Below are 144,179 nucleotides of genomic sequence, written 5' to 3' on the forward strand. Positions count from 1 at the left end.
TACCCCTAGACTGGGGCGTAACACATCTGAAATGAAAAGCCTGTAAACGTGTGTTCCAGCCTCCTGACTTTGCTGGCACTCGGTCTTCATACTCGACTCCAGATCTGGACTTGTGTTGAACTCGACTGAGGTGGTCTGATCAGACACAGCGCTGCTGTTTGCTGCAGCTGTCCAAAAATCACAGACAAAGTCAGGAATGTTTTTACCTCGTCTAGCTGCCTCTGTGTGTGTGTGTCTCTTTAATTCATTTTTCTTTGTAAGCTACAGAGACCTTCACAGGACAATAATTGATCCTCGTCTTCGCATGAAATCACTAAATACATGCAGCAAAGCCCAGAGGACACAGGTAACCGATACAGGAGACTTTTCCTGCCCTTCCAGGGAGAAAGTCGATTTCTTCAGTTATACTTCCTGTTGGTTTTTTGGTTTTTACGTTGAAGATTTTAGATGTTTGGCTTTTAATTCTGGTACTCCTGTTTTAATTTCAAGGACTGAGGTTGTTCTTCTTGCACCCGTGGACAGAATCGTCTGTTTTTATAGTTTTATAGTTGTTTTGGAGTCAATTTTGCTTCAGTTAGTTCATTTAAAATATTTTAAATAGTTTTTTTTATATTTTCAGTGGTAGTTTGCTGTGTATTGTGTTGTGTGAACTTGGCAAACTAACTAAAGGAAACATGTCCCAGGTCTGGTTTGTGGGTGGTTGTCTGCTTAGTAATGAACTCTGCAGACCACATCAAGCTTTCTGCTTCCCACAGGTGTAGCATATGGACTGAAAGCAAACAGAGGTGTTAGTGTGTTGTTGTGTAGTTTCTATTCAAGCTGACATCATTTAATGCTGTTTCTGCATGCTGGTCAGTGCCATCCAGACAGCAGGTATGACTGAGCTTTTGAACCAGGAGAAGGTGTTTACCTTCTTCGCTCCCAACGACGATGCCTTCAATGCACTGCCGCAGGATGAACTCAGCAGGCTGATGTGTGAGTTTTATTCAACTACACAGCTTCTCTTCATTCACTTTCTTAATTTATCCACATGGACACTTTCCACACACGTGTGTAAAGCGTCTCTCTTCTTTACAGCAGCTTATGCTGAGAGGTGCCTTGTAGAGATTTCTCAGTGGGGCTATTTTCCTGCTTTTTGATTGGACTGAACATGCTGAATGTTCACAAACTGTTTGTTTAGTCTGCTGCAAAAATATCAGTAGCAGCTTCCACCCTAATAAAGACATGCAGAGACTCTGCTCTGATTCCAGTCATCTACAAACACGCGGCAAAGCAAGTTGTGGCTTATAGCAGAGCTTAGCATGAAGAAGGAAATGAGATCAGACCTGTTTGTGTTTCTGTGTCCATGTGACCCTCAGCAGCTGTCAGGTATGCTCAAGTATCACCTGGGTGAGAGCATGCTGGTGTTTTTTAAATTGCTCCTTTTTTTTGTTTGTTTAATCAAACCTTTGTGTGTGTGTGTGTGTGTGTGTGTGTGTGTGTGTGTGTGTGTGTGTGTGTGTGTGTGTGTGTGTGTGTGTGTGTGTGTGTGAGAGAGAGAAAGAGAGAGAGAGAGAGAGAGACAGAGACAGAGACAGAGAGAACAGGTCACATGGCAGCACAGCATTTTCTACCCACAGTTTGAACTGAGTAAGAAATAACAAATTATTAAAAGTTATGAGGGTCATTTATGGGTGTTTTTGTGTTGTCTTTTCTATTGGACGTGATGGTTATCAAAACCAAACACGGTGAATTTGGCAAGTGCAGGAGACGCGACACGGAGGAGATTTGTCGATCAGGCTGCAGAATGCAATGCGCATTGTTGAAAGCTGTACTGTGTAATAAACAAATCTGCGAAAAAGCGAGGCAACATGAACAGCGGGACCACTGTGTGCTGTTTATTAATAAACAATAACATATATTCCTATATGACAACATGCATAAAAGCAGAAAGGTATTTGTACATCAGTGGGAAAATAGCGAGACAGTAGGCCGGTGTTGTGCCAATGTAACCGGTGTGATTCTGCGTTGTGTCTGATAAAAAAAAGGTAAAAGAAAGAAAGACCTCCAAGTAAATAATTTGCCCACTCCAGCTCCTCTCCCACAGGGGAATTGTAGGAAAAGGGGAGAGGCAAAAGGGGTACACTGTATTTATAGTATTGCACCAAAGAAGAAGAAGAAAAGAATGAGGAGGGGCTCTAACTGATAATGAACACAACTACAGGCTTGGAGGTCCTAAAAGTCAGGTATAAAAGGAGCAGTTTGGGGGTTTAGAACACATTTTGTGTAATTATAACAATGTGATTTATGACTCTGTTACACCAAAAAGTGATTTCCAATGTTTCTGTGTATTTTTTTATGTGTAATAGCTTTACGTTTGTTGGTAAATAGACTTTGGTGAACAGGGGTTACAAAGGGGTATATAGAATTCAAAAATTATGTGTTTTTCAAGTATCTTCATAACTCTATTATTCCTTCCTATTAGTACTATTGTACTAATAGTTTTTGCGCGGCTTCGGCTCAGTCAAAAATTTCAAAAGAGAAATGAATGAACTTACCAGGTTGCCCGATCTTTTCACATATCTTCCTCCAAGCTCGGTCCTTTTTATTCCTGTCTCGGTACAGAAAGGAACTGGTGTCGTACAGCTGCGGGTTTGCTACGGCGTTGATTAGCCTTTCCTCCATAGCATATGCGACTTCTGGTGGGGAAACTCCTGTAAGGCGCTTCGTTTTCGGTGTGATATTCGCACCTTGTTTATGGTCATTATTAAAAAAAAAAAAAGTCAACCAAATGGATGACTCAAGCGGCGATTTACATTTCTCAAGATGTCTTGAGCATTTACCGAATAGGGCCTACATCTGTAGATGGCGTTCATCGACTTGTCGATACTTTTCCCCCTGGCCTCAGAGCAAAATAGAGAAAGGATTCAAATTCTATATTTCTCAGTATTTGTATATAGTGTTCTCTCCTTTATCGCGGGTGTTATGTTCTAAAAAATAAGCAGCAATGGGTGAAATCCGCAAAGTAGCCTACTTTATTTTTATTTTTATACAATTATTTTAGATGTTTTAAGGCTGTAAAACCCCTCACTGTCATGATCCTGGGTCCTTTTGACCCAGCGTTTTGTGTTTTCTCTTCGTGATTGTGGTTCTGTTAATTCTCTGGTTAGTGTTTACTCTGTTCTGCCCGTGTGTTCCTGTATCTAGTCCGCGTTTCTTAGTTTGTGTCTTTTCTTGTGTAAGTTCCTGTTTTATTGTGAAGGTCTGTGTCTTATGTGAGTGTTTTCAGTTTGCCTCCCTAGTCTCGTCATGTTAATCACTCCCAGCTGTGTTCCCACCTGTATGTAATCTCCCTGTGTTCTCTGATTGTATTTAAGTTGTGTCTTCTGTCATAGTAATTGCTGGTTCGTCTGTGTTATTTCCCTTCCACCCTTCTGTGTTGTTTCTCTGGTCATTCTCCCTGCAAATCACGTTCGTATTCCGGTTAGTGTTTTATTTAGTTTTCCCAGTTTAGAGTTTTCACCGTTCTGTTCTTCGCCACCCTGTCTGTTGTACCTTTTGGTTGCAAATAAACTCACCCTCCACTTCAGCAGCCTGCAGTTTGGATCCATTATTATTCACACGGCTTGCCCCGGCAAACCGTGACACTCACTTTATACACTTTTCTCAGACAGGCATCGACATTGTCCCACTTTTCTCTCTCGTTTAAACACTCTCAAAGTTCAAGAAAAAAAAAGTCCAGTATTATAGAATGAAACCGAAGATCAAAACCAGTTTTCAGTCCCAAATATTTATTTGAAAAATAAACATACAGTATATTTGTTTTTTTTCTATAAATAATAATGACGGATTTTAGAACGAATCAATTTACCTTTAAGCTTAAGTGCTTAATTTCAGCTTAAATGCACTTTATAATCCGGTGCGCCGTATGGTCCCAGAAGTCCAACGTCTTTTGTCCGATGCTTATCGCCCAGGAGGCATCCTTGTCAGATGCCCGAACCACCTCAGCTGGCTCCTTTTGATGTGGAGCAGCAGCGGCTCTACTCTGAGCCCCTCCCGGATGGCCGAACTTCTCACCCTATCTCTAAGGGAGAGGCCAGCCACCCTTCGGAGGAAGCTCATTTCTGCCGCTTGTATCCGCGATCTCGTTCTTTCGGTCACTACCCACAGCTCGTGGCCATAGGTGAGGGTAGGGACGTAGATCGACCGGTAAATTGAGAGCTTCGCTTTTACACTCAGCTCCCTCTTCACCACGACGGACCGGTGCAGCGTCCACATCACTGGGGCCACAGCACCAATCTGTCTGTCGATCTCCGGCTCCCTTCTCCCATTACTCGCGAACAAGACCCCAAGATACTTGAACTCCTCCACTTGGGGCAGGAACTCATCCCCGACCCGGAGTAGGCACTCCACCCTTTTCCGGCTGAGAACCATGGCCTCAGATTTGGAGGTGCTGATCCTCATTCCCGCTGCTTCACACTCGGCTGCGAACCGTTCCAGTGCGAGCTGGAGGGCCTCACCCGATGAAGCCAACGGAACCACATCATCCGCAAAAATCAGAGATGAGATTCTGAGGCCACCAAAGTGAAAGCCCTCCGCCACTTGGCTGCGCCTAGAAATCCTGTCCATAAAAATTATGAACAGAACCGGAGACAAAGGGCAGCCCTGGCGGAGCCCATCACCCACCGGGAACGAGTCCGACTTATTGCCGGCAATGCAAACCAAGCTCTTGCAACGGTTGTATAGGGATCGAATGGCCCGTAGCAATGGGCCAGACACCCCATACTCCCGCAACACCTCCCACAGGACACCCCGAGGGACACGGTCGAATGCCTTCTCCAAGTCCACAAAACACATGTAGACTGGTTGGGCAAACTCCCATGCACCCTCAAGTATCCTTGAGAGGATAAAGAGCTGGTCCAGTGTTCCGCGACCAGGACGAAAACCGCATTGTTCCTCCTGTATCCGAGGTTCGACTAGCGGATGAACTCTCCTTTCCAGCACCCTGGCATAGACTTTCCCAGGGAGGCTGAGGAGTGTGATCCCCCTGTAGTTGGAACACACCCTCCGGTCTCCCTACTTAAAGATGGGGACCACCACCAGTCCAGGTGTACTGCCCCTGATCTCCACGCAACATTGCATGTCTCTTGTGTTCTGGGGGCCTCTGGATGTCTGGAGTTTTGATCTCCTCCATACCTGCTTCATGCCCTGGAGGACGGGGCTGTGGCCCCACCACACCCTCTAGCAGATCGTTACATGAAGGAACCTTTTAAAAAAAAACAAAAACAAGCGCGTCCATGCTCACAGGTGTACACACGGGTGATCACACCCACAAACTACACCCTTTTTGGCTCCTACCTCAAAGCACACTGTGTTCTGTTGATCTTATGTGCTACACAATAATGTTTAATATTTAGTATTTACTGTCATATTCCCATATATCATTGTGATGTTGTTTATTCTCTTCTGCTTGTTTTCTTTTTTCTTTCTCAACAGGTGATCCAGGTGATCGATAGATGCATTTTTTTTCTGCCCATTCTCTTGTTTTTTTTTTTTTGACCTTCTCCCCCGTCCCTCTTCTCAGCTGTTTCTCTTTCCCTCTTTCTTTCTCCCCTTCTTTCCTCCAGTCCAGTCTGTCCCGTATTCAGCAAGTGAAAATAAAATAAACAATAAAAGGTGAATCAAATGGACCATTACGGCAAGGCTGGGATGGTCAATTTGGTAAAGTAAATCCGTTGGGCATCTTTCTTTGCCTTTAGACAACAATTCTGATGGCAAAAGAGCCAAACGGGACAGGCAAAAAAAAAAAAAAAAAAAAAAAAAAAAAAGAGAAGCTGATCAGGGACTTCGTTTGCTCCGCACTACCCGACTCACTGGACCCTCTGCAATTTGCATACCGCCACAACAGGTCCACTGATGATGCCATAGCCCTGACACTCCATGCTGCCCTGTCACACCTGGAGAAGAGAGACACGTATGTGAGAATGCTGTTTGTAGATTACAGCTCAGCATTCAATACCATCGTTCCCTCGAAGCTGGACAGGAAACTGCAGGATCTAGGACTGAGCAGCTCCCTCTGCAGCTGGATCCTTAACTTCCTGTCTGACAGACGCCAAGTGGTCAGACTGGGCAGCATCACCTCATCCTCCATCACACTGAACACTGGTACTCCACAGGGGTGTGTACTGAGCCCTCTCCTGTACTCACTCTACACCTACGACTGCACGGCCACTAACAGCTCCAACATCATTGTGAAGTTTGCGGACGACACTACAGTGGTGGGTCTTATCACCAAAGGTGATGAGACGGCCTACAGGGAGGAGGTCAGCGCCCTGACCCACTGGTGTCAAGACAACCATCTCACCCTCAACATCGCAAAGACAAAGGAGTTGATAGTGGACTTCCGGAGGTGCAGAGAAGTACACACCCCCATCACCATCAGCGGCGCTGCTGTGGAGAGAGTGAGCAGCTTCCGCTTCCTGGGTGTACATCTGGCTGAGGATCTTACGTGGTCAGTACACACAAACAAAAACAGTGAAGAAGGCGCAGCAGCGCCTCTTCTTTCTCAGGAGACTGAGAAGATTTGGCATGAGCCCCCGCATCCTCAGGACCTTCTATCACTGTGCCATTGAGAGCATCCTCACTGGATGCATCACCACCTGGTATGGCAACAGCACCGCCTACAACTGCAAAGCTCTCCAGCGAGTAGTGCGGTGCTCTGAACGGATAATTGGAGGTGAGCTTCCCTCCCTCCAAGACATCTACAGGAAGCGCTGCCTGAGGAAAGCATAAACTGTTCAGACTACTTCCATCGGGAAGGAGGTTCTGCAGCATCCGGTCCCGTACCAGCAGACTGAGAGACAGCTTTTTCCACCAGGCCATCAGACTGCTGAACACTTCATAGACACCTCACCTTCACTACTGGAACTTCAGCATTATGCACTCCATACTGTATATAAATGCCACTTGTTTTGCACAATATCCAACTACCAACCTCTGTATATTTTATATACTTTTATTTTATTGTTTACTCTATTTATTTGTAAAATATGTACACACACACACACATATATATACACACACGTAGATATACATATTTAGTATACACATTCAGTAATATGCATACACCCTTATATTGTACATATATTTATTCATATAATTCTCAGATTTAGCCATTCTTATATGTTGCTTGTCTTATGTTATTGTATTTTTGCACACCTCTGTTGCTTGTGAAGCTTGCACACAAGAATTTCACTCACATGTACTGTACCAGTGTACCTGCACATGTGATGTGACAATAAAAGTGATTTGATTTGATTTGTTTCTGTATGTATCAGCATCTATGATTAAACAAAGTTTTTCCTCCACGTGGTTAAGAAGAGTATTCTAGGATTCTCAAAATGCCTCCATAACACCAGTAGGTGTTTTTAAAAGGACAAATTATTTTATGGGAAGTTGAACTTCCTTTTACTGTTAATATATCAACAAATAACTAACAAAGAAAACTTGAAAAAGGGTCTATTGTAAATATTCACATTACACCCTCTGCTACGCTGGAAATTACTTTCTTTGTTGGGGTTTATGAAAGAAGTCTGTCCATGTTTGAGTGTATTCTTTTTGGCAAAAGAACAAGAATAAAAGAATCATCTATATTTAGCATTTCAATCTCCTTCATGCTTTCTGGTAGAGAGCCAGAGCCATCAATTATGGCCAGGGGTCCAGGTCCTGACCTTAGCCATCTAAGGTGGTACGCTTAGACGACAGCTCAGTGGCAAAAACAGCAATGAGGCTTGAGCCCGGTGGCCAGTAACCGCGTTGCTGACATGAAGATCGTCAATGTCGCCCCAGAAGACGCCTTCGATCGTGCCAAATGGAGACGGATTTTTCGCAAAGCTGACCCTGTCACATGGGACAAACGCCAGGAAGAAGAAGGTCCAGGTCCTGAAGCAACAAGCAGCCCTGTTTGAAAAAGCAATCCCATTTACATTTACCAATAAAACAAAGGTGTATGTGTGTCTGTGTTGAAGATGTTAAGATGCTAACTTTTTCATTGAAAGTAACCAGGATGGACACACAACATGTCACACAAAATGGAGAAGGATGCTTGGGATAGACTGAGATAAAGGCAGAAGACGCACTGTGGCGACCCCTAAAGGGAGCAGCAGAAAGATAGCGACTCTCCTCAATGGTTAGTACATTTCCATCTTGATCCTTAATCACTCTACTCTCTTGCAAGTCCAGGCTCTGCTTGTCTTTCTGTAAAAGTCACCTCTCTTTTTTTTGTTGTAATCCTAGCCTCTCAGGACCCCTGTCCACTTTCTTCATCTCTCTGACTATCCTACTTCAGCCGTACATCTGCAGTCGTCTAGTAATTCTATCTCACCTCCTTTCTGAACTCTCTGCAACATCCTTCTTTCTTCAATGTTCACCATTTAATCTTTGACTGCCTTAACTTGTTTTCTCTTCTTAATGACTAAATTCATCCTACATACTACCACCTGATGCTGCCTTGTCACATTCTCCCCAGAGGAAAAATGTGACTTCGATTTTTGCCTAGCTTTCTTCTCAGGAGAGAAGGAAGCCAGGCAGCACATTCTCAGCTCACCTGTGTGCACAGAATAGTTCACCTGTGTGCACCTTCCTCCACTCTTATATGTATTTTTGTCCTTCTACACTTTACCTACGCAACACCTTCTCATCACCTCTGTTCCCTTCAGGTACATGTCCTCTGAAGTCTTCTCCAACCACCAGTCTCTCACCCCCGAGAACACACCATCTAATTCCAAATGTAGGATATATAAATGGTCAGTTATGATTATAATTACTGCTAATATAATTGCAATATACGGTATTTCCTATTTTTAACGGAACGTGTTTCAAAGAAGGGGTCGCTCAGGTGCTGCAGATTTTGAGAGCCATATTATCTGAGCTAAAGGAGTCCATCTCCAGGTTGTATATTACTCACATTTTAGGCTTTTGCTTCAGGGATCAAGTGTGAGTCACTGAGCTTAGGTTTCCAGATACTTTTCCAATTCTTTTGTACATCTGGACACACAGTAGGTGCTTACCAGTTGTGAAAGCCCCTGTTCCCATGTTTTACACATACTGTTTTTATGGTGTCCCAACTGAGATGTTTATTCCCCATGAGGAAGAAGAAGCTGATGTTTTCTTATTTATGCTATTTTTCTGTGTGCCAATCTCAATTGGCTAATTAGTTACTTAGTTAGTTTTTTTTTTTGGTCACTCACTTCTTCTGCATTTGCAAATGCAAGAGTGACTCTTATGTAGAGCTGCACCACAGCAGTTTTACAGAGCTTTTTTGAATGGTTCTACCAGAAAAACTTAATGATCAGGGCCCAATTATTTTGATCAAATTTGAGATCACAGTCATTTATCACGATTATGCATTGAGTTAAATGCTCCCCGAGTTTGTCCTCGAATTCTAGAATACCCTGGTTTTTCAAAGCATTTTAACAATGCATCAGGATCTGCTTCCATCGACAAGGTCTTCACCTTCTGCTCTGCCAGACATTTAAACTGTGTTTTGAAGGTCTGTTTTTGAAGAGTATTTGAGAAACTTCATTCTGCTTGGTGCAGGGAACAGCTGTGATGGGAGGCAGATCGTCAGGCGATGAATTAGAAATTCCCTGATCTGGTTTTGCTTTGTGATCTACTGGTGGAGCATGCATTTTGATATTGTTCAACACCTCCAGGGATAAGCAGACTAACCAGGCAGCCCCCCACAGCACTTGAAATCTCACACAAGGTAGCCTCAAGTAGACATAAGAGGAAATGCAGTTTGTGGCACTTCATTGTTGAATAACATATTAGCCAGCAGAGATAATTTCTGTATAAATGTTTTTTAACAATTAATTTCATAAATTAAATGTATTTAAAAACTGACAATACACCCTAGTTAACATGAGCATTTGGGTCTATTGTATTTATCATGAACAAAATATTGATCTCATTCAAGTTAAAATACTTGTTTGCATTGGAGTAACAAAAGAACTCAATGGACGTCGGGGACTCCGTACAACTAGGATTACGTGGTTAGGGTTTTTTTTTTTTTTTTTTTTACGTGAACAACAGAATCTGGCAACTCGGTGGGAGGCGACGTCGGCAAGAGCTCTATCGGTTTCTTCTCTGACAGCCAGCGTGGAAAGATGGTGCTCGACTTGGACCTGTTTCGAACCGACAAAGGCGGCGACCCCGAAGTCGTCCGTGAGACTCAAAGAAAGAGGTTTAAAGATGTTACCCTGGTTGACAAGCTGGTGGCCGCAGACACAGAGTGGAGAAAATGTAAGTCACTCTGCAGCTAACGTCAACGCGGTGGCTAACGATGCTAATGTTAGCGTAGCCGTCAATGAATCTTATAATGGAGAAGAGTTCACGCCAGACTCCATTTAACAAAATGTCTTTTTTAAACTGTTACAGTTTAATTGTGGTTAACTGTTTGATCCGAAATGGGACCGAACAAGGTTTTTGACTTATTCAGGGTCCACCTGTTTATTCGGCTCATTGTAATACTAAATATAAAATCTTCAGAATAAATTTAGGGAATACTTTTGGTTGTTAGCTTCACTGTGTTGCTGCGCAAGCTAAAAGCTCACTGCACTGCAGTGGTCTGATCTCACTTATGAAAGTCAGTAATTTAAATGGTAAACGTGCTGGTTGGTGTGTTATATTTGCGCCGTATTGATTAGTGGATAGATGTTGTACACTGTTTCTTAAGCAATTCATTGAAGTTTGTCTGTCATTTTATTTAGTATAACCAGATGTGAATAGCACGCTAATCTTAGCGCAGCTAGCATAATTCAGCAAATCTAGAAAAGCCATTGTGGTTGTTATTTAATAAGTACCTAGTTATTTAAGACCAAATTTTCACAAGACGAGTCACTAGTTAACCTCCTGTTCCCATTATTCCGTTGACTTAGCTTAATGGGAAACGCTGGCTAACGCCGGGTTAGCTAAACGATGCCGGGTAGTCAATCTGATGCAATCCCAGCCAGCAACATGTCAAGTCAACGTCGCCCTGTAGTGTGACTACTGAGATAGTCAACATGATCCAGTTTTAATAATTTCTTCTGTACATTATTACAGGTATGAAAGTTGCCAAGATAGTGTTATGTTTATATTATTATTTTGGGCTGTTTAATACTTAGTTACTGTAAATCATGTCACCAGGTTATTAGACCAGCTGCTGTGGCACACACACAATCTCATAATGCACTGAGTCACTGATTTTACCCCCTGACAGGCCGCTTCACTGCAGACAACCTGAACAAAGCAAAGAACCTTTGCAGCAAAAGCATCGGGGAAAAAATGAAGGTATTTCAACATAACACTAAATGGGGACTGTTGAGCATTGTATTTGTTTTCCAGTCCCTTCAGAAATAAACAAGGTTTAGCATTGTCTGTCTTTAACCCTCTGCTTTGTTGCTCATGCAGAAGAAGGAACCAGTTGGAGAGGATGAGGCTGTTCCTGAAGAAGCGCAGAACCTGGAGTCTCTTACGGCTGAAGTTCTGTCGGTATGACTGACTGCACTCTTTTCTGTCTACACAGCATAACTGTTTGTAAGATGGCAAACAGATCTAACAAGCTTGTTTGCATTTTTTTTGTCCTGTGCCAGGCCCTGACAGTAACCCAGATTAAAAAGGTGCGTTTGTTGGTGGATGAAGCGATAGAGAAGATGGACAGTGAGAGAGTAAAGCTGGAGGCGGAACGTTTCGAGTACCTGAGAGAGATCGGCAACCTTTTGCACCCCTCTGTACCCATCAGCAATGATGAGGTGTGTGGTTTGGTTTGAGGGGGGGTTAATACTAGAGCCCAACATTGATCTTGAATGTCTGAAAAGAAGACCGCTAGACTTTTTTTTTTTTTGGTTTGGGCATCAATCGTACTACATGGTCTTTTACATGGTCAGTGCTAGAAGCAGCTTTTTCTTTGTAAATAACATCCACATGTCTGTAATGAATGTGGTTATTGATTTATCATCCATTAAATGGACACAGCCCACGCACAGATCAAAACACCATCATATCATGATGATTTTTCTGTCCTAATTTTCTGCCTTGTTCATTTACCACATCCATAGCAAGGGAAATAGAGCCACCATGAGGGGTCCTGTAAGCCAGCAGTGAGCTGGTGTTGTACACTGAAAAGTTGCAGGCAGGGGAAGAAAAGTATAATCATTTATTTAGCTAACCCTTCCTGTTATCAGCTGCACCTTCTAATGCTGATCACCCATAAAGTGAAAAGTAAAACTCGATGACACAAGACTGGATCACCAGCAAATAGCAGGGTGTCTCGCTGTCAAGTCCTGATAATCGATTTAATGTATTGTGCTGTGGGGAGTATTTGCTGGCTTAATCTGGGTCCACATCACCCAAAAGTGAAAGGTCACTCACCATTCGTGTGAAAGTTATTCATATGCTATAGTCTTCCCAGATAAACAGTGCTCTCCTCACAAACAACATAAAAACACTGATATAATTCCAATAGTTTTTCAGAGTTCCAGAGGTTTGGAGAGTGTGGCTTTCAGGCAATTCTGGCAGCATAATACAGCTTTAACACCTCATTAAAACCTTCAAATAAACTTTGAGCTTTTTGTGAATCTGAAAATAAAAACACATGTTTTCCTTATTAGTAATTCACAGAATCTGGTAGTATGATAAATGTCTTGTCAGTTCAAGATTTTCTGATCATACAATCAAATTGTTTATTGTTTGCTGTCAGGATGCAGACAATAAGGTGGAGCGTACCTGGGGTGACTGCACTGCCCAGAAGAAGTACTCCCATGTTGACCTGGTGGTCATGATCGATGGTTTTGATGGCGAGAGGGGAGCAGTTGTAGCTGGCAGCAGAGGTTATTTTCTCAAGGTATGTTTTCATATGAAGAAAAGTAAGTAGAGAAACAAAGTAACACATAGTAGCATGACCAGGTTTCCCTTTCCTCTTCCTTTCCTTTACTGACCAGCTGTTTATCTCCTCTCTGCTGTGTTCAGGGTCCCCTGGTGTTCCTGGAGCAGGCTCTGATCAATTTTGCCTTAAGGATCCTCTACAGCAAGAACTACACCATGCTGTACACACCTTTCTTCATGAGGAAGGAGGTCATGCAGGAAGTCGCCCAGCTCAGCCAGTTTGATGAAGAGCTTTACAAGGTATGGAGACTGTCTCTGAATTGGAGCATGCAGTATACTTGTTCCAAAGTGGTAAAAATATAAAACCTGTGCATTAGAGATGCAGCAGTTGCATTTTTGTAGATATTGTGTGAATAGTTCTCGTTATTAGATTTACAGTCCCAACCGTGTCAAACTGGTATCCTGATGATGATGACAGTGAGTTGAGTGGACTTGGGCAGCCTGCCTGCTCTGAATCCAGTAGAAGATAATTGGAGTGTGGCAGAAAAGAAGATTGGCAACCAACAAATATGTCTATACATGGATTTAGGTTCCCTCTTCAACCTCTCTACGTGTTTCTGTCAGGTCATCGGAAAGGGAAGTGAGAAATCAGATGACAGTTCCATAGATGAGAAATACCTCATCGCCACCTCAGAGCAGCCCATCGCTGCCTTCCTGAGGGAAGAATGGCTCAAACCAGAGGACCTGCCCATCCGCTACGCTGGCTTCTCCACCTGCTTCAGACAGGAAGTGGGTTCCCATGGCCGAGACACCCGTGGGATCTTCAGAGTGCACCAGTTTGAGAAGGTCAGTTTTGTTGAAATTGTGATATTTTTTTGTATAATTACATTTTTTAATTTATTTTTATTCAAAAACAATATGTCAGATTAACACTAATATAGTTTCAAAAACATTAATAACAAAAGTACTTTTTGCTTTTAATTTTAAACATTGTTTCTTCTACGTCTGCTTGTAGATTGAGCAGTTTGTCTATGCCTCACCGCATGACGGCAAATCATGGGAGATGTTCGATGAGATGATAGGAACAGCAGAAGAGTTCTACCAGTCACTAGGAATTCCTTATCGTATCGTCAACATTGTCTCTGGTAGGTCAAATACATGCACTCTCACTCCTCATACCACACTGAGCATTTTTAGTTGCTGGACACACACACACAGACAACACAATACAAGGAATAAATATTTAATTCAGGTCTTTTTATTTTTTAGGGATATTTTTTCTTCTCCATCATTTACTCAGATCTTATATTTTGTAGATGGTCTCACATTGTGAATATCTCAGAATCACTGTATTGCAATACAGTAATATTATACCATGAGACTACAGCTAACCATACCACAATTGAAAGTGACAACTTTAAATATATTATAAATATTACATATCCAAGTGTTTTGGTAGGAAGGAAGAAACACAACTGTTGGGCCATCCTGTGTACTACATATTACCGATTTCTTATATCCACACACATTCAGTCTCACCCTAAAGTGAGACGGAATAAATATCAGACGTGAATGTGGCCCATTCTTGAAGGTACAGCATCAAGTCTGTTTGTGTTGGAAACTAAAAGAAATCCAATACAAACAGACAGTTTGTTTTGTTTTTTTTAAATTGTGCATGAAGAAGAAAAGAAAGACACATGGACTGACCTTCACCAAACCAATCATCATGCATGTTTGTACATAAATACCATCCCTCAGTTGGACAGTCATTCATGACTTGAACTATCCACTTCAGTAATTACTTTCAGCACAGTGGACAGACATTGAAAAATGAATGATTGTTTTGCACATGTAGGCCTACAAAATCTAGAACGCATTACAAACAGGATAAATGTGTTCTTCATTTAGTCAATAATTAGATTTTTACACTATCTGAACTATCAGTCCAGTATAACTCTGTATAACATCCACTAGGGGTGAATTGTTTGAAGCAGCATGAACAGAGTTGAGTTAAACATGCACAGCAGACAGTTGAAGATGACACAACCAGGCTGCGTCTGGGTCACCTGCATTTGTATGTGGAAAAATGAAGACAGTATGAAAATGCTTCATGAATTTCTTTGTGGTTTATCTGATGGAACTGAAACATTACAAACTGAATTCCTTCTGTAGATAAATTAGATAAACGTAATATCCAGCACTACCTGCTAGGCATTCACCTAACTGTGCTTCAAACAAGCAGAAAGAGTTTTAGATGATTTCTTTATAACTCAACCATGACATAAACCAGGGCTGCCCAATCCCAGTCCTCGAGAGCTACTATCCTGCAGCTTTTAGATGCATCCCTACTCCAACACAGCTGAATCAAATGGTTTGATTACCTCTTCAGCATGCCATCGTGTTTGGCAAAGGCCTGATAACAAGCCATTCATTTGATTCGGGTGTGTGGGAACAAGGATGCATCTAAAAGCTGCAGGACGGTAGCTCTCGAGGACCGGGATTGGGCACCCCTGACATAAACTAACTGCTTTCTCCTTCATGTGTACTGTAGGTGCCCTGAACCATGCAGCCAGTAAGAAGCTGGATCTGGAGGCCTGGTTCCCCGGCTCAGGGGCCTTCAGAGAGCTGGTCTCCTGCTCAAACTGCACAGACTACCAGGCCAGGCGGCTGCGCATCCGCTACGGACAGACCAAAAAAATGATGGACAAGGTGAGTGCTCAGTTCCAACACAGCGTACAAGAACTAATGCAGTTTGTGTGTCTTGTCTGCTATTTCGTAAGGGATCAAAGATAAAGCGAATTACTGGGAAGCAGAAAAATCTTAACTTGCTTCCCCCTGCACATGCGTTTCACTTTTCTGTAGCCACACTCTAAATTCATATCTCTCGTTGTCTGTGTGTTTTGTAGGCGGAGTTTGTGCACATGTTGAATGCAACCATGTGCGCCACCACACGTGTAATGTGTGCCATCCTAGAGAACTACCAAACTGAAGAAGGAATCATTGTTCCAGAGAAGCTCAGGGAGTTCATGCCTCCTGGTAAGCTGTGCTGGCTTTCTTACCTGTTTACTGCACCTAGAGACTTTTGATGTTAATGTACACTATCATCTCAACTGCGTTTGTCTCCATATAATACTTAGCATTTGGAACAAATTTCAAATGCTTTGCAGCTTTCTTAGAGGAAAAAAAATTGACATTTTTGGAAGTGCTGTCCAGCTGAGAGGTACATGTTAACATCCATATCCGTCAATCGTATGTGTATCCAACACTTGAAGCTGATCACAGGGACTGACTGCTACCCTGCCTCTGTCCCAAGTTAAACTAAGATGACTCCTAACATCTCTACATATCATATTTGACACAGTGTCATGACAGTGATTGTTTATATTAGAGATGGTTAGTTTAAAGGCTCAAGGCTTCCCCCTGCTGGCCATTTAAAAAAAAAATTAAAGTTTAAGAAACGTGACCACAGACTTCACTTCTCATACCCAGAAGCTGCATCCATGCTTTATATATTTATTATTTATTATTATTATTTATATTATTTACTTTATATGTAGTCTGTGCGCCATTAACATTCTTGTTCAGTGACTGTCAGCAAACAGCTTGCAGGAGTGTAGCTGTCACCCTCTGGTGCATTCTACCAGATGGTTGGAAAAACAAGGGAAAATATGTTTTTAAGACAAGAAATGTAAAATATTGGATATATTAAATGTTTGTTTTTGTTGTTTTTCCCATCTTCAGGTTTGACAGAGATCATCAAGTTTGTCAAGCCAGCTCCCATTGATCAGGAAATGTCCAAGAAATCAAAGAAACAGCAGGAAGGAGGGAACAAGAAGAAGCAGGGAGGAGGCAGCGGAGACCAGAACCTGCCCGATGCCATAGAGAACATGTCCGTGAACGATTCGTAGACCCCGGCACACAGCAGCAGTGTCGCCTCACCAGCCTCACAGATGCACACTAATAGAACAGACTGTTGCTTGAATTGTAATGATCAGGGATTAGTTTGTCACGTCTCACAAACTAAACCTGAAATTGGCACTTAACGGTAATGTGAACGCTCGGCTCTGTTCCATCTGTGTCCGTCTGAGTGGGTGGTGTTATGTCATCTCATCATTCACATAAAGCTTGCCACAAAAAGGGATCCTTTAGTCAGCCATCCCCAGGTCACTTCACCCCTCTATCACTGTATGACATCACGAACACGAAGCCTAAAGCACAGCTGCCGACACCTCATGGAGCGTGTCGGCAGCTGTGCTGAGAGTCAGGCTTCTTTTCTGTCTATTTCTGTCATTGATTTGATACAAGCAGTCTTTTGGGAATATGTTATAAAAAGTATGTTTGCAGGATGTTGGGCATTGTTGATAATGTGTTCAAAAACTGTCTGAACTCACCGTTTGTTGACTGTGAGAAGTGAATGGTTGGGTATTTTAACTGTCTGGTTTAGGCTTCTCTTTGCGTTGTCTGACCACAATCATCATTTTCATCCACTGTTTAACACGATGCTCTTCTCCACCTCGAGACGTTGATGTTTCCTGTATGTACTTGCTAAGACAAATATATATATAATTGCGCATTGATGAAGTGGCACGCACTGTAAACAATAAATACAGTTGAACTGGAAGTTCTTGTGTTTGTTTGTTTGTTTGTTTGTTTTTAAGTATATGCACAAAGCAGACTAGATCAGTGGTGATGGTAATGTGACTAACCACACAGCAAGCCAGGCTGTTTATTAACCAATTACATTCAAAATGCTTTAATAGGCACCCAGTTCACAAAGTGGAGAGATCTGGTTTAGGAAGGCAAATTAGATGGTAGCAGTTGTTTGCCTGTATATATGTGTGTCCAAGCAGCCGTGCCCCTAATGACTTCAAGCCTGACTGCATTAAAGTTATCAAAGCATCTGAATGTGGTGTAATGAGCTGTGACCGCAGTAAAGAAGGCTAAATCAAATCTCTAGTTAAGGTGTCAATATGAGATCACCAGTAACCATATGAAAACAAATTCTGAGCTTTTTCTAACACAAACTTCAGTATTCTATAATATTATGGCTGTAAATAGATATGTTAAAGATGCTCTCAGTGTCAAAAGGTTCAGGGTTTTCCTTTGACTTGTCACCGGTCTGGATTTTCTAATACTGCAGAGGTGTTAGGGTGTGTACTACCACATGCCACATCCCCAGTTTCACTCTCAACCAGCGGCACCTTTGTTACCTGTGTTTACTCGTTTACTGTCTGTTTCTACAGCAACTATTCAATTACATCCCAAAAATAAAATATCTTAAAGAAAAAGCTTAGCTAAGCAAAGAGAAGAGTTAGTCTACCTCTACTTTAGAACAGTCCACACATATGTATGTATTTATATTTATATTTAATTATTTTTGTCCTGATCTTCGTGTCACGAAAGAGCTTTTAAACACAATAAAACATCTTGCTTAGATGTCTGGCTGGCTGGTTATCAGATAGATGTGCAATAAGCAATAAGGAAGACAAATCAGTTATTCATTAACTCTGACAGACTTTACACTCCCTGCAGTTGGAAGCCAATTCACTCCGTTTGCGGTATATTTACAAAAGGTAAGAAGAAATCTCCAGCACTTCTTTTCTTTATATAGTTGATTAGATCATTTGTATAATATATATTTATTTAAACCTAATTTATGTCTGTCTTTGACAGATCCAGGCTTTAGTTTGGTACGAGTGTTGAGATGAATGACGTGGAAGACGACGTTGAGATCTCCTTTCCAGTAAAGGTAAATGCTGATCTTTAACAGCCACAGTTTTGTTGCAGAGTGTTGAAAAATATTCTCAGCTCTGAGATTACTTATTTTTTATTCAACTTTATTTGTATACTTGATAGGTAGCAACCAAATATATATATAAAAAAACATACTGTGTAAAGTAAAATGCTAAGTAAAGTTCTTATTATTACTATTATTAAAAACAAAAACAACACTTGTTTCTGTAAACTGTAGTTTCTCGGTCGAGTAGAGGTGGTCCGCCCCGATGGAATACAGATCCTGGAAGAAGCCGCTCAGAACCTCAAGGTGAGCCACCGACATATTTAATACATTTACAATGTTATTTTTAGTCGTGCTGGTGTCATAGATCATGCATTCATGTAGTCAGCGACCATCGGCTCCACACTGACAACATGAAGTGTTGAAAAGAGCGCCCAACACCTCTGCCACGCCACATATGAGAAACTGTTATTGAAATCATTTACACTGCTCTGTGGATGTTTTACACAACTTTGAGATCATTTTTCACAACTTTGTAGTTGTTTTGTGTCTTTGTGGCTATTGTTGTCGCTTTTAAGTTGTTTAGTGCTTTGTTGTACGTTTTCATTGTTTGTAGTTGTTTTTCAGCACTTTGTATTTGTTTTGTGGCACTCTGTAGTCATTTTGCATCTCTTTGTGGTTATTCTTCCGTGTGTGGTTGGTTTGTACCCCTTTGATGTCCCATTTTAGCCTTTTTATGGTTGCTGTGTATTTATTTGTAGTGCCCCGTGCCTCTTTGTTGCTTTGCGTCTCTGTGATTATTTTGTGTGAGTGGTTGTCTTGTTCCTCTTTGTACTTGTTTTGCTCACTTTTATGATTTGTTCTCTGTGTTTGTGGTTGTTTTGTATCCCTATTTTGTTATGTCCTGTCTCTTTATACTCATATCAAGTCTCATAAACCCTTTTACTGCTCATAATAATAGAGCAGCGTCAATGTATCCAGTGCATTGACTCATGACCAAATATGTAAATACCACCCACCTCTGCTCCACCTAATTGGGCAGCTGGTAAGTGCTAGCTTGCAGACATGCATATATTGGTTTAATTATGCTTGAGCTATTAGAGCCACCGCTTCAGCTCCTACAGGGCTGCTAACATGGCTGCAGACTCTCATTATTGTCTATAATGTACCCCTTTAAAATAGTCTTGTATTCTAGTAGGGAAAGGCCAACTTTGTGTGCATCTGCAGGATTATTTATACTGTTTAAATGAAACAATTTTGTGTGTTTTTGTCATTCCTAGACTTCAGATGAATTCTCCTCTGAGAAAGCTGCAAAGAAGAGCAAAGTCCATCTGTTCCTGTCTCTGAGTGGGATAGACATTTTGGAAAACAAAACCAAGGTGTGTGACAAAAGTGTCCTAATTACAAAACTGCTCATTCTCATGATGTATTCAGCTTTCATGATGTTTTAAAATGTTAATTCTCATCATCTTCCCTTCCCTCAGTTCCTATTGTACTCGTGCAACCTCTCTACTATTTCCTTCTGTGCTGTCCATCCTTCTTCACCCAAAGTTTTTGGGTTTGTGGCCAAGCACCCTGCAGCGGACACGTACCACTGTTATCTGTTTCAGAGCGCAAAGTTTGTGAGTATTCCCAAGGCTGAAACTAAAGACCAACTTTGAAGTTTGATGTTGGTAGAGCAGAAGACTACAAATCCACAGCTGAATGACATATTCTGGCTTCTAGTGTCCCAGATGTGATTTTTTCTGAATTACTTTTTAGTCTCACGTGCTGGTCTCAGTTATTGGGGACGCCTTTCGGGTTTCAAATAAGGAGGAGACACACAGAGTAGGACGAGACATAAAAGTGGAGGCGCTCCAACATAAGGTCAGTCCTGAGTTGTAATGGCTGTTTTTTTTTCTATTTCTGTTAAAGAACTTACAGAGCTTATGAAATTAAATATTTCCAATATTCACGAAAGCTTTAAATGAGTCTCTCAGTCTTTTTAATACTTCTTTTTCAGAATAAAATGCTGCAAAGAGAGAATGATAAGCTGAAGAGGAGGCTTGCAGGAGAAACTGATGACTGATGATTGCATACAATGTTGCTGTTGTGGGTACATATAAGTACACAACGAGCGTGAGAGACTGCTTCCTATTAAATTTTACATGATGCTGAAATAAATATGTCTGTAATTTTCTTTTCTTTTTTTTTCTTATTCAGCGTAGAATCCATTTTAGCTGCTTTACCCAAATCCTTTCTACTAGATGGCAGCAGCGAGTTGTCATTCTCACTATGTTGGCAAGTCTCTGGATGCGTTCAAGTGTTTTAAAAACATAATAAATATTGCACTTAATTGTTTCACTTACAGTTAAAAATAAAAAACAAACAAACAAATGCTTTAACATCACTCAGAACACTGAGATGTTTGATGAAGTCTGTAATTTTAAAGAGCTGTCTTGTAAGAAATAAAAATGTGTTTCATTTAAACGGCCATTTGTAGTGTAGATGTTTCAAACTGTGCTGTGTGTCAATAATAGATTAAGTTCAATTTTCCAAAAATAATTTATGGCTAAATGTCATAATGCTTGACTTGTAAAACACGACATAACTGAATTGAAAATTCGTTTCGTTACCATTGGTAGCAGTAGCATTTGTTATGCATTTGCTGTGTATTGGATCGGACACTTAGGTTACGTGAAGGCAACAATATGTAAACTTTATTGAGAAAGTAACAGGGAGCGGCGGGAGTCCGAGGCTGTTTTGTTGGAAGATGTGACTTTATGCTAACGACAGCTAGTTTTGTCTAAAGGGTATTTAAAGTTTACTCAGTCATGCTTACGGACGTCTCCCATAACTCACCACAGGTGCTAACCGAGAAATTGTGCGTTAGCAGATTAGCTAGCCGAGAGACGTCACTCTGAGGCACGGCGTAAACTTTGCGCGTTCAGCGACATTTGGTGTGTTTTCGTTTACCGAACACAATTATCTGTAAATCACCGAGTCTTCACTTTTCTGGGGGGGCTCCTTATTATCCACCTCCGAACGGGAGACTCTGGCTCTGCTGTCTTTACCACCCACAAACACCCGCCATGGGGACGCGGTGGTCTCGTAGCAGCAGCAGCCAGTCTCTCCTCCCGGAGGAGCAGAGGGTAACGCGGTACACTGAACGCAGAGACTCCGATAACGACTCTTTGGATGGACTAGTCCGGCGGGAGGACATAGCCCAGTTCCCGTACGTGGAGTTCACCGGCAGAGACAGCGTAACTTGTCCGACCTGCCAAGGCACTGGACGCATACCTTCAGGTGAGTAGAAAGAGTTGATAAATCAGTAAGCGTTAGTGTCGGACAGTCAGTCTGTGTTGATATGAGGACAGTTTCTGCTCATTTAACGCCAGAGATGAGGCGCAGAATTCCTAAAAGGTGTTTTCAAGTGTTTGGCACGGAAAAAAACACTGTCAACATTTTAAGTGTCGTAAAAGGCTTGTTGGTCTCTAATCTGTGACGTTTAAATGTCCTAAAGTTTGACCAAGAAGGACTGGATTGTGTATAATGTAGGTACAGTAAAGCAGAGCCATATAGAGAAAACAACTAATTTCTTTATTTTACTTTTAACCCCTTCATAAATCCTGTTGACTACAGTCTAGTTACTAATATAAGAAAATATATTAGACATAAAAGATGCAGATATCAGCCAGCATGGTCAGTGTTGGCTCATACTGACATTTAGCTAAAGTTGTGCTGGTAATTCTGAACGAGACACATTGAGTTTGTTTTGCAAGGTTTTGAAGCTCTGTGAACAAATGGAAAAATCAAGAAATTACTAGATTGTCCAGAAAACTGGTCTGCACTTATCCACTAAGAAGACACTTAAAGTAATGTTTTTAATGGAGTTTATGACCCACCGTGCATAACGCAGAACTTTGACCTCACATGAGGCCATGTGACACCAGCAATAAGAAACGTGGGCGCAAACACTAGTTTAGAAGATGCTGAAAATGTACATTCGTACAGATATGAAGGGGCACAGCTGTACAATTATGAGCCTGTCAGACATCAGAGAGGCCAGGGGGTGATGTCGGCATTTAAGTGCCATTTATTGAGTTTTTGTTTTCTCTCACCATCCCTGATCCTCCCGTATGGAAAAACTGCTCTAGAAGGTGAAAGTGAAAGAGCTGCATGTACAGAAACAACCGCATGAGTTGTTGTAATCACACATTCCTGACTTCTAAATTCCAAATCTGGAATATCTTCAGAAGCATAATCACCTTGTCCATCACAGAGGCAGGAGTCCCATTGTTTGCTTGGCTAATGTCTGAGGATGATGGTCTATGAGATGTACCTCATACATCTGGTACTTTTTTGTCCATAGTACTCCCAGAGCAGATTAATGTAAGTAATGACATATAGCTATGCATGGTTCCCTGTGCTCAACATAAAATAACTTGGTACTATGCTGTATGTTTTATACAATTTTGTGTCTCACCTAAGAAAATGTGTTAGAGTAATGATTAGATTCATGAAGAGCTGCACCAGTGAATCTGTTAAACAGAAGCTATTATTTTAAGTTGGGGGTTCGTTTGCTTAGCTGTAAAAGGCTGACGGGGTATTGTCATCACCCTGCCAAGTGGGCGGGCAGGCAGGATGTATGGACAAGTTTGTGAATGCAATAACGCACAAATGAGCTTCAAATACCATTTGTGTTTCTACTAAGATGTCAGATGAGTTTGAATCTCAGTGACCTCAACATTAGGGTCAGAGTAAGTTTTCTGTATGTAAACAAGGTGACACAGGATCTTGAACTTGATACCACAGGTGTGTTACCTGGGAGGCGGAGGGGTAGCACTTTTAGCTGATGTCCTGTGTTTAATTTCTCCGTCTTTGTCGTGTTTCCAAAAAAACAGTTTTAATGGGAAATGCTAAACATCATTTTTCTTCTTGCTCTGCAGAACAAGTGAATGAACTGGTTGCACTGATCCCGTACAATGACCAAAGACTGCAACCCCAAAGAACGTGAGTAACTGCAGCACACTGATGTGTTCCTGTGTCTGTTCCCTCTGGACGTGTGGGTCTCTCACTCTGTCTGAGGTGATGTAGGAGGTGAGTGCATTGTCTGGAGAGAACCTTCCCTCTCTGTGTCGTAGGAAGCTCTACGTGGTCCTGTCAGTTGTGCTCTGCCTGCTGGCCTCTTCGCTTGTTGCCTTCTTCCTTTTCCCACGTCCAGTGGTTGTGGTGGACGGAGGGATCCGCTCGGTGACGGTGACGTTCGACCGCAACAACACAAAGGTCCTGATGAACATGACGGTAGGTTTCATATCACAGCTTCTAATAATCTACACAAACAGCATGACAAAGCATAACTCTCAGCCTCTGCAGGCTCAGGTCTCACTTCACTAAGAACTCCTCTGTGGGATCAGCACCAATGTGTTTCCATACAAATGTGTCTGAAGTGACTAATGAGTGGAAGGACGGGTTTGCAAGCTAGCAACAATCTTCAGCTTCTGTAACGCTCTTCTTTATCACATGTGGTCAGTGGGTAAATACTTAGACAGTTTCATTATTTCAGTTCAACTTTGGGAAAGTACAGCCAGTTAAGCAACACAACGACCACAGTGAATTTGAAATGCTAATAGCGTGATTCAAGTGTTGAGTCTTGGCTTGAATTCAGCTGCTACAACTAAAACATCACATTAACACCTTAGGAGTCATTTTTTGTCTGTTTTCACTTGCTCAGCATTAACCAGACAAATGAGTCTGGCAGTTTCATGGCTAGAAGAGCCCTGCTTTCTTATTATTCCACAACAAGTTAATGTAAACAGTGGTCAGGAGATGAATCCGAGTGTTGAATTAGCATTTGTTTGCTGTTCAGAGCCTGATATCTCGCAGTCTGAAGTCCAAGGAGGTGTGGCAGGAAATGATGATGCTGATAGAAAACAGACTGTATCAGGAAGATGACAGATGTTCTTTTAAAAAGCAAACAAAACACAATGAAGTGGTGAAATGTATTATGTTACCCTGCCTGGTTGCTTTAGAGTCTGTGGAAATAGAGGAATTGTCTAACAAGCACTTGGTACTTTGATTGCATGTTGATCGGAGCCTTTCAGATTCACTGTGGTGCTGTACAGAGGCAAAGCTTGAATAAGTGTCCAAAAACATCTGGACATTTATCTTTTGTAAATATAGACACACAAACAAGATTAAAAAAAAAAAACCTCCCCAAAAAACCCAAAACTGTAACAAAAAACATCAAACGTCACAGATGACAGCTAAACACATTTTAGTGCTTTCTCGTGTTGTTTTGTAAAGAAGGGAAAAGATTCCATTCTTTTTTTGACCTGGAGGAGCTCCACTTTATAAAACCAAATAAATATTTAGTGTGCAAAAATGACTTTGACAAGAAGGGTTTGATTTCATCTACTAAATGTGTATGCTCCCTTGTGCTGCCAAAACAGCCCTGAGCACTTGAGCCATGAACTCCATTTGACCCCTGAAGGTGTGCTGTGGTATCTGACACCAAGATGTTAGCATCAGACCCTCTAAGTCCTGTAAGCTGTAAGGTGGGGCCTCCTTGTTTATCCAGCACATCCCACAGGTGCTCTATTGGAATGAGATCTGGGGAATTTGGAGGCCCAGTCAACACCCCAGGTTCATCGCTGTGCTCCTGGAATGAGTCTTGTGGTGCATTATCCTGCTGAAAGAGGCCAAAGCCATCAGGGAACATGGTTTCCATGAGAGGAAGCACATGATGTGCAACAATGATTAGGTAGTTGGTATGTGTCAAAGTAACATCCACATGGATTCAGGACCAAAGGATTCCCAGCAGAACATGGCCCATGGCTGCCTCTCCTGGCTTGTCTTCTTCCCATAATGCATCCTTGTAGCAGGTGTTACCGAGTTTAAGCGATAGAAACGCAGTACCAACCGTTAGTGTGATTCATCAGACCAGCCTCCTTCTTCCATTGCTCCATGGTCCAGTTCTTATATTTGCATATGCATTGTTGTGCTTTTGCTGGTGGTTATGGGCAACCTGACTGCTCTGCAGCTGTTCAGCCTCATTCACAACAAACTGTGATGAACCTTATATTTTCACAACTTTTCTTTCAGAACAACCAGTAACTTATGTTTTTTTTTGTTTTTTTGGGGAAATTTAAGCTACAGTAGCTCATCTGTTGGGTCAGACCACAAAGACCAGCCATGGATCTGTGCCCATGATTCCTGGTTCTCTATTGTTTCCTCCCTTGAACCACTTTTGATAGATACTGACCGCTGCAGACTCAGAACAGCTCACAAGAGCTGCTTTTGTTTTGGGGATGCTCTGACCGGGTCATCTAGCGATCACAGCTTGATCCCTGTTAAACTCGCTCAAATCCTTACACTTGTCATTTTTCCTGCTTCTAACTCATCAACTTTGAGGACAAAATGTTCACTTGCTCCCTAATATATCACACCCACTAACAGGTGCCACGATGAAGAGATAATCAGTGCTATTCACTCCACCTGAGAGTGGTCATAATATTATACCTGATCAGTATACACATTTGCTTTCCTTGTTTTTGACAGAAGAGCAAATCCTGCGCTCTTGAATACATACGAGATCTTAGAATGAATGGTTGAGGTTAATTCAGAGTCGTACTTTGCTATGTGACTATCTTCATGTAAAAGTTGAGCGTGTGAATGACAAAATGTTGTCTCCCTCATCACGATAGTGGTTCTAAACCATCTGAGGATGTGAAACAATCGTCAGGTTTCATTTAAGCTGTGCACTGTGTAAGAGCTGCTTCACTAGTCTAGTTCAGATCTGCACTTTAGTGCACTGAAGCACTCTGCAGGCCACGCTTCCTTTATGAAACCTCAAAACGTGGCAACAGCGTTGACATTTTTTAGGATTTAGTTTAGAAAACATGTTGATGTTGCTGCTTTTGCCACTTTCTGCTTGTGTAGTAAATGGATGTTGATAATAATAATAGCTTCTGCCATCTGAGTGTCTTTTGATGAAACTTAACTAGAAGTGTCAAAAACAGGCTGTGTTGTAGGTGCTGTCTTTTTATTCCTCTGTGTGTCTTTTGTTCTTTATTTTACTCAGAGCACGCTCAACTTCAGCAACCCCAACTTCTTCTCGGTGCATGTGCAGAGCATCAGCTCCCAGGTCCTCTACATGAAGTCGGTGATCGGGACTGAGCTGCTCCACAACGTCACCACAGTGCTGCCACTCAGCGCGTGTCAGGTACAGGATTTCAGCCACTCAAAGTACAATCAATCAAGATGCTTGTCTCCTTTGCTGTTTTACACAATTTTAATGTTTCCGCTCCATCGATGCCGATACATTATCACTACTGCTGTCAGTGTTCCTTTCCATATAAGCCATATCACTCTTATGGCTATTTTTAAGCAATTTGCAAGCTCCCCTATTAGTGTTGTTGGTTTTTTGTGTGGGTGTGTGGCAGCTGGTGCCAACAGCTGTGCTAATCTCCCCACAGCTGAAAATAGTAACCATAAACATGACAGAACTAATAATCAGTGGTTGTCAGGACCGCTCACTCTAACTTCATAGCAGGTAAGGTGAAGTTAACTAAGTTAGAGGGGGATACATACAAACGCCCCTGCACGCTTGTGTCAGGCTTACAAACAAGTGGCACACTGAATATCGACAGCAGATCAGAGCACAGCAGCCGCAGCATGATTCATTCATCACACTTCTGTGGTTGTGTACAGCTACAACAGGATGCTGGATGGCAGCTTATTTAAGCATTCAATCACACAAGCAGTTTGATAATTAGGACTGTTTTTTGGCCTTTGATTTACAGTGAGATCAATAAGAACATTTCTAACTCCACCCTTGGCTGTCTTCATGGCATCGTGGCCTGGGCCTGTTCACTGTATGTTGTTGTGTGTCAGCTCGAGTGGAGCGGCCGCAGCTGCACATATCCACCTCACGCTGAAGTGCTTCTCACAGTACACTTGTTAGTAGCCCAGAATTTTTCTTGTATCATTTCCCCACATGTGATCGAGAACAGGTCTGCCTCAGTAAACCAGGCGCTGTACCAAAGCAGTCAAACTCCTTGTGCTAAAGAACTGAATGATTAAAATCTGAAGAGACGACTGATACTATTCCTCTAACACACAGCCTGAGGATGGCTTCAACCAGCATTTGTCACACTGGATGTGCTGGTCACTGAATAAGCCATTTGGCACTGGCAGAGAAGATTTGGCCAGTTTTTCACACAGCCCACATACTCAGCTCTGCTGCTTCAGTACAGCGCTGTGGCTCAATGAAGCAGCAGATCTTTAGCTAAAAGTAAACGCCAGATAAAATCACCATTTCCTCTTTTTTTTTGAGTAATGTTTGTTGTTATCTACCCAGCATTTACAGGAAATCAGTGTTTTTGTTTTGTTTTCCCCTCTTGTTTTAACAACCTTCTGTCTGCAGATCACCTCAGCTGAAGCAGTAAACAAAGCTCAAAGAGTTGCTGTGGTTGCTTCATTCTGTAGTTTCACTGCTGATAATGGCCTGAATTGTCTTCCTGTGCTGCTCTTGAAATACTTCTGTTGTTGGTGTGACGTATTGTGTCAATCTTCTGCAGGTGAACTACACTGTCAGCGTGGAGATCGGCAGTAACGCTCCGTACGTCTAGTAAGTGTCTGCGCCTGAGCTTGTAGAGGAAATTAAGCTTCTTTGCAAACCTACACATGAATTCCAGTTCAGTAATCTGAGCCTTTGTGTTTTGTTTTTTCAGTACGTTATGCACCATGTCCAGCATCAAGGTTCACAACATTCTCGTACTCATGCAGTAAGTGTCCTTACCCCGACAGATATCTTTATCTTCATTTTACTTTGTTACTTCTGTCTTTTATCTTAACACTTGCAGCAGAAAAATCACTGTGATGTCTAATAGACTATGTGCACGTTAGCATATGCTACTTCCGGTGCGGAAACTCCTGTGGGGAGCTTTGTTTCCGGTGTCCTATTCGCGCCTTGTTTACAGTCCAAAACAAGTTAAGCAAATGAATGAATCAAGCGGCGATTTACATTTCTATAGATGTCTTTGGCATTTACCCAATATATCTGTAAATGATGTTCATCGACTTGTCTATATTTTTTCCCCGCGCCTCAGGGCAAAAGAGAAAAGGGATTCAACTGTTATATTTCTCAGCTGTCCCTTGTTTATCGCGGGTGTTATGTTCTAAAAATAACCAGCGATAGGTGAAATCAAGTAGCCAATTTTATTTTTTGACGGTGCAAAATGTTTCGTCGACATACAGCACTGCACTTCAGAGTCACACTGCTAGCGATCGATGCAGCGATTCTGTACTGTACAGGAGAGACGTCACGGAGGAGATCGACTGCAGCGATCAGGACGCAGGACACAATGTGACGTAAAAAAAAAATAAGAAAAAAAAATAAGCATGCAAACTTGCACTAAAAAAATCTGCGAAACAGCGAGGTGAAAGGTGAACCGCGTTATAGCGAGGGACCACTGTAATTTTGAAGGTAAGTCACAACATACCCTTCGTAAATACTAATGTATAGAAACCGTTACCAGCAATCATTCATTTTTTGTGTGCCTTTTTTTCACGGTTTGTTAACATGCTGTGTAGGTGTGTACTTGAATAGCTGATATTGACATAACGGGGGAAACATCTGGTTTGACTATTCTTCACCTGTAGTTTGAATGCTGAACATTTTGCCTGTTTAAATCATAATAACTATACAGAGATGTGCTTCTGAATGTGGACGATGTGTCTTCTGCTGCAGTAATGCAGTTCTGCTTGTGTTGAGTGATGTAAACAACTGATCGATCTAAACTCTTTAAACGTCAAAATCGATCATTAGATTTTTTTATGACACAACAGTGGTGAGTGTTCCCACCTTCTCCTCTTTGTAACTTAACATGATCTTTCCGTTTTTGAGTTTTGGACATGATTTTGGAGTATATCCTCGCAGTAGCGATTGATTGCAAAGTGAAGCTACCGGAAATGTACACCCCTACATCTGGTCTCAAACCAGGAAGTTAGCATTTTCTCGTGCACAGGGTCTATATGGTCATATGAAGCAGCATGCGGGGGCAGCCAATCAGAATAAGTTGGTCTAAAAGGGGGAGGAGCTAAAATGGCTTGTTTCAGAGAGTGGATGATCTGATGAGCTGTGCCAAAGGCCCACATAAATAAGGACGTTTTAATGAATCAAGAGTGAAGGAGAAAGAGTGCATCATGGGAAGCCCCCAGCAGCCTAGGGAGGGTTCAGGGTCACCTGATCCATCAGGAACTATATATTTAGAGGATTCAGGATTTATACATCGGGGAAACCAAACAACCTCTGGCGAAGCAGATGGCACAACACAGAAGAGCTACCTCGTCAGGCCAGGACTCTGCAGTCTATTTACACCTACAGGGCAGTGGACACTCTTTCAATGATGAGGATGTGCACATCCTGGACAGGGAGGAACGCTGGTTTGAGTGCGGAGTCAAGGAGGCCATTTACGTGAAAAGGGAAAGACCATCTCTAAATTGAGGAGGGGGCCTAAGGGTACATCTTTCACCATCTTACAATGCTGTGATTGCAGCCATTCCCCAACTCTCTGTGAATGGTACTCATGGCCACTGATCAGTGGTTATTGATCAATGGTCATGAGAATTTGCATAATTAAGATTAAGGAACTGACCTCCCAGCCCATTGTTCCTTCAGTGGGCTGGTTTCAGTCATTATGCAAATGTGCTGTTTATAAGAGTGGGGAAACCTGCAGTCAGCTGAGACTGAAGAAGTCACTTGGATGAGTGATCAAACGTTTCTCCCACTGAAAGTGCGACGTCCAGATGAATCAACTTTTGGAGATTTACTTACCTGGATGATTGAGCATGCATCAAGACGTTTTAAGCCTAGTCTTACAAGTACAGAGGGCGTCTGCCTCGTGAATCAAAAATGGGAGTTGGTTTCATAGAAGAGGGGCTTGAAAGAAATCACTGAGCTGAACCAGATTTACAGGATTTAAAATCAGGGACAGCACCTATTGCTGTCTGCATGCGCTAGCACATGTGATCAAACTTTTGTCGTGCCGTGCAGTTTGTCAGGGCGAGAACGGCGAGCATAATGGCCCCATAACAGTTATTAAGGGTCAGTTTGAAGCTTCCTGTCTTCAGCTCTCACTGGTTCTGTCTTGTAGCCAGTGGCTTCTGCACGAGTAGTGTAAACACAGCCTTAGATAAGAGATGCTGTTAACATATAAACCACATTGTCAGGGTGAGGTACTTTGGGGAAACTGGGTAACCCACTGCTTTTTCTTTCTTTTCCCAAACCCTTTAATTCTTGTTTTGCAGTCTAGAGAGAAGTCATTTGTGCAGGTGCAGTTTCGTGCCCTGTGGTTCTCGATATCACACTTACAGAGCTGTGAGAAATCATTACTGTGGCAACGTGCTTTTCTTCTGTGAGCAATTAATTGGTTGAGATGTGACAGCAACATGGTAAACAGCCTGATTCTTACATCTCTGTCCTCTCCTGTTTTCAGAACCTCAGTGAAAACCTCGTACATGGTGCGAACGTCCCAGAACAGCCTGGAGGCCTATCGCTACATCGACTGCGGCTCCAACACCACGTACCAGCAGCCGGAGAATTACAAGATCCACTCCTCTGGTGACACAACGGCCCTATCCCTCCGTCACTCACTTCCGTGAGGGGCGCAGATCTGGGACTACAAGGACTGTGTTAGTGTACACTGCAGGATGGACTAACAGCTCGGCAGCAGGGAAATGCTTAATATCGTCTCATTTTCTACACTTGCTAAAAAGAGCCGACATTGACCCGCTGTTATCTCGTGCTCATCCAGGATTTGGCTGTATCTCGGAAAACAAGGGCTCTGACAAGGGAATGTTGTTCTAGCCATCAACAGATAAAGGGTCTTTGATGGACTTGTGAAATGTGGAATTATGGCCTGTAATGTCAAGCTCAGCACTGTGTTTGTGAAATGTTCTTGCCTGACTTCCTGTCCAAGTCCAGAGAGCAGTTTTGCTGTTTCAGAGCAACACGAGTCTGAGTGGAGAACTGAATGAGTCACTAGCAGCGAGCACTCCTTGTGTTGTAAGCAGGACAAAGGTCACAGAAAGCTCTTTCTTTAAGGGAACATTCTCAGCCAGGATGCTATTCGTGTTAATTATGGCTGCAGAGCTCCCTCTCTGTGCTGCTGCTGCAATGTCATTAGAATTCAATCAAAATTCCTTAGTGTGGCTTGAATGACTGTTACACTGTGATCACTACTGACTGTTGTTGGTTTTTTTTGTTTATTTGTTTTTGGCAGCTTGAAACTGGTGTGGATTGTAGATATTTTTTAATGGTTCGATAAGTTATTGCTTGCCAAGTCTCATTTGAGCACATCTATAAGGAGAGAGGGATAACATCACATGTTTTCTTCCATTTAACTGCTTTTACTATTCACTTAGTAGAAATCTACTCACAGAATCCTTAATACAGATCCAGTTAAGCTACAAAAAGAAGTCCCACCACCATACCACATGAGTGCAATTTAAAAATGAAAAACAATGCCTTTAGATAGTGAGAGAGCTGATTATTTGCAGTGAGACATTATTTCTAGCTGAACCCACCAAGCTTTACACATGCAGATAAATCTCAGGCAGGCTCAGAGAAGACTGTTATAGAGGATTTAGAAAGTGGCCGTACCAATGCTAATAATTATAAAGGTAGTATATCCTGCTGTATACGGTTCCCTGTGATTCCCACCTCTTTGTGCAGAATAATATGCAGCGTCCCAACCAGAAGACGGCACGTCCTCTACAATCACAGCCAGGGTTGTGCAGGGAGTGACCGTCTGTGAGACCTGCAGTAATGTTCTGAGACGTCTGAGGGGCGTTTCATTCAAACATCTTCAACTGTAGTGCACACAGTAGATTTAAAAAGGCTGCAGGTATTTGGGCATCAACAAAATCTTCAGCCGCCTTAATATAAAACTGATGTTAGGATTCGAGTTACAGGTGTTCTTTAATGGGTTAATTGGTCAAACTTTGCAATAGAATCTTGCTGTGTGAAATTAGTGTTTTGTTGAAAATTGGTCTTAACAATTAGGATTTGCAGCTGCACTCAGCGTTTACCCTGCTTCTGCCAGACTGACTGTAATAGCGTCACATGCATTTCCTTCTGGTTCGCAGCTTTTCTAACTCCTTGTGTGATGGATTTCAGCACATTCTCACGCTGCCTGGAGGCTGACTGTAACTTTGCCTTTAGACCAGCTTCAGTGTGGAAGCAGTTTGATAGATTGATTTTTACTTTAAAGGGACAAATGCTGTAAATTTCTGAAACATTTTTACCTATTTTGTTTGTGGGTTTTTTTTTTTTTTTTTTATTGCACCAATTAACCTTTTGGTTTAAGTTATCAAAAAAAAAGAAAAGACATTAAAGGGATTTGTGAATTAATAAAATGAATAATGAATACCAATAATTGTTTTGTTCTTGCCCACCACTTACAGTGGACAGAGTACACCACGTATGAGCTACATTGCCCAACGTATTCACTCAACCATCCAAATCATTGAATTCAGGTGTTCCGGTCACTTTCTTGGGCAAAGGTATATAAAATCAAGCAGCAAGCATGCAGACTGCTTCTGCAAACACTTGTGCAGGAATGGGTCTCTCTCAGGAGCTCAGTGAATTCCAGCGTGGTACCGTGATGGGATGCCACCTGTGCAACAAGTCCAATTATGAAATTTACTCACTACTAAATATTCTACAGTCAGCTGTTAGTGGTATTATAATAAAGTGGAGGCAACTGGGAACAACAGCACCTCAGGCACAAAGTGGTAGGCCACGTAAAATGACAGCAGGGTCAGCTGATGCTGAGGCACATACTGGGCAGGGGCCACCTGCTTTCTGCAGACTCAATCACTACAGACCTCCAAATTTCATGTGGCCTTCAGAATAGCTCAGGAATAGTGTACAGATAGCTTCATGGAGTGGGTTTCCATGGCCAAGCAGCAAGGCAAAGCGTCGGATGCAGTGATGTAAAGCACTCCGCCACTGGACTCCAGAACAGTGGAATTGTTTTCTCTGAAGAGATGACTCACACTTCTCCGTCTGGCAATCTGATGGACTGGTCTGGGTTTGGTTGCCAGGGGAACAGTACTGGTCTGACTGCACCGTGCCGGGTGTAAAGTCTGGTGTTGTGGGGTTGTATTTTAGGAGCTGCGCTTGAGCCCCTTATTCCAGTGAAAGGAACTCTTATTGGTCAGCATACCAAGACATTTTGGACAATGCCACATGGGAACAGTTTGGGGAGTCCCCTGCCTGTTCCAACATGACTGCACACCAGTGCAGTGCAGTAAGCACAAAACACCCCCAAAAAAACCCACAGATGAGTGAGTTGGTGTGGAGGAACGTGACTGGCCTGCACAGAGTCCTGACCTCAACCTGAGTGAATCCCTTTGGGATGAATTAGAGTGGAAACTGCAAACCACATCAACAGTGTCTGACTCACAAATGGACTTCTGGAAGAATGGTCAGAAATTCCTAAATGTTGTGGAAAGCCTTCCCAGAAGTGTTGAAGCCCAGATCTAAGCGCTGCCTGTTGGTCCCACAGATCAACACTGGGTGTCCAACGTGATTGGGCCCCTGAAATCCTGGAAATGTTGGGCCAATATCATATTACATCTGCTCATGGGAATAATCTTGAGTACAGCAGTCATGACTGAAATAACGAGTGACACAAGGAGAGTTCGGGTACCACATCACTTCAGTTTAATTCTATTCTTCATCTTCTTCCATATAAAAAGAGCGTAATAACCTTTCCAGACAAACATGTTTCTGTTTTATATCTTATACACTGTCCTATAGCTGCATGTGAAAATATATTACTACATAATAGATCAACAGACCACAATATATTATCGCTGTAATACAAGTAGTGTTTTTTTTCCTCTACCAAACAAGGCAACACACTAAATAAATGCATAGTAAAAATAAAAGAAGCAATAAGTACAAAAATATAACTGATAAAAAGCTTATTAATACAGGAGTGCTTCATCTTTGGTTAAGTACATCTTTCTTTAGGTCACTGTCTTATGTGTGTGTGTCTTCTCTTTGTTACATATTTGTGTGAATAACTTTTATACTGCCTTTGGTCATGACATGAAGCAGTTGGAGGGGTGGGGGACAACCCCCCCCCCCAAAAAAAACCCCTAAAAGTAAAAAACCCAGCAAGCATTTCACGGCAATGGTGTGCTTATATCCTATACGTCCTCCCACAACTAGCTTTTTCCCCTTTTCACATACAAGTCTTTAACAGTGGACGTAACAATACCTGCCCGCATATTTACCTGAACACTCTCAACGCACACACACACGCCTCTCCCTAACACATACACTTGTTAAAAGGTAAAAAACCTCACATTCCTTTTTCCTTTCATTAGTTATTCCTCTGTCTGCTTTACTAGAAGTGTATGAGTGGAAAACAAAACGAAAAACAAAAACCCACGATTGTCAATTTCTGATTACACTGATAAACGAGCTACTGAAGGCAGGCGTGACTGTAAATGTGCTGTACATACATGTGAACACCTGAACATCTCAAAGATACAGAGAGTAAATTACATCATCAGGGCTTTGGTCATGGTTTAACAAAGAAAAAAATACATGCTTTTGTATCAGTACAAAATATGAACACCAGTCATTTTTAAAGGAAATCATTATATTTGAATGGTGACCTTCCTTAAGCTTTTACAGCCTATACTGGTGCAAGCACGCATCGTCTTTGTAACTGCTACCACAAAGCCGTTTGCAGCACTTCAGCGCTGTCACTGGTTTACTGGAAACTGGCAGGACTGAGGTCATAAAAGCTCTGCTTAACCATTAAAACGGGCCTGGACCAACAAAGACATTCTGACAGGGTTCAGTGAGCCTGGATACCCACAGTCATGAAGCTCATTATCAGCCAGCTCAGCTAAATCTGGTTTCCCGTCTATTCATCATAGAGCAGGAAAGGAGAGGCCAATTACAAGCCAGTTATAAAATGGTTTGTATCCATGTGTATTTCTGCAATTATCAAGGCTAAATGGCAAAAAAAAGTCTTTAGATGGTATTCAACCATGGAGGACTTCATGGCAACATAAAGGAAACAGTGAGACCTCCCCTAACATAAAACAAATAATTTGATTAGTACAATGGAATAAGATGCTCTTATGAAAGCCTTGAGAACCTATTAATGCTCCTTAATGAAACCGAGGTACCATAGATTGTATTAAAAAAAAGAGGACTTGGACAATCCAGATGGACTTTAAACTTGTATTCTCTCTCATGGCCAGTAGGGGGCGAACATCAGATTCAAATATACAACTCTTAGAGAAACCGACCCTTCCTCTGCCTTGATTCAAGAGCTCAATGAACGTTCAACAGAGTTTCTTTTGTCCTATCACCCCCAACTGGTCGCAGCAGACGGCTGCCCCTCTCTGAACCTGGCTCTGCCGGAGGTTTCTTCCTGTTAAAAGTGAATTTTTCCTTCCCACTGTTGCCAAGTTGCTGCCTCACAGGGTTGGTTTGATTGTTGGGTTTCCTCTGAATTATTGTAGGCTCTTTACCATATAACGCGCCTTGAGGTGACTGCTGTTGTGATTTGGTACAGAATTGAAATTCCCTTACAGGTTTGTGATATCAGTTGGAAATTTTAGCTCTCCTGCAATAATTTTCATTTTGTAAATTACGGTACTATTTAGAGTGAAACAGGTGATAAAGCAGGGCATACTTTTCTGGGCTCAGTCTTATGACTGAGAAGTAATAAGCCTATGGACGTGGAGTATCCTCTGTCCTCTTATCCAAGTATTGTCTAAATGAGGCTTCACAACACTAGTCCTCTCACCTCAAGGTCCATATATGGGATACAAAAGACAAATGTGACCCAGGGCCTCTGGAGCCCTGTTTCGGCTGCTTCTGTGTAGGTCAAATAGGCCACTTGTAGCTACAAAAAACCTAAGACAGGTAAAAGTGAGCCGACTTTGTGATAGTGCAAACCTAAAGGTAGCTTGCTTCGTGATAGCAGCCCTTGGTAGATGCTTGTTTGCTTTGTTGGAAAGCCATTTCCTCTGAAGCCTCCTCAAACTTGGAGTTGTGACACTGTACATCATGGCTTGTAAAAGAAACAAATAAACAACCAGAAGGGATCCCACACTGATTTTAAGTTGGCTTTAAACACTCAACAACATTCCTCATCACAAAGGCACAGAGTCATAAATAGGGATGGGTATCGTAACCCGGTTCTTGTTGAGAACCGGTTCCCACTGTTTCAATTCCTTGGAATTGTTTGCCATTTTTGCAAACGATTCCTTTATCGATTCCAGTCGTCCCGAAGGACGTCACCACGTTGCGGAGCGTCATTTAGCTGGCAGGAAACACGGAGCCTAAGCGGCTCAAACGCTCAAAAGTTTGATTATACTTTACGAGAACGGATGACAACAGGGCAACTTGCAATACTTGCAAAGTAGATATTTCATTTAAGGGAGGAAACACTATGAATATACAAAAGCATTTGCTCACAAAACACGTGATAACCTTAAATGAATGTCGTGTTTTTAATTCCACTCCGGACTCGTGAATCTCAACCCAGCAGCAGCGGTAACGTTTGCACGTCCTCTCCCGTTAATGCGGCAGGTAAATAATCAACTAACAGTGCATATTATGTTAGCGCGATCTGCCTTATTACAAAACCTGCCATTACTGTGCGTTTAGTGACCATGATGAGACAGACAGACAGAGTCTGGCTCAGATGCTGGCAGTTCTCGCTGCAGTCTACCGGTAGCGTCTCCTTTCAGGCCAGGATTCTTGTGTAATTGCTACAGAATAATTTATGTTACACTTTGTTATTGCTACAGAAGAATATTTATTTTATTATTTTACATTTACATTTTTTTTCCTGGGGACCCTGTGACACCCCATTGAAGAGCTGTAGGCTGTGGATCTCTTAAGATCTCACTGTTGGGTTTGTAAGGCCACGCTACTCCTAAATTTCTACCTTGTTCAAAGAGAAGATATAAAACAAAGTTCTAAGCTAATCGACCTTAGTGTTCTCCTTTTTTAAAAAGAATCAATAAGAGAATTGATAAAGAATCGAATCGTTAAACAGAATCGAAAATGGAATCGGAGTCGTGAAAATCTTATCAATACCCATCCCTAGTCATAAATGAACAGTAACGGCCTTGGCAGGGTGACTGTATATGTTGCCCATGCCTCTTTCTCAGAGTGTTTTCCTCTCTTTGTCTCCCTCTATCGGCGCTGAGACAGCATGACCTTGTTGATGAAGTTGACGATGGCAGAAGCAGGTTGGTCGGGGTCCAACTCAGCAAATAAGTGGCAGACGTTCTCTGCCGTGCTGCCGGGCTTCTTAGCGACAAAACCAAACACCCTGAGATGGGAAGGGTGGAGAAAAAAAGAGAGGATGTGAAAAAAGGAAGAGACAACAAAAAGAGAAGCAAAGGCAATCACACAAAGACTCTTGAGTTTGTCCAGTCTGTGACAGCCTACTGCGTAAAACTACCATGAAACAATTAGTGTAACGTATGGCGTGATCATGTAGGACTTATAATTTACTAATTAAATCATCAAAAGTTTGCAGGATAAATTTTGCCAAGATGCACACACAGTTTGATGCCATGCAGCGGCATACACACGTCTATACTTCCTGTCAGCCTTTAAAACACAAACAGAGCACTTACTTAACAGTTGTGTTGTCTGAGTTAGTCCACCTAAATCCAAGAGACAGACAAAGAGAGAGAGACAGAAGACTCAGGCGTGCACATTCACACAGGCAGAGCTGCCAAACAAGCTGATGCATCCGCAGCCTCGGCCGCAGTCCGCATGCTCGCGTCTCTCGTGGACGCTCACGCACATTCATTAGCCCCACACGGGTACAGACTCACGCGAGGACTCAAGGCAACGAATGCAATGAATGATCATGATGCAGTGATCTGTTCATTAGCGACAGTACTAACTAAGGCTACAAGACACAAAGATGTCTTTTTCTTCTGAGTTTCCCACCTCCTGTCCTTTGGATCGATGCTGCTGAAGGTCACACTGTTCACTGCGTAATGTCTCCTGAAGAAAACTCTGGAAGAAGACAGACGTGTAAAGAAGTGCCAAAATTAATGTAAATAGTTTTCTAAAAATAAGAATCCAGGGGGGAATCTCTTACCTGCGCTGGTTGTCGGTCAGCGTGATACCCTGTGATGTCACTTTGAACTGGACGACTGTGGCAGCAGGACGCGGGCTACGACCCAATGTGGCATCTGTTGCCTTGGCAATGGCCTGGGGGCCCGTCAGGGACTCTGTTTCCACAGAGTTCAGATAGAGGACGTTACAGGCTGAGGGAAGAAGGACAGAGAGGTCAGCGTGTTGACCACAGACTGTATACGAACAATGGACGTATAGAAGACATCGTGACATCACTGGTTTATGGAAATGCATTTTGAAACCTGTCCCTTAGCTTCACAGCCATCACCGCCTGCTCGTTTCTGGAGTAAAGTCGGGCATTTTAACATGGCAGACTTTTGGAAGCACACTCAAGTGTCCATTCAAGGAACAGCAATTTTAAAAAGAAGAAGAAAAGAATTAAATCCAGGAATAATATGATTGTAAAACATACATGATTATAGCCAATATGCTAATGAGAAAACGAAGGTTTTGTTGTGAATCAGTTCCAAAGATGAGGCGCAGCACAGTTAAAGGCTCTGACACCCGTGGTCTTAAATCTGAAGCGAGGAGCAGTGAGAAGAGCAGCTGAAGCTGAGCAGAAGGAGTGTAAGGATGAAGGAGGTCTGAAAGGTATGGCAGTGCCAAGTCACTGAGACATTTGAAAACGAGAAGCAAAATCTTCTTTTGGATCCATTGAGGAATGGGGACCCAACGCTGGATGAAAATGGGTGGTAATGTCACTTTTATTGCCACTGAATTTGAACCATCATCCTAGTGGTGATGCCCTGTAGGCAGGAGGTGAGGATAGTAAGGGGAAAACAAGTTCTGGGTTTTATAGAACAATACAGTTGTGTGTCATCTGCATAAAAATGAAACTGTAAACCAAAGTGATGTAAGATATTTCTGAGAGGATGAGTTATAAATAGCAGGGGTCCCAGCACTGATCCCTGTGTGACTCAGGCTGATGGAGAGTGAACAGTCTAGCCTTGAACAAACTGTAAACCACTGAAGGGCTGCGTCACTAAATCCAGTGTTAGCCAGTCGTTCTAACAGAAGACGACACGATGTGGTGTCAAAAGCATCTCTGAGGTAAAGGAGGATGCTGAGAAGGCCAGCATCAGATATGAGGAGGTCGTTTAAGAGCTGTTTCAGTACTCAGCTCAGAGGCTGTTATTAACTAAGCAGGGCTGGAGTTGAGATGTTACAGTGGGTTCGAGAAGAATTCAGCTGAAAATGGATGTTGGAAATATTACTGGAGAATAAATTCTGGAATACTGCACACTGTGTCATGGAGGCGAGATGAGAAGTAGTTTCTGTGGGCTTGAATAGCTTGTGTACAGTTTGAGTAATATGATGATTCGGCAGCATGCAGAGCATTCTTATTGAGGAACAATGATCAAGGCGAATTTTCTTCGACAGCCGTTAGTTACTGGTCGACTGTTTGGCACTTCCTCTTTGGCTTCCTCTTTTTTTAAACCGGACAGAAGTGCTTGCATTTTCTCTGGTGCATCTATTCCTTGCATGTTACATCATTTCTCAGCCAGGCTTTATGTCCAGTATTGCATCAGTTTCCTATTATTTGACCTGTGCAAAGGTTTTAGAAACTGAAAACTAAAAAATGTGACGTTATAGGAAAGAAAAAAAGTACCAATTTGGTACTTATTTTGTAATCTAAAAAATAAGATTTAAACTTTAAGAGTCTTCCTTTGCACTTAACTGTTCATACATGAATACATAACACAGTGTGTTTCAGGAATAGAGAAAGAGAGAACTTACCGGCTCCCTGCTTCAGCAGGTCAGCAGCTGTGCTGATGTTACTGACTGGTTGAACCTCCTGCACCTCTCCTATGAGATCTGACAACAGACAGATAAACCATGAATTATATCTGATAGATTACAAAATACCTTGAAACACATGATTTATTTATTTGAAGGCCTGTGTGGCCTTCAAATATTCCATTACCCTTCTCAAGGATTTTAAGAGCACAGGGCAAAGAGATGGGTGTGATGGAGTGCTGGTAAACGAGTGCAGACAGACTCCCTGTGAAAAAACAGAGGAAATCATTAATAGATCTGAGACAGCAAGGTGCACAGGAATGCCCATTTCTAACTGGAAATAGATGGAATGAAACGTACCAAAGTAGGGCTCGTTCTGACAGCCTTTAATCTTCACTCCTCGAGGACTAGTTTCAATCAGAAAATGTCTCACCAGCTGCTCCAGAGGGTCGCTCACTGTAAAACCAGATTCATAAAAAGTTATAAAGGAACAAAAACAGAGCAGAGGGACACATCTGTCAAAATGAGACATCTATGTGATGGAGGCAATCATTTTTCACCTTTGTTGCTGTGGTTGCTGACATTGGGAGGAGGTGTAACCACCTTCAGAGCCAGCCCATAGGCTCCCTGGAACGAGTTACTATCCCTGATTAGGAAAGTGCCAGGCTCCCTCTCCTTCAGTGCTGCGATTGCTGTGTCCAAGCACAGTGATAATTTAGGAAATTTACTTATGTAGGCTTTTGAAGAAAAAGAAACAAGTATGAACTAAAGAGCTTACCTTGCTCTCTAGAGATGCTGGGCTTATACCAAAACTTGGAACTATCCTGGACAAACTTCACACTGACCCTGTTTGCAGTTTCTGCCTCTACTTGGTCATTTTGGTCAGCAGGGGGTGCAATTTCCCCCACCGTGGGAGAAAACGTGACGTGGTGCTGATGCTGAGGAGCAGTGGAGGCAGGCACGTGACCCACAGCTGGCTTTACCCCATTGCTAGGTGAACCCGAATGTCCGGGCAAATGCCGCTTCTCTGGCAAGGGGGGTTGAGGGTGAGGAAGAGGGATGGAGATTGTGGTGTAGCTCGAATAGGATTGTGGGGTGTGAGGAGAGTAGCAGGGCCTCTTGTTGGTGTCCACAGCTGCACTGTGCTCCGTGCTGGCTTGGTAGTTGTGATGTGGGGGCCCGTGCGTGTGGTTTAGGTGGTTGTGGGGGTCGGACCCACTCAGCATCAACCTTCTACCCAAGGTGGCGAATCCGGGAACTGGTGCATCAGACACAGGGGAGCCGTCCATGCTGCTGGGCCCAGGCTGTGGGGATGATGGTGCAGGAGAAGATGTTGGGTTGGTGGTGCTGGTGTGTTTAGGAACCTCTGCGTGAGACTCCCTGGTCGGAGAGGATCCATTAACCAGTGCTACAGATGGTCCCACAGAGCTGGTAGCTTGGGTGTGGCTCTGAGGCTGTGACATTTCAGATGGTGGACCACCAGCTCCTGCAGGAGAAAAGGTCTGCAGTGGGCCAGTGGGATGAGGGTGTGCATCTGATATAGGCGAGGTATGGACAGGGGAAGAAGGTGTCTGGCAGTGTGCTTGGTTTGTGGTGGTTGGTGTCACAGAATCACGAGCTGAGGACATATCTGAGCTACAGTGCTGCTGTTGAGGAGCAGCTGGCGACAGGTTTGTTGGTGCAGGGCACTGATTGGTGGATTCTGTTTGTTTCGGTGAGGCTGTGTGTGACTGTGCTTCTTTGGTGTGTGGCTCCAGGCGCTCTGTGCTGCTTCTTTGCCTGTCTGGTGATTCCTGGATGACGTTAGTGTGACAGTGGGCCTCGTGAGTCTGGGGAGCCTCGTAGTCACTGATGATGTCTGTGGTTCGAATATCATACTCTCTCCTTCCTGGACTGGGGCTAAAATGGACACATGTGAGTATTATTATTATTAAAGACTAGCAATATCTTCACTGTAATATCAGAGTGAACTCTCATATATTAAAAACACCTGAGCGATATACTGTATATGTAAATTAATCAAGAACAAATACAAACCCAAAGCCCCCAACATGGGCACCCTGCGTGAAATGCTTGAACAGAAGAAAATCCCCTTTTCTTTCAACAACAGTCTGTAAATTAGAGTTGGGCAGATCGATACACTGGTATTGGTAATAAATTGATACTAGGGCGTCAGGGTGATTACTTTGTTTCCATCCAGTTCAGTATGTAGGACACTGAAATGTGTTTTTTCTTTTTGGAGCATGACAAAGTAAACCTCAAACATCCACTATGAGAACTATCTGAACCTTTGTGTGTTGACTGTCACGTTTACTGTTATTTTTACCCCACATTTAACCTCCTAGGACCTGGTGTCCCCATATGTGAACATCACATCACCAGGATATTAGCGAGTGATCCCAAAAACAAGCTGCATGTTAGCTGGCACCCCCGCTCCTTCATGGCGTCTGACCGCTCTGTTCTGTGCTGTGTCTTCATCATACTTTCCCCATGAGCCATGCCACCAAATATAAATTCCAATAGAAAGAAATAAGCTTTTGACTATGGTGTTCTAATTAGACTAACATTATTTATGATTCACTGTCATAGCTACATATTTATTTCCACTACGGTTGTGAGAAACAGCTCATCCGACACTACCAAGGTTGGGTAGCAGTGGAATACCTTTCCTGTGTGCGTAGAGGACTGCTGGTGTGAACGGGAGTGGGCGATCCAGACATGTCGGATGGTGTGGAACACGCGGCATGGCCGTTTCTGTGCACCCTCTTAAAAGAACCATGGGTAATGTGATCCCTCCAGCCCACGCTTTCACCAGAACTACGGAGGCCATCTGACAGAGGATGGAAACAATGAAGCATTTTTACTAAAAATGACCTCAGTAAACAGCATCAGCTGTTACTTAGTTAATATGTTCCCAGCTGATTCTTATGCAAGTTCCCTGTAAAAACCCAGTCTGTGCTTAAGGCATGTATCAAGTTAAAACCAAATTTTCAGTGCATGCTGTTCCTCATTATTCCTACATTACTGAGTGTTTTTTTTTTAATGTGACTCACCAGTGTGTGAGTCAGAGCTGTATGACTGCTGTGAGTCTGGATGGTGATGATGGTGGTTGTGGTTATGCTCTGCTGGTCCGCTGCTATGGCCGCAGTGGCCCATCACAGCGGAAGCAGGAGGCAGCGGGGATGTGGACTCGGACTGGTAGCCTGAAGCGTAGCCCCTGCTCTCAGATGGCGAGGGTTGGTAAGGTGAGCAGGGGCACACCTGACGTGGTGTCTGGTAACCGCTGCTGCTGCTGCTGTACTTCATGTCCAGGTGGGAATGAGCGTGGGACCTCGATGCCTCTGGATAAGCTGGGTGACCTGATGGCAAGGGGTCAAAGGTAAAGGCTAGAAGATCTTGGCCCTGTGGGCCATAGGAGGCTACGGTGGCTCTCCTGTGCCAATATTCAGCCTGTCTGTCCCTCTCCCACTGCAGCTCCGCCTCCCTGTCTCGCTCCCAGTGAAGGGACAGTTCTCTGCCTCGTCTCAGCCCTGGGTCCCTCTCCCAGTGGAGCTCTGACCCCCTGGGTAACTCCTCCCTCGTTCTCCTAAGCCCCACCTCCCTCTGATGAAGCTCCGCCTCTCTGTCCCAATGGAAGTTGTCGCCACGCTCCATCCTGAGGGTGTGATAGGCCACCGAGTCCTCTCTCCTCATGCTGCAGTCTCTGCAGGGACAGCCAGAGGGCGGCAGACCATCCATTAGCATGATGTCATGGTAAGTAGGGCTGGTGGCTGGTTTCTGGTGCTGGTGGGGATGGTGGTGGCTGTGAGGTGGAGGAGGGTGGTGATAGGGTGTGTACTCATCTTCCCGATAGCAAAGGCGACCTGGGGCAGACATAGGGTGGTGATGGGGGTGGTTGTGAGCATGAGGGGTAAGGTCTGCTGATGGGTAAGGACAGGTATGACGCGATGACGGAGCCTCTGAGCAGGAGCGGTGCAGGTAGTGTGGCGAGCCACTCTGACGGTCCCACACCAGATCTGGAGGTGGGAGGGACTGGTGGGAGTGGGGGCTATAGTGTTGGCACAGATCCATGTGTGATGGTGGAGCAGCGGGGTTGGGGCTAGCTGAAGGAGGAGCCCCGTGATGGCCGTTGGTCCCTGGAGCCCGATCGAGGCAGTAGCCATTAGGCATGAGAAGGGTGCGGTCGCATCCTGGCTCTGCACAGCGCTGCGACCGGTAACCATCCCGGCAGGAACAAGACCGACTGAGCCTCAGCGTGCCCGTTCTCTCAGACTGAATAGAATCTCCATCATCCAAAATGGCGGTCTCTCGCTCTCCATCTCGGCTTCCCTCGATGCCGCCGAGAAGACGTTCGAGCTCCTCCCTTTCCTGTCTGGTGGGCGGCGGCGGACGATTGGACTCCTCCTGATGGTCTGGATGGATAGAAGACTGGTTCAAATGGAGGGAATGTGCTGAAAGGCCGGAGTCAGAGCCTTGGGTGATGCGGTGATCGGGCCTGTCTTCTGCAGCTACTCCCCCTGCGATGCTGCCGTTGGCTGAGGTGAGAGAACCAGAGCCTGGACCTCGCCGCTTCTTTATCTGAGCGTAGAGGCTACCATCCAGAGGACCTCTGGTGTGGGCAATATCTACGACGCAATGATAGATAAACTTAGTTTTTAATCTCACAATAAACATCAGCTACTGTTGGAGCTTTAGTAGACTTAAGTATACTTGAACTCTGTCTTAATAATGGCTAGCACCATGAGTGCTGCTGTTAAAGGCTTCTACCGCTCCACCATGACGACTATGAAGACATCGGTTACCTTCCAGGCTATCCTGGTATCGCTGGTTAAAATTTTCATAGGAATCCCAGCGAACCACGGGGTCAGCGGTGTTGTAGTCCACTGTGACAGCCGGATCATTCTTGTGGTATTCACGGCCTGAGAAGACATATATTACCGTGTAGTTCTGTTCCTCAAAATATAATCAAAACATTTTTTTCCTTTTTGTAGGAGCCTATCCCAGCACAGGGCTAACAAACAAACAACCATTCATACTCACAGTCACACCTACGGGCAATTTAGAATCACCAGTTAACTTAACCCCACCAACTGTATGTCTTTGGACTGTGGGTGGCTTGATTATTTATTATTATCCCTCCCAGAAGAAACTGTGAACTAACCTTTGATCCGCTCTGGTCCGGAGGAGAAGACAAACTCCACTGTGGCATCAGATGGGAAACGCTCATCTGGGGAGAAGGAAAAAGGATATTCCCCGCGATCAGGATAAATATTTTTGTTCCTAGCTTAAGAAATATACCCACAGTCTACAAATATACATGATGCATTGAGTTTTTCCTTTCCAGTCACCTTTCTCACTCACTATGTATTAACAGACCTCTCTGCATTGAATCATATCTGTTATTAACCTCTGTCTCTCCTCCACAGCATGTCTTTTATCCTGTCTTCCTTCTCTCACCCCAACCGGTCGCAGCAGATGGCCCCGCCCCTCCCTGAGCCTGGTTCTGCTGGAGGTTTCTTCCTGTTAAAAGGGAGTTTTTCCTTCCCACTGTCGCCAAAGTGCTTGCTCATAGGGGGTCACATGATTGTTGGGTTTTTCTCTGTCTCTATGAAGCGCCTTGAGGTGACTTTTGTTGTGATTTGGCGCTATATAAATAAAGTTGAATTGAATTGAAATATCGGCGTAATCTCCACATGAGAGCCAGATTCATGAAAGCATACTGGTGCTTTTGAGACATGTAGAGTATATCTGAAGGAAACAAACTGCTGCTTCAGGATATCAAACACACTAATGCGTTTCACAGATGTGTTTGGAGTTGTATTTACCCACAGTCATGTGTTCATGTGTAACGGATCGACTGCCACAGAGCTTTAAGAACATGCTTCCACACATATTCTGTCATTTCAGGAAAAAAAAACGATGCGGAAATGAAGTAATGAGCATATTCATTATGGGCTTAGGCAGCAGATAAGCACTTATTAGATATGATTCAATCTCTCTGTGGGATATTTGGCGATGTACGGTATTAGCACAGCTCACGCTCACTACCCTCTCCTCCAGCGAGCTGCTATTATATCCTCAATGTGGATTAAGCTACTACTATTGTGGGATTTATTTAACCATGACATTAAGAAGCCAAACCGCTGTGAATATATTCCCACAATGCCAATTCAAAGAGCTGCTATTATGTCAGTTAGTTGTAAGTGGTGATTATCCAACCACCACTAACAAGTCGTGCCAGAGTGACAATTTCAAAGTATCCACAGAAGCAAAATCGGGCATGTAGGGAGCTTTATCATTTGTTTCTGAATGTTTAAAGTGAGATTATTTTTATACTAAGCTAATTCCAAAAAGCTGGGATGCTGAAATCTCATAAACTCATAAAACATAGCATAAAACACACCTGGAGGAACTCTTAGCAACTAATTAGTTTAACTGGCAACATGACAGTAACATGAATGGGTATAACAAGAGCTTCTTAGAGAGGCAGTTTCTCAAAAGTAAAGCTCGAAGTGGTTCAACAATCTGAAAAGCACAAACTATGGGACTTTTTTAGAATAACGTTTCTCAACATAAAACTGAAATCCGTGTAAATGTCATCATCTACAGTACATAACATCATCAAAATGCACAGAAATGTCTGTGTGCAAGCGAAAAGGCTGGATGTACATATTGGATAACAGTGATTTTTGGGCTCTCAGCTGACACTGCATATTACTGGCTCTTTTGCTATTATCAATATAATATAATACCTGCAAATTTTCTACTTATCACTTCAGTTTCTCAAACTTTGACCCATCAGGCGGTGCTCTACACAGTGTGCACAGGCACCTGCAAGCTTAGAAGCTACCAAACACAAAACGCCAAAGAAATGTGTTCCTGATCAAATTCAGTCAAGTGAAGCCAAGCAGAACTGACTGTACAGAAATCTGTGGATCCATTTGTCACGATTTCTATTTAACATCTTCATTCTTGAATCAATAATTTTAAAATATGCCACCTAAATTTTAATAATGTGGACTGTAAAGTCGCTGAACTGAAAAACAGGCATGCAGCTACAGCAAAATGTCTTTCTTTGAGCACAAAGCAAAGAAAAGTAAGCTTCATTTTCATGTGCAGCTAGTTTTGTGGCAGAATAGGCTGCATAGTCCAGATAAACAACATCTTTTATTTTCTTTTTTCTAAAATGAAAATTCCTGAATTGTCATTTTGCTTTAATTAGCTTAAATTTTAGAGTGCATGCACTTTTACTGAACTGCACATACTACACGTAGCTGTCTTAATCAAGGTTTTGAAACAGGTTCCTCTGAGTTGTTATGGTAACCTTCTTAGAACTATAATCAGAGTGCTGTATTTAAATGCTAATCATTAATAATCATTAAATTAACACCGCCAACGAATTTCCCAGAGTGGTCCAGAGTGACGCACCAGTACACGCTTCGTCCAGCTCCCCTTTGCCAAACCACAGCTGGGATCCGTGGATGGTGCAGGTGTGGAACTGCAGCCTGAACACGGTGTCTCTGTCAGCACTTTGAGCTCGCCTGTGGTAGCACTTGACCTGCAGAGGGTAGCAGAGAGTGAGGAAAAAGAGCTGCAGAATAAAGTGCATGTGGGATAATGATAGCTTGGTGCAGTAAATAAAGGGATTTGTGTTCCACATGAGTGACACCTACAACTTTGGAAATGGCGGAGCACACAAAACAAATTATGACTCCGTGTTAACAAAGGGAAAAGAAACTTTTCCAGACCAAAATGTATATTTTAGAGATTTTACCACAGTTGTTTCATGTTTGTTGAACATAAATTAAGTCATTTAGTCATAATCCCACCCCCACCCATAACTGGGGGCTTCTGGTTGTCATTTCCTTCCCATATGACTCACCATGATGTCACCCTTTAGCAGCAGTGCTGGTTCAATGGTCACACACAGTCTTCTGCCTCCAGTGCCTTGAAGATCACTGTGGACAATAAAGGGTACACAAACGAGCCTGTTACGTATCCACGGAAAGCAGGGGGGTGTACATGGGGGTGTAAGGAGTGTGAAAGATCGATTGTTTACACTTGTTTTATACTACCACAATCTGTGACCATGTTCTCTCAACACTTTTAAACCTGGAAAAAGCCTTGAGGTAAAAATGAAAACATGATAGGAGGCGGAGTAAAGGAGAAGAAACGCATCCCTTTACTCCCGTCTCTTTAATTACGCTGTGATGATGCTGAAACTTCAGCGCATGAAAGAAAACATCCCAGAGCAAACAAATACATTCAGCTTATCCGGGCTATCAGTTGGCCTCACGACAGAAAGATAGACTCACTATATGCCTGAAGTGTAGACCAACTGCATGGACTGGTAGATTTTCAAGAAAGGGTAGTAACCTGGAAAGAGGAGAGAGAGATTTTAGACATGGCAGGCACTATCAGCACGAAGACAGGAATGCGCTGACTCCTTGTGGACTCGATCATCAGATTAACGTGTGTGGGTAGAGGCTGTATGTGACCGTGCATGTCATCTGCATTCAATAACACTGTCCCAGCACCTAGCCAAGAAAAACATGGCGCCGCATGTGCATTTTATCTGCGTAAGGAAGCAGAGTGAGGACGGACTGGAGATAATCAGACAGGAGATTAGATACCTCAAGTCTGTTTACACTTTTCTCACTTGTATTTTAGCAAGTGAGAAAAGCGCAGCTGAGGCGGGGTAAACCCTGAGGGGTGAACTGCAGTTCCTCCAATGGCCACTTGAGGCCATCCCCAATGCCTGACTTCGACCATAAAATGAACACAACTACAGCAATGATTCGGATCTCTTCAGCTAAACAAATATACTTTTAGTACTTTATAATAATCCAGTTGGATTTTGTTTTGGCTTTGATGTTAGGCTTTGCTGAACTGGACCTCTCGACTACGTTTGCTCAGTTGACACCTTTTCAAGCGCATGCCTTTTTTTATCTAAATAGACAGTAATGCTCAAACTGTTAAAACTGAAGCTTCAAAATGCAGAATCAAAATTCCACACTGAGTATGAGAGAGAGATTTGGGGTTAAGAACAGGCAGAAATAAAATTTTTATTCAGTGATTTGGCCAAAAGGTCAGGAAACACACCTCCTTCCCCCTGGAAGTTGGGGAGCGACGGGATGAGTACTTGATGAAGGAAGAGAGGGCTGCTGTTCATCTTGATCGCCCCAGACAGAAGGCCTCCAAAATAATATATATACCTGGAATATAAAGAGGGATTATGAGAAGTTCTTATCATGGAAAATTACATTTACCACCTCTGAGGACAAATGATAAATGTAAAACAGCCGCTGAGCCATGCTGCTGTCAGACAGCCCCCAACAGCGGAGAGCCAGGTACGAAAGCAGCAAGGAATATCTAACGCCGGCTGTGTGGACTCCACGTTTCCATTTCCCATCTGTCTTCTTGTCTCCAACACAGCTGGAAGTGATTCGATATTCCTGAATCAGTTGTCATTTCCTTGAGCTCTGTGTTGGCCTTTAATTGTTGTAAGACGCAAGTTTCTTTTAAAAGTATCTATGTGTGAAGCTGCACACTCAGCAGGCAAAGAGCTCAACTCAGCAGTTCTCCAAAAGAAGCGGGCAACCAGGTGACAAATATGAAAGGAAACTAATTCAATAAGAATTTTGCAGACAAAATAAAATTATTATGGTACTGTGCTGACCTCAAATTGAATCTGTTTATATAATTGAAGGTAAAAATGACTGGGAGTGATACATTTTTCATTTTCTGAAGTAAGACAGCACAACATCAGAAAACCACCTTAAATCCAGTTACAGCATGTACATGGACAGTTTGTTGATTAGAAGTATGAAATGTTCCCTCTGTTTAAAGTGGATTGCACCCTACACAACTTCTGGCTCTAGTTTCTTTTTGTAAGCATACAGAAATACATGTTATATACACATAAAGATAAGTCAGAAAATGCTAAACTCTTTCCTGAAGTATTAACATTTTATTAAAGGGGACATATATGTAGAGTTTTGGTAGAGTAGCTCTAAATGATTCACACTTCTATATCTTATGCTGGTTGGACCTTCCTGAAACCCATGGATTCTCCCTCTCAGTGAAATATCCCCTTTTAGCTCCTGTATTTTTAAAAAACACCCGCCTTCAAATTCCACTTTCTTCTAAACGTAAGCTTCCTGAAGAGCTGCACCTGGTGCTTGGTAGTCGGGTGCTCTGTGCATGCTGCAGATAACCGTGTAAAAGTGTCAGCTCATCGCATCAGTAGAAGCCAGTATTCAGGGCAATCTGAACCCTGAGATCTTTGCTCATAGGGATTCATTTTATACAGGATTATTTGAGTATTTGGGGATGGAATTATTATTAATATCCAATACTGTAAAATTAGATATTTGGCAGAAAATAAGGAAAAACAAATGAGGTCCCCTTTAAAGTGTCTGGGGTAAGCGTACTTACTATTCCATGTCAAAGGGAAAGGATTATATTCCATCTAAGGAGCCAAATTCACTTTTTTATTCAATTTACAAGCTCCATCTTTCTTTCATTTCACCTTTTAAAATCATTTTCATACTAGGAAAAGCATGATTATTACTAACAAGATTGACAATAGCTGTGTTGTTCTATTTAAATGCCCAAAACTCTGACAGGGAGCCAGAAGCTGAGGCAGCTAAATGATATGGAGCTCTGATTCATTATATTATTTGTTGAGCTATAAATCCAATCCAGAATCCTAAAATACATTTCTTTCCCCTAGAGGATGGAAGGATGATGCATTTAATAACTTTAGTATGACGTGGGAAACCCACACTCACCACTTCTCCCCACCCCCACACCCAATCATTTTCCACTCAGATCATCCCGTGGCCTCTACCTGTTTTGGGACGGCTGGAGAGACGAGGACACCTTATCTTCACAGAACTTCCTCATGGCAAGAGTACTGAGAGCCTGGTCCGCCCTGTAGATGAATGCACAAATACAAACACACACACACACACACACACACACACACACACACACACACACACACACACACACACACACACACACACACACACACACACACACACACTTACTTTTAGCCAACAATTTCCATCATGGGACTTGCACCAGACTCTCTAGATGCCAGAAAGTACATGGAGAGGATACAGCTGGCATTGGCCACAGGATAAACCAGTTTCCACTGTTCCTGTGCAAAATCCGGAGGGCTTCATTTATCAAATGACTTATCATCCAAGTCTGAATGGAAATCTTTGTCCTGCACGTACATAAACCTGCACACATCAGCCTCACTGCTGGAATATGTTTAAAAGCATTTTAGGTTATGCATGTTTGAGTAGCTGAATTTAAGCCGAACATGTTTTTGCTAGTTGCTTCAAACTTCAAGTGCTGACGCATCGATGCTCCGATAATATTGCTTGTTGGGTACAAGCCTCCACTGCATGTGCTGCAGTCTATTATACCTGAGCCCAAACAAAGAACGATACGGCAAAGTATTGCGATATTTTATGTTGCGATTTTATATCGATAGAGATACCAAATATTGACATTTAATTGAATACATTAAAATATTCTTAGTATAATATGAATCAGAGGGCACCAAAACCCTCAGATAATGTTAGTCGAGCAAACGTGGACTGACTGCAGTTGCTCAGAGACATTACGAGCACAACTCGAGGGGACTCGACTTTAACCGGCTGTCGGCTGGTTGTATTCTGTTATATTCTTAGAAAACGTGAAGGATGAAGAGCACAAATGTGATAATTACATGTGGCTTTCTGTCCATGTAAACAACATGATATATGTGATTTTTAACCATTTATCACAGTTAATTGCTGTATCATCACAAACAGACTGCATGTAATAGCCAGCTTGTTCCCATTCAATTGCAGACTGATAACAGACCAGTAGCAGACAGACTCCGACTTATGGCAAGATTTATGGCATGTTTTAGGTCTTATAATTTACAGTTGAATAAAGGTTATAAATAGCAATACTGCAAAACTTGCAATAATGTTAAACATTGCAATAATATCAAATCATGAGGGACGTGTGGTGGTAATCTGTCACAATCACAATACTGGATCACCCCAGTCTGGGCCACAACATCCTAAAGGTAAAACTAAACAACCAAAACAAAGCAAGTGTTTCATGCAGCGGAGCATATCAGTCATTGCAGCCCCTGCACATGATCTCTTTCCCCCCAAATGGAAGCCAGGACAGCACTCTTGATTGGAACATCTGGGAGCACAACAACACTGACCACTTTTAGACTGTTTTAACTGTGTTTGTTTGCTTTTGGGAACTGAACGTAAACAGGTTATTGCCCCAGACAGTCTTTAACACATTAAATGTGCAGATACTCTGATTGATTGCTCTGATTGTCTCTGACATTAACAAACACATACTCACCCTGCAGAGATCTTGCTGTAGTGCATGTAGGCTGCGATAATGACGCCAGTTTTACCTTTGTTACCCTGTAAGAGGGAGAGGACAAAGAAATGATGACGATGTGCTGATCTCACCCTCAGGTGTTATGGACAGCTCATTTTCACGCTTTATAAGACCAGATGGTTTTAACAGATTTTTCATAGAAAAAAAAAAAGGAGCAAAGCAGAAGAGCAGGACACATGGGAGTGTCACGGCGAGATGTGAAAAAGGCTGCTTGACTTCAAATTAAAAAGCTCCCTGTGGTGTTTTTTTCACACTGGTTGCTCTTTACTTCCTGACACATTCCAAAGACATTCCAGCTCCGAATTCCTGAAGTGACCCTTCCAGATCCCAGTAGGGAGGCTGCACCTCCACACGCTGAGCACAAATTAAAGCTTGTTTTGCACAGCAGATCTCTCAGCGGAGGACGTTTCATTGACAACAACTTGTTTATTCACGTCCCTGGCGTGATCTGCAGCTGGCAAAGGATTGCTTGTAGCTGGAATGTTCTGGAAAGTTGGCAGACCACAGAAGTAGTCTGGTTTTAGGATTTCAATTCTCCTGACCAAAACCAATAAATAAAACATCTAGACGAGGTCTGGGAGCTCAGACACCACCAGCATTAGCTGGTGACTGTTCAGTAATGGTCCAAGCGTTCAAATCACCACCTCTCTTCTGATTGGACGATGGAAAAGAGTCTCTAAACGATGTGCAAAGGCGTGGAAGTTAAATGTCAGGATGACAGAGTTTGATCTTAATTGCATGGTTAATTTTTTTTACCATGGGTGGAAGGAGCTTATTGAATTATATGGTGCACTCTGCAATTTTGGTTCTAGTCAAGTTGTGTGAACAGCAGTATCTAATAAAGTGTTCTTTACGGAGCAATTATGTCTGATTAAACATGCACAAGCAAGCAAGAGAAATACTAGACTGTAACGTCACATGCCCAAAGGTCAGCTAGCCATTTGTTTCTATAATATTGCTGCTCACAGTTTCACAGGCTTGTTTCAGGCATCTGGTAGTGTTGGGATCCGATACTGATAAGTATAATTTGGATATGCTTCACTTCACTATTTCATCTTTATACTACTTCACACTTCTAGAATGGTACGCTACAGTAGAAAACGTTTTCCTTTTATTCATTAAATTAATTTGCTGAATCCTAATACTAGCTGCTGGTTGAGATTTTAGAATTCACAAATGCTGCTGATTTATAAATGTGGTGCACATGGATGGTAAGACCCAAGGTTTCTCCTGGAACATAACCCAAAGCATCACACTGCCTCCACCAGCTTGCTTTCTTCCCATAATGCATCCTGGTGCCTTGTGATCACCAGGTAAGTGACACACCTGAGCATCCACGCTGATGTCAAAGAAATGTGATTCATCAGACCAGCCCACCTTCTTCCATTGGAGCAATGGAAGTAGGTGGGCTGGTCTGATGAATGGGCTGGACTTCTACTCCACATGCTGTAATGATACATAAGTTCTGATGGCCAAGTGGCGGAGGGCTTTCGCTTTGGTGGCCTCAGAATCTCATCTCTGATTTTTGCAGATGATGTGGTTCTGTTGGCTTCATCGGGTGAGGGCCTCCAGCTCGCACTGGAACGGTTCGCAGCCGAGTGTGAAGCAGCGGGAATGAGGATCAGCACCTCCAAATCTGAGGCCATGGTTCTCAGCCGGAAAAGGGTGGAGTGCCCACTCCGGGTCGGGGATGAGTTCCTGCCCCAAGTGGAGGAGTTCAAGTATCTCGGGGTCTTGTTCGCGAGTGATGGGAGAAGGGAGCCGGGGATCGACAGACGGATTGGGGCTGCAGCTGCAGTAATGCGGACGCTGCACCGGTCCGTCGTGGTGAAGAGGGAGCTGAGTGTAAAAGCGAAGCTCTCAATTTACCGGTCGATCTACGTCCCTACCCTCACCTATGGCCACGAGCTGTGGGTAGTGACCGAAAGAATGAGATCGCGGATACAAGCGGCAGAAATGAGCTTCCTCCGAAGGGTGGCTGGCCTCTCCCTTAGAGATAGGGTGAGAAGTTCGGCCATCCGGGAGGGGCTCAGAGTAGAGCAGCTGCTGCTCCACATCGAACATTGCATGTGCCTGTTTTAAAGCCTGGGAAATGGTGTGATGTCCGTCTGAGAAACCTCAGAGGGCCCCTAAAGTCTGACCTTGCAGTGTAAGACCACCACGTGCTGGGGGTCAGAGTTCAACCAGTTCTCCATGGCCTTGCATATGGCACAGATCTTATCCAGCGGTGGGGCGTGGAGGTCGGGCCAGCCAAAGTCGTGGACCTGATGGTGGGTGGAGACGGGAGAAGCAGATTAAATGAACGTTTCTGAAGTGAATTCTTAACATGAAGAATTACAGGAAGTCCTACCTTTGGGTTCAGTCGGGTGATATCGTGGCGCCTTTCAGAAAGATTCAGGAGCTGAAAACAGAAAGGTTTGTTTTTTTTATATCATCACTACACTGCATCACAGTAACAAGCTGTCATCACTATTATTTTATTATGGGCGTGACAGAAAAAAAACAAACAGACTGCTTATTTGTGGGTTTCTATTTTGTCGCTTCCTGTGGCTATATGCCAAAGTGTATTGTGCAACAATGCTTCAAATGCTTCAAATGTATTTAGCTGAATGCTCCCAGGAGTAAACAATGTCTTGCAAAGGCTTCTGTACTTACGGTATAACTCAGCTGATGAGTGTATTGCATTTCTCTTCACTCACCAGAAACTTTTCCTGGTGTTTGGACTTGAGCATGGCAGCCACCTCCTTCAGGTTCAGCCGGTATCTCTGCTCTTCCAGCTTCGGAGGGAAGAAGACGGAGATGATCCTCTCGGTGATGTAGGTGAGGTCAAAGTCGTAGTTTCGTTCCATCACTCGCTCCATCACACGGTCCACGCTGAAACTCCTGGAGGAACCGAAAAGAGACAGCAGGGGTCAGTGGGTTGTTTGTGGTAGCTTAGCACAGACCCTGAGACGCACTCTGAAGAAGCTCCTAACTGGATGAATGGAGAGAAACCATCACGTAAGAGAGAAACTGGGTAGTGCTTCACAAGCAGGTCACGCAATAAAAACATTTGTCTAAGGAACAGGTATAAGATGGTGCAAGTTTCAGAGCAAGCAGAGCGTTGTGCCAGTGTAGAGACATTATTTACATTTGTATTTAATGATTTCTGTAGAAACTTCCCCAACGTGGAAAATGAATGAAATGGTGTTACCTTGGCAGGGTGTTTCTCTGTTTGGTGTAGGTTAAAGATTTGGTGGATCCCTGTAGAAAAAACAAATATGCAATAAGACACAGTCAAAGCTCATCTATACCTCATTACCACTTTAACAATGATGTACTTTGGGCCCTTTTTGATAATGATAACAAATGAGCAAGTTACTTATCTGTCCACATTGGATATGGACTACCCTCAAGTCCCTGAAGTTTGCCTTTCAGGCCTCCTTTGAAAGCTTGTTCATCTCTTCTCTCACAGTAAACTGGACACTCTCTAGTCAATCTTGTACACAGTAAGTTAAGTAAATTATAATAAATTAAGATGTCAAATCATGTCATCGCATTGACCTGTGCATTGTTTTAATGTTCCACTGGAGATATAATTTACACTGAGATAAAACGGCAGAGAGCAAAGGTATGGCATTAAAGTTGTGGAACCACGATCCTCCTTCAAGATTTCAGCCTAAAGGCAGGGCGATCGTGGCTCAAGAGTTGGGAGTTCGCCTTGTAATCTGAAGGTTGCCGGTTCGAGCCCCGGCTTGGACAGTCTCGGTCGTTGTGTCCTTGGGCAAGACACTTCACCCGTTGCCTACTGGTGGTGGTCAGAGGGCCCGGTGGCGCCAGTGTCTGGCAGCCTCACCTCTGTCAGTGCGCCCCAGGGTGGCTGTGGCTACAATGTAGCTGCCATCACCAGTGTGTGAATGTGTGTGTGAATGGGTGGATGACTGGATATGTAAAGTGCTTTGGGGTCCTTAGGGACTAGTAAAGCGCTATATAAATACAGGCCATTTAAAGCGAACAGCTCCAGAACATAGACTGTACATGAAAGACGGTCACAACCACAGTGATTTCAGCCATTGGTTAGTGAGAGGTTTTGTTGCTGTGAACCTTTTGTTCTATTGTTGACCAATAATGTTACAAAATAAACATAACATAATAAACATAATGTTTTATACATTACATATAATATGTTGCCACGGGTTTCTCTAGAACCAGACTTCTTCTTGAGACCAAAGCCCCTTGATCGCTCTTTAGGTTTAAGGCACTTACCATGTTTTATTTACAGTCTATGGGATGAATTTAAAAAAATCTAATCTGCAGATTATTATTAACCCTTTCTTGTTCTGAGGCACTTTGATCCTTTGTTTGCACATTTACAAAGCTAAAATATGTCACGATGAAGAAGTAGGTTAAATCTGCCCAACACACTAGTTCTTTAAGGGATAAATCACTTTGAGCTCAATTACATACTTCATGGCCTTTAGTAAAGTATCTGCCATCGCTCTCTCTTCGATTTGTTTAGTATGTGATAAATCAAAATGAGTGAAGCCACAAACTTTTTATTCCTTGACAGGTTTGGACATTGCCCAGACAGACAGCTTGATACTGGCGGCGTGTAGGAAAAAGGGGGAAGATACAGAGCGAAAAAGCATGAGGGTTATGAGGAGGACGAGGAGAGAGCATGGAGGTCAAAGTATGCTCACCAGGTGTTGGATGTGTCGAGAAGGAGCCGTCCCTCTACGCTGCTGGATGTGAGGAAGGAGCGGTGATAGGATGAAGGTGAAGTGAACGAAAGCGAGAAGAAGAGGGGCAAAGGGAGGAGGTTGAAAGGAGGTGAGAGTGGGGAGAAAGGGGAGAGAAGAGGAGGCAATACAGAGGAAGGAAAGGAGAGTTAATTAAACAAACAGACTCCCTAATAGGTAAACATTACTACTTCCTACATCAACTCTTTTTTTTTTTTCCTCTTGTGGACTGAAATCCCACAGAGCTCGAGGAATGAGCACTAACTGGGCTGAGGGCTCGGCTTCCCAAAAGGAATTCAGCAAGAGGAAACCATACAGTGGTTTTGGGGAGCCATGCCTCCTAACTATGGACAGACAGGGTGGGAAAAGTTTCTTTTGAGGAAAAGAAATGAGGAAATGGAGGGGACTTACCAGATCATTGGAGGGAGCTGGGGTGCATGCAAAGGTCACCTAGAACACACAAATGCAGACACATCTGAATACATGAATGACACACATGCCCACACACACACACACACACACGCACACACACACAAAGAGGATAAAAAAGCAACAAAACCAAACATCCTTTTCGCTTGAGGACAGAGTGATGAGGTCGGACGTGGGAAGCAATTGCTTCCTAAAACAAGATGATAGGGAGGAAAATCCACAAATAAAACTGAGAAGCCGTTAAGTAGAAGCTGGAAGGTTTACGATGATACAGTCCACTCATACACAGCATCTGTATTTAATATGAAGATTAAGCTGCGACATGATTAGTCCCATGACTGCAAGGCTATGTTCATCAAGCTCTACACTTACATTTCCATTTTGGTTTTTGCAAATTACAAACAAAGACATAATGAAGGTTTGTGAAAAGTATTAAAATTGTACTCGAGAAGATGTAACGTGCATCACACTCAAGATCCACACAATTAAAATCCTATTTAACATTCTCACAGTCAGTTATATACTGATCAAACACAACATTATGGCCGCTGACGGACGACATGACTAACACTGATTATCTCTTCATCATGGCACCTGTTAGTGGGTGGGATATAACAGGGAGCAAGTAAGCACTTTGTCCTCAATGTTGATGTCTTAGAAGCAGGAAAAACAGACAAATGTAAGGATCTGAGCAGTGGTCACTGACTGCAGTGTTTAGTGTCTATCACAAGTGGTCCAACGAAGGAACATTGGTAAACCAATAACAGGGTGATGGGTGGCCAAGGCTCACTGATGCATATGGGGAGTGAAGGTTGGTGCACGTGGTCCAATTTGAGCTACTGTAGCTCAAATTGCTGAAAGAAATAACAAATAAAATGCTGGTTCTGATAAAAAGGCATCAGATTATACAGTGTATCACAGTTTGTTGCGTATGTGGCTGCATAGCTGTAGACCAGTCCATGCTACAACCTGTCCACCACTAAAGGACCATCAATGGGCATGTGGGCATTCGAACTAATGCAAAGGAAGAAGGTTGCCTGTGTGATGATCTGGTCTGCCACAAAGCAGAAATAGCTTGAGGAGCACACCAATGAGTCTGAGGTGTTGAGTCCATGCCTCGATTGGTTTAGGGCTGTTTTGGCAGCATAAAGGGGACGAACACAACATTAGGCCATGTTATGTTTGATTGGTATATGGTGTCTTCTTGCCAAGATCTCACTCAACAAGGCCTTTAGAAAAAGAAAAAAAAAACAAAAGGAAAAAGGTTGTACATGGTTTTGGGATCGTTTTGCTGACTCACAGACTGGGCAGCAGGTATATATCCAAAGGTTTGGCACAACTTCACCTACTTCCAAGGGACACGGAGAAAGATAAAGAGCTGGTGGAAAGAAGAGTTTGTGTTAAAAATAAAACAGTAGACTCCAGAAAAAAATCAAATAAACCAATCACCCATTAACGCATAAATACGCTGAACAATCAGCATTCAAGGGGATGATGCTTGCTGGCTGGTTAAACCAAAGGGTCTGGACTGACTCATTACAGATTTAAAGATGTTTAAAGAATCCTCACGAAACGGCAACTTATGAAAAAAGGTAAAACATTAGGGTTCGGGTTGTTAGAGCTTCACATGATTGCCCAACAACAACTGTGATATAACCTACATAGCCTACAAGGTAATTTTGAATTTGGGTCTTGCATAAATTACCAATACACTTAAAATCATCTAAAGACCCTATAAGTGGCAAGATTATTTATGTAAAAAGCTTTATTAATAAAATATATATATATTGTGTCCTCTCAAAGGCTACGTTCACACTGCAGGTCTTAATGCTCAATTCCGATTTTTTGATCAAATCTGATTTTTTTGTCTGCTCGTTCACACTACAAATAAAATGCGACAGCAAACACGCTCTAGTGTGAACACTCAAAGCGGCCCGCATGCGCAAAAGAAGTTTAGACCCAGAGCAAACAATATTGTTTGACTGATGGCCCTTAATATAAAGACTTCGGACTTTACGTTTCCCAGTTTTTGCTTTAAGTTATTTTGTTATTTACATAATAATGTAAATTACCTAATAATTATCCTTATTGCTGTTTTAGAGGAGCGGTGCTTCAAAGGATAGTTGCAGATTCCTGTCAGAATCTGCAGATTATACAGTATAAATAAAATGGGAAGATAACGTTTCTCCAACATTATCTTCCCAACAGTTTCAAACAGCAGTCGCTTTCTAAAACATCGGATATGTATCGGATTCAGTACCACATACGAAAGTGACCCAGATCGGATTTGAAAATATCGGATTTGTGCCGTTCACACTGTCATAGCATGATCGGATATGGGTCGCATAGGGTCAAAAAAAATCGGATTTGATGCGCTTTCGCCTGCAGTGTGAACGTAGCCATAAAAGGAAATAAACAATACAGAAGTTCTATTTAAAGGAATGATTGCAAGACATTTTAATGAAAAACACTGTAGCTCATCTTTATTCTTTATAGGTATTAAAGCTGTTAAGCCCAGTCAAAGAGATATCAGTTTTATCAGGAACAAGAGAGAGCTATTGTGGATATTCCATTTAAAGAGTTTATTTCCAACAGGTATGAATGAGGATCTATTTATTAATAAGTTTACTCATTTTTGTTTTTATGTCTCTAAACATGTTTTTGACATTGATTTTATATATTTATAGTTTGTTAATTGTGAGGTGAGTTGGACTGGATGGACTGGTTCTTATATAGCACTTTTCTACTCTTCTGAGCACTCAAAGCGCTTTACACAACTTGTGCATTCACCCATTCACACAAGCACTTTTTCTTTGTGCTTTCTAACTAGCATTCACACTCCGATGGATGCATCGGAGAGCAATTTGTATCTTGCCCAAGGATATTTGGCATACAGACTAGGTGAAGCCAGGAATCGAACCACCAACCTTCCGATCAGTAGATGACCTGCTAAGGTGATCAAATTCTTGCTTTTCACTAGTAACATTTTTTACGACTGGATGTTAACTAGTGAGCAAGCAGCTTAGTACATTATTTAATGGCTATAACTAAACAAACAAACAAACAAACAGAAAAGCTAGACTGAAAAACTAAAGCATGCTAAAGAGGTACGAGCGAGAGCCTGCTGACAGACTACATCACATTTTGGTATAGGGATAAATCTACCAACAGAGCCTTCCTGCTATTATAAGAACATCTCCCTCCAAGGTCCCTGTGTGAGTCCACTTTATTATCAAGGATCATCCAGCACATAATCTCTTCTCCTTATTACCACCAGGCAGGCTGGAACAGCAACGGTTGTTATTGCCGAGCCATCATGCTCCTCAGCCGACGTTGTGGTCAATTACTTATGAGAAATAAAACTGAAACTCAGCTGTGCCTCAGAAAGGTTTCATTATGATGAGAAGGTGTCTCTGACCATCGTGATGAGGCAAAACTGTTTTGCAATCTTAGAGAAGAAATAATGTCAACAGGACTTTGGATCCTTAATCAACAACAAACCAACTCGGTATTCATGTGAAAGAACATGTAACTGCCCAAAAGTCCCACATTTTAATCAGGTGTTTAAATGTATTAACCACGACTGGGAGAACTGCCCGTCCTATTTTAAGATCACTGATATCACGCAGGATGCAAAGACAAAACCAATGCACATGATAAACACAGCACAAGATCGAGATGTCCTTGAGTTCCGAGTAATTACAAGAACAACTCGTTTTTGAGAGTGTGTTTACAAAATGTGAAGCATGTGCAAACGCGAAGCCAGATATCCTGGCTACACAGCTGGAGGAGCACTGAGACAGAAACGCACACACACTTGGAATGACACATCCGATTCCCATGTCTGTTATGGGCCTACAGGTCAATGAACTGTGACCAAAGGAAGCAGGGGCTGAACAGCAGCCCTAATGAAGGGGGCTGAGGGCCACAGTCAAGCTTACGTAACGTACGACAACACGTGTGCACGCACACACATACGCAAAAGGCAATGTTCCACCGAAAGAGCCCTTTTTGGACTGTTTATTTGGACACAGGAAAAGGGCAAGGGCTTGTGTATATCTCATTGTGCACAAAGGGGAAGTTACACAGGCCCTGAACCCAGGGGGCGTGTCACCACAGTGACTATGTGCTGTGGAGTTTGTGTTAGGCGTTCTTTCTTTAGAATAAAGTGCAGTCTCTTAGTGTTGCCTTAGTGTGACACAGACATCAGCAGGAAGGCAGAGGAGCAGACAATGAGCTAAATTGAGGGACAACGTTGTTTGATAAGTTGCAGGAAACTGGTTCAGGTTTAACATCGGCTATCAAATGACTAACTGGACAATGTTCCTGTATGACTCACTCTAAGAATTAATGTTTCTTTTCCATGTCCACAGGGGACTGAATCTCAGATCTTTTCCTGTGTACTTTTTTAAAGCTGAGTCTGAACCCACTGCATCAAAAGGCAGAGTTTGGGCTGGGCCAGGATCTAATTTCTCTTAATTCCCTCTGGCTGGTGAAGGTCAGTTTCATTTTAAAAGAGTCTTTTTTCCCGTTTTTTTCTCCCCCAACTAGAGCAAGTGAAGCAGCACATTTTCTACTGTGTGGTCCATTCTGCTATTCTTAAATAACACAAAACAGTCTTCTTACAGCCCCAGTCAAATATATCTTTGGCTCTCACATGGAAGAGAAATGATTCTTTTCACATGTTATCAAATTCTCTTTTCGGGACATATTCTAAAGCGTTTAAGATAGACACTGCCTGCATTAATTTCTACATCCCTTCCTTTGGGTGTGGGTTTGAACTCAGAGTCAACGTTCAGGGCTCAAAATTTAGGCTACTATGAAAAAAAACAAACAAGCGCCATATCTGAAAATCTTAAAAATCTAGTTCATACGTCGGCCATTTTTTTTAGATACAGGGCTGAACAAGAAGATCTGAGATCTGTCCTCTCACACAACTCTTCCATAAATTTCTTCCTGTTGATGGATATGGATGTTAGTATTTGTTTTTAGATGAATGGATGTAAACAGTAAAAATAATCTGTTAATATATTCTATCCATTCCTCCTCTTTTGCTTCTCGTGGGGGAGCTGGAGCCTATCTCAGCAGCCAGGTACACCTTGGACAGTATATTACAGGGCTAACACAACCATTCACACCTATGGGCAATTTCGAATCACCAGTTAACCTAACCCCACTAACTGCATGTCTTTGGACTGTGGGAGGAAGCCAGAGCACCTGAGAGAACCCCTACAGACACGGAGAGAAGATCCAAACTCCACACAGACAGATTCTGGTTGAATGGTGATTCAAACCCAGGACCTGTGAGGCAACAGTGCCAATCACTGCACCACCGTGCCCTATTACAAATTACTTTATTTTTTTGAATAAGTGCAGGGCTTGCAAAATCGCTAGCCCGACATCCCAGGGCTAGTGATATTTCCAGTCGGGCTACCAAAATCTATCTCAGCCCTGCCCGTCGGGCTATCATAGGAAGTAAAAATATATGACAATGCCTTTGCTTTCTTTCAAATGTAGCTGAGTAATTAGCTGAGTCCTCATCAAAGAACAGTGCTCTTTAATGAATGCAGCACATAACTTTACATCGTAGAGGTAACAGGGAGACATATCGAGTTATCAGATAGCCGTCTTAACTATATTCTAACTCTACAATTTCCCGACTGCACTTTCCTCTTATTTCACGACACCACCCTCTAGTGGTGCAATATGGTATAGTCAGACAGGACACAACATCACTCACTAGCTTACTCTTCAAACGTGGCACGTGAAATCTCCCGCAGCAAGCTTAAACGTGCTAGAGGTTGACTGCGCAGAGAATTTAAAAAAAAAATCTCTGGCATGTGTAAAGACAGATGGATTTACGCAGGTATTTTAGTTCTGCTGAGCCAAAAAAGACAGGTCAGGATGAAGAAGGGACAGGCAAAGAAAGGCCAACCACAAAGCGGAAAAGTTATGATAAATCAGATTACGAGGCAAAAAGAAAGCACAGTTTTTTGGATTCATGGACAAAAGAATTTCTGTGGCTGGAATATGACAAGGTAAATAACATGATGTTCTGCCGGGTGTGTCGTGAGTTTCCCTCTATTGCTGAGTCGACAAGCGCCTTTGTTACTGGGACCAGTAATTTTAGGAAAGACCCCATCAGAACTCATGAGAAATCTCTGCATCACAAGAAATGCATTGGTGCTCAGTCTGCAGCATCTGTCCCAGAACAAACACCAATTGCAAAAACCATACTAAAAATAAACCAAGCACAACAAGAAGTCCTGAAAAAGCTGTTTAGAACTGCGTACTATGTGGCAAAGAGTGAACTACCACTGGCAAAATTTAGCAGTCTTTGCAAACTTCAGAAAGCAAATGGCCTAGATCTTGGTTCCACTTACCTCAATGACCATGCTTGCAGAGAGTTTATTGGAGCAATAGCACAAACTTCAAGAGACCAGATTGAAAAGGAAATTCAAGAAAGCAGGTTCTTATCCATTCTTGCAGATGGCAGTACAGACACTGGTATAATAGAACAGGAGTTGGTTCACGTCAGGTATGTGAGGGATAATGGTGACATAGCCACATACATGATCAAATGTCAGCCAGTCAAGAGTGCAAATGCTGCAGGTATTTTAGAGGCTATTGATGAAGCAGTGAACACCATGGGTATCAGAGAGGACACATGGAAAGTAGTGTGTGCAAATTTTGATGGTGCTGCAGTGATGATGGGTGAGAAAACAGGAGTAGCTGGGAGACTGAAACAGAGGATACCCCACATCATAACAATCCACTGTGTGGCACACAAACTAGAGCTAGCCGTGCTGGATAGCGTGAAAGGCTGTGAGTACCTGGTGAAATTTGAAGATACACTGAAAACCATCTTTAAGATGTACTACTATTCCCCAAAGAAGCGAAGAGAGCTGACAGAAATAAGTGAACTGCTAAATGAGAGGCTGGAACATTTCAGTGGGCTGAAGAGCACACGGTGGCTTCCAAGCCGGCTGAGATGTCTAAAGGCTGTGGAAAAAAATTACACTCCCACTGTTGTTCATATGGAAAACATGGCAGAAGGAAGTGATGTCAAAGCCGAGGATGCAGCCAAGGCTAAGGGGGTGGTGCAGGAGATGAAGACTGAGAAATGTGTTCGCTTCCTGCATTTCATGTTGGACTACAGTACCATCTTATCCAAGTGCTCTACTGATTTTCAGCATGATAACCTAAACATCACACGAACAAATCAGTTAGTTGAGAGCACAACATCACGCTTACTCAGCCTGAAAACAAAACCAGGAGAATATCAGAAAAGCTTGGACACAAAGTTCACAGCGAACCAGGATGGTAGCATTTGCTACTGTGGAACTCAGCTAACAAAAAGTCAGCGACCTGCTAGAAGAGGTGAGGGAACAGACAAAGACACCTTTGGTGCAGAGATCCAGAAGATTATTGACAACACAGTCAAGTACATGGACAACAGATTTAAAAATCTCCATGAAAAGCCTCTCTCTTGTTTCAAGGTTTTTGACCCTTCCACTCTTCCCTACCCCAGAGAAGAACTAGCAAATTATGGGGATGAAGAGGTGGATTATCTTGTCACACATTTTGCCTGTTTGCTAGATGCAGAAGAGAAAGAGAAAATTCCACAAGAATGGATGGATCTAAAAGTGTGGCTTGCAGAACGCCGGGGTCGCAAAGTAGATTGCTTGTACAGAGATCTCCTCTCTGAGAATCCAGAACATCTCTCTCATATCTTGTTGCTGCTGAAATTAATGCTGACACTTAGTCCATCGACAGCCATCTGTGAGAGAGGATTTTCTTGCATGAACCGAGTGAAGACAACACATCGTACCTCTCTACACCCTGAAACACTGAATGACTGCATGCAACTCTCCATTAATGGGGAAACAGTTGAATCTTTTTGCCCTGACAAGTCGATTCGTTTCTGGATGTTTTCTGGAAAAGGTTCAAGACACCTGGATCATAAAACCCCGACAAGAACAAAGAGCAGTGAAATGGAGGGCAATGCACAGGAAGAGAAAGCTGATGAAGGAGATGCTATGCCCTCAACGTCGAGTGGCATTTTCTCATCCGAGACTTCAGTGGAAATTTCAGATTCAGGATCTGACACAGACTAATTCATGTTCTACACAGTTCTAACAAGTTCACAGAAAATTCTGTTTAATTAGAACCAGATATTTGAGTTGATTGTAATGTTTACACAGTTGTTGTAATTTGTGTTTTAACAATTTTTTGATTGATGTTTTGTTTCCTTTACAATATTATACAATAAAAATAATCTTTTTTTATTCGGGCTACTCAAATTTATTTCGGGCTACCAAAAACTAAAGAGTGCCTGCCCGAAGGGCTACCAGGGATTTTAAAATTTTGCGAGCCCTGAAGTGACTCACATTCTTTATGTGATGAGTCATCTTAAGCATGAGGCCTGACCAAACTGTACTGTCCACACATTTGCTCAGTTTTTTGTACATTTCAGACACTGTCCATAATTCAGTCTCATACTGCAGAAGTTGACAGTCGGTAGGAGGGAACAAGATGGCATTACTGTTACCATAGCAAGTGTCCGTAAGCTGTTTAGGTCTGACGCTGGAAATTTGGGGGAATTCTGCAAAAATTATGATCTATAACATGAAAGACCATGAAAGGATCTTTAATATGGTCAAGCCAGTATTATACAGTACAAATGTTGTGCATCTATTCACGTTATGTAATAAAATGCAGTACAGTAGTTCCATCTCTTCTCATTAGATCATCATTCAAATATCAAATTATACTTTAATCGCTTGAACGTGACGTCCAACGAGTGATGCCACAGGTTTAAAGAAAGATATAAAATTGGTGCTGTTACTGGAACAAAAAAATGAATAAAAATAAAATAAATTTAGTAGTTCAACAAGAAAATCAAAGCCTTATGGGATCATCCAATGCTTCCAGTTTGCAGTCCTGGAAGTGATCCACACTGTTTCAGATTTCCATTTGTTATGACTACAGTTGCTCGATTTTCAACCCGCACCCTTTAGTGCTTTTGTTTCTCAAAGCAGGCTGTACCTCGTTTTGGCGCTTGCGCACTGGTTATCGACTTTTCAAAACCATTTTCTCAGTTTTTAGCCCTCTGCATCCCTCTCTCCCACAGTGCCCAGTGAAGGGGCCTGCTGAGGGTGGCCGCTAAGCCAGAACAAACACACCACACCGCACCAGATTCCATCTCCCCAGGCCAACACTTACGCACAAACTTCCTGCTAACAGACCTCCACCCATCACTTCGTTTCTCTTTTCATCCTTCTTGCATCGCTTTTCTCCTACCTTGTTACCTTCTTATCTGCTCATTTATCTCCTCTTCCTTCTTTTCCTTTCTCAGCTTGCTCCCTTTATTTTCCACGCTTATTCACTTCCCTCTTTACGGTTTTGTTTTTCTTCTGCTTCCCTTTTCTTTTGGTCCATATCTGTTTTCCTCTCCAGCTTTTTAACTTCTTCCTTTCTCTTTCCTCTGTTTTTCTCAGTTCTACTCGATCAACTTTCTCCTAATCGCAGACTTTCTTCCCTTGGATATCCTCTCACAATCCTGGTGTTTCCTTCCTTTTCTTCTCTAATCTGTTTCTGACAAAACCATTCCTGTTTGTCTTCCTCTCACATCTCCAACTTCTGTGCCTCCCCCTACTTTTATTGGAATCTTTTTATTCCCTGCACCCTGCTTCTGAACTTCTGACTTTCTTACATCTTTACAGTCCTTGTCTTTGTGTGTTTGAAGCAAAGGAAAGTCATAACGAGTGACAAATGTTATTAAAATGACAAAAATCAATATGCCTACTCTGTCTTACTAATATACTTGCTCTCTGTACTCCATCATGTACACACACTCAGTGAAACGCTGCCTGTCGTTTTGCCTCTGCTGCCTCTTTTCAAATGTGTCCTGCTGACAATGTCCAGAAACCTCTGACCTCCATAACCCTCTCCACCATCTCCTTCTGCTAGCTCTCCATCTTCTTCTTGCCTGTAGTGGCCCTGGCTCCTAAACCTCCCAACTTGCCCTTTGATCCATCAAAACCAGAAAAAACATAGTAAATGAATAAAGCACAGGTCTCTCCTCTCAATGCATTGCTTAAGAGCTGTGGGCTGTGACAGGAGTAACTACAGAGTGAGCTATTAGCCTTGGTATGTCATTACTGTAAGAAACAGCGTCAGACACAGTCTGTGCGTGAATAGCTACGAGCTAAAGTACTTTTTTGCCGCTTGTAATATTTCCTTGCATATAAATAACCAGCAGTGCCTTTAAGAAGCACACACAAGCAACAAGGCCATACAGCAGCACTCACTGCTCATTCTGATACATCAAATGAAGCAACGTAAGTTTTACTTTAAATATTTTTCATCTGATTGACATTTAGCTGAGTACTTGGTGACTGTTTTTCTCTAACCAATCCAAACCCAGAACACCGGGGTTTTAGTATTCTCCCAGCAAATGATGCTATCAGTCTGAGGCATTGATAAGCATTGATTTCTAAGGCTAGCTGGGAACATTTGGGCTTTCTTTCCTTGGGGTATCCTCATGAGTGCTTCTGTGACTACACGTAGCCCTTCCAGCTCACAGCAGATCTGACAGGAGGAGCACTGTTGCTGCCAGCTGCAGGGGGAGTTGGAGTATGTCCCACTACAAAATAAGATGGGGAGGCAGCTCAGTTACATTAATGACCACTACAACAACACCCTTGCCATCAAGCCTAATGGCAGCAAAGAAGATCTTAAAATACCATGGTGTTCCCTCAGGTAGTGTTGAACGGGAAAACATCAAATCAATGGATTAATGCAAGTGAGATCAGTGTGCAGATGAGGAAACTGTGGACAAAGTTCCCCAAGCATATAAACCCACAGTGACACTAAACCATGACTCAAGGGAAGCAGTGGAGACCTCAAATGATCGCAGATGTTAAGGTGTGGGAGCCATACCAATTACATTCTTTGTCTGTAGGGTTTTTGCAACAGACACCCAACAATAGATGTGTCTGTTGTCCTTATGACAAACCAACAAAAACTACGTCTATGAGCAAAGCAAACTGTACCAACCAATCCGGACCCCAATCAAGCCACGTCCAGCTACATATGAACGCTGTTCACATGCACCATTTCCTTTGATGTTAAGCCTTAGGCCTAACAGGCTCCTCATTCCTTCAGCTCCCTTAGGAGAGCCAATCAGAGGACACTGATGAAAGCAGCAAAGATTCAGCTGTCGAACAAAATGCTGGCTGTGACCTTGTGTGCTTTAGTGATCACCATCATCACCTACATCAGTGAGCGAGCCTGAGAAGAATGCAGGGGGCCTTATAAAGTGATGTATTACACTCATATGATCGCAGAGGGGAAACTTTTTCAAGCTGTAAGAGAAATGCTGATGAAACATTGAAGCACTTACAGAAACGAGGAAGCAGGACGGATACAGCAGCAAGCTTGAACTGTCTGTGCTCATTTGCTCAATCTGACATTTTGTAATAATAATTTATTTAGATTTTTTTTAAACAAAGGCTCCCTTTAATGCACTTAAGGGGGTAATTACACAATCCTTCACTGATATACAAATACGGATATATAAAGTTCACCAAATTAAAGCACATCATTGCACACCAGTTGTTTTTACTATAGCTCAACAAAAAGGTCAGTTTTTCAGGGCTTATTCTGTTATTGTGCGCAAATAGAAATAATTTACGCTTTCTAAAGAAACTTATATGTTTAAAGATGCTATGTTGAAAATCCCTTGCTCTGTTAAAGGAGCGCTTAGTAGTGGTAGAATAGTTATGTTAAGCTATATAGTTTATGTTTTGCATATTTCCACAACCATATCCTTAATCACATACTGTGTATGCTACTGTTGTATATAGTGTATTATCTTACTTATTTTTTATTTGTTTGTATTTTATTTGTATTTTCCTTCTGCTATCTGTACCTGAGCTGGGGGGTAATAACTTTGTCCTCATCTGTAACTAATGTAAAACTGACACATAAGACTGGGTTTTGTTTTAAGACCGTTTTGGCAGTCAGAAACACAGATGGTCACTCTTTAGCACAAACCTGCCTGACTTATGCTATGGCACTTTTGATAGTTACCTGGCTTAGCTGTATAACTGCCCTTTAAATGCAACCCACATGTCCAATGCCTCTTAATCATCACAAGATGGTCTTCATGAGAAAACCAGAAACCCGACCTAACTCATGAGGGCTTCAAGACCATAGCTAAGCAAAAACAACACCTATAGGTGAAAGACTTACATCCAGCAGATTTAGGAGTGCAATATTGTGCTCGTCTTTATACGAGGCCATCTAACAAAGCATTTGTGTTTTCCTTCCCCCCTCCTCACTCTTTGTCTCTTGTTCCCACACTTTATTTTGACCCCAAAAGGAAAGAAAGAGGTCTCTGTCTATCACGGTTACATTTTCGGTCCAAGCAGCTGAGAGGGCGGCTGAAGATCTCATAGGTCACATGGGTCCCTGTGGTGGAGCTTTTATGACCAAGTGGGATGCAAATCCCTGTTATGGATTTTGAGGTTCTGACTACACAGACTAAAGTTAAGCAGATGGAAAACACAAACAGGAATGCTGCTTGTACAGAGGGTTGCTAGGTACATGCTCAAGGTTAAAGCGCACACACACACACGCGTGTGCACACACACGCTGTGCACACACACGCTGTGCACACACACAGCATTCTCATCCACCCATCTTTAACTTCCACCCAACCCAAACAAGCGCGGAGAGCTTGAAGCTGGATAAAAATAAACATGGGTAAATAAACAACACAGGAAGGCCGGGGTCATGATGTGATTGGGAGAGATCAACAATGGAAAAACCTCTTGTGAGCCAACCGATGTGGGGCATCATTACAGATCTTCATTCCACGTCTATGCTCTGCGGCTGGGCGCCGTCTCTCATTCATCTTGTCGATAAGCAGGCACTTGCACAATTCCCAAAAGCACAGTGTCTCCTCCTCTTTCTATATTTGCAGTCTTCGCATTGTTTACCATATGCACAAAAATGCATTTGCATTCTTCAGATGGGCAATGTCAACCACCGTTTTAGGACCCATCTCCTCCTGCACTACACCACAATTCACAAAATAGACGCCACTGTGGTCGCAGTCTTCCATCTCTTCCTTTGACTTTTGTTTTTTTTAGGTTTTTTTCAGTTATTTCTTTGAGGTCTGGGGAGGTGAACTGACTGGGTACAACAGCCAAAAGAGGCAAGACAGGAAAACCCAATTAAACACAGGCACACATATGACAGACCCTGCCGGAAAGTATTCAACTTGCTATAAAGATGGTTTGTCTCTAAGAACGATTTACTCTTTTATACCAAATGTACAAAAGTCCATTTTTCTTTCCTAATTTAGTTTTAAGTGTTGATATTATTCAGACATGTTAAAATATAATGTGGACAAATGTTTCTTTTTGCACAAACAGTAGTAGAAACATGAAAAACGCATGCAGCCATTATACAACTAACCTTTTGTCAGCCAAGTGAGTTGTCCTATAGCAGCCACCGTAGCTAGGATTATGCACTTTGATTGGGAGGGGTAAGAAAACAGAACTCACCTGATTCAATCTGCAATCTAATGACATCTAACAGTGAAAATTTTATTGTAACTTTCAAATTAACAGGTGTGCAGATACAGGCAGTCGACACCAACAGTGTGCTCAGCCTCATCTGTGCTCAGGGCTGGACTGGGATGGCTCCTTTAACCATGAACAACTGCTAGTAGCTAAAATGTAGTTTTTAAATTGTCACATACTATAGATGTTTTTTTCCGCAAACATGAAATTGCCGATATTTTTTGTGCCAGCCCAGCCCTGCCTGTGCTAATTCATGGACCCATTTCTTTATAAGTGAAAAAATACAAGCACACACACACACACACACACACACACACACACACACACACACACACACACACACACACACACACACACACACACACACACACACACACATTTTGGGATTTTTAAATAATTAGAAACATTGTGTATTAGACAGGCATATTTAAACAGATTTCAGATTTTATAATCAAAACAGATGTGAGCTGATGATGGTGGTAGAAATTAAAAAAATATATATATTTTTCATCTTCCTATTAATTGAAAATGATTGAAATGGTTGAAAAATGGCAAAGTTAAGGCTGTAAACTGTGAAGTCGAGAATTCACAGTCATGGTCTATCTTATGTACAGTTAATAATTATTCTCTATAATAGTCTTGGGTCTTGCCCTCACTATAAGAAGGCTCCTTGAATGATGTATGAAATACCAGATACAAATGAAGTGAAGTGAAATATGCAAAAGTTCTGAGAACAAACCCATCGGCCAATTAGAACAGCTTATGTCCTAGCTAAGACACACACGCACACACATGTACGCATACACACACACAGAGTGGACTGGCTTAGTCCCAACTTGGCTAAGTAAGCTGTCATGCTTATGGTTTTAACTCTCATCAACAATGCTCACTCGCTCCTTCTCTCGCTTAGTCTGTACTGGACACACACACACACACACACACACACACACACACACACACACACACACACACACACACGAACTGAAAACATGCCAACTTATCTCAGCAATTACCAGAGCTGTCTGTGATAAAGTTCGTTGAGTCAGAAGAGACGGTCATGGTCCCAGTAATGTTAAAATGATGCAGTTGGATCCTGTTATCCTGAATGACTCATGCTGACTACACGAGTATTTAGTGAAATACTGGAACTGCAGGGGGGGAACCAGAGGCCCGGGCTAGACGCCACAAGAATGACTTGCTGCTGATGTCACTGAGGCCCCCCAAAAACAACCTACTGAAACAATTAAAAGGTTTCTTACAGTAAACTGCTGCGATGGATATTTCTTATTTAAGCCTCCCTGTTACAGGAGACTGCTTAAAAACATGCTGCAGCTGGCATGCTCTAATAGCAACGAGTGACATATTCCTATAGTGACGGGAAGTCTGTAGAGTAACAGGGATGTCAGGGTCAGCTGCATGTTGGGAAAACAGGGAATCTGGTCGACTTTTTGTTTCTGACATTGCTCTAAAATTCCATCCACTCATCGCTTCTGTTAGCCTGCAACTGCTTGATGTTTTTGAGAGTGTCACGTTAGTTAATGCAAAGTTAAAAAAGGAAAGAAAGTGGCAACACAGTCTTTTGAATCCTTCAGGAAATTTGTCACAGTAGAGGAAGTGCGCAGGAGACACTTCAAAGGGTTCTTTTCCTGAAAGTACTTCTATGTTTTGAATTTCCTTATTAGAAAAAAAGAGCCCCGAGGAGCACAACAGCAACCACAACTGTCTTGATGAAAGGCTCAGAGAAACATCAGGCGGGTTATGTTGCTCTTCTCCCCCATCCCTGCGTCCTCCCCCACTTCCACTCTATCTGTACTTGATTGTACAGCCTCTTCTTGTAAAGAGAACAGCAGGCAATGCAAACGGCACACAGCTTAGCCTCATGTAAAATATATTTTGACATGTTCAGTGGATGAGAGCTGTGACAAGGACGAGAGACAATAAGCAATCCCAATATGTGGGGGGCGGGGCCAGAGAGTGTAATTACTGTGATATGCAGCCCCACTTTACCAGCATAAGCATACACCATCTGCAGGACGACTTACCCCTAAAACAATGAAATTCCATTCTGAAATGTTTTCCTTTACTCACTGAACTGCAGTCGCAGACAGTCAGTGGTGGAATAATACTTAAAACAGGGAAAGTGAATAACGCTTATCTTGTTCTGCTGAGAAATCTTGCTTCATGTGGATGAAGCAGTACAACAATACACGCATGAAACTGTGAAATGTGCAATTTAATTTATATTTAATTTGGAATATTAGGCTGGCAACATGTCCAGAGTGTACCCTGCCTCTTTTCCCATGACAGCAGGGATAAGCTCCAGCACCCCCATAACCATTAACTGGATAAGCTGAAGAAAAAGTATTTATGGATGGATAGATGAATGGATGGTTGGCAACACCAGTTAGGAAAAAATGTTATCAGATTTGACCTCTTATGACCTTATACGAAGGGTTTAAACAAAGTTAAAACTTTTAGATTGCCTTTGGTTTCAGATGTCAATTCAAAGCACTGCTTACAGTAAGAAATCATCAGCAATCTACAGGAGCTCTTTTCAGTCAGCTCTGTTTTGTCTGATACAGCACATCTGGCAGTCAGCCACACATCCATTGATCCTGCCTGACTGATCACTGGTGGGCGTGACTCGGTTTGGTAATCAAGTAGTTAGCCACCAGCCCGTAGTTTGACCAGCGGAAATGCCTCTTCTTGCCTAATTAGACCAGACGGGCCGGTCAAATCGTCACGGGTTGCATTTCACTAATTTTAATCCTTCCTACTCCCACTGTTCCTCTCTCGCCCCCCTCTCTCTTCTCTCCCCGCCATCTCCTTCCCCACCACCCCCTACAAATTCCCTTCGGACTAAATTTTCCACTTGGGATCAAAGATAAGGGAGACTATTCTCTGAGAGAGAACATGGTGAAGTAAAACTGTTTATGGCCTTCTGCTCGTCTCTGTGAGAGTCTGTTCTTTTTAATAGAGACAGAGACGAGGCAGCTGGAGGCTGCTGACCTCATGGGCAAAGAGCAGGGAGCAGAATAACTGAAATTAAAAACATGCAGAGTACAATCACTACCAGTCAATCTTTATGAGATGTAGGTTTATGATTTCTTTTTTTCCCACCGTCACAGAGCTGAATTCTACTCTGACAACATACTGAATGGTGTGGTAAACAGGATGCCTTACAGATGACAGACCTCCAGAAGTGCTTAGGCGTGTGTGTATGCAGGAATATCACACACATACAAACACAGACACACACAAACGGGAGGAGAGGAGAGCTGGGCGATTCAAAGACAATGTAATTGTTAACAAAATCAACGTGAATGGCATGCAAAGTAACTGCTCTAACACAGGTAACTACACCTGTTTACCACAAACCAGGTGACACGCATTAGCTTGTTCATTTTTATTCAGTTTGCTGTGTCACTGTCTTTACTTCAAATATCTGAATTCACATTAGGAAAGACCAATGCCAATCCTTCATCCCTCCTCAAGTCTCTGCGTTATACATAAGGTTAGATAACAGCTAATATGTACAGAGAAGCCAGTCCTCCACACCCTCCCTTATCCGACCTCTCCCTTCCTGGGCAGCAGCGATGGATATCACAGTTTAACTCCCAGTCAACAACCACACATCAAACAGTTATAGTAAGGCTGTTTAAGAACATCCCGATCTTTGTTTTTTTGTAATAAATCTTAAAAATATAAAATATCTGTGGAATAATCAACTTTTTTCCTAATAAATTGGAAAACACTGGAACATTTCTCACCATTTAAAATATGTACTGCTAAATGAGGAGCATAAGTAGCCAAACTGCTGATTTGTACAAATTGACACAAACATTGTAATTATTTTATTCTCCCAAGTCTTTATTTACATTTTTCCCAAAATAATTGTCGCTCGTGTCCAGAGCAAAGGGTTAGGGTTTAAGTTCAGGGCTAGAACTGTGGTTAACAAAATCACATGACAAGATAAACAAGAACACTGACACAGCCTTTTATGGCTATACAAACACATAGCGCTCTAGCTAGCACCTAGCCTAGCTTAAAAACAGATTAAATCTCTGATTATGTCTAAAGGTGAAGTTAACTGTATCTCTTAATTAACCAGTGAACACATTGTACTGTATTTTGTTTGTCTAAAGTCATTAAAAAGTAAAGTTATATTTCAAGTTGTGGTTTTACATCTAAACACAATCATGCTAGCTGTGCTGCTATAATGCTATGTTGCATTACTTTTAAGTTAAAATAAGAAACCAGCTGCATTACTGAAAACTCATCTAATCCTTGAAGTTTCTCTTTCACAACAACGCATACAGACAGACAGTTCCTACAATGGAAGAAAACAAATACTATTTTCAGTCAGCCACAACATCAAAACCATCTTCCTATATTCTGTAGGTTCTCAGCTCTGACTGTGAAAGCATAGACACAGATAAGGCCTGTTCCTTCACCTCTGACAGTTTGGAGGGGTAGTTCCACTGGTATAGGAGACTACTGTAGTCAGTGATGTGGTGCAGCAATATTTTAGGTGGATAGTATGTAACAAAGGTTGTTTCCCAGCAGAGCATTCCATTGTAAAGACATTTTTATTGTTCTTTGTTTCACCTGTCGGTGGTTTTAATGTTGTGGCTTACTGGTCTATGTCCACTCTAGAGTCATAACCAACCTATAACTCTGTGCGACCAACACCACAAGCTGTCCTTAAAAAGCTGATTTTACTTTTTTATTGCGTGTGCTGTTTCAAAGCCATCCTTTCATCTCTGAACTCATCCCCAAGGCTCTCCGCAGATAAAAGACAAGAGGACAGAGGGATGCTAGAGGAATGATGCTCGTCTTTGCCACATGCCTTCACCCCTTAGCTTTATCTCAGTCAGCTGCTGCCTGCCAAGGTTCCCTGCCTCAGCCTTCTGCGCCTTTCACATTCTCCCCCTCAGCATCACTCTGTCCATTCATTATGCCATACTTCCATCAATGACTCTTTCACAGAGCCAGCAGTGTGGTGTTCGAAGGAAGGCTCGCAGCTTACATTGAGGAATGCAAATGAACAGGCTTCTTTTTAGAACGGCTCCTGAGATGTCTGCTTTTATAGAGATACTGTCATGTACCTATACCTTTATTTGAGGTAAAAGTTAATCATAAAGTAACATTACCTTTCACTGTTATGCTTTATAAACTTGTGATATTTATTTAGCACGTCGTTAAAAAAACAACAACAAAAAAAGAAGTCTATTTCATGTTATTATCACTCCCATGATCCTCTTCAGCTCAGAATGTGACAGCATTATGTTTGGACAACCCCAAAGAGTTTCCTTAATGTCATTTATCATTTCAGTGCCTGGGAACTGGCTTAATGAGTACATGCAAATGCATTTAATTTAGTGACCTTAATAGGAGTCAAGTTTACAGCAATTAATATCTGTATCCATCTAAGTTAGACCTCTCCCCAATCCTTGCTCTGGCCATTCAGAATATGTAATTTTTGTTCTTATGAAATTGTTCTTCTAAAAAAACAAAGACAATAATCATTCAAATGACACGTCAAAAACTATTCACATTTAAAAAAGACTAAAAGTCATTTTTATCTTTCTCCAAAACACAGTGTTGGGTAGACTTGGGGTTAAGAAGGGATGCTAATAGTAATTATTCTCACAAAAAATTCATGTGTTGTTTGTTTAGCCATAAGTCCAAAGCCCCAAAACTCCTCAGAAAACTGAACAAATATTTGGGATTTTTCTTTGAAAAGCTGCTGAAGTAGCCTTCACCTCAGTGTTAACCCCGTCTTTGCAATCAGGGGACAGGAATCTTGTTTTTCCACAAAACATCAGGGTTAGGATGAGGACAGTTGCCAAAGTATTTGCTGTCAATCAAGCCCTAAAAACTGGGCTCTCTGACACAACCAGCTGCCACTAATTCTACAATTGGATGCCATGAAATGTGAATAACACACATCATGGAAAACTGGCATTTATCCTTGTTGTGTGCAGTTTTTTGTGAAACATTAAGTAACATAAAAATTTCCTCTGTATTGTAATTTTTGTGTTTAGCGATACAGAATTTATTTTTCTCCATCTAAGTCAAGCCTGAAACTATTTCCTTTGGCGGTCGATCCTTACCTTTGCCTCGCACTTCCTGTGGGTGGCTGTTTTGCATACTGAGAAAAACACGTCAAGTGGGAGGGGGAAAAGAAAACAAAGGTTAGGATTAGTGACCTTACAGTTGTGTCCAATTTCTTTCTTTGGTTTTATTTTTAATAACAACAAAATTAGTGGGAGAAAGTCAACACAGGAGCACTCTCACCTCTGCAGAAGGAGCCCACGTTATCGACGCTCTGCCGACACACACTGCACTGCCGCTTCTTCTTGAAAGTCTTCTCCTTGAAGACGTGGGGCTCTCCTTTGCCTGCCTGCTCACAAACACACACAGAACAAAGGTTTACACTGTATTACATGCCTAATACTGGACTAGACATGCTACTGTTAGAAACACTTAAGAGTCCTTGTTTAACCTTCATCCAAGAGTTTCGACTTGGCAGACGTTCAATGTTTTCAGTCAGTCATCCTTACACCAACTATAGCAGGGGTGTCGAACTCCAGGCCACGAGGGCCGGGGTCCTGCAGGTTCTAGACATCCCCCTGGGTCAACACACCTGATTCAAATGATTAGGTCGTTACCAGGCCTCTGGAGAACTTCAAGACATGTTGAGGAGCTGTGTTGGATCAAGGACACATCTAAAACCTACAGGACACCGACCCTCGAGGCCTGGAGTTCGACACTCTTGAATTATAGTCATTTCACTGCAGCGTCCAGTGTAAATTAATTAATTAGAGACAAATAAAAGATCAAATAAAAGTTGGGTGAGTAAGTTGGTTATAACAGTAGCAGAAGCTTAAAGTTTTAACATGCAGACTTGTGTATGAATGAAGGTGCTGCTTTTACTCCCTTTGCCTCTCAAACTTCTGTTCTGGTTGTGTAACTGTCTTCCAGTAATAATCCATGAGATTCCCGCCCATAACCAACTCTAATCCTTAGTGTGTGTGTGAAGATTTGTGAAAAGAGAGGGGAAAAAGCAAACGTATCGAACTAGACAGCTAATTAAAGTGAAAGTACAAGAAAATCCCATCTTTTCTTTCTTACATTTCCAAGTGTACATGTATGTGTGTTTGATTTCATGCGTGTGTGCCAGTGTGGGTACATTAATGTGTGTCGTGTTGTCATTTCCACCCACGGAGTCTTTGTTTCTCAACATGGGATCAAATCTGCATATGACTCTGTGGAGGTTTGCAATACGAATCCATGGGCCAAGTGTGAGGATTGCTGCATAATGGGTCTTATCTGACATCAAATACGAGTCCCTCCCCCCCCACACATACACCGAACACGCACCAGTGCTGTCGTCACCCAGAGTAAACAGCTATATTTAAGAAAGCAATCGTGCTGCTAACGTGTCCATAACGTGTCCATAGCCTTGGATAATTAAAGTGATACGGAGACAAAAAGGGTTTTGTTGCCTCTGCTTGTGCTTTTACTCCTTGGCAACAAAGAAAGGGAGCTGTTTGCACACTTCTTCCATTATCCTGCTTCCCTGGCTCTGTTCTAGGGACCGGACAGTGTTTGGACAGCTGCCTCGCCTGGCATCACCCTCGTGCCTGCTGTGTGCAGCGGCTGCTGGCCTGCTGCTGTACAAGTGTACTGCGACCGCAGCACCTTGGATGGTGGAGGAGGATAGGGTGGGTGGCTCAGGGGCTGGTGTATGTTATATAATAACACATGGCTGGAAAAGCTCATCTTGCCAGTACTTGTGGGTGACGTATCATTTTAAATGCTGGGACTTTTTATTTTATTTGACTCATATGGTCTATTCTTGTTGGTGCTTTTATCACATTAGCAGACCAAAATCCACTCAGATTTCATTACAGTTTAGCATCATCTTATCTAGTCCTGTTTTGACGTATCTTCTGACTCAATACAATGTTGAATACAACAAACACTCCTTTGCCTTTCCTCGTGACCAGTCTTGCTGCCTTTATGTAATGCACGTTCTATTTCTATTGCTTCGCAGTGACATTCAAGCCCACTGACAAAGCAAGTTAGTTAAACTCCTCCTGGACTTTAGCATGCATCTATAAAAGTATGCAATAGACCTTTAAAATATACATTATTGTACACAAGGGGGCCTACACTGAAATTTAAAAAAGCAACTAGTTACTGTCAGCTGAACCACAGCAGTGATGTGGGCTGAGAAATAAACACACTGAGGAAAGGCTGGCAGCATTCTTCCTGTTCCAGACACAATCAAGACCACTATATAGTCCCACCACAGGCAATCATGGTCAGACAGTGATACGGGGCTCTGCTACTGAATTCTTTGTTAAGGTGTTTAAAAAGCCTCTCTCAGGCGAGAGGACCTGAGGGTAAAAGCATGAAAACCAAGAAAGTGTAACAAAGGCAACACAATATGGTGATTCTATATGCAGAATAACCTCTGTGTAACAAGAACAAGGGCAATGAATGGATACCAAATGTTTGAAGTGTGCCATTTGCTTGGTTTTAAGATTGATTAACTGATTAACTCACAGAGGTTCCAATGTCCTTCTTCAAACTTGGAAGCAGTTGTTGACCAAGCAATCTCATCCCAAGGATCATTTAGTAGAACAAACTCATGCTTTAAGCCAACACGGATGAAAAGTCTTTCAAGCACTATGTAAAACATGACCATCTGCAAACTCATTACCCATGTGATCACAAGCTTCAGTCATGGTACCAAGTTGACTTGAAGTGAGGTGGTTTTGCACGCTGTAATTATTATGACTCGTCTGTTTGCTGTTAAAAGCAGCAAATAACTGCTGTTTCATTAGAGCCCACAATAGATGGCACCATATGCCTCCAACAGAAGAGACAAAGATAATAAATAGTGATCGAAAAGTTAAATATGTGTAATATCTTACTGTAAAAATGATGTTCTTTTACAGTTGCACACAGCAGCTGCTACTTTTGTTTATTAGCCAACTTTCCTTAAATCAACACTACAAGGATGCAGAGGTGGGCGATTCAATTCAAATATCAATCTAATCAATATCAAAGCCAGTTGTTACGTTTTGGTGTTGTCGGTGTGTTGCTTTTGCGTGACTGTCATGTGTTTCCCTCCTGTGGTCCATTCCCTGATTGCCCCTTCTATGTATTTAAGCCTTGTGTTTCAGTGTGTCATGGTCGCGATCTCCCCCGTGTTGTAAATAGTTTGGTGTTTTTGTTGTAAATAAATAGTCTGTTGTAAATACTTTCGTCATGGGATATTTTCGTTTTGGGATTTTGGTGGAGGGCCTTCGTGGTTTTATTTTTCTTTATCTTTGTTTTTCTACGTTGCACCCCGGTTGCCTAGGCCGGGGTGTAACATATGGGGGCTCGTCCGGGATCGCTGGAGGGTCCGAAGGAGGTACAGCTTCGGCCTTCTGCCTTCGTTGGAGGGTCCGTGGGACCACTCCAGCCTCCATCAGTTTCATCTGCCTCTGCTGGAGGGTCCGTGGGACCGCTTCAGTCTTCATTTGCCTTTGCTGGGGGGTCCGAGGGACCGCCTCAGCCTTCGTCGTCTGCTGGAGGGTCCGTGGGACCGCTCCAGCCTTCATCCGCCTTCGCTGGAGGATCCGAGGGACCGCTCCAGCCTTCTGCAGCTGGTGGGCTGCGTGTCCGTGTGTGCAGCTGGTGGGCTGCGTGTCGGTGTGTGCAGCTAGTGAGCTGCTCATCCGCCTTCGCTGGAGGGTCCGTGGGACCGCGCCAGCCTTCATCCGCCTTCGCTGGAGGGTCCGAGGGACCGCTCCAGCCTTCGTCGTCTGCTGTAGGGTCAGTGGGACCGCTCCAGCCTTCATCAGCTTCGTCTGCCTTCGCTGAGGGGAGGGTCCGTGGGACCGCCCCAGCCTTTGTCGTCGCTGGAGGGTCCGTGGGACCGCTCCAGCCTTCATCCGCCTTCGCTGGAGGGTCCGTGGGACTGCTCCAGCCTTCGTCGTCTGCTGGAGGGTCAGTGGGACCGCTCCAGCCTTCATCGGCTTCGTCTGTCTGGATCAAACTTTTCACTTGGTGTTAAATGTTTGATTTTTGGGTGGGGGGAACTGTTACGTTTTGGTGTTGTCGGTGTGTTGCTTTTGCGTGACTGTCATGTGTTTCCCTCCTGTGGTCCATTCCCTGATTGCCCCTTCTATGTATTTAAGCCTTGTGTTTCAGTGTGTCATGGTCGCGATCTCCCCCGTGTTGTAAATAGTTTGGTGTTTTTGTTGTAAATAAATAGTCTGTTGTAAATACTTTCGTCATGGGATATTTTCGTTTTGGGATTTTGGTGGAGGGCCTTCGTGGTTTTATTTTTCTTTATCTTTGTTTTTCTACGTTGCACCCCGGTTGCCTAGGCCGGGGTGTAACACAGTAATGATATCATACTTTCTATCCAGTCCAGGATGTAACCCACTGAATTGTGTGAAATTAATTATGTTTTAGAAATGAAACATTATGCATCAGACATACTCTAAAAATCAGCTGTCACACGTCTGTTTTATCGATGTCCTATAGCAGCGGTCCCCAAACTTTTTTTGCACCACGGACCGGTTTATGTCCAACAATGTTTTCACGGACCGGCCTTTAAGGTGTTTTTTCTAATAAATTCAACAAAATAAAACCAGTACCGGTACCCAAAAATAGAAGATTTATTCATAACACAAGGGAAAAGACCCAGGAAAACCGAGTTAACAATAAAATAGATTAAAAAAAAGAAAAGAAAGATAAAACATAACAACAAAAACCCTGAAAACCATGAATTTCACACCTGAGCCGGGTACCAAACGACTCACACACCGGTATCGGTACGTACGTGGCCCGGAGGTTGGGGACCGCTGTCCTACAGAACATTCAAACAACAGAATATCACCCAAAGTGCTTTAGAGACAGGCATGTTTACATTCCAGGTCTCCATAAAACCCCAAATAACTAAAAGCTGAAAGGTCTGTTTTTTTTTCAATAACTAATTATCATGGAAACAGATTTAGTGGTCATTAAAATGTGTTCAGAATTTCCAATAGTGATTCATCTCATAAATCGTGACACACTGCTCCCTTTCCTACATAAGCTGGTTAAAAGTATGACACAAATGACACAAAGCAGCATACAGGTACGCCGATGCTAGCTGGCTAACATGCTAACTTGAGTTGATGCTTCTGGAACACAAGGCTAATATTGCTCCATAACACTCAGTAACCTGTTGATAATTTTTGGTATTTTAAAGAATGTTTTAATCTCAAATTAATAATCCCACATAATGAAATTTGGTAAAGGTACAGTCAGTCATTTTTTGAGGCTTATTTAATAGAAAAGAAAAATGTTATATTTGCTTTCTTAAATAAACATTGAATATATAGAGTATATAGGAAAATACTAGCTAATGTAGCTGTTAAGCTAAATGTTTTATACTGTGTTAGCAAGCTCAGTTTAGCCCCTTTATCTTTCCTTACCCAAAAAATGAGTTTAAAATCACTTAAGAAGATGGTTTGTATGTTAAACAATATGTTGAGGCAGTTTCAGGATATGACTGATACTGCTTTACCTGACTCCTCAGAGATACAGTGTATCTTGCTAATAACATTAGTGTTCTGCTCTATGTAGCGCCTTAATTATTGTGACAACTGTGTTTAGCTACTATTTAACAAAAAAAAAACAAAAAAAAACTTGTCTAACCGAGCTTAGTACGTCTATTTTGACAGTCACAATCTAAAACAATATTACAGATTAAATTTGCTTTTACCTACATAATATCAGCATTTTCCTAAGCTCTGAAGTTTTTCTTTATTTTCGATGGCTCTTCCAAGTTGGGAACTTATATCTCCCATTATTCAACAACAAATGACTGCATCGTAGGAAAGAGCTAAGCATTAGCCAAAAGCATTAATGTCCATCTGTTGTTAGCATCTCTTTTTCATGTATTTGTAAGACATGCCGCTGCACTGATGGAAAGCTGTGTGCAAACTGAGTTCAAAACTCAAATCTCCTGAAACATTCCCGTCAGCTCAACTTGGGAGTCCAGCAGAGGAAACCACAGTGAAGGAGGTTTACAACTTTGTGTAGGATTACAACAGAAAACAGCTGGTAGAGTCTGAGTGCATGAGCACTAAAAACAACCTGCGATGCAGAGCCTGGTCCCCAGGATAGCAATTACTGTCACTGCTGCACTGGATAAAAAACATCTTCCTCTGGTAAAGCATGTGTTATCCACCATTTAGTACTCAGAGCCCCTAAAGAAACAACTTGTTAGAGAAAAGAACCACAAAACTCTCTGAACGTAATAATAATAATAATAATAATAATAATAATAATAATAATAATAATAATAATAATACCACCAAATCGATTGACTCCGTCTCACTATAGATGCTCATTTTAATCATCACAGTTACTGATGGACAAACCCTTATAAGAATAGGCTACATGTGGCCATTCAAGCTCCAGTCCTAACCAGCTGAGGCCTGTCTACATTTCCAAAGCACTAACAGAAGTTGCAAACATCTACCTGAGACCTCAAGAGGAAAAACTTTGCTCACACATACACACTCACGTGCAGACGTGTATCCCTGCAGACAGCTGGAGAAAACAGACACACGTCCGCTCTCCTCTTCCCGTCCCCGTGTGCTGCAGGAAAGACCCCACCTCCCCCTCTGCAACATCTGCTACGCACAAGTGGGTCCTTTTTCTAATATTTTTAGCCTTTTGGCAGAATAAGGAACGGGGAGTTTAATGTTGTCAAAGAGATGCTTTCTAACCAGAGCTCCCTCCCCTTTCTCACTGCACCTCCTGTCCACCACCACAGAACAGTAGCTGGATTGAACGAGGGAGGGGTTGAACACACAAACAAGACATGAACACAGGCCTACAAATGTAAAAACAAATGCGCACATAGAGCAAGCCATTTGCAGCCACACACACACACCCACACATCTCTGGAAACTCTCTTGCCCCTACCCTTTCGTTTCTTACTAAAAATAGTCTTGATATTTGGACAATGATGGGCATTGTGTGGGAGTGGTTCATTCCTGACAGCAGGACTGGTGACTGTGACCTTGGCATCAGATGCAGATGGCCTCAGTAAGAGGACAGATTGAACATGCCCCAGAGGGGGAAAAGTCTTCCTAGTGCTTTTAGATGAAATGGGATTTTTGTCTTTACATCTTTAAATCATTATTAAAGCCTTTTTGCTGCACATGACATCTGCACTAGAAAAAGGAGCAGGTGTTTCAGAGTATAATCTGGAAAGTACCCGCAGATACGCCTGGGTTTTCAGTATTACTTGTACATCAGTGATTTTAATCTGATAGACTTAGATTGGTTCCTGGACTGTATTCACCAACCCCAACAACACATTCATTGATTTAAACTGCTTTTCTAATGAGCTACAAAAATGAATGTTCATCATTAATTTTGCCATACTTGCAAATCAATTAATAACTGGGACTATATAAAAAAACTGTAAAAGAAAGCCAACTATAGCATCACCAGATAATTTGGTGTTGTTATAGTGACTTAGAGCAGGGGAGTTAACAGGTTTAGAAAATCTACGACCTAGAGAAACAAAAAACAAAAAGTAGAGGCAACCATTTTTAATATTTAGTGTTGTTTTTGAAGGAGGAGTGTAAGTTTAAAATTTAATTTGGTGATTTACAGTCGACTCAAATGGAAGGGTCTATAAACAAGGAATTCAGGCTTGATGCTCAATACTAATAAAAACAGTTCTCAGCATCTAGAGTCTATCTGGAAACTCAAATAAGTTAATTTTTCAACTTAGAATTATACACACAATACCCCATAATGACAAAGTGAATATTCTTACTTGAAAATCACAGCCTTTGCCATGACACTCATAGTTGAACTTAGGTACATCCTATTTTTACTGATCATCTTTCACATATTTTCTACAACTTGGTTGGAGTCAATCTGTCAAATTTGGTTAATTGGACATGATTTTGAAAGGCAGAGTGGCCTTCATCATGCATAAATGGAAGAAGTTTGGTCTCTTCCGAGAACTGGCCATGCTGCCAATTTTTGAGTGATCGAGATAGAACGCAAGGTGACCAAGAACCAGATGCTTCCTCCACAGGACAACCATTTCTGCTGCACTCCACCAATCGGGCCTGTATGGTAGAGAGGCCAGACAGACACCACTCCTCAGTAAAAGGCACACGACAGCCTACCGGGAGTTTGCCCAAAGCCACCTGAAGGACTCTCAGACCATGAGAACCAAAATTCTCTGGTCTGATGAATCAAAGGTTGAACTCTTTGGCCTCAATGCCAAGCATTATGTCTGCAGGAAACCAGGGACTATTCATCATCTGACCAATACCGTCCCTACAGTGAAGCGTGGTGGTCGCAGCATCATGCTGTGAGGATGGTTTTCAGCAGCAGGACCTGGGAGACTAGTCAAAGTTGAGGGAAAGATGAATGCAGCAATGCACAAAGACATCATTGATAGCAACCTGCTCCAGAGTGCTCCGTTCCTTGGTCTGGGGCAAAGGTTCATCTTCCAATAGGACGACTACCCTAAGGACGCAGTCAAGAAACAAAGGAAATGCTTTGGGACCGCTCTGTGAATGTCCCAGAGCCCAGACTTGAATATGACTGAACATCTCTGGAGAGATCTGAAAATGACTGCTCATCCAGCCTGGTGGATCTTCAGAGATTCTGCAAGGAAGAATTGTAGAAACTGCCCCAAAATATTGGGATCAAGCTTGTAGCATCTTACTCAAAAATAATGAGCCTGTAATAGCTGCCAAAGGTGCTTCAACAAAGTACTGAGCAAACACTATGATTACTTATGTGCATGTTGTTTTTGTTTTCATTTTTAATACATTTTCAAGAATTTCAAGCAAATGCATATATATTTTTTTTTTGGGGGGGGGGGGGGGGGTGGGGGGGGGGTTTGAGGTGAAAAACAAATATAATCCATTTTGTAATAAGACTATAACAAGACAAAATGTGAAACAAGTAAAGTTTTCTGGATGGACTGTACCTCTCTTTATGGTCTATCAGATTATGAGTTTACCTTACAAAACACAATAACCCAAATTTGTTCAATTGTGGGCATCTAGTATTTACATTATGTTCATTTTATGCACCAGATCACACGGCTTAATGGTCGGTTTGTGACTAACTGTAAACCTAAATCCAACCCTCTACTGAGAACATCTCATGGGTATCTGAGTTCCTGCTTCTTATTTGTTGGCATCAAAGCCTGCATGTGTTATAAGCGCGTGTGTGCATGCATGTGTCCGAAGGGTGGGACAGGCAGTGGAGGGAACAGAGTGACTCCCTGTTCCAGAGGTGATGTCAACATGCTGCCATGATACACTTCCGTTCTCTTGTGGAACTCCTGCTGCAAGCGTACACACAAACACAGAAAGGTCTTATTGCAGCAAAACCACCAACACCCTTTGTTGCATTTGCTAAATAAAAATGTTACCCTTGTACTGCGATGTGGCCTCAGCCAGTGCACGACATTAAGGGATGTAAAGTATGCTGCCGTAGTTCCAGATCTGACACTTGTTTAAGAATCCCTGTTGCAACATCTGCTAGAGTATAAAGGAGTCACTTAGATTCATCCTGTGTTTACGGTGAAGAATTTTCCAGGTGTGAGTGACTAGCTGTTACTGCGGCTTTATATCCAGGGGAACGTGAACCAGCTTCTGTTTCAACCTCTTGACTTGGCAGTGGCCAGGAGGTGCCGCAAGCACACAGAATGTGTCGTTCCTGGGCCTTCAAGCTTCTCAGTTACACCCAGTAATTATAAATATAGTATAGCTGCTGTACACTGAAAACAACCACAGCACTGTACTGCTGGTCACTGAACATCTCCACTAGAGCAGCCGGCTTACATGCTTACACCGAGACAGTTATTTGAACAAGCTACTCAAGTTTTTCCAGAATGCTGGAACGTTTTTTTTTAAATCACCAGCTTCCTCTCTGATCTGATCGAAATGCAGCCCGACTTCCACTTATCTGCACCGAATATAGTTCACACAGGAGAAAAGTGACCAAAGGAAAGGTCGCACAATGTTATCTTGTTATTAATGCGTGGCTGTTTCCCTCATGTTGCAAAGGAAGATAGGAACTCTGACAAGCAGGAATCACGATGTGGAGCCAAAGCTAATTGTATGAACAATCATCAATCACCTGTGTGCACACTATACCTTGCTTTTGAGTTTGCACGATGAAGCCTGTGTGACAGATTTTTGTTCACAGCATCCCTGCAAACACACATGCATAGGCTCCGCATTGGCTCATTGCCACGAGACTGAAAGCGGCAAATTATATTCGCCTGAGTGATTTAAGCCTACTCCAGTGTGAATACAAGAAATGAGTTTTTATTAAAATAAAGACGGTATATTCCACTGGATAGAAATCATTGTAAAACAGTCATTTTGTGAGTCATGAATGAAGAAAAGCAAGCAAAAGGAAAGTCAGACTGAAGGTCCCAGTTGCATTTCCAGCTGTTGTTCTTGGCCAATTTATGTTGACACAGCTGGGAATACACTGGGAATTCATTTTTAATAAAATCTATGTGCTTTCCTCAAATTCTTTTAACTAGTTCACGTTTAGAAAGTAAACCTTCAAATACTTTAAATACTGATTTCATTTAACTTCAAAACTCAACGGCGCACATGGTTGAACAGGACAGTATAACTCTGCAGCTGTAAAACGACAATCAAAATTGCATGTCCACACTGGGACATGCATTGGTGTATGGAGCGCACATCAAGCAGGGAGCAGACACTGAAAAACACAGGCTGAAGAAAAGTTCAAGCTAGTTTTTTAACCAAAAGGACAACAACAACACTTAAACCAATTTTTGTTGTTTGTTTTGTTGTTTTTTTGGAATTGTGTTGTTTCCGGTTTGTCCTGTTTACCCAAGAAAGTTGGGAAAGTATGGGACAGCTTTTCAAATGAAACGAAAATGTACATTGCTTTTAAAAAAGCATCACGTATACTCAAGATCAGGTATTCCCCGGCTATTTATGTGTGCAGACTCTTAGATATTGCTAACCCTTAAGACTTCTACAGTGCTGACGGTGCCATTTCTTTGGAGCTGCTGTAGTAGTACAGTTCCCATTCTCAGAGGTGGACACCGGACCAGCAAGGGTGGCAGTCTTGCCGCAACAATACCAGTTGCACTGTAAGGGACTGTACAGTGTAAGGAAATCACTGCTGTAAGGAAAGACAGCTTTATGTTCTACAGATTGTGGATGGAACTGGAAACTACTGGGCCCTCTGACCAACACCAGTAGGCAACGTGTGAAGTGTCTTGCCCAAGGACACAGCCGGGGCTCGAACTGGCAACCTTCCGATTACAAGACGAACTCCCAACCCTTGAGCCACGGGCCCCGAATAATTCCTGGCTGGCGCTGACGCAGAAGCGGTGGGGCTATGTGGGGGGGGGACTAAATGCGTCACATGACCCTATTCAAGACCATTTTATGTCCGTTTAATGAAGTGCGACACATCAAGAAACTTCCCTGAGAAAAGCACAAAGTCCCCGAAATCACTGAAACTTCAATGTTGACTCAATAGCTAAAAACATTAGCGAACATGTGACTGTCAGAGAGCACGCGCAGATAGGTATGTCAAAGGTGTATTGAAACTCTTAATGAATCCCACAAACTTATTAGTTACCGACTTTCTAAAAAAAAACACATAAATAAAAATAAAACAGTCTACAGACGAAAGTTAACGTAATTTTACATCTAAGCCAGTCAAATTGTCAAAAGTGCGCAACTGCTCAGCCAACACATGTGCATGAAAACCCAGCATCATACACCCACCCAAAACTCCTCCGCGCACACTTACACTGCAGATACTGACTATTAAATCATCAGGAGATCGATGAGCCAAGACAGACTAGATCAGACCCTCGAAACTTTCTTACCAGGGCTTTAGTAGACCTTCTCCTCTTACCTTGCTCATTTTCCCGCTAATCATATCCGCAGGCTTAAAGGCTGCCCCTCATTCTCAGGAAGGCCATCAATAACATGGCCTGGGACTATGAGATAACTTGTTTTCTTTACTCCGGTCCACCCTCTCCAGAGCTGGAACTGGGGGGTGGAGCTGCAAAGCGGGGGAAAGCGTGTGTGGAGTACTATTACTGGAATTTGTAACCCCCGCTGATTGGTCGGTTTCTGGAGGGGAGCGTAAAGATCCTAACTCCCGATTGGCTGAATTAAGCATATTAATATTTCCATTAGAAGCTCTGGAGTGATTGAGGTGTTTAATCCAGACCGCAAATTACAATTCAAGCTGTTTATTTGATCAAATAGTGCATATTTACTGATTATTAAGGCATTAATACGTTTGATTAATAACAAGCATGTAAACAAGCAGAACATGAATGGAGACAAAAATGAATATCATCTACACACAGTTTACATCAGTACGGTTGTAAATGTGTGCAGTTGAAAGGGTTTAAATCTAATCGAGTATTTCTGACACATACGCGAGTGTTGCAGCAGTATTTTTGCAAGCCTTGGCTCTTTGTATTTTTAGCTCTTCCAGCTTAATAACTGTCACATTTCCTGCACTTTACTTGGACCTAAAGTTGTGGTTGTGCTGTCAACCTTTTCATATCCTGAGGGTTATTTTAGCAATAAATACACAGATCAGCATTTCGCCAGTTTGACCTTTCTTTGCAATGTAAACACGCGGATATGCATTGTGCAAAAACGTTCTTATCAATCTTTTTTTCTTTCTAAAAACAAATCCAACCCAGCCTACTGTTTAAAAGTTTCTTTCTTGACTTGAAATGTGTCTGTGGTCAGCACCCCTGTGCCCCACACTAAACCTCCCTGCGCACCAGTATCGACTCAGCTGCTAAACAGTAACTCGTGTGTTAGTAGCGGCACCTAGTGGCCAAACAAAAGAAATACAGCAGGTGAGCCAGCTTCTTTTCCAGGTATTTTATGAACATAACGTGTTTGCAGCTGAGAAAACGCAGGGTGTCTTTTGTTTCAGTATTTGAGCTTCTTATTCAAGCTTTCTTTCTCTTTGTGTGTTTTCTTTTTGTTGTTTTTGGCTTGTTTTTTGTATTAAACCTCAAAAGGAGACCGAAGTCTGGTTTTGTGTGGTTCTAAATCTATTTAAAACAGGAAAACAACCAACTTTCTGGATTACACCCCATACATGCCCATATATTCTTATATGTGGATTCCTCTGCCCTAAACTGTAATCCATAATATTCTCCTGCCTGAGACTGCAAATCCAAACAGCATCATGTCTGCCCGCTGCCTCAGTCCTGTAGTCGCTTCCATATATGTTAGAATGACATTCAGGTATTAAGGCTGTGCAGTATATCCCTACCAATCAGTGCAGAATCCAACTGTGAGTCATGACAGGTGCTACAACCCCTCCAGTCACCCACCTACCTACACAATCACCAACTAAACAGCACGTGCAGTAGTGCGGCCAATTCTATTAGCTCATATTCCAAGAATTTCATAATAGAAAGTGAGGATTGATTTTTTTTAGTGGGGGTTCTTGCAAAGTTTAAATATTTGATAGATTTTCAGCTCCCTCTCTTTGGAGGGAGGTGAGGAGGGAAAGAGGAGGAGATGGAATAAGAAGTGAAGAACAAAGCAGTGAGGTGAAAAAAGGTAGACTAACAAAATGTCGAGGGATCATGAGAGACAGGAAACTGGTGCTTGGGATTGGAATGAGGGGTCGGGCAAAGTGGGGGGGGAGGGTCATGTTGGGGGAAAAGATGGAGAGGAGAAAAGAGGGGGATGAAACAGAAGAGGTGAATTCTAACATTTCTGGCAAACACTCAAACAAATCAGCAAGCTTTTAATGCAAGGTGCTGCACGCGTTCGTTTGACCTGCAGAAGGACAGAATTTTAGAGGCTTGATCATACTCGGAGGCAAACGAGACAAACGGGGGAGCCCAGGCAAGAGGAAATGAAGGGAGGAGGAGGCTAGAAAATGGGGGCTGTGTGGCAAGACGATGGATTGTGTAAGACAGTGCTAAGCCAAGGCCTGATAAGGTGCAGCTGTTGAAGGAGCTAAAGAGCGAGACACAGAGATCCCGAAGACTCGAAAGAGCACGTGTTTGCATTTATTGCGTTGATGAATTCAATAAAATCCTATCTGTCAGCCAGAGCTGCTTAGACATTTGTGGAACTTACCCGAGAGTCGGGCATCAACATTTTTGTGTGGAAGCTAAGAAAATATTTTGTGCATACTTTGCTGGGAGGTGTTTCTTTAAAGGGTGGTGTTGGGATTTGTTGGGGACTTACTGAGGGAGGAAATGGTTTATGTCTTTCCCATTTTCCCTCCATCAGCTTTCATCTGCATGACCACTATGCACAAACACGCGCGCACACATACACACAAAAAGGCATTCCTCAAAGCCTGCGCAGAGTTTGGGACAGATCATTGTTTGCAAGCCACAGCAATCTAGTCTACGACAGCCACCCCCTGAGCCCGGACTTTACACAGGAACTTACCTTTTTCCTTAAAGGCAGGAGTGTGACAATTCTATTTCTCCTCTATTCTTTTCCAGTCTATTCTGGGTTTGGGGGGTGTCTATATTTAACCCCAACCAGTCATTGTTCCTTCCCCTGTTGGGTGTGTGTTTGTAGTGAATGCCTGTGGCTCACAGCCTCTGTATTGGTCATGGCCAATCTAAACTTTGTTGCTCATGAGAAATTATAGGGAAGCTACACAAATACATATAAAAGTGTTGTTGCAATGCCAGGTTTATATATACAGTACTTCAACAGCCAACAACACACACAAGAATAAAAATAGTGTGATTGCATTTTTTTCTCAGAAGTTGACCCCCCTCCCCCCAGTCTGGCTGAAAAAAACAAATTAAATTACTCACTCTCAACTGCGAGGGTTATATCTGATTGTTTTTACAATCTTCCAAAATAGGCAGTTTCATATTTGCACCATTGCCCCTCTGTAATTGCACAATATGAACTTCATTTGATACACTTCATTTGACCTTGTGGGTTGAGTTGCACCATTTCAAAAAGCTACTTTTTGTTACATGTCAGATGGAGTACTTCTGTCAAGAATCCAAAAGAGGACCCAAATGCATACAGAGAAACTGAATGAAAAAATGGTTTATTTAATAAAAAAGGTGAAACCAAGATACCGCAATAAAATGTGCGCAGGAAACAATAGCTCAAACAGGGAGTCCAACAAAGACACTGGGACTGACAAAATAAACTACAAGAACTGAACATAGGACTGACTGGGAAATCAGTCACAGATGAATAAAACTTGTTCTTAAGAACAATTGTACATCTAGTAATGAAACTATTACTTAACAAGAGCACTCAGAGAGCACGACTCCTTCTGAATCTCCTTCCTTATAACTTCGACCTTGGCCCATCATCCCAAGCTGTTATTGGTATCTACCATCACATAAAATGTGAACATGATATATCTTGAAACCTGTTGATGTCAGACTGCTAACAAATACACAAACAAGCAGAATGGATTACATACTCTGTCCCATCAGGGGGAGAAAAAGCCGTCAACCAAGCTGTTTTAGCTAATTAGCCTACAGGCCAGTCTTCAATCTTCCTTTTATTTCAAATATTGTGAAAGTCTAGTTTTAAAATAGCTAACTGATCATATGCAGGTAAATAATCTAACAGTGGACTGCGCTGCAGTGGTTTGAATCATATCTATTTAATAGACTCCATTTGTTAAATCCAAGGTTAATTGTGGAGTTCCACAGGGTTTAGTGCTAGGAACAATTCTATATACATTAAACATGTTTCCCCTAAGAACTATCATTAGAAGGAATCGCATGAAATTTTAGTGCTATGCAGATGATACTCAGCTTAATCTATCCATGAAGCCAGATGACACAATGGCTTCTTATCATTTACTCCGTTATAAATGCAGAATTAAATTTAAACTCCTTTACCTCACATATAAGGTCTTGAATGATCAGACCTAATCTTAAAGACCTCATAGTACCATATTACCCCAACAGAGCCCTTTGCTCTCAGACTGCTGGCTTACTCGTGGTTCTTAGGATATTTAACTGCAGAATGGAGGCAGACTTCAGCCTTTAGGCCACTTCTTTGTGGAACCAGCACAGTGGTGTGGTGGTTAGGACTGTTGCCTCACAACAAGAAAGTCCTGGGTTTTAATCCAGGGTCTTTTTGTGTGGAGTTTGCATATTCTCCCTATGTCTGTGTGGGTTCTCTCTAGGTACTCTGGTTTCCTCCCACAGTCCAAAGACATGCAGTTAGTGGTTAAGTTAAATGGTGATTCTAAATTAGCTGTAGGTATGAATTGCTGTCTGTCTCTCTGTGTTAGCCTTGTGACAGACTGGCAACCTGTCCAGGCTGCCCCCACCTTTGTGCTATTGCAGCTGGGTTAGGCTTCAGAATTCCCAGAATCCTGAATAGGATAAGCGGGAGAAAATGGATGGATCTCACTGAGTGCTTGGTCATGGGGGCGTTGTCTGATTATTGAGGTTTTCTCTCTGTTATTATAGGGTATTTACCTTTTGGCTGTTGGACATGGACATAATGTGTAGACTCTCAGCTTTCATTTGAGGGTATCCACATCTAAATTGGATGAAGGGTTTTGGGGTTTCAGCTCCTTAACATGTTCCACCCTCTTTTTAAGGGGACCAAAGGTAATTGGACATTGGACTCAAAGGCTATTTCATGGGCAGGTGTGGGCAGCTCCTTTGTTATGTCATTATGAATTAAGCAGATAAAAGGCCTGGAGTTGATTTTACGTGTGGTGGTTGCATTTGGAAGATATTGCTGTGAATATACAACATGCGGTAAAAGGAGCTCTCCTTGCAGGTGAAGCGAACCATCCTTAAGCTGCAAAAACAGAAAAAACCCATTCGAGAAACTGCTACAATATCAGGAGTGTTAAAATATACAGTTTGGTACATCCTGAGAAAGCACTGGTGAACTTCAGCAATGGAAAAAGACCTGGACACCCACGGAAGATAACAGTGGGGATGATCGCAGAATCATTTCCATTTTGAAGAGAAACTCTTTCACAACAGCCAGAAGCAGCCAAATGAATTCTGAGGTGTTCAGAGAGATACTGTCTGCTCAAATCCAGCTTAATACACTCAGATTGATTGGGGGGCGTTTCCTAATACAGATAGACAATGACCCAAAGCACACAGCCAATGCAACCAAGGAATTCATTAAAGCAGAGCAGTGGAATATTCATGAATGGCCAAATCAGTCGCCTGATCTTAACCCAATTGAGCTACATTTCACTTGGTGAACACTAAACAGCAGAGCGTTAAAAAGGAGGAAACAAGGGATCTGGTGATGTCCATGAGTTCAAGAAATAAGGCTGTCATTGCAAATAAAGGGTTTTCAACCAAGTGTTAGAAATGAAGATTTTATTTTCAGTTATTTAATTTGTCCAATTACTTTTGAGCCCCTGAAATGAAAGGATTGTGTTAATGCAATTGTTTTGTTCAACCCACTGAATTAAAGCTGAAAGTCTGCAACTCAACTCTATCTGAGTTGTTTCAATTAACATTGATTGTGGTAATGTACAGAACAGCAATTTGAAAAAAAAAAGTGTCTGTCCAAATATTTATGGACCTAACTGTAAATAACACCGAATTATATGAAAAATCATTCCTACATTCTGAAGGTTGTGTCATTTATGTCATATAAGTGGAACCTGAACAACATGTTCCTCAGCTTTGTTTTGACCTAATATGAAATTGTTGTGTTTAGGAAGGTAAATACTGCACCGGGGAAGACAGGACCCTGTGAACACGGATACGTCACTGTCATTACAGTTACTTCCTGAGTATTTGTGTCTGCTTGGTTTCACTCAGAACCTAAAATGATATTTGGCTACATCAGTGGGAAACTTGGCCTGCTGGTGTAGCTAGGGGAAAAGTCAGAGGACCACCAAGTCATTAGGAATCACTCTCCAGGAACCATGAACATTGACAACAGAATTCCCTTGAATCCCTGCAAAAGGTACTGAAATGAAGGGTAGGAATCATAGACTAACTAAAGAAACAATACTGATGATATTGTCCTCAATAAAAGAGGTTTCACAATAAAGCAACTTTATGTTGTATCACATTAACTGAAGAATTAAAAAATACTACTAAATTGCCAGTATATGTAAAATATATGTGATAACGATGCCTGTGCATTAGCTATTGTATTGCAAGAGGAAGTAACATGATATGTCATCTAAATGCACTGTTCAACACCAAACTGAAATATTTCACTGTGGACCAAAGTAGCTGACAGACTGTTGGTTTGTAGTCATGCTGCTAACGTGGCTCAAAGAAACCCTGCTTTTCCCCTTCTTTGTCAAAGGAAGCTGACACAGAGTACATGTCATATTAGATTTAACTCCCAACTGATTTCATTAATGACTCTCAGACTCTGTCCCTTGGCTGTGCCTGTGGGTAAATTAAACACATCTTTATCAAGACACCTGCCAAGATAATAAGACATTTAACTTTCAGCACCAGTATGCTCTAGTATGCAATCACAACACACTATGAGACAACTCAGAAAGGTAATTTTATTATATGGAAATCATGCTGCTCAGGATCATCACACAACAACAGTGCTTGCTGCTTTGCTTTTTTTCTAAAGAGAACCACATGTACTGCTGACTCTCGCTGCCAGGAGTTGTTTAGTTCAACAAATCATCTTTAGAATGTTGTTTATTGACGCTGAGCTACTCTCAAGATCTGCAACTGTCCAATAATCGCTGGACGAGGAGGTCAATTTGGCTCTGTCGAGTATTTTTGGAGCATTCTGAGCACAAGTGAATGAGAATCTGAGAACTACATGTGGACCATAATATTTTTTGTTGCTAAGTGTTTCCAGTAAGTACTTGGCATGGGTTTGCTTAGGAATGTATATGCGTGATTCTTGCCAGAGTATAAAGGCATTAAAACCTCATTTATATTCGTCAGGCTCTCACACATAGTTGCATCTGGACTGCAGTACCCGTCACATGGATGCTAGTTCAAATCTGAAAGTCCCCAAGAAGTGAAAAACAAGTTTATATATATAAAAAAAAAATAGACCATAAAAATAGATAAGGCAACTACATCCTCCTACTCCTTGGATAATTGGGATCTAGCTTGTTCCCACACCCATGCAGTGGGGTCAGTCACAGCAGGATGACGTAATCCAGAGGGCTCCACATTCCCACGCTGCTCAGCATGTGATATGGAGCCACTGGGACCAAAAGCTTGTACACACATGCACAGATGCAAAACAAAAGGGGATGGATGCATGCAACCCAGCAGACTTGGGCACTGTAAACAAGTGTTTGAATCTGCACGAGCCCCAGCATGATATGAACTAGTGATCAGAGATCAAGCTTCTCTGTGGCCCTTTAAGATCCCCCCCCTACAGCCAGCTAGCCTGCCTCTGTTTACATGATGGTAACTCCCAAGCAGTGGAGGCTATCACAAAAGTGCTATTGTAGCTGCACAGCTTGAAGATGCCAGTGTCATCCTCATCATCTTTTAAGACAAGTCACACACACACACACACACACACACACACACACACACACAGAGCCTCCTTGTAGGGAACCAATATAAACAGCCACTTTTCCTATCTTTGGATCAGCACGTGTCTGTGACTCAATCAACAAACATTTCACTGTGGTGCAACACTAACGTTGCAGTTCACATTGACCTTTGACCCCTCTGCTTGCCAGTGGGTTTTAAAAGTATAACAAGTGAAGAGCCCTTGTGCTGTTCTGAGAGGGAACTGCAGTAGGATGCTAAAATTATTAAATCGGCATACTAATAATAATAATGATGATTTTATGCTGTTTTGTTGTTTCTGTGATCAGAAAAACATGTTATGTGTGTGTGTAAAAAAGGTAAAGAGGCCATGGTTCTATGTGTCTGCACTAAAGCTACATGCTAACTGGTGCATGGTGAAATGACAGTATGCTGATGTTTAGCAGGTGTAATGTGAACCTGTCACTATAGGCAGTTTAATATTTTCTCATTAGCACAAGTTCAGCATATAGCTGAGGTAGGCTGCTATATTATTAGCTACAGTAGGCAGGTTTTTGCTCATGAATGCCCTCCTATTGAAAAGTAAGGGGCTAATCAAAATGATTACAGAACCTGTTTAGTATGATCCTAATATTAGTGACAGAAGAAAGGGCCTGTCGTTTTTCAGGGATGTTAGGATTCATCCTTAAAAGAATAAGATAAATATTTAACATTTGATATATTTTAGTCTGGGTCAAAATGGAAACCGTGATTTAGCAACATTTGTTGGGATACTTTAGTGGATAAGTAGAAACCTAACCTAATTTTAAGTTAGAAATGTAATGGACGTTAAGATTCATCCTCAGATGGCCATGGATATTTGTATCAAATAAATATTGAAGTAATAAGACATTTTAGTCTAGACCATGGTGGGAATAAGAAACAGACTAGAACCAAGCTACCGTAGTCAGAAATCTCTGCATTGTGACACCTGACGTCTTGTATATGATCTAGGAAGGGCATGCTCACAGAGATTTATGTACAGTTTCATGAACATCACCACACTGACCTTTGTAAGTCTCATCCTGCCACTCTCACTCCTCTCCAGGCTCCTTTTCAGAGATGAGTTTCTGACCACTGGCACCGGTTGCACCTCTTCCTCCCCGCACCAGTCTGAACTCAGGACGCAACCCATATAGGTGGACAGGGTCCTGGACTTGGGGTTGTTTTTCACCTCCTCTCACTCTCTCTTCCTTCTGTCCTTCCTCCACCTCCTCCACTTTCTCTCCGTGTCCTCGTCCCCTCGTCCTCTAAACAGGCTCCAGGCTCCCTGGGTTCCTGGGCAGCTGTTTTTGTCAGCTGGAGAGGAGGAGACGGAGGCCCTTCCCCTTTTCCTGGCTCTTGATCAGCCCTGCTCCGGGGACAGAGGGAAGGATACACTCTGCCCCTCTCTGCTCACTTTAAAAACACCTCTCTCTCCAACTCTGTCCTGCTGCTTGTGGACTCCCCATTTTTCCTGCCTCCGCCCCCTCTCACTGCTCCTCTTTGTTTCCCACACGCAGTTGCAACCACTCAACTTTCTTGAGCACACCTAGGCCTCCAATTTTTCACCCTATTTCTTTGTGCCACTCAATCACACTCTTCACATCCCTCTGCTCTGTGCTCTCACTCTTGATCACTGTTCAGATATGAAGACTCAATGTTTCATCTTCCCATCTTGTGAAGCTCCTCTGTTTTTTCCTTATGCCTCTTCTTTCCTCTTGTTTTTTCCCTCTTGTTGTTTTGCAGTCCTCCCATCCCAAGAACACGTCTCTCCCTTCCTTCTTACTCCCATTCCTCCTTCTTCTACCTCTTCTGCCAGTGTTGCCTCACTCTTACATATACAATTACCTCTCTGTTCTTACCCCCACCCATCTCTCCTTCTTAGCTCCCCTCTGTTTCCTGCTCCCAGATACAGACAGACTCTCCTTAGCCCGTGCAGCACATTGTTGGTATTGTCCAGAAAACAAGTAAGAAAAACCCTCTCAACAGTGAGGGCAGCTGTCAGGATGCTGCTGTGCAATGTAGTGATTCAGAGTGCTCTTAGCTTTTGTTAGACTGAGCCTTTCCTTGTTTATGATGCAGGACCCTGTCTGTTGAAACTGTGAGGCAACATTGCTTTTCCCACATAATGCAAACCAACTAAATGAAGGGATGTCAGATATATTATGCCATCATCTTACTCATATTACTAGAAAAATCTTTGCATCTTTGCCTGTTTTTCTTCACCTACCTTAACAACCATGCTGAGCTTGACATCACTGAGATCGTTGCTGTCTGTGGTTTCCCCCTAAAGTGACTACCTGCTCCCCTCTGTATAGGGGGAAGGGGACCAATACACACACACACGTTTTCTACTTTTGTGAGAACATTTATTGACATGAGTATATTCTCACGGCTAAGGCCTTACCTTTACCCTACCCTGAGCCTTAATTATAACTTTACAAGCACGTTTGCACTCTCCAACACGCCTTCAAAGTGTGAAAAATGTGACCTGGCCAGAAGGTTTGAACTTTATAGTATTTAGCCAATCAGATTGTCTAAACTTAAAACTGCCTCTCACAAAAGCAGGTGGATGTGCTTTTTACTAAATTATATTTATCTTGGCTTTTGTGTCCTGTAGTCTCCCAAGAAAGCTGCGGCTCACAATCTTCTTTTGCACGTACACACACACACACACACACACACACACACACACACACACACACACACACGCACGCACGCACGCACGCACACACACACACACACACACACACACACACATGCATTCAGTGTATCCGTGTGGCGTCCTTTCCTGAAAACAGTGACTTAATGATTCCCTGTAGGTGATGAGTTTAACGAACATCTTATAACTGTAGTAACAAAAACAGTCATGTGTTGCACTCTCCCCATTTACTGCATAAGTTATGGATAAAGAAGAAAACTCCAAGCACAATGTGCTCCTGTGCCTTTTTAATGTGGCTGGTGTGTGAAAGATCTTAGGATTCCTCGTGTTTCTTTTTTCCTCGCAGTCTCTTTGCTGTTGTTTATTTCTTCTCCCTTTTTGGCTGCTGCGCAAGGCTTGGAAGAGTGAGACAGTGCCCCTTAAAAGGCAAATTCTTGATGCTCCTCCAAAAGCCCCTTCGCTCCTCCCAATTTTGTAATGACTCTTTTACACCCCCTCCTCCCACCCCCCATTCCTCTCATTTTGTTTTCTTCTTTCTTTCATTGTCTCCCTTGCCTCTCTCTTCACACTAAAACTACTAGTGAGCCATTTTTTTTTAGTTGGAGGTACTTTGGCTGAGAAACCTACCAGGTGTCCTTCTTTTCCTCCCTTCCTGTACCCTACGATTGATCCATCCCTCCCCCAAGCCTTGTGCATTAGTCCCCCTTCCAGTTGACCCCAACCCTTTCTTACTCTATCCCCTCCTCTTTATGTATGTCTTTCAAGGCAATGTTTCAGACATGAGCTCAGGCTGTAGACAGTGTTTACAACAAGCCCCCTCCTGGTTTTACATGCCGTGAAATTAACTCCTTCTAATCAAGTGAGGTCCGGCTAGTTTTGCATCTGGAAAATATGGGGAAGGACACAGTAGTTTTCAGAGTGAGCCATTATTTACGGCTAATTTAAAAACCCCCACACCCCCACCACAAAAATAATCATCTGATTACAGAAAATATGGTACTAAAAGAAGCCGAAAGCCCGGGCTTTCTGGCAAAAACATGGCCGCCATCCACTGCAGAATACTTGGCACTTGTAAGTGTACTTGGCGGGAATCACTCTCAGTCTGGATCAGTGATTAAGATAAATGACAGATTTCTGGATGGAGGTTTGTTAAGGAGGGGACAGACAGAGTGATAGGATGACTGAGCTCGCTACTATCTTCAAGAAGAGTCGAGAAACAACAACAACAACAATCTTTATTTATAGAGCACATTAAAAGCCAGGGGCATGCCAAAGTGCTTTACATAAAACAATAAAACAATAAAATGATTTACACTAAAACATCGGAGTCATATAAGTGTGGGATTATGTTCACAGGTAAAAACCACTAATAGGAATAATCTATAGCACACAGCTATAGCAAAGTAGAACTGTACCATCATACACAGTGATAGAGAACATAGACAACGCAACAATAAAATAATAAAAATAATTAGCACTATAACGTCAGAGTCATATAAGTGTGAGATTATGTTCACAGGTAAAGACCACTAATAAGAATAAACTATAGCACACAGCTATAGCAGAGTAAAGCTGTACCATCAAACACAGTGATAGAAAACATTGACAGCGCAGGACAACGCAAAACAACCAGACACATTAATAGAATAACTCACTAGAAGCGAGGCGAGAATTTAACTAGTAGAAAAAGCAAGTTCAAACAAATATGTTTTAAGCCGTGATTTAAAAGATTGAATAGAATCAGACGCCCGGATGCCAATCGGGAGATTGTTCCACAGCTCAGGTGCAGCTAGAGCAAACGCTCGATCACCTCTAGACTTCAAGCGAGATCTGGGCTGAACCAACAAAGATATGAATTTAAGAGTTCCTTAAGATAACTTGGCCCTGTGTTATTAGTAATTTTAAAAGTAAACAACAGAATTTTAAATTGAATACGAAATTTCACAGGCAACCAGTGCAAATCAGCAAGGACGGGAGTGATGTGAGCAAACTTCTTAGTTTTAGTTAGAATGCGTGTAGCGGCATTCTGGACTGTCTGTAATCTATGTAAAAGGGTAGAGTGGAGACCATAATAAAGTGAATTACAGTAATCTAGTCTTGACGTTACAAAGGCATGGATAAGCTTTTCCAGGTCATTGTGCGGGATGTAGTGTTTGGCCTTGGAAATAAGGCGAAGTTGGTAGAAACTAGATCTGACGACAGCAGATACTTGTTTATCAAGTTTAAATGAGCTGTCGAGTAGCACACCCAAATTCCTAACAGTGTCAGGGAAAGAACTAGTGAGAAAACCAAAAGCATCATGAAGTTTGGCACGAAGAGCGTCACTTCCAAAGATCATAATTTCAGTTTTCTTATCGTTAAGGATAAGAAAATTTGCCAGAAGCCATTGCTTGACCTCACACATGCACTCTCGAAAGTTACTCACGGACATAGCTAGATCATCATTCAGCTCAAAATAGATCTGGATGTCATCGGCATAATAGTGAAAGGCAATGTGGTATTTCTCAAAAATGACACTTAAAGGAAGCATATACAGTTAGAACAGGGTAGGGCCTAACACAGATCCCTGGGGGACACCACAGCAAACAGGTACAGCGGAGGAGGAGGAGGTGGCCAAGTGAACCAAAGAGAGCCGATCGGAGAGGTAAGATTTAAACCAATCCAAGGCAGCACCCTTGATGCCTACAGTGTGCTCTAGTCTCGCCAATAGTATGTTATGGTCAACCATGTCAAATGCCGATGAAAGATCCAATAGCACTAGGACAGAGGGGCGTCCATTGTCAGCCATTAGTAAAAGGTCATTAAAAACTCGGAGCAGTGCTGATTCAGTGCTGTGGTGTTGTTTAATTAAAGGCTGATTGATATTTATCATTAATGTTATTCTCATCTAGGTATGTCTGAAGTTGAAGCAGAACCACCTTCTCAAGAATTTTAGCCACGAAGGGAAGTTTGGAAATCGGCCTATAATTGGCATAATCATTTTGATCGAGATTACTTTTTTTAAGAACAGGTTGGATTATAGCATGTTTAAGAGCTGATGGTACATAGCCGGACAGCAAGGAGGAGTTCAATATGGACAATAGACAAGGTCCAATTGCACTAAAACAATCCTTGACTATACGGGATGGAAGAGCATCATGTACAAGATTAGTATTGTTCAGTTTCTCAATTAGATGCTTCAGAGTAGAGAGAGAAACAGGTTCAAATTGACAAAAAGTAGTAGAACAATCAGGGGTGGGCATACGGTCGGTCACCAAAGGAAGGGTAGATTTAAGAGATGCGACTTTATCCAAAAAATAACTTGAAAATTTTTCACAAAGGCCCGGGGAGCACGGCAGAGGCATAGAGGGGCAGGGGTTGACCACAGAGTTGAAAATTTTGAATAAAATTCGAGGGTTGTTTCCATTGGTGGTGATAATTTTAGATAGGAAAGCTGCTTTAGCCGCTCTGGCAGCTGATTGAAACTTCGAGCGGCTAATGCATAAAATGTCATATGATGACTGGAGATTATCTTTCCTCCACCTCCTCTCATCCCGTCGACACATACGTCGTAAGGCGCGAACAGAATCATTTAACCAACATTGTGAGTAGGTTCTGGGGCGTTTCATTTTGATCGGTGCTACAATGTCAAGGATAGAGGAACATGTAGTTAATAGAGTATTGGCGAAATTCTCAAGCGTATGTGGGGTAAGACAATCTGACGTAAATGAAAAGTTCACAAAAAAATTAGAAAATTTCAACAGAGTATCAGCATTCACAGTACGCGTAGGGCAAAGAGGAGCCTCAAAGCGTGATCCGGTGTTGCCAAGGTCAAGATCGAAAATAACCGGAGAATGGTCGGAAAGTCCAGTGTTTCTAATTTCCTTAATACATATATCCACATCGTATGAAAAAACCAAATCAAGGGTGTGGCCCTTAACATGGGTAGGCTCATTCACCCACTGGGTAAGATTAAAAGAAGCAGTTAGTGCTAGAAAATCGTTAGCCAATTGGTCATCCATACAACAGACATGAATGTTAAAATCACCAGAAATAATAACAGAACCATATTTAAAAAGAATGGATCCCAAGAAGTCAGCAAATTCAGAAAGGCATGATCAACCGACTCCACAGAGAGGCAGCAGGAAAAAGAAGGGATTGTAATGTGAGGAAACAAAAGCTGAAGTAACAAAGGAGTACAGAAATAGCCACAGTTGTGATGATGTCACGTATTATACTACCCGAAGGCTTCATAGACATCACGGTGTTTACTGAAACGTTAAAGTTGATGACATTCGTCATCTCCAGTAGTTTGTTTTTCTGGAAGTTGTGAAATAGAAGTGTGTGCACACGATCATTCTCTTGTGCTAAATGATTCTCTCTCGCCCTCTCCCTGGCCTCTTCAAGAATCTGTTTTTGTGGGTCAGTCTTGGACTGTTCCACAGCTACACTGTGTGTGTATGATAAATGTACACAGCAATAACATGTTAGTCAGGCCACAGGCTAACCAAGGACATCTGTGCCAAGGGTGTGTGCACTGGTTAAGCTTTGAGATCCCATCCAGACATCCACACCACACCACTGAAATCAAAGGAAGACTATTGCAATGTCACTTACAGGCACTTGGGCCCAATTCAGATCACCTCCACTTTGTGTTTGGACAAAGTGTAGTCCATATTTGTAGTTTTTTTTTTTTTTTTGGTCCACAACCGGACTTGACTAGTTTCCTCAGGGTATTTCTGCCTCAGCTCAGCCGCAAGTCCATCTTACATGGGAAAATCTCAGGTGTGTTATAGCAGTACGGCCACATCTAACCTGTTACCCAGGTTAAGCCAAGCTCATGACTTCTGGGCCACATCTGGCCCACAAAGCACTTGCCAGTAACTGGCATGCAAGTCCCAGAAGCAGCCCAGATAAAACCTGAATTCATCTGGGCTGCAAAGTGAATGTTTTGGGTCTTTTCCTAGCACTGATACACTTTTTAATAGGTTTGTTTATCAATTTATTTGTTTTTTTTACAACCACTTGGCAAAAGTGTTTATTAGATAACTCTGGCCCAATATCACTGGCTAACCAAAATTGCAGGGTAGCATCCTTTTAGTTTTCACATCAGCATCAAAACCCATTACAAGTCCAAAGCCAGCAATAAAACTACCCTTTGAACATCTGCTGTGTGTGTTATGGTCAATCAATAAATTATCTGTAGCTGTGAACAGTTTCTCTCTGACCGATCCAAGTTTATAGTAAAGAGCTCTGTGTAACCTGATTGAATATTGGTTAAGGAAAGAGGTGTAGCGATAGATTAGCCCTGTATAAATTCCAGTCCCTTTGCTGTTACAAAGAAATGTTAATGTCCACTGCCAAAACTAACCTACACCCCCTTAAAAAGAGTTTCTCCTTATTCTTCTTATTTGCTGAAAACACAGCGCCCTGCTGTTTTAGAACAATTACTGAGCATTAAAAGATTATGCACTTGCAGAAAAATGAAAAATGGCTCCCATCTTTTATAAGAACCATTAGTAGGCAGGTGAGAAGTATTAAGAGATGTAGGGAATTGTTTGTTTTAGCTTTTTCTTGGATTTGCTGACAATATGAAAACTGTACAGTGCTGCCAGTCTTATCCTTTAAATCACACTTAATTCTCACCAAATGTTTTTGGTAAAACTAAAGAGGGTTTAAATAGGTTTAGGACAAAAAGTTAGACAATCAGCACAAGACAGAATAATGGGTTCAAGCTAGGCAGGATGAACGTTTCACACCTTGGCTGCCCTCTGTGGCATTGTGCCAACTTAACACCACAGGCTCATGAACAGGAACGAAATGAAAAAGAAGCCTACAGAAAGCCTACAGAAAGCCTACAGAGCCTACGTACAGAGAAACTGTGCAAAACTGAAAACTTTAGCTTAGGCGAGCTTTGCATTTTAACGTTTGCTCATGTTGCAAGGTCAGAAAGATTTGCCTTGATCTCTGTAATTGACGTCAAATTTTACAATGAGCGCACAACAAATACAAAAGCCGGAAAGAGAGTGTCTGAGTTTGAAAGACGCCTAGCTTAGTCATCATGGAAAAGATGGAAAGGAAACAAAAAGGAAAGCCAGGATGGACAAGTGACATGTTCATAGTTTGTGGCTGGTCCTGCAGACAGAAAATCATTCCAGTGCTGCATTCTCTTGTCTGGGCAGCATAAATCATTGGGCTTAAAGACAACAGGAGCGCCTCTAAAAACTGGCCTCTTGTATAAACATTAAATGCTTCAAACTGCAGCTCTCAGGAGGGTCACTGGCTAAAAAATGTGTACATATATATATATATATATATATATATATATATATATATATATATATATATATATATATATATATATATATATATATATATATATATGTATAACACCCAGCACGCCCCTGCGGGCGGTTTATCCTTCAAGCTCAGGTCCTCTACCAGAGGCCTGGGAGCTTGAGGGTCCTGCGCAGTATCTTAGCTGTTCCCAGGACTGCGCTCTTCTGGACAGAGATCTCCGATGTTATTCCCGGGATCTGCTGGAGCCACTCGCCTAGCTTGGGAGTCACCGCACCTAGTGCGCCGATTACCACGGGGACCACCGTCACCTTCACCCTCCACATCCTCTCGAGCTCTTCTCTGAGCCCTTGGTATTTCTCCAGCTTCTCGTGTTCCTTCTTCCTGATATTGCTGTCATTCGGAACCGCTACATCGATCACTACGGCCGTCTTCTTCTGTTTGTCTACCACCACTATGTCCGGTTGGTTAGCCACCACCATTTTGTCCGTCTGTATCTGGAAGTCCCACAGGATCTTAGCTCGGTCATTCTCCACCACCCTTGGGGGCATCTCCCATTTTGACCTCGGGACTTCCAGGTTGTACTCGGCACAGATGTTCCTGTACACTATGACGGCCACTTGGTTATGGCGTTCCATGTATGCCTTGCCTGCTAGCATCTTGCACCCTGCTGTTATGTGCTGGATTGTCTCTGGGGCATCTTTACACAGCCTGCACCTGGGGTCTTGCCTGGTGTGATAGACCCCAGCCTCTATGGATCTTGTGCTCAGAACTTGTTCTTGTGCTGCCATGATTAGTGCCTCTGTGCTGTCTTTCAGTCCAGCTTTGTCCAGCCACTGGTAGGATTTCTGGATATCAGCCACCTCCTCTATCTGCCGGTGGTACATACCGTGCAGGGGCCTGTCCTTCCATGATGGTTCCTCGTCTCCCTCCTCTTTCTTGGGTTTCTGCTGCCTGAGGTATTCACTGAGCACTCGGTCAGTTGGGGCCATCTTCCCAATGTATTCTTGGATGTTCCTTGTCTCATCCTGGACTGTGGTGCTGACACTCACCAGTCCCCGGCCCCCTTCCTTCCGCTTAGCGTACAGCCTCAGGGTGCTGGACTTGGGGTGAAACCCTCCATGCATGGTAAGGAGCTTTCTTGTCTTTATGTCAGTGGCTTCTATCTCCTCCTTTGGCCAGCCTATTACCCCAGCAGGGTACCTGATCACGGGCAGGGCGTACGTGCTGATGGCCCGGATCTTGTTCTTACCATTCAGCTGACTCCTCAGGACTTGCCTGACCCTCTGCAGGTACTTGGCGGTTGCAGCTTTTCTAGCGGCCTCTTCATGGTTCCCATTCGCCTGCGGGATCCCCAAGTACTTGTAACTGTCCTCTATGTCTGCAATGTTGCCTTCTGGTAGTTCAATCCCCTCAGTTCTGACTACCTTCCCTCTCTTTCATACCATCCGACTACACTTCTCCAGTCCGAACGACATTCCAATGTCATTGCTGTATAGCCTGGTAGTGTGGATCAGTGAATCGATGTCTCGTTCACTCTTGGCATACAGCTTGATGTCATCCATGTACAGGAGGTGGCTGACAACTGCTCCGTTCCGTAGTCGGTATCCGTAGCCAGCCTTGTTAATGATCTCACTGAGGGGGTTCAGGCCTATGCAGAACAGCAGTGGGGACAGAGCATCTCCTTGGTAGATCCCGCACTTGATGGTGACTTGTGCTATGGGCTTGGAGTTGGCCTCTAGTGTTGTACGCCACATCCCCATTGAGGTCCTGATGAAGGCTCTTAGGGTCCCATTGATCTTGTACAATTCTAGGCATTCCAGTATCCAGCTGTGGGGCATTGAGTCATAGGCCTTCTTGTAATCAATCCAGGCAGTGCACAGGTTGGTCAGTCTGGTCTTGCAGTCTCGGCTGATTGTTCTGTCTACCAGTAGCTGGTATATATATATATATATATATATATATATATATATATATATATATATATATATATATATATATATATATATACCCAACATCCACAATGACGGCGAAACAACTAGTAGCTCAGTGTTCCAACATTCGAAAGAAGGGACTGCTCTCACAGCTAGAGATTGACGAGGTACAACACAAATGCTACGGCAAGGAGGAGTCAGGACGCCAGGTCAGGGGGGAGATATCATCACCCCCACCCGAGATTGGGTACATGAAGGACCGTTGAGTGCGAGAGGAACTGACCTGAAAAATAGGATCATGGCCAAGCTTGAAACCTGGATCCCCCGTAGCCGGTTACCAAGATTACGTGAAGTACCCACAGAAGGTCTGCTAGATGATGTTAATGCAGCACTACGGACAATACCTACAACCACGATTACCGACACTAACAAGCTGATCTACAATACGGCAGCAGTGATCAGTGAGATGCTTGGCTACAAGTTGAACAGCCACAAGGGGCAGTACCCTCCATGGAGAAGGAGGCTAGAGGACAAGATCAAAGTAGCACGGAGGGAGGTTAGCCAACTAACGGAGTTGCAGAAAGGTGCGACAAAGAAGGTGCATAAGAAATACAGCAAGCTGTCCATACCTGAGGCCTTGGAAACTGCCAAGCAAAGACTCACAGCCTTGGCCAGCCGCTTGAGGAGGTACACCAGAGAGATAGAAGGCAGGAGAATAAACCAGCTGTTCTCCACAGAACCAGCAAAGGTGTACTCTCAGTGGCAAGGGAACAATAAGAGAACAGCACCACCAAGGCTGGAGACGGAGCAATACTGGAAGGGCATATGGGAGAAGGACGCAACCCATAACGGCAATGCTCAGTGGCTAGTGGATCTGAGGGCAGACCACAGCGACCTCCCTGAACAGGGTCCAGTAACCATCCCAGTGGCAGATATCCAAGAAAGGGTCTCCAGTATGAAGAGTTGGACAGCACCAGGGCCCGACATGGTTCACGCCTACTGGCTAAAGAAATATATATATATATATATATATATATATATATATATACCAGCTACTGGTAGACAGAACAATCAGCCGAGACTGCAAGACCAGACTGACCAACCTGTGCACTGCCTGGATTGATTACAAGAAGGCCTATGACTCAATGCCCCACAGCTGGATACTGGAATGCCTAGAATTGTACAAGATCAATGGGACCCTAAGAGCCTTCATCAGGAACTCAATGGGGATGTGGCGTACAACACTAGAGGCCAACTCCAAGCCCATAGCACAAGTCACCATCAAGTGCGGGATCTACCAAGGAGATGCTCTGTCCCGAATGCTGTTCTGCATAGGCCTGAACCCCCTCAGTGAGATCATTAACAAGGCTGGCTACGGATACCGACTACGGAACGGAGCAGTTGTCAGCCACCTCCTGTACATGGATGACATCAAGCTGTATGCCAAGAGTGAACGAGACATCGATTCACTGATCCACACTACCAGGCTATACAGCAATGACATTGGAATGTCGTTCGGACTGGAGAAGTGTAGTCGGATGGTATGAAAGAGAGGGAAGGTAGTCAGAACTGAGGGGATTGAACTACCAGAAGGCAACATTGCAGACATAGAGGACAGTTACAAGTACTTGGGGATCCCGCAGGCGAATGGGAACCATGAAGAGGCCGCTAGAAAAGCTGCAACCGCCAAGTACCTGCAGAGGGTCAGGCAAGTCCTGAGGAGTCAGCTGAATGGTAAGAACAAGATCCGGGCCATCAGCACGTACGCCCTGCCCGTGATCAGGTACCCTGCTGGGGTAATAGGCTGGCCAAAGGAGGAGATAGAAGCCACTGACATAAAGACAAGAAAGCTCCTTACCATGCATGGAGGGTTTCACCCCAAGTCCAGCACCCTGAGGCTGTACGCTAAGCGGAAGGAAGGGGGCCGGGGACTGGTGAGTGTCAGCACCACAGTCCAGGATGAGACAAGGAACATCCAAGAATACATTGGGAAGATGGCCCCAACTGACCGAGTGCTCAGTGAATACCTCAGGCAGCAGAAACCCAAGAAAGAGGAGGGAGACGAGGAACCATCATGGAAGGACAGGCCCCTGCACGGTATGTACCACCGGCAGATAGAGGAGGTGGCTGATATCCAGAAATCCTACCAGTGGCTGGACAAAGCTGGACTGAAAGACAGCACAGAGGCACTAATCATGGCAGCACAAGAACAAGTTCTGAGCACAAGATCCATAGAGGCTGGGGTCTATCACACCAGGCAAGACCCCAGGTGCAGGCTGTGTAAAGATGCCCCAGAGACAATCCAGCACATAACAGCAGGGTGCAAGATGCTAGCAGGCAAGGCATACATGGAACGCCATAACCAAGTGGCCGTCATAGTGTACAGGAACATCTGTGCCGAGTACAACCTGGAAGTCCCGAGGTCAAAATGGGAGATGCCCCCAAGGGTGGTGGAGAATGACCGAGCTAAGATCCTGTGGGACTTCCAGATACAGACGGACAAAATGGTGGTGGCTAACCAACCGGACATAGTGGTGGTAGACAAACAGAAGAAGACGGCCGTAGTGATCGATGCAGCGGTTCCGAATGACAGCAATATCAGGAAGAAGGAACACGAGAAGCTGGAGAAATACCAAGGGCTCAGAGAAGAGCTCGAGAGGATGTGGAGGGTGAAGGTGACGGTGGTCCCCGTGGTAATCGGAGCACTAGGTGCGGTGACTCCCAAGCTAGGCGAGTGGCTCCAGCAGATCCCGGGAATAACATCGGAGATCTCTGTCCAGAAGAGCACAGTCCTGGGAACAGCTAAGATACTGCGCAGGACCCTCAAGCTCCCAGGCCTCTGGTAGAGGACCCGAGCTTGAAGGATAAACCGCCCGCAGGGGCGTGCTGGGTGTTTTTTTTTTTTTTTATATATAGTTATTAACACATTTTATATACATATACATATATTACACAGCTACAGTGACATCACTGTTGGTTACTGAAGTCTGGATTTGAAGTCTCGAGATGAGTACTTTGTCACCATCTTGGCTGCAAAAAACTGGATGTGACAGGGCGGGGTGGATTGAATTGTGAAGCTACACAGTCATTGGCTAAAGACTTGTGAATGAGAAGTTTTAATCCAGTGTGCATGCAGTTTCATAGCATAGGTATGCCTTCATTTGAAACATTGTGTGACCAAGATTTACAAAATATACCCATTTTTCCCCCAGTATGGCTTGAAATGACTGACCCAGCCCATAAAGAGGAAAGCTGTTTACAGAGGTGAGACAGAAAGCCATTTTCTGATAGAGCCCATACTCACACCACCACCACACATTTAGACTGTGTTTGTCGCAGTCCTCAGTTTTTCTAGTTTTCTAGAAAACTAGAAAAACTGCTATGACATTACTCAGTTAAGAATGAATCAGGCCGGGGTGGGTCTTTTTCTTTTTTCTTCCAAGAATGGGCCTTTTTCTCAATCCCAGAATATGAGTTTCAAGTATGAGTTCACAAAACCGCTGAATCTTTTGTGGTAATAAGCCCCACCACACACAAATACACACATTCAACCGCACAGTGGTGTGATCTCATCAGCAGTCGCACAGCCTCTTTTCTGGCAACATGCACATGCAGGCAGGTTGGGGAGGAGGTCGGATATCAACGCACTTTAAAAGAAAGACGTACAGCCGAGTAGGCTGGAGCCACAGTTTATCAGGTGTTCAAGTATTTCTGCTTTTTTGGCTAAAACAATACATCCATCATTGTCTTCCGCTTATTTAGGGTCATGGAGTTTATCGTCAGGTTCCTCAAAAACATAGCCTGTTAGCTCAGGACTCTCCCTCATTCATCTTCAACTTGGAAACACAAAAGAAGACAGAAGTTTAATCATGGTTATATTAACGTCAATTCAGCAGCTATAGTAAAAACTAGGAAATTTTAGGAATAATTATTTAATTAAAAGTGATAGAGGATCAAATATATGAAACCAATATTGGTTTCCATTTTTCCCCCTTCACATGAATAAAGAGATTTCCAGCCACAAAAAAGCCCAAATGCTCAAGATTTCCTGGATGATGAGCCTCGAGCATCCCACTAATGTGCTCAGATTAAATCCAACTATGATGGTAGGTCATCAAAACAAAAAATCCTAACTTCAAAGCATATCTCGAACACATACCAAAAGTTCCACAGCTCCCCAACTATCCCCTCAAATTCCTCAGATGTAGCTGAGAAATATGTCCCTGTAATACAGGGACATAAATCAAAGCCTAAATCTGAGGGGAAATGAATGCTGATTAACTCTTCTTCTTTTAATAATAAAAAAATTAAATAAAAAAGAAGTTACAATGGCATTTCTATTTTGGGAGATGAGAGCCTGGGATGTGTTAACGCTGTGCCTCCAGGGGTTTGGCCACAACGTGGGAAACAGAAAGGAAACTAGGAAAACGTGGGGATGGTTGTCCCAGTGAAAACAAAGAGTACTGTGGCAGACAAATTGCCCGGGAATTTAAAAGTCTGCCGTCTAACTGTGCAGGATCCCATACCCCCCAAACCATCTTCTTGACTTGTATGATGCGGTTCAACAAGCACTGAATATCTTGGTATCATGCAAAAGTCCCAGCTGGCTGTGGTTTCCCTCATTTTTGAAGGTTTCAATAGGCTTTCACAAGATGACTGGCGTATGTGGTCACCCTTTTCCTTCAGAGGACGAGTAAGTAATAAATTCCTTACATCCATTTTGGTTAACCCACGTCACTCCAAAACAGCTTCATGTTGAGGTGATTAAGATGAATTTTGTAAATTCCCATGTGTGATGTGCGGTGTGAGGAGCTTTTCCCATTGGTATTGATTGGGGAACACTGAATGTGCAACTCGGTGTAGGGCGAAATAACTAAATGCACCGGGGCCAACATGTTATTTTTTTTTTAATCATGCTAATAATTGTTTATAAAACATCTTTGAACTGGGATTTTCAAAAAAAAAAAGAAAAAAGGACTAATTACAATGTGAGATTTTCTTCCTGTTAAAGGTTTTTCCTTCCCACTGTCGCCAACTGCTTGCTCATAGAGGGCTGTGTAATTGTTAGGGTGTTCTCTGTGATATTGTAGGGTCTTTATCTTATAATATAAAGTACCTTGAGGCAACTGATGCTGTGATTTGGCGCTATATAAATAAAAGTGAATTGAACTGAACTGAAATGTAGTTTATCCTTTGCAGTTGTTTTGTAAGAAAGTCTCTTGCTCCCTCTTGTGGTTGACATGCAGTTTGTGGGGATAGGTTATTTGATTAATCTAAATAGCCCATAGGCGTGAATATTGGAGTGAATGTGAGCATAAATGGTTGTCTGTCTCTGTGTGTTAGCCCTGCGTCAGACTGGCGACCTGTCCAGGGTGTACCCTGCCTCTCGCCCTATGACAGCTGGGATAGGCTCCAGTGGAAGCGATGGATGTATGGATGGATGAAAGTTTGTCCTTTGCAGCTGTTTTGTAAGAAAGTATCTTGCTCCGTCTTGTGGTTGAACTCAGACATTGCAAATTTTCGTTCATATTTAATAGTCATAGTTTTTTCTTTGTTAGTTATTCTCAGGGTTTTCCTTTCCTCCTATGTTCCCTGTGCGTAGTCTCTGTTTCTGTTCGGTCTCCCATGTTTCATCAATTTTTGTCTTTGTGTTTACTTTGGTCTGTCAGGTTTGTGTCTGAGTCTCCATCTCAGTGTTTAGGCTTCCTGTTTTATTTTAATAGTCTCTCGTCTCTGCATAATGGGTTAGGAGCTGAATTAGTCTGCAATGCAAACAACATCAGAAACAAATGATCCAGTCTTGTACTTGGCTTGATCCATGCATGGTTCTGCAGAAGCACCAGCAGGCTGTCTCAGCTCAATGAAAGAAAAAAGAAAAAGGTTCATGATATTTTATAGGTCCCTTACAAGAAATACTAGAAACCATAATTGTAATATTTGTGACCAAAGCAAACATTTTATATATTTGTTTATATGGTTGATGGCGTGTTGTGCTGTTTCATTATGAAATATTGAAGTTAAGTGGTACGCCTGACCATAAGGCGTAATGTGGAAGGGGATTTTATTCTCCAGTGTTGCATCTCTTCTTACCACATAGTAAACCAGGAGCTAATGCCACCCATGGTTTTGTTTTGTTTTTTGGTTCAAATACTAAACTCATGGGTGTGGACAAGCCATGAAGGCTGTTGTAACACACAGATTCTAGGTCTGACCAACAGTCCCAGAAAAAAAATGACAACCAATAAAAATTCTACAATATAATTTATTACTCACATTACTAAGATCAGTGGGAAACAATCCCAGCTACATTTGTCACATAAAAGTTGAGGAATAAAACAGTCCAGCATTCCACTTGCAAAGGGATAAAACACACAGTTCAAGAACAGGGCCAGCTGTGCCACAAATCACAAGTCCACACGCTGACAACTTCAACAGGGAGCAGCAGTTATCCTCCCAGACCCACCGCGCTGTACAGAATAGGCCAACAATCACCCCAGCCTTAGCAAGCCAACTCTGCCACAGCACGTGGGAGAGCTGTACCAGTATTACACTGGTATTTCCAGTGTGTAATATCAGTAAACGATTATGGGTAGAGTTCGGTATTCCATTCTGCTTGACAGAAGTGACCCAGAAGTCTCTGTTCCAATTCTCCAAATACTGTTATAATGCTGTGTTTACTGCCCCTTTACAATAAAATACACTAAGACTATCCTTTTTGAAAGGAAAGGAGAAAATGCCATCCCATAATTCGTAGTGACCATCCATAAAAAAAACCAGCATAATAAACTGCTGCAGATTATGTTAATGCTAATTATAACAGCATTTTCCATTTGATGCCATAAATCACTGATATATTTCAAATTCTTAACATTGTGGAGGTATGTAATAACGACAGGAGAGGTCTCTGTGTCTCACTCCAACTTTATTAACTGACTCTCAGAACTTCACATATAGTGAGCGCCAAAATCTCCACCCCAACACTTCCCTTCAACTTGTGTGTGAGTGGAGCCACCTGGTGGTCCGCCACACATACCCCCCCCTGAACACACAGTTAGGTCTCTATTCAGTCCAGGACCCTGGGTCTAAGCAAACGACCCGAACGACTGAACCTGGGAGGGAGAGAACAGGCAGAGGAAGGTCCATCCTGTGAACGAGGCTGGTGAAGGCGAGCAGGAAAGGCAGGAGGAGGCTCAAACGCCGGTGGTCCGGGGGTAGTCCTGGGGGGAAAACCAGAGTCTGTCAACCCCATCGAAGGAGGGCGGCCACGGCGAGGGGCCTGGGCCGGCACTACATTACTGTCCGGAAGAACATGTGCAAGTTTAAGTCTGTCAACACACACAGTCTCCCTTCGACCCCCAAAATCCAAAACAAAATGTTTCTGGCCCGGTTCAATAACCCTGAATGGGCCGTCATACAACGGCCGCAGCGGTGTCCTGTGGGCATCGTGCCTGACAAAAACAAACTTAGCAGTCTCTAAAGTCTTTGGAACAAAGGTGTCAGGCACGCAATGGTGCACCGGACCAGGAACCCGAAGCGAGTGCAACAGCGGATTGAGAGATAGCACCGATGGATCGAAGCAGGGAGGAGGATTTTCGGGCAAGAATTCTCCAGGCACGCGGAGGGGCTGACCAAACACTAGCTCAGCTGGGGAAGCGCCGAGATCCTCCTTAACCGCAGAGCGCAGCCCAAGCAAAACCCACGGGAGGAGGTCAACCCAATTGCCATCCTTTAAGGAGGCGCGAAAAGCAGCCTTAAGCGACCGTATGTTGTATGCGGTTGTGCGGTGGACTTTAGCCCCCAGTCCATCAGCCATGGCCGACCAAAGCTCGGAAATGAACTGGGGGCCTCTGTCTGACGTAATGTCCGCGGGTGGGCCGAAACGCGAGACCCAGCTTGACAAAAACGCCTTGGCCACCACTGCTGCGGTAGTGGACGCCAGGGGGACCGCCTCCGGCCACCTGGTGGTCCGGTCAACAACAGTCAAACCGTGCGTAAAACCGTGTGACTGCGGCAGAGGACCCACCAGATCGACATGCACATGATCGAAACGTTTGCCGGGTATGAAGAACGGCTCCAGGGGCGCCTTGGTGTGTTTATGAACCTTCGCACGCTGGCAGGGGATGCACGCCGACGCCCATTCCTTAACAGATTTGCGAAGGCCTGGCCAAACAAATTTAGAGCTGACCAGTTTAACAGAGGCCCGGACCCCTGGATGAGAGAGAGCATGTACCGAGTCAAAAACTTGACGACGCCAGGAAGCGGGAACCACTGGGCGAGGGCGGCCGGTGGAAACGTCACAGACGAGGAGGGGACCACCGTCCTGCACGGGTCTGTCCTCTAGTATGAGGCCCGTCTGGGGCGAGGATGTCCGGGTTATCGCTCTGATCGGCAGCCATGGCGGAGTAGTCTATGCCGAGAAAGACGGGAGAAACCAGCGCACGGGACAAACAGTCAGCCACATGATTGGATTTACCAGCCACGTGCCGAATGCCCGTGGTAAACTCAGAAATGGCTGCCAACTGGCGCTGCTGGCGTGCACTCCATGGATCAGAAACCTTGGACATGGCAAACGTCAAGGGTTTGTGGTCCATGTATGCGGTAAAGTGACGACCCTCGAGAAAAAAACGGAAATGACGAGTCGCCAGGTGGAGCGCCAGTAGCTCCCTGTCAAAAACGCTGTAATTGCGTTTGCTGTCACGTAGCGTACGGCTGAAAAAGGCGAGCGGTTGCCAGACACCCGAGATCCGCTGTTCCAGCACCGCACCCACCGCTATGTCCGACGCATCGGTGGTCAACGCAATCGGTGCTGAGGGGGATGGGTGGGCCAGAAGGGCAGCATTAGCTAACGCTGACTTAGCATCAGAAAACGCTTGGATGCTTTCCGGAAACCAGTCAACGGAGTCATTAGCTTTCTTACCTTTTAACGCCCCATAAAGGGGCTTCAGCAGATGTGCCGCTCTGGGGAGAAAACGGTTGTAAAAATTCACCATCCCCAAAAATTCCTGCAGTGCCTTAACATTCGTGGGACGTGGAAATTCCGAAACAGCTCGGACTTTGTCAGGCAACGGAACCGCGCCCTCGGCGGAAATACGGTGCCCAAGAAAATCGAGAACGGGCAACCCAAACTGGCATTTAGACGGATTAATAATCAGTCCATGCTCCGCCAAACGCTGAAAAACCTGCCGCAGATGGAACATGTGCTGCTCCTTCGAGCTGCTGGCCATCAGTATATCATCAAGATATACAAAAACAAAGGGCAGCCCCCGCGCAAGACCGAGTCCATCAACCGCTGGAAGGTTTGGGCGGCCCCTTTCAGGCCAAACGGCATGCGCAGAAACTCGAAAAGGCCGAAAGGTGTAATTACGGCGGTTCTGGGGACATCCTCCGCGCGCACGGGAACCTGGTGATATCCCCGTAACAAATCGATCTTCGAAAAAACCGAGGTCCCCGCAAGATGGGCGGAAAAATCTTGGATGTGGGGAATGGGATAGTGATCGTTCTCTGTGACATTATTAAGACGGCGGAAATCCCCACAAGGTCGCCACCGACCATCAGATTTAGGCACCATGCGTAACGGAGAAGCCCAGGCACTGTTCGAACGCTGCACGATGCCCAGACGCTCCATGGTGGCAAATTCTTCCCGAGGGACAGCCAGTTTGGCGGGGTCGAGGCGGCGCGCGCACACCGGAGGCCCTACTGTAGTTATGTAATGCTCCACCCCATGCTTCGTCACCGTGCTCGAGAAAGTGGGGACAGAGAGTGAGGGAAACTCAGAAAGCAAACACTGAAAAACGTCACCCGAATCTACTGAGTTAGCATGCACCACGGGCTGAGCACCCCGAGTCAAACAGGGTAATGAGGAAAATGACACAGCATCAATTAAACGTCTGTTAGCAACATCAACCAGCAGTCCGTGAGCACAAAGAAAATCAGCGCCTATTATAGGCACAGAGCTAGCAGCAACAACAAAGTTCCACTGAAAGTCACGGTCGTGAAAGCAAACAGTCACCAACCTTTCACCGAAGGTTTTGATGGGAGAGCCATTAGCCGCTGTTAGCAATGGCCCGCAGCCCTCAGCTAGCCTGTCCAAGCCAGCCGGGGGAAGAAGGCTCTTCTGTGAGCCGGAGTCCACCAGGAAACGCCTCCCCGAGCGTGAGTCCTCTAAGAAAACCAGCCTTTCCTTGTTGCCAGCGGTCGCGGCTGCTACAGAGCGCTGACATGCCCGTTTCCCTGGGTCTGGAAACTGCAAGGCGGGAGACAGCGCCGTGCCTTTGCTCCAAAACGCTGGTGATAAAAACAAAGCCCCTTTCCGCGGTGCCGCCGTGCAGCGTGCAGCCACCGTGGACGAGTCGGAGGGCCCCTGGAGCATCGGTGAGGTGGCGGGGGAACACGCTGGTGAGTCCTGAACAATCGCCTGGACGCCGAAAGTCCTGGTAGCCAGGAGGATGCGATCCGCCTCTTCCGCAAGGGAGCGGTAATCCTTCGTGGCCAATAGCGGGGAGTTGGCAAGGCCAGCGCGCACTGGAGCCGGCAGCTGTCGGAGAAAGAGGTGGGTGAAGAGAAATCCTCCATCATCCGCGCCCAGCAAGGACAGCATGCTCTCGAAGAGCTCGAGAGCGGTGCCGTCGCCCAGGCCCGCGAGGGAAAGGAGTTTCTCGGCTCGCTCAGCATCAGAGAGGGAGTAACGCCGCAGCAGCAGCGCCTTGAGGGTGGTGTACTTGCCTTGGGCTGGGGGGTCCCGGAGGAGAGTCATCACGCGGCGGGTTGACAGCGGGTCAAGTGAGGCCACCACATGGTGGTATTTAGTATCGTTGGCTGAAACTCCACGAAGAGCAAACTGAGCTTCTACGTGCACGAACCATGAAGGAGGATCGTGAAGCCAAAAATCCGTCAATTTAAGCGCCACAGCAAACACAGCCATCGGCGGAGGTGAAAGTCCGGCGGCAGCCGATGCTTCCAGGCTGGAGCTGGCTTCGTCGTCGAGCCTTAGCATGTTTGCTAAAGGGGTCACCAATGTGGAGGTATGTAATAACGACAGGAGAGGTCTCTGTGTCTCACTCCAACTTTATTAACTGACTCTCAGAACTTCACATATAGTGAGCGCCAAAATCTCCACCCCAACACTTCCCTTCAACTTGGGTGTGAGTGGAGCCACCTGGTGGTCCGCCACAACATCAGCCTGTTAAACGCACAGCTGAACTGTGAACACCACACTGCTGTGATAAAAACTACTACCTGTTGAGTTCTTATCCACCCAAAGTGCTGATTACATACTCGTTCTGATAACATTGCCACCTCCTAAAATAAACAACTATCACAGCCACAACAGTCATAAGACATGATTTTTTGGTGTTTTGTTGCACTAAATTACATGCCACAGACTTTGTAATTCACATTACAAAGTGACTCATTTAAGGAAAACTCTTACAAATACAAGCTGCAAAAATTCTCCTGTCTACAATTTTCAGTCACATACTGACATTGTGCCTGTTTAGTAATGGGGCTGCATAGCCATAGACCAATCAGGGTGTCCATGTTGACCCATGTCGACCACTGAAAGCGTGACCAATGGGCACGTGAGCATCAAAACTGAACCAGAGAGCAATGGAAAAAGTGATGATGTGATGAATCATGTATTCTTGATCCCCAAAAGTTGATTCTGTGGGAGAAACATTTCAACACTCATCTAAGTGACTTCTTCAGTCTCAGCTGACTGCAGGTTTCCCCAGTCTTGTAAACGCGGTGTTTAGAAAAAATGCGTTTCAACTGTTCTGATACTCCTGACCAATGTTCCCTCTAATTTTTCATGTGTCTGAGCGAAAACACAAACTCCCTGAGCGATCCCTTGGACCACTGTGAGCAACAGCAGACATGTGCACTGTAGTCACGCCTGCAAAATACAGTATATAAAGACCAATGCTGGGCAATTAATTATATAGTTACTTCTTCAAAAAAGTTACAGAGTTTTGCATACAACAAAGTTTTTTGCAGCTGTTTACCTAAAATGCTGCCAAGATTTTTTTTAAACAAACATTTCAAACTATTTACAGAACAATCAGCTGTTCTGCATCAAATTTGATGCCACACAAATTATTTGTGCCACTAAAAAAAAAAAAAATTTCTGTCCACTATGAGATAAAGGAGAACAACAGCCTGATACCTGCAGGCCTGACAACAGGAGATGTATCACTCCTGTAACACCTGTAACATTTAGTTCTGACACACAAAACAAAACTATTGACTACACTACACACTAACTACACAATATTTGCGCTAAACGTCCCAAATCACTCACATCTCAAAACCGCCATCACTTCTAAAACTTCCTCCCGTTTCTTAACAACTAAATACCATGTTTTGATTGATTGACATGGTACATTTTTCGACCAATAGGAAAGGGTGGGTGTTTTGTTTTTGTCTTTGCTCACAGCGCGTAGGAGCGTTTTCCTTATAAAACACCGTTTTTACCGTTTTCGGAAGGAAGAAGAAAACCAAACATTGTACACTTCTTTCTTTTTTTATCACAACTCTGGTTTTATGTGACCTATCAACACAATTTAAAAACTGGTATAAAGTCCACGCGTTTTCCGTCTGTCCTGCTCACATCTCCAATGGTTGTACACGTTGTCATTAACGTGGCTTCACTCCACATCAGCCACGCCACTTTGCTAGCTAAAACACCGGTGTCGGCACATGAGGACGCTGTCATAGCCTGTCAACGACGTTGATTAGCTGCGTATATACGAATGTGAATCGCATCATTGGCTGGACTATGGGATAAGGTAGCATCGTTGTAATCCCATATGGGAGCAGCCAGTCACTTACTGACTAACATTGCAAAGCAGAATTGTTAACATATTTACTTTAATTTCAATTCAGGTTAGAATTTTTTTGTGTGCGCAAGCCGGCTCCTTATCGCAAGCCGTGGGTTTTTTTTTTCTTTTCTTTCTCTCACCCTCTCGCTCGCACTTTTTTTCCGCTTCACTCCGCATGCCAGCCTTGTGCTGGGCAGAGGGGGGAGGGGTGGTAGTTACACTGGCAGTAGCACAGGAACAGAGCAGGAGGGAGAGGGAGAGAAAGAGAGCCAGGAACAACAATATCACATTAGAAAGGTATAGTAATCATCCACAACTATTTTCAGTTGCGGATGATAAAGGATTCAGAAAGTTTATTCATGCTGGCCCATATGACAGAGAATATGCATGTTCTTTTTGTTTTCATATTGTAATTTATATTTAATTGTGTTGTGGTTTGCAGTGTTTTGTGTTGTTTCACATTAAATTTGTTTAAAAGGAAAAAGCTGAAAATTTAAATAGTTAAAAGTTGAACTTTGACTAGTTGGTTTTTGTATTATATGATTTATTTATTACATTTTATGTGGAGTGAATAAATAAAAGTACAGTTACGGTGGCCCCCCGTAATCGGCCTTAAAATGCGGCCTTTAAGGCTGCAAACCCCAAATCCGGTCATTGGTACTTCCTGGCTTGTGTAGTTACTAGGTAACAAAAGCTCAACACTGCCCCTAGCGTCCTGGAGCACTTCCGTTGTATTTTGGAATAGACTACTTGCACTAGGGCATGTGACGTATTTCCGTTTCCAAATAGTACCGCTTGTGCATTTCCGGTACGTTTGCTTATCTATCGGTAGCTATGCTAATGTCGCTTCAGAATGAGTATAAAAAGGAAAGTATTTAAAACAGAACATTTTCAAAAACAGGAGAAGAAATACTCCGAGCATTGCTGTGTCCCACTTTGTTCAGCTTCAGCCAAATTTAATGGCATACTAAGTTTTCATGCCTTTCCGACCCATTCCGACTTGAGAAGACAATGGCTGGTAAACATACGCCGGGATCATTTCACGATTACCTCTCACACCAGGGTCTGCTGCAGACACTTTGCCAGTGATCAACTCATAGAGCCAACAACCCTCGATGGTCGAAGGCGGCTTATTAAAGGTGCTGTACCAACACTTTTTGAGTGGAATGGCTATAAAGTTGAACCACCGCGGCGTAGTGTTTGGGAGAGAACGGAGCGACGCCCTGAACTAGTTCCTCCTGACGATCAAGAAGAGCACAGTCTTACAAGAGATCATGACTACTGCTCAGTCCCTGAGCCATCTGCTTTGGACATATCTGCATCAGCTGCAGAAGACCTGTCCAAAGACGTGGAGACTCTGAGGAAGGAAATACAGGAGTTACGTGTCCAGCGAGAATTTGGGTTACAGCGTTTTGCTGGCTCCGACACTGACATCCGATTCTATACCAGGTACATCTAAGTTCTATTCAAGCTAACTGTTTAAAATATACCAAGGTCACCATCAGTTAAATTTAGAAGGTTTTTCCAGTCTTAATGAAAACAAAATAGAAATTTACTTTTTCTCTGCTGATTGTATGTTTTATGTAGATGCTTTAGTATTTAAACAATATCCTAATGCTACAGGTAAAATACAACACCAAATACTCTTAATCAGACTATTTTATACAGCATTCCATTAGCATATTTGTCACAGTTCACATTATTTTTATGTCAGTGTGTAATGTTAATTAATGATTGACATGATGTATGTCTCTCTCGTGAATAGATTTCCAAGCTATGATCATTTGATGGCATTCTGGGTTTTGATTGAGCCTTGCATCTATAAAATGATCCGGGTTTCAAGAGCCAAGTCAGCTGCCAATCGGAACGAAGAAGTGTTGACACCTGCACGCACATCAACAGTAGGTTATGGGTTTGTTGGTAGTTAGAACTAGAGGTGTAATGTTATTGTATTTATGTACAATAACATTACATTATGTACAGTAGCATACATACACAGGTGTATGTATGCTAGACTCAGTATCCTTTACATACATACACCTGTGCACTACAGCACCTCATTGTTTACCCCATGGTACAGTATGGTATGCCTAACCATTACAAAACATTTAGCCAAGAAAAGAATAATTTTACTAGTTCATAGCTTAAGGAGTAACATTTTCCCTTTTGTTTTCACCTTCCAGAGGCAGCTGCTACAGCCAATTGATGAGTTTTTTCTTTTCCTGGTTTTCCTGTCAGTTGGTTTGAAGGAGAGGGACCTGGCACACCGATTTAACATACACCAGTCCACAGTGAGCCGCATTATTGCAACATGGACAAATTTTCTTGCCACTGCACTGGGGTCTCAGTGCATCTGGCTTACACGTGAAGAAGTGCAAGCTTACCTCCCTGAGGAATTCAAAGATTTCTCAGACACCCAGATGATCCTTGACTGTACAGAGCTGAGGTGTCAGACACCATCCTCACCACTTCTCCAAAGTGAAATGTACTCTTCGTACAAATCCCACTGTACGATGAAAGCCCTGGTTGGCATAGCTCCACATGGTCCAGTGACATTCATCTCTAATCTGTATGCTGGTTCGGTTAGTGACAAGGAACTATTCAAACAATCAGGCATTGCTGAGAAGTTGACTGAAGACATGGCAGTGATGGTAGATAAGGGCTTCCTAATCACTGATTGTTGTAAATGCAAAGTGTACTGCCCACCTTTTCTATCTAAGCAGAAGCAGATGCCAGCATACCAGGTTAAGGAGACGCAGGCCATAGCCAGACTCAGGGTACATGTGGAGCGAGTCATTAGGAGGATCAAACAGAACAAACTTTTTGATAGCATCATTACCATGTCACATGTTTATAATATCAACCAACTGTTTGCAGTGGCATGTATGCTGTCAAATTACCAGAACACAGCATTAGTTAAAAAATGGGTTAAGTGAGACAAGATGGATTTTTCCCAAGACACCAGTGCCAGTACAAGTAACTTATGGAAAATGACCTGCAGCTGAGGCCACTACAGTTGAATTTCTTCCTTCTCAGCTGACAATACTTGATTACAGAACTGGTACTTGAGTGCCGATAGTTGAGTTCCAGTTATTGATAATTCAAATTCATTGCAAATGTTTAATGTTAATAATACTGTTTAATTATACTACTATTATTACTATTCAGATTCAACAAAACTATTTATCAAAATTATAAAGTAAATCACTAAATCGTTTTAAAACCATAAGTGACATTGAACTTTTGTAACATCAAAAATACCATTTGTCATTTTCTACAGTTCAGTTATTGTCTAAATGTATATCAGTATGCTAGGCATGGAGTTTTAAATACTTACCATGTAAATAAGTTCTGCACAAATTCAACGTTTTAATGTGTGTTTTTAAAAATTAAATTGATGCCATTGCTTAAATAACAGTTTATTGATGTCACATAAAAGTAACATGTAACAACAAAAGAATTCATGAAATATATTGAAAATAAAACATCAGTTATTTTGTTCCAGCCAGCCTGAAGGATCTGTTTTTCTTTTTGCTGTTTTCACTGTTCATTTTTTCAAACACAGGTATCTTGGCATATATATGTAAAAAAAGAAATAGTCTGCCTTTTCTCTGATTGCATTGTGCACATCTATATCCATGTATATTCTTTGCACTAGGTAGTCCTCTTGTGCCCACACAACAAAGTCACACCACTGCATCCCACTGATGAGCAGTTGTCCTTGCACTTGCCAGTAATATGCGTGGCTCTTTTTTAGTTTAGGGGTACCACATTCCATCTGCACATATTTGCAGTCAATAAAGTTTTGTACATTGGGACATTTGAATTCGACGAAGCCAAACTGGGGGTATTCATTGGGGTCAAAAACAACACCATCAGGAGATGCAGCAAGCCAGGGGGCAATGGGGTGAATGACCAGACCACAGGGTGAGTAGTTAACATTCATTAGCCTACTATACTCTGCTGCTATTGCAGGCTCCATCTCAGTTCCTCTCCTCATGTCTGCTGTCTGCCTTGTTCCCTTCAATATACGCTCTGCTAGTGACTCGGCCGAGCTCTGGCCTCTGACGTGACACACCTCCCGAAACCTAGAGGCAGTCACTCTGGGCCTGCGGAGCTGATGCCACTCAGACGAAGAGCTTTGCTCACGTGTAGCTTCCTCTATTTTGTGAGCCATTTCCAGAGTTACAGACAAGCTTTTCAGATGCAGAAGCTCTTCTTCTGAGCACACAAACACACAATCTGATGGCAAGATGTCATACCCCTCCAGAGGCAAGTGCGGTGTTGGTGGTGCATCGCGGTGTAGTGTGATGTACCGGGTTGTCAAAACCGGCTGCTGATATGACAGAACACTGCCCTCCTGCACCAGCCCAAAGGCACTTTCCACAAGGGGCTTGTCAGGTCTCATGTTCATTGTGGTCACAAGTGGCCTGTCCTCAATATTAAATTTTGCATATGCCTCCGTTATTCTGAACAAGCAGGGATCTGGTAACGGACCCACCATGCCTCTGTAGAAGCCACTCCTAAAGAAAACATCAATGACAATAATGTAAGGGAGAAGGTTATTATACTGAACAACAACTAAACTAAAAACTAAAAGGTGTAAAACAGTGGTGCATAAGTTAGAGACTGGGATGTATATGTACATGACTGAGTTAGCCGTCTTCAGAAAGTGTAATGTTGTATGTAAATTAATACCTATTCTGACACATGTATGTATGAAAAAAATAGCAACATACATTTGTAACACATGAAACCAAATTTTACAAATGTAATTACCGTACTCCAGTCTGGGCCATCCTATTTGGTACTGGCTTAGTGAAGATCATGGAGTTGATGGGTCCTGGCCTCACACCCTAACAGAAGACACATTTACTATGGATGGTGTTGCTGTTCATATGTAAACATGGACTAATTCAAAAACTTTAACCTCATTTAAATTACCACTGTCTGTGGCTTGTGCCATTGCTGTTCAGATTCCGTGCAGCTATGCACTGGCTATGTGTCAGTATCACCGGCGATGAATCCAGAAGCTTAATCTAAGAAGAAAGAACGAACTGGTGTAAGGACAACAACCTGTCTCTGAATGTTGACAAGACAAAAGAGATGGTTGTTGACTTTAGGAGGACACGAGGCGACCACTCACCGCTGAGCATCAACGGCTCCTCTGTGGAGATCGTTGACAGCACCAAATTCCTGGGCGTACACCTGGAGAAGGACCTCGGCTGGTCCCTCAACACCAGCTCCCTGCACAAGAAAGCCCAACAGCGTCTCTTCTTTCTGAGAAGACTGAGAAAGGCCCGGCTTCCACCACCGATCCTGACCACCTTCTATAGAGGAACTATTGAGAGCATCCTGAGCGGCTGCATCACTGTCTGGTTTGGGAGCTGTGCCATATCAGACCGCAAGACCCTACAGCGGATAGTGGGAACAGCAGAGAAGATCATCGGGGTCTCTCTACCCTCTATTGAGGACATCTACACCACACGCTGCATTCGCAAAGCCACCAGCATTGTGGCTGATCGGACACACCCCTCTCACACACTCTTTACACTCCTGCCATCTGGAAAAAGGTACCGAAGCATTCGGGCACGCACATCCAGACTGTGCAACAGCTTTTTTCCACAAGCCATCCGTCTCCTCAGCAAAAAGGGACTGACTGATAAACACGCACACACATACATACACTAACATTATCACTCAGCTTAACTCAAATACCTCAAAACATTGAGACTGGACTGACTAACCAACACAAGCGCAAACACACTGACCTACACCACCAAACCATCGCACACACCAACCTGTAAATGCTCTTTTGCACAATATTATTACTAGATATATTATATATATATATATTTTTTTGCACTAACTTGTCTTGTAGCACCTTGGTTCCTGGAGGAACGTTGTTTCGCCTCACTGTGTATTTTTAAACTGTATATGGTTGAAGTGACAATAAAGTTGAACTTGAACTTGAACTTGAAAATTAAAAATGTAACATCTTCATGGAAGAGCTGAACAGGAACATAGTTCAGTGTTATGGTTACGTACCCTCCTGAATGCTTAGTGTTTCCTTCTCTCCCTATTAAAACAACTTAACCATGCTTGATAACTGTAATAACTTAGATTGTGTATATTTGCAGTATTAACTTGTTGTCAAATGTTTCTGATCACCCAAACACACGTTGATTTAACTATCTGACTAGTCAAATTAGGAGTGATAAAGCAGGGAGACAAGGAAAACATTCAAGTTGATGGGCCTTTAGGAATGAACTTAACTAATGCTTAAATGAACTGAACCCCACAGAACGGGGATTAACAACTTTACACAGCTTCCTGCCTACACTTAGTCTGTGTGGTGCCTCACTCTTCCTCATCGACCTGTAGCACAGGGCTCTCACACCGACCTCCCCTGACAACCTGTCTTTATTGGACACTGAATAAAGATACAAGTACCATTAGCATTATTTCTGTATTACTCATTTCAGCATGTCTTAAACATATATATTTTACACTTAGCAAGAGTAGCATTAGGTAGTTAACTACCTCCATAGTTAGCCAACTACCTAACGCTAATATAACAGTGTCTAACAACAAAAGTGACATTAGTTAAGAAAACCTCAACTATAGTTTAGGACGACATAAAACACCGTTTAAGAAAACATGTAATGTAGAGAACCGACATCAAATGAAGGACATAGCGGAGTAACGTAGTGTTTGCATTTGACGTTAGCTAGCGTTTCTTTGTCGGTTAATTTACGTTTTCTTACCTTCGTAGTTTGCATGTGTTTTTGAGTTTGCAAGTGTTTTTGAGTTTGCATGTGTTTTGGAGTTTGCATGTGTTTTGGAGTTTGCATGTGTTTTTTAGTTTGCAAGTGTTTTGGATTTTGCAAGTGTTTTGGAGTTTGTACGTGTTTTGGAGTTTGCATGTGTTTTTTAGTTTGCAAGTGTTTTGGATTTTGCATGTGTTTTGGAGTTTGTACGTGTTTTGGAGTTTGCATGTGTTTTGGAATTTGCATGTGTTTTGGAGTTTGCAAGTGTTTTGGAGTTTGTACGTGCTTTGTCTCTAGGGGCCACCGTACTTTTTGATCTATTGTCTCTTTTTTGGCTGGAGAATGATCCTGATTGCCAACATTGGACTCGGTTTCTTCCTTCTTTCTTGTCTCTTGCAGGGACCGCAAAGACTCCTGAAGAATGATCTTTTCATCTTCTGTTTGCTTGAGTTGTTTGCGGATTGTTGTGTTCTCCTAGTTTTTTCTCGTTACAATCTCCAGGTAGAAAGCTGTTTTTTTCCAGCTCTTCTTTTAAGTTTTGCACCTCCAAATTATTTGCCTCACAAACAGCCTCACTGAGGCAGAGTTTGACTATGAGCTCAGCGAACTCACAGAGGGCTCTTTCTTCCTGTTCTTTACGTTTTGCAACTTCCTCTTCTAGGTTTTTCTGTGTTTTGAGGAGTTGCTCGCGGAGTTGTTCGATCTCTTCCTGCTGTTTTTTAAATTGGACCTCCAACTCAGCTTCCTGAACAGTTTTCACCTCTGTAGAGTCTGTGTGCGGAGCTTCTGTAGTTTGTGTTGAAGCGTCCACACTCAGCTCTGCAGCTGTGACAGCTGTGTTGCTGTCTTGAACAGGAGCCTCACTCACATCAGGGGTGAGATTCTCCTCGGGTCTGCTTCTGCGAGCCTGTTCCAGTTGTTTTTGGAGCTCAAGAATGGTTTTCTCAGCATTTCCTCTGCAGCACTGTAGCTGCAGGCGAAGCCAATCATTTTGGGTTTTAGCCGCAGTAGCTTTGTGGTTCGTGGCTGTCATAGTGTTTTTGATTGGTTTTACTCATGTGCTGAGCCTCCTGCAGGTGGAATCTCAGTGCAGCCATTTCATCGGTCTCACTATATGGACGTCTGCCATCATTTGGCATTAAGTGAGGATTAGGCTGTGGTTGAGATGGTCCATCATTGGTTCTAAAGTCAGGCTGATGATGCACAGGCCCTCAGTTCGGTAAAAACTGTGGCTTGTACCAATGCTGCCCAGGCCCATTATTGGGGTTAAAGTGGGGATTGGTCTGATGTGGCACAGGCCCTCGATTGGGTCCAGGGTTTCTGGTTCTGGGGTTTGCATTTTTTGCTTTTTATTCTTGTTTTTACCCTTTGGTTTGGCAGATGGAGTCACCTCATTTGGTGCCTGGTTTTTCCCTCTTTGCTTTGGGTTTGGCTGCTTCGCTTTTGTGTTAGGGCGAACAGCGGCCGATGAGGTTCCTTCCTGGGGATCAAGGTTTTCCTGCACACTCTGCATTCTTCTTGTCTTTGCTCTTACAATGTACAATGAAGATTTTTGAATACGAGACGATTCCATTTTTTACGGGACGGTTGGCAACTCTAATAATTAACCTTATGAACAAAATAAAGTTCAACATCAGTAACATAGCACCCACCCAGCTGTATAGAAACTCCGTCATGCTAGCTAGCACGCAGTACGAAAAAGTCAGCACAACGAAAATAAACTCCAACTAAACTTTGTTTATATCTGACCCAGATGGACTGCAGGTTATAACTTCTTACCTGAAGTTCAGTTCACCTGACACTCTCGGACCAGCGGCCTCTTCGGGTCTCTCCTCTTGCCTCCCTTTTCCTTCATCCACCTGCTGGCCTCCACCACTTGCTAATGTTATTGAATCTGTGGAAGCGCCGCAATAGCCACCACACGAAGTAACGAATAACGAGCCTATCTAAATCCCAGTAACGAGTAACGCGTTCCTGGTTTTGGCATAATAACTAGTTACCGTGCTCGTTACCACAATAATAACGTAGTTACTGTAACGCGTTACTTAATAACACGTTAGTCCCAACACTGGAAATAGGTGAGTTTCAAAGGGCCTTCACTCAGGACAAAATAACTTATTTGCTTTCTGTGTCACACTTGCAAACTGATAATCACTGCAGGGATGCGTGCATGAGTCAATGCTGTAGAGGACACAATGATCAGGCAACGAGCTGCTGCCACAGCCGCTCCTTAAATACCTGGTCTTGATGAAGAGGAATGACAAATGTGATGGAAAATTTGTGTTTCACCTCTAACCTCTGGGTACTATTGGTATGCATTTGTAACTTTTCTTGTACAAAGTTGTATTTGTTTTTCAGTCTTCATACACTCTAACTGTAAGCTTTGCTAAAGGCCATGACACACTTCATTACCAAACTGGTGCCTACATGATGGTGAGAATTTCACTCCCAACCACTGATGAGACACGACTGCATCCACGCGACGGATATATGGAGTACACAGGACCAATTTGTACATAATAAATTGCCCGATACATTTATTTTCAGAAGAGCTATCATTACTCCTAAGCAGCTGACCGACCTCAACTGCAATTTTCACATCGCTGTGTTCATTTTGCACATTAAACTCCTTTGTACATCCATTTACACGCGACATCTGCATACCTCACTTGTCTTCCCTTACTTATTTTTGTACTTATTTATCTTTCATTATTTTAATCCTTATTTTCATCTTCGTCTTAATATCTTGTCTTATTTCTATTCTTATTTATCTTGTTCCTTCAGCCTAACTTGGCATTTGTGTATGGACAGCAAAGGAAGAATTTCATTGAACAGGGAAATGCTATTTCTTCCTTACACATGACAATAAACACTTTGAATCTTGAATTATATATAAAATTATACTATAGTTTATATATAAACTATAATATTTAAAAGAAAAAAAAAGCAAAGCTTAAGTGAGTTCGCCTGAGGCCCAGTTAATCTTACCTCCTTTATCACGAAGAGTTTATGTTCTGGAAAAATTCAAAATGTTAATCATCATATTCGGTGCTCCCAAATAAGGCACACAAGGGAGCTCTCCATACAAGCTGTTCTGATATAAGGAAGGAAGTAATGCATAGTAAATGCCACTTCCAATTACCACTTTCTGTCCGTCTAAAAATTCTTTGAACCAAGTAACAAACTTATTCTAAATAAATCTGGCCTCAGATTTATTATTTTAGTGTTTAGAAAGCCCTTCTACACATATCTGAGCAGCTTAGTAATTTTCTTTTTAGTTTCAGGAGAAAATGGTGCTCCCAACTAAGTACAGCGAGGTAAAATAAGCCAAATAACACGCTGTATTGTGGGTTGGTTACGCTGTCAACAGGTAAGCATTTTTCCAGTGATATGGGTGAAGAAAGAAACATATTTATATATAAAATTACGAACTGCAGGCAGTCTTTACCTTTCAACCTCAGGCCTGGGAGCTTGAGTGTTTTTATAGTTCCTTTGTCTAGGACTGACTCTTCTGGATAGAGATCTTGGATGTCATTTCTAATATCTGTTGGAGCCACTAATCTAGCTCGAAGTTCCAGCTATTCACTATTCTCAACACCTGATGCAGACCTTGCTAATCGGGCAATGTCTGAGTTTGTATGCTATATAGTTTGATGTCATCAGTGTAGAGGAAGCGACTGACAACTGCTCCACTCTGTAGTCAGCAGTGTTGGGCAAGTTACTTTGAAAAAGTAATTCATTATAGTTACTAGTTACTTCTTCAAAAAAGTAACTGAGTAACTGAGTTACAATATTCTAAAAGTAATTAATTCAATTCAATTCAATTTTATTTATATAGCGCCAAATCACAACATAAGTCGCCTCAAGGCGCTTCATAGATACAGAGAAAAACCCAACAATCATATGACCCCCTATGAGCAAGCACTTTGGCAACAGTGGGAAGGAAAAACTCCCTTTTAACAGGAAGAAACCTCCGGCAGAACCAGGCTCAGGGAGGGGCGGCCATCTGCTGCGACCGGTTGGGGTGAGAGAAGGAAGACAGGATAAAAGACATGCTGTGGAAGAGAGACAGAGGTTAATAACAGATATGATTCAATGCAGAGAGGTCTGTTAATACATAGTGAGTGAGAAAAGTGACTGGAAAGGAAAAACTCAATGCATCATGGGAATCCCCTGGCAGCCTATGTCTATTGCAGCATAACTAAGGGAGGATTCAGGGTCACCTGGTCCAGCCCTAACTATATGCTTTAGCAAAAAGGAAAGTTTTAAGCCTAATCTTGAAAGTAGAGATAGTGTCTGTCTCCTGAATCCAAACTGGAAGCTGGTTCCACAGAAGAGGGGCCTGAAAACTGAAGGCTCTCCCTCCCATTCTACTTTTAAATACTCTAGGAACAACAAGTAGGCCTGCAGAGCGAGAGCGAAGTGCTCTAATAGGGTGATATGGTACTACAAGGTCATTAAGATAAGATGGGGCCTGATTATTTAAGACCTTGTATGTGAGGAGCAGGATTTTGAATTCAATTCTGGATTTAACAGGAAGCCAATGAAGGGAAGCCAAAACAGGAGAAATATGCTCTCTCTTTCTAGTCCCTGTCAGGACTCTTGCTGCAGCATTTTGGATTAGCTGAAGGCTTTTTGAACATCCTGATAATAATGAATTACACTAGTCCAGCCTGAAAGTAATAAATGCATGAACTCGTTTTTCAGCGTCACTCTGAGACAGGATATTTCTAATTTTAGAGATGTTGCGCAAATGGAAGAACGCAGTCTTACATATTTGTTTAATATGTGCATTGAAGGACATGTCCTGGTCAAAAATGACTCCAAGGTTCCTCACAGTGTTACTGGAGGCCAAGGCAATGCCATCCAGAGTAGGAATCTGGTTAGATACCATATTTCTAGGCTTTTCAGGGCCGAGTACAATAACCTCAGTTTTATCTGAATTAAGAAGCAGAAAGTTAGAGGCCATCCAGGTCTTTATGTCTTTAAGACATTCCTGCAGTTTAACTAATTGGTGTGTGTTATCTGGCTTCATGGACAGATAGAGCTGGGTGTCATCTGCATAGCAGTGAAAATGTATGCTATGTCTTCTAATGATACTGCCTAAGGGAAGCATGTATAATGTAAACAGAATTGGTCCTAGCACTGAACCCTGTGGAACTCCATAATGAAAAGTAACTATTGCGTTACTTTAAAACGTTTAACCCTCTGGGGTCCAGGGTATAATTGGCCATTTTTAACTACTTTTGATTTTCCCTCCACATTTTCCCTTTAAAAACTATTTTGCATTGTTTGGTATCATTCTTTTCGGCACCACCTCACGTGTCTGAATTTACAGTTATGTTTTCATTTTGACATACTGTTAGGGGTGGGCGATATAAGCGATATACGATAGAAACGATATAAATTTGGCCAACGATAGAGATTTTGACTATATCGCTCTATCGCGATAGCGCATGTTGATGATGTCATCAAGCTGCGCCTGTTTTGGTCGAAAGCATCGCAGAGGCTAAAACCATTATCATCTGCAAATTATAGCGGGCGACAGTCATAGCAAAGAGATGAAGCACTTTTGAAATATGGGGAAAGCCAAAAACTGCGCTTCCTCCACTTCTGTAACATTGATTCATTAATGTTGAATTCTCTCGCAGCTGCTCTATTCCCATGTTGTTGCAGTATATTAATAACTAACCTCGTATTGTGGATGAATAATCTCAGTTGTTTTCCTGACTGAAGTTTGGTCCGTGTATAGCATCCTGCTTTGCGATTACATTTGTCCCTAACCACCAGAATCCCTCACGTTAACTTTTATCGAGTGGAAAAAAAGTTGCCGTTCATCCTCCAGCTTCACTGTGCTAATGTTATGCTAACATAGCTGTGTCGCTAGCAATCACGTAGCACAACATTATATTTTTTAAAAAAGTGTGTGTGTTAGTCCCCATAGGGAAATAGTTCCTCTGCATTTAACCCATTCACCCAGTGAAGCAGTGGGTAGCCACCAATGCAGCGCCCGGGGAGCAGTGTGTAGGGACGGTACCTTGCTCAGGGGTACCACAGGGTAGCCGTTCAGTGGAGTCGAACCCCCGACCTTCCGATCATGGGGCTACCACTCTACCTACTGAGCTATCCCTATATACCAGGTAGTGCAACTTCAGTAACCCTGCAAACGCCACTGCTGTTCAGTTTTCTGTCTTCATTTATGTTGGAAGTGGTAGCAGAGCTATACGTTTTAATTAGTTTCAAAAATATCTCAGTCAGAACATGGTATGAAATGTTTAGGTGTAAACTAGCGAGCTAACTTCCTGTTAACTTCTAACTCCGTTAAATTTAATACATTTTGTTTTCATGGATGCCTGGATGTAAAACTTAATTGTTACACCCGATAAAGCAGCAACGCTGATGATTTAATTAAAGATGAAAGAATGTTTAACTCTTAGTGTTCGTTTGACTTCGGGACCTGAAGGGATGGAGTTTTGGACCCAGATTACTCCGCGAAGCTCCTCACTACTAGTGATGTGTCGGTCGCGAACGAAATGGCTCTTAGAGCCAGATCTTTGACGTGAGCGCTGTGAGCCGGCTCCTTATCGCGAGCCGTGGGTTTTGTTTTGTTTTTTTTTCTCTCACCCTCTCTCTTGCACTTTTTTTCCGCTTCACTCCGCATGCCAGCCTTGTGGTTTGCGCTGGGCAGAGGGGGGAGGGGCGGTAGTTACACTGGCAGTAGCACAGGAACAGAGCAGGAGGGAGAGAGAAAGAAAGGAAGCCAGGAACAACAACGTCACATTAGAAAGGTATAGTAATCATCCACAACTATTTTCAGTTGCAGATGATAAAGGATTCAGAAAGTTTATTCATGCGGGCCCATATGACAGAGAATATGCATGTTCTTTTTGTTTTCATATTGTAATTTATATTTAATTGTGTTGTGGTTTGCAGTGTTTTGTGTTGTTTCACATTAAATTTGTTTAAAAGGAAAAAGCTGAAAATTTAAATAGTTAAAAGTTGAATTTTGACTAGTTGGTTTTTGTATTATATGATTTATTTATTACATTTTATGTGGAGTGAATGAATAAAAGTATATTTACGGTGGCCCATAGAGACAAAGCACGTACAAACTCCAAAACACGTAAAAACTCCAAAACACGTCCAAAACACAACAGAAGTGCTCCAGGATGCTAGGGCGCCGTGTTGAGCTTTTGTTTCCTAGTGGCTACACAAGCCAGCAAGTACCAATGACCGGATTTGGTGTGTGGTAGTAACAGGTAAATTAACTTTTTTTTTTAAAAATTATTTAAATATATATGAGTGCTTGTGTATAAATACACAAACAATACACATATGCTTTCAATTGTGTAATTTAAGTGATCTAGGTAGCTCTGTTTTGGAAGTTCAGTTAAAGCTAGAAATGTGTTTTGGAGTTTGTACGTGCTTTGGAATTTGTACGTGCTTTGTCTCTGGGGCCACCACATATATTTATATATAAACATATATAAATAAAACCACTTTTTTTTACATTAGTAATTCCTTTTGTGCATAATTTTATATTATTGTTAATAATAAATTAATTAAAGCAACAAAAAAACCTGAAGAGCCGGTTTAGAGCCGAAAGAGCCGGTTCTCTAAAAAGAGCCGGAAATCCCATCACTACTGGGGAACACCTGGCACAAGGATGCACCACGGTAAGAACCTGGTTGAGGCAGATGGCCCCGCCCTCCCTGAGCTTGGTTCTGCTGGAGGTTTCTTCCTGTTAAAAGGGAGTTTTTCCTTTCCACTGTCACCAAAGTGCTTGCTCATAGCAGGTCATCTGATTGTTGGGTTTCCCTCTATAGGTATTTTTGTAGGGTCTATCTTAAAATATAAAGCACCTTGTGGCAACTATTGCTGTGATTTGGCGCTGTATAATAAAATTTAATTGAACTGAATCGGTAGAGGAACTGTGATCTTTTGAGTGATTATTAAGGAAATGTTTGGCTTGAGTCCTGCCATCCATGTTGATGCAACTTTCCCTCGAACCACCACTTACTACCTACCTAATAATTGTTGCAGACCATCTACACCCTTTTATGGAAACGGTTTTCCCCGATGGCTGTGGCCTTCATTGTTTGCCAGTAAATTTTTGGTTTCATTTTAAAATTTTAGTTTTAACTCTTACATGGTGACGCTCCCCATTATATCTCTGACCTGCTGAAACCTCATGCTTCTTCTCGTGCACTTAGGTCTTCAGGCCTGAGGTTGCTGTTGACTCCATGTACTAGGCTCAAACACATGGCGATCGGGCTTTTCAGGCAGTGGCACCAAGGTTGTGGAATTCTCCTCTACTCCCTTTATGCTGTACAGACTCCACTGAATCTTTTAAAAAACAGCTGAAGACATTTCTATACAGACAAGCTTTTAATTAATGTGTAGCACAGAGGTCTAGTGGCATCCATGCCTCAATGACAGCAGCAAAAGGGGGACCAGGACCAAAATTAGGCTGGTGGCTGTAATGTCATGCATGATCGTATGGAACGCCAGGACTGCCATAATGAATTAATTAAATACACCATTAAATAATTAATTAAATGTGGCAATAATTAATTAAAATTGGAATTAATTAATTAAATAAATAGTTATGATATATGTAATTAATTAATTATTGACACATTTAATTAATTATTTATGTATTTCACATTTTAATTAATTATTGACACATTTAATTAATTAATTATTGACATATTTAATTAATTATTTATGTATTTCACATTTTAATTAATTATTGACACATTTAATTAATTATTGACACATTTAATTAATTATTGACACATTTAATTAATTATTTAATGATATATTTATTTATTTCATTTTGGCAGTCCTGACGCCTGGCTCTCATCATGAAATAATTTTATCTGTCAGCCTCACCCATCAAACTCAGGGGGCGGGGTTAACGCTGATCGAGTCAAAACCATTGCTTTGGCCTGGTGGCCATTGTTTCTAGCACACAACAACCGGCATGTGGAAGCTAACAGAACTGAGCTTTGAAAAACCCTGTTTGTGTGTTACCAAATACCGTTTTAATATTTTTTTAGCCGAGAATGTAGTGGTTTAATCTTCATGTGTCTGGTCGGTTTGTCAAGATACAGCCTCTTTGCAAAAGTGTTTCGATGATTTCGGAGATGTCGTCCCAGTCTCACGGCAAAGCGTGGGATAGACCCGCTCGCCTCGCAAGCAATCCCACCGACAAAGCGCAGGCCCCGGTACACAGCTGTAGTAACCCCCGCTGACTTCTTTTACTGAGGTTATATTTATCGGTGTTTTATTTCCTGATGTTCTTATGTGTCCTACGTGTTTCAGTCGCCAATTCTGAATTATAACTAACATTAAAAACATGTTGTGGTGGGGCGTGGTCTGCGGGGCCGTGCGGACGCACCTGCACGGCATCCGCAATCACGCCCGCCGTGTTAAAACACGGGGACTCAGGGGTTGGTGGTGGTGTGGTGTGATGTGAATCAAATAAAGTTGGCTCTGAACGTCGCTCTGTGGTCCCGCCGTGCCTTATTCATGCCACATTGGTGCCGAAACCCAGGAGGCGGCATGGCGGGTACCTACCAGAGCCAGGAAAGGAAAGAGCTGGCCGAGATGGTGGCCGAAATAGCGGCCACCCAGCGGAAGCAGGCGGCGGAGGTGCGTCGCCAACAGGAGGAGCTGCGGCAGGAGAGCGAACGCCACCTGGGGAAGATGGCAGAGCTGGCAGCGCTGCTCTGGGCCTGGGCGCCACCCCCACAAGTGTGTCTCGAGGACAGTGGAGGAGCCGTGTGGGTCACCTCGGCAGCCGGAGGTGGTGGACGAGCCACGCGGGGGTCCGAGCCTGCCGGAGGAGGAGGAGGAGCAGCAGCCGGGTGAAGGGCTGCTCCTGCCGGGAGCGGTGGAGGAGCCGCTCCAATCGGAGGCCGAGGACGAGGCGGGCGAGGGTCTACACCTGCCGGAGGCAGAGGAGTCGCTCCACCCGGAGGGGGGCGAGGGGCGGTGCCTGCTGGGGGCGGAGGCGCAGTGCGGGGAGCCGCTCCAAACGGGAGTGGCGGAGGCGGTGGCGGAGCAGCTGTGCGGGGAGACGGAGGTCCCTGCTCCAGGGCAGCCTGTGCAGCCGGAGTTGGAGGCAGAGGAGCGGGACAGCCCCGCTAGGCCGGGGATCGGCGGGCTGGCTAGTCCAGCCTCGCTGCCACCAGTCGATTCTGCGCGCCTGGCGTCTGCCCAGCCGCCTGTGTGCAGGAGCACACGGCCATGCCGGTGGGGCCGTGTCCGCTTGCTACGCGGCCGACCTCCGGACCAGCTTCGTCGTTGCCGCTGGATGCGCGGGCGGCCACCAGAACGGACGCTTCCCCGTCGCTTGGTCGGGGGCTGGGGCGCCGATGTGTAGGGGCCGAGTCTCGCCCCAGGTCGCGGGGGGGAGTAGGTTTGGCCGGATCACTCCCCGGCCTCAATCGGGCGATGGGGGTATGTGGTGGGGCGTGGTCTGCGGGGCCGTGCGGACGCACCTGCACGGCATCCGCAATCACGCCCGCCGTGTTAAAACACGGGGACTCAGGGGTTGGTGGTGGTGTGGTGTGATGTGAATCAAATAAAGTTGGCTCTGAACGTCGCTCTGTGGTCCCGCCGTGCCTTATTCATGCCACAATGTTTAAGGAGGAGAGAGAGCAAATCTGTTTAACATCTGATCTTTGGGTTTTTGTTCAGTAATCAGCGTGACCTGTGTATAAACACATAAAAGAGATAACGTTGGTGTTTCCGTCATGTAGTAACTGCTGGCTTTAACTGTACAAAGGTTGTTCGACACTATGAAACACATACAGACTTCATGATGTTCGGCTAATATTTTTATTGTGAATATTAATCATGCTGACCTCGCTCTGTACACCACGCAGCGAGGTCAGCATATCCACGATATCCTCAGCTCCATGAGTTTCCCAGCTGACTATCTAACTGCCAACTATTCCAGAGACGTGAAAATATACAGCATAAAGAAAAGTGTAAGAGACTCAGCAGCAGATTAGAATTACAGTTATACATTTAATAAATCACCAAATGAATCCAAGAAACGAGCAAACCTGTTCCGACAATTTGAATTTGTATTCCCTCAGCTGCAGACTCGCTGCTGTTTAAATGTTTGAAAAGGAAGATTAGATATAAACAAACGTCAAACATAGACTCAGTCTGCCTTCACATTTGATATGAGGCCAGCACGTATAGTGGCCTCAGCAGGCTATTACTGAAATACACGTGCTATATCATAAACTATGATATAAACAGGGAGGTCCTATTAACATGTTTAGTTTTAAAGGACACCTTCCTGCCTTTAGTCTCATTCATGAGCAGTATTCGTTTTTTTCTAACATCCAGAAGTCTGCACAATGTGTTTCATAGTTTGTAACAAGCCTTTGACAGGTAAACATAACATGACCGAAAAAGCAAAAAAAAAAAGAGAGAGAGAGAGAGAGTGTTGATATAAGAAGAGAAAATTCTCTCAATTATGGAGACAGGCAAATGGTTCATTTATGTTTGATGTGTGTTTATTCCTCCTTAAATATCGTCGGTGAAGTTCGCCATGCACGTCAGATTTTCCTGCGCATTTTTATACCTCTGCCAACAGAGAGAGAAAAAAAATCACATTCTAACAGACAGCTGGTGCTTAGAATACAGTTGAATAACTATTAAAAAACAGATGATATTTAGATGATAGTTCAGTCTAACACATGTGCCAGTGAACCATTAAACGTCTGTGAAACTATGCAGTTATGAAACGTAACTTTAACCTCAGCCAAACCGATTTGCTCAGTTGTAAATAAAACAGCGAAGTAAACGTGACCCGACAGACAGAACCTGAGTGAATGAAGTCCAGCGTTTAACCACTGAGAGCTAAAACTCAGCTGAGGTTTGAAAGCTGTGTGCCGGTGATTGGACATCAGCCGCTGATGAAGCTGTTCGCCTATAAAGTGCTCTGTAAGGAAACGAGCTCCAGCAGCTCTGCGCTCGGGGAAAACACTATATTTACTTATCTTGTGCAGAAAAATGCGCTGACATTGCTTTATATCGAGCACCGGCTGCCCAGTTAAACTGTGACTATCACCAGGTAACGTAGGCGTGTTTCTTGAATTAGCAGCAGGTGTTAAACAGCTGACAGATGAGGAGGAGGATGCATGCAGGTAAACTGAGGGTCTGCTGAGCTGATCGCTGGTTTCGTGAGAAAAATGTCAGCTCGTTCTTTATGTTACAGAAGCACAGAGACACAAGACCAGGCGGAAAGAGACGATCGTTTGGTGAAAATGAGAATCTGCGAATGCAACATGTGGAACACGGAGAGTGGAATATGTAAACAAACCGGTTAATGTACCCCCTCGGTGCGCTCTGCATGCTAACTGTTAGCAGAGCTAGTGAAATCTCTGAAAACATCTGAGCACTTTTGCAAGCATGTTCTATGTTGACAACCTGACCAGACATACGGCGCGACATTCGCGGCTAAAACACTGTTAAAAGTGTAGCTGGTGACAGAAAAACGGGGTATTTTAAAACTACACCACCACCATTGCTGCCTGTGATTTGATCTGCATTCTGGGATAACTGGCTGCCCCAAGTCTACACAAGCAATCGATTATCTAGGATCGACCTGTTTTGACTTACTTTGCACGGCAACCAATCAAATGTTAGAGAAGCTGCATGGGCAGCGTTAACCCCGCCCCCTGAGTTTGATGGGTGAGGCTGACAGATAAAATTATTTCATGACGAGAGCCAGGCGCCGGGACTGCCAAAATGAAATAAATAAATATATCATTAAATAATTAATTAAATGTGTCAATAATTAATTAAATGTGTCAATAATTAATTAAAATGTGAAATACATAAATAATTAATTAAATGTGTCAATAATTAATTAATTAAATGTGTCAATAATTAATTAAAATGTGAAATACATAAATAATTAATTAAATGTGTCAATAATTAATTAATTACATGTGTCATAACTATTTATTTAATTAATTAATTCCAATTTTAATTAATTATTGACACATTTAATTAATTATTTAATGGTGTATTTAATTAATTCATTATGGCAGTCCTGGCGTTCCATATGATCGGTGTGTGCGTCTATAATGTGACTTTTATACTCTCAAACATTTACACCTAAAGTTCACTAGGGAGCAGTGTAGGCAAAGAAAATGGTGCTGCTGAGTCAAAGTGTTTTCGTTTCTTGCTTTCATTTTCAGCCATAGTTTAGTTTGTTTCTGTCTGGACTTCTGTTTTTACCTTCTCTACACAAGTTCTGTAAATGTGGTCGTTACTTCTCTCCAATAATTTTCTGGGGAAATATCTGCACCGTCCAGTGTTTAAAGATGCTCAAGATATGTTAATGCTATAGTTATCACATATGTAACAGTTTCTATAGTTCTAAAGAAGAATGAAAGATGCATGTCTAACGTCTCAAGTCAGGTGAGGTGAATGAATACAGCTGCTATTGTCGGAAGGTTGTTGGATTTGTTTCTCTTCAGTGTATTAATAGATCGCTCACACCACTAGTTCCTGTGTCGTTGCAGCACATCTGCTGCCACTTCCAGCAGGTTGAATAAATGCTTTGTTTTGCCTATAACCTGACCATTATCTGTTTGGTACAGCTTCAGACGGACAGGGTGTCGTCTGTGTACATACAAATTTGTCTTAGAACACAAAACTGTGTTTATAGAGGACTAAAATGTGCATGAACATGAGGGTGAACATAAAAGAAGAGGTCATGAGAGAGAAGGAGGGTTTTTTCACTCTTTTGCAGATTCGTTACTGCTGCTCATCAAAACCGAAGCCTGGGAGTCTTGGTAACTCCACAACAGTTCGATCATTGTTTTGACGACAGTAACACCCCCGTACATTCCAGCATTGGCTGCTGGACCTGAAGTCATGTCAGTTAAATGTAGTTTTCATAAATGCACCACCCAGAAACAAATGTCTCCCTCCTTCCAGGATATTACAGCTTCTGTTTGGCTAATCAAACACTAAGCCTGTCATGAGCTGGCAAGAAAAGGAAGTGACAGGATACTCGTACTGTGAAAGAGATCCATTTTTCACCCAGTTAATGGACGGCTTTTAGAACCGCAGTCATGACATTCATGTACAGTACTTCCCGTTTGTTTCCAAATGCCATGGCAACGCTTGAGCAAAGAATAAAATGTGTGGTTGGTTGTCAGTGCCAGACAGACGGGAGAGGAAATACGTTATTTTTTTCTTTTGACATTTTAGTGAATGAGATGTTTAAGGCTTGAGAGAGAGAGCACTCTGAAATGGATAGAGATGCTTTCTTCGTAAACATGAAATAACTGTTGATGAGTGAGTATAGGGGTGGGATTTAATAAGTTTTCTTCGTCCCACTCCTTTTTCAGGCAATTTTTGTTTTTTGTTTTGTGCATTTTATGTTCAATATAGGTATTTGTTGTGCCTGAAAATGAACAAATAAATGAAATGAATAATACTAATTTACAACTTTTTAAAAATAAATATTATTTCTGGACTCTATTGGAGTAGCTTTACATAATTCATATGCATCATATACGGGCCTCTTAGACTAACTTATGATGGACTAAGGTTGCTGTCCTCATTTTACTTCCCACAACTAATCATGCAATCCTCTCTGACTGCTTTGAGCAGGTCTTACTGTTCCGTTTGAGTGGTTCAGATCATATATCACTGACAGGAAATTCTTCTTCACCTGTGGAGATCAGGTGTCAGTCGAGACACTTCCTGTGGTATTGCGCAGGGCAGTTGTTTTGGTCTGCTACTTTATCGGACAACATAATATCTGTTGCCATAGTAGCAGAGCTATATGACTCTGTAGCTGCAGATGACAAAGACTACTAACTTCTCTAACTCCCTGTTTAACTGACATTAGCCAGTAGCTGACCAAAAACTTTGCAAAATGTTAGGAACACGGAATGGAAATATATCTGAGGCATGCGGGCTCAATAATCCAATAAGGATTCACGAGTGGGAGAAAATTCTCCCACTGAAAATGTTATGTCCATATGGACAGCTTCAGTTTCTGGGAGTCTTCTACTTGGTCTAAAACCCAAACATAAACTGATCATTTATGAGTTAGGAAAATTAGCTAACGGGGTAAAACCACAAATTAGTAGTCTTGGAGATATTTCACGTAGTGACTTAAGGGTTAAACACCACTTTAATTTCACTACCAAGGCAGTCTTTCTGAATCGCAATGAGTTTGTTCTTGTATTTATTTCTAGAAAGCTGGATAACTGCAACATTATTTCTGGTGCAGCTTATTCAGAACTGCCACGTTACACACAACTACATGACTAAACAAATAATAGCGAGCACATCACTGTAGTTTCAGCAAAATAGGATTTTTCCAGTATCCTACAGAATTGATTTTAAGTACTCTTACACATATACAGAAGTCTAAATGCTCAGTTTGTCACTTTATATCCCAACTCACCCTCTCAGATCCTCCACTGCCAAACATTTAAGACATCAAATAGGGTCATGCCGTCTCGAATCAGCATATTTCTAGAACATTTTCTGCTCAAATGTGAGAGCAGAAAACTAAAACTGTTATACTCTAAAGTTTGGACAAATATGATGATTTCTATATATATATATATATATATATATATATATATATATATATATATATATATATATATAGCACGAAGGAGGAAAACATGAAGCTGGAGATGTACCAAGGGCTCAGAGATTAACTCGAGAAGATGTGGAGGGTGAAGACAACAGTGGTCTCAGTGGTAATCGGAGCACTCGGTGCAGTGACCCTGAAGCTGGGCATGGTGGCTCCATCAGATCCCAGGAACAACATCTGAGATCTCTGTGCAGAAGAGCCTCAAGCTCCCAACCCTCTGGTAGAAGACCCGAGCTTGTAGGATAAAGACCGCCTGAAGGGGCAAGAGGGGAATTTTGATCTAATTTATAAACACATATTAAATGGTCCATTGATACACTCAGGGAATTTTTTCACCCATCTGCCCATCTGCAGCATTTTTGAACATGCATATCCCGAAAGCGACTAAATATGAAAACCAGAAGAGATTTCTGTAATTTAGTACAGATATATAAATAAATATTTCAGTCTTGGCTGCTTGGGAAAGAAACAAAAAGACATTAAAGCCGCCCTGTAAGGTCCCATTTTTGAGCACATTTCCTTAATAAAACAAAAAAAGGTTAATCATAGTGCACACATAGTTTTCTTTGCTTTCAGAGTGACTGATTCTATCATGTTCATTTTTGCACAATACAGAATTCTTGAGTTCTTTCCAAAATGTTATGTGTAACCAATGAATAAATGAATGATCCTTTCCTGCTCAGTCCTATAAAAACTACATTTGTTATCATTTAGAAATCTCAACACATTCACGTGTTCTATTTTTTTTTTTTTAGAACCAATTCCTTAATTTTGTTTTTAGCTACAGTTTCTAAATGAACAATGTCTATAAATTGCTTGTGTTAATA

At 42.8% G+C, this 144,179-nt stretch overlaps 6 protein-coding genes across 11 annotated transcripts; 4 read left to right on the forward strand and 2 right to left on the reverse strand.

The window, feature by feature from the left end:
* Positions 1-10,071: 10,071 nt before the first annotated feature.
* sars1 (seryl-tRNA synthetase 1) lies at positions 10,072-17,464 on the forward strand. Its single transcript, XM_026154600.1, has 11 exons — positions 10,072-10,281; positions 11,240-11,310; positions 11,431-11,511; positions 11,613-11,771; positions 12,719-12,862; positions 12,988-13,143; positions 13,468-13,689; positions 13,859-13,988; positions 15,395-15,552; positions 15,750-15,879; positions 16,585-17,464. Exons 1-11 carry the CDS (start codon positions 10,146-10,148, stop codon positions 16,749-16,751), a joined length of 1,554 nt encoding a protein of 517 aa, XP_026010385.1. The 5' UTR covers positions 10,072-10,145; the 3' UTR covers positions 16,752-17,464.
* An 836-nt stretch (positions 17,465-18,300) lies between these two features.
* Positions 18,301-21,049, forward strand: LOC113013534 (PTB domain-containing engulfment adapter protein 1). The gene is made up of 7 exons (XM_026154529.1): positions 18,301-18,416; positions 18,517-18,592; positions 18,815-18,886; positions 19,861-19,959; positions 20,065-20,202; positions 20,342-20,446; positions 20,583-21,049. The coding sequence occupies exons 2-7, from the start codon at positions 18,548-18,550 to the stop codon at positions 20,646-20,648; spliced, it is 525 nt and encodes a 174-aa protein (XP_026010314.1). The 5' UTR covers positions 18,301-18,416; positions 18,517-18,547; the 3' UTR covers positions 20,649-21,049.
* Positions 21,050-21,166: 117 nt separating this feature from the next.
* Positions 21,167-32,870, forward strand: LOC113013535 (transmembrane protein 106C). The gene is made up of 7 exons (XM_026154531.1): positions 21,167-21,865; positions 23,509-23,572; positions 23,704-23,863; positions 26,643-26,783; positions 28,141-28,190; positions 28,294-28,347; positions 31,060-32,870. Exons 1-7 carry the CDS (start codon positions 21,652-21,654, stop codon positions 31,223-31,225), a joined length of 849 nt encoding a protein of 282 aa, XP_026010316.1. The 5' UTR covers positions 21,167-21,651; the 3' UTR covers positions 31,226-32,870.
* A 4,798-nt stretch (positions 32,871-37,668) lies between these two features.
* Positions 37,669-98,459, reverse strand: tns2a (tensin 2a). Of its 6 annotated transcripts, none has more exons than XM_026154686.1 (28): positions 98,262-98,459; positions 77,980-78,085; positions 77,796-77,833; positions 58,067-58,105; positions 57,617-57,658; positions 56,131-56,180; positions 55,637-55,820; positions 55,288-55,338; positions 55,079-55,201; positions 52,896-52,960; positions 51,358-51,441; positions 49,608-49,720; positions 48,821-48,881; positions 48,388-48,463; positions 47,934-48,063; positions 45,667-45,732; positions 45,308-45,424; positions 43,559-45,130; positions 43,170-43,335; positions 41,284-42,404; positions 41,066-41,197; positions 40,866-40,961; positions 40,693-40,770; positions 40,506-40,583; positions 38,731-38,899; positions 38,577-38,645; positions 38,255-38,284; positions 37,669-37,944 (listed from the first exon to the last, which is right to left on the reverse strand). In XM_026154686.1, exons 1-28 carry the CDS (start codon positions 98,385-98,387, stop codon positions 37,806-37,808), a joined length of 5,121 nt encoding a protein of 1,706 aa, XP_026010471.1. In that variant the 5' UTR covers positions 98,388-98,459; the 3' UTR covers positions 37,669-37,805. The 6 variants fall into 6 exon arrangements, with proteins under 6 accessions (XP_026010471.1, XP_026010474.1, XP_026010475.1 ...); XM_026154689.1 differs by lacking the exon at positions 98,262-98,459 and adding an exon at positions 89,650-90,004; XM_026154690.1 differs by lacking the exon at positions 98,262-98,459 and adding an exon at positions 84,266-84,385.
* Positions 98,460-119,119: 20,660 nt separating this feature from the next.
* LOC113012983 (uncharacterized) lies at positions 119,120-123,990 on the forward strand. Its single transcript, XM_026153476.1, has 4 exons — positions 119,120-119,127; positions 121,984-122,370; positions 122,687-122,822; positions 123,105-123,990. The coding sequence occupies exons 1-4, from the start codon at positions 119,120-119,122 to the stop codon at positions 123,855-123,857; spliced, it is 1,284 nt and encodes a 427-aa protein (XP_026009261.1). The 3' UTR covers positions 123,858-123,990.
* Positions 123,991-124,324: 334 nt separating this feature from the next.
* On the reverse strand, positions 124,325-125,882 carry LOC113013901 (uncharacterized). Its single transcript, XM_026155131.1, has 2 exons — positions 125,701-125,882; positions 124,325-125,444 (listed from the first exon to the last, which is right to left on the reverse strand). The coding sequence occupies exons 1-2, from the start codon at positions 125,748-125,750 to the stop codon at positions 124,469-124,471; spliced, it is 1,026 nt and encodes a 341-aa protein (XP_026010916.1). The 5' UTR covers positions 125,751-125,882; the 3' UTR covers positions 124,325-124,468.
* Positions 125,883-144,179: the final 18,297 nt, after the last annotated feature.

This window comes from Astatotilapia calliptera, chromosome 20 (assembly GCF_900246225.1).
Source record: "Astatotilapia calliptera chromosome 20, fAstCal1.2, whole genome shotgun sequence".
Lineage (NCBI taxonomy): Eukaryota > Metazoa > Chordata > Actinopteri > Cichliformes > Cichlidae > Astatotilapia > Astatotilapia calliptera.

Bases quoted from the DNA above. Each gene is read 5' to 3' on its own strand.
- LOC113013535 (XM_026154531.1), top strand. From the start codon at position 21,652: ATGGGGACGCGGTGGTCTCGTAGCAGCAGCAGCCAGTCTCTCCTCCCG. The intron at 21,866-23,508 runs GTGAGTAGAAAG...CTTGCTCTGCAG, and splicing joins CACTGGACGCATACCTTCAG to AACAAGTGAATGAACTGGTT. The intron at 23,864-26,642 runs GTAGGTTTCATA...TATTTTACTCAG, and splicing joins AGGTCCTGATGAACATGACG to AGCACGCTCAACTTCAGCAA.
- sars1 (XM_026154600.1), top strand. From the start codon at position 10,146: ATGGTGCTCGACTTGGACCTGTTTCGAACCGACAAAGGCGGCGACCCC. The intron at 11,311-11,430 runs GTATTTCAACAT...TTGCTCATGCAG, and splicing joins GCATCGGGGAAAAAATGAAG to AAGAAGGAACCAGTTGGAGA. The intron at 11,772-12,718 runs GTGTGTGGTTTG...GTTTGCTGTCAG, and splicing joins TACCCATCAGCAATGATGAG to GATGCAGACAATAAGGTGGA.
- LOC113013901 (XM_026155131.1), bottom strand. From the start codon at position 125,750: ATGATCTTCACTAAGCCAGTACCAAATAGGATGGCCCAGACTGGAGTA. The intron at 125,445-125,700 runs GTAATTACATTT...TGTTTTCTTTAG, and splicing joins ATGGCCCAGACTGGAGTACG to GAGTGGCTTCTACAGAGGCA.
- tns2a (XM_026154686.1), bottom strand. From the start codon at position 98,387: ATGGGTTGCGTCCTGAGTTCAGACTGGTGCGGGGAGGAAGAGGTGCAA. The intron at 48,064-48,387 runs GTGAGTCATATG...TACCCTCTGCAG, and splicing joins TGCTAAAGGGTGACATCATG to GTCAAGTGCTACCACAGGCG. The intron at 37,945-38,254 runs GTAAGTGCTCTG...TTCCCATCTCAG, and splicing joins TCAGACAACACAACTGTTAA to GGTGTTTGGTTTTGTCGCTA.
- LOC113013534 (XM_026154529.1), top strand. From the start codon at position 18,548: ATGAATGACGTGGAAGACGACGTTGAGATCTCCTTTCCAGTAAAG. The intron at 19,960-20,064 runs GTGTGTGACAAA...CCCTTCCCTCAG, and splicing joins TTTTGGAAAACAAAACCAAG to TTCCTATTGTACTCGTGCAA. The intron at 20,447-20,582 runs GTCAGTCCTGAG...CTTCTTTTTCAG, and splicing joins TGGAGGCGCTCCAACATAAG to AATAAAATGCTGCAAAGAGA.
- LOC113012983 (XM_026153476.1), top strand. The intron at 122,371-122,686 runs GTACATCTAAGT...TCTCGTGAATAG, and splicing joins GACATCCGATTCTATACCAG to ATTTCCAAGCTATGATCATT. The intron at 122,823-123,104 runs GTAGGTTATGGG...TTCACCTTCCAG, and splicing joins CACCTGCACGCACATCAACA to AGGCAGCTGCTACAGCCAAT.